The 144179-nt window shown below is 45.2% G+C and overlaps 3 protein-coding genes across 4 annotated transcripts; 2 read left to right on the top strand and 1 right to left on the bottom strand.

Annotated features, from left to right (window-relative positions):
* Nucleotides 1-4999: 4999 nt before the first annotated feature.
* Nucleotides 5000-11293, top strand: LOC141088117 (uncharacterized). The gene is made up of 6 exons (XM_073574060.1): nt 5000-5017; nt 8450-9168; nt 10004-10069; nt 10363-10404; nt 10568-10626; nt 11178-11293. The coding sequence occupies exons 1-5, from the start codon at nt 5000-5002 to the stop codon at nt 10617-10619; spliced, it is 897 nt and encodes a 298-aa protein (XP_073430161.1). The 3' UTR covers nt 10620-10626; nt 11178-11293.
* Nucleotides 11294-39724: 28431 nt separating this feature from the next.
* LOC141088054 (nuclease EXOG, mitochondrial-like) lies at nt 39725-56008 on the top strand. The gene is made up of 6 exons (XM_073573925.1): nt 39725-39952; nt 42468-42617; nt 44770-44909; nt 45343-45419; nt 46859-46973; nt 54234-56008. The coding sequence occupies exons 1-6, from the start codon at nt 39823-39825 to the stop codon at nt 54681-54683; spliced, it is 1062 nt and encodes a 353-aa protein (XP_073430026.1). The 5' UTR covers nt 39725-39822; the 3' UTR covers nt 54684-56008.
* A 3409-nt stretch (nt 56009-59417) lies between these two features.
* LOC141088055 (PRKC apoptosis WT1 regulator protein-like) lies at nt 59418-137528 on the bottom strand. 2 transcript variants are annotated; one of them, XM_073573926.1, is made up of 7 exons: nt 137394-137528; nt 98047-98433; nt 95341-95409; nt 74049-74083; nt 70103-70193; nt 66154-66258; nt 59418-64141 (listed from the first exon to the last, which is right to left on the bottom strand). In XM_073573926.1, exons 2-7 carry the CDS (start codon nt 98422-98424, stop codon nt 64055-64057), a joined length of 765 nt encoding a protein of 254 aa, XP_073430027.1. In that variant the 5' UTR covers nt 98425-98433; nt 137394-137528; the 3' UTR covers nt 59418-64054. The 2 variants fall into 2 exon arrangements, with proteins under 2 accessions (XP_073430027.1, XP_073430029.1); XM_073573928.1 differs by lacking the exon at nt 137394-137528 and adding an exon at nt 120381-120432.
* Between the last annotated feature and the right edge of the window lie 6651 nt (nt 137529-144179).

Here is a 144179-nt window from a genome sequence, read left to right as displayed (position 1 = left end):
CTGAAGTTTTGACAAAATTGTTGGCACCCTCATCTTAATACTTGGTTGCACACCCTTTGGAAACAATAACTGCAATCCGTGGCTTCCCATAACCATCAAGAGCTTCTTACACCTCTCAACTTGAATTTTGGACCACTCTTTCATGCAAAAATCCTGACAGGGCGCAGTCCATAAAGCATAGCTTTTTGCTAAATAAAAGTATTTAGAAAACTGTTTATTATTTGTGTATTTATTTATTTATTTTATTAAATTTCTCGGAGAACCCCTTTAAGGCCAAAACCAGTTGTGCCCATAAGTCGTGAGAAGCCTATTTCATGTATATAGCATCGGCTGGAGGTGGCTGCCGGTTATGAGGTCACGGAATGTTGTGACATCACGATGACATAGAATCAACTGCCGAACGGAACTTCTCTGAGGGTTTCAGTTAGTGGAGTGTGAGTAACATCATTTATATTAGCTCCTGATATATGTCCTATTATATCCCATGTGTCTGTGACTCTCGCTCCTGATTTATGTCCTATTATATCCCATGTGTCTGTGACTCTCGCTCCTGATTTATGTCCTATTATATCCCATGTGTCTGTGACTCTCGCTCCTGATTTATGTCCTATTATATCCCATGTGTCTGTGACTCTCGCTCCTGATTTATGTCCTATTATATCCCATGTGTCTGTGACTCTCGCTCCTGATTTATGTCCTATTATATCCCATGTGTCTGTGACTCTCGCTCCTGATTTATGTCCTATTATATCCCATGTGTCTGTGACTCTCGCTCCTGATTTATGTCCTATTATATCTCATGTGTCTGTGACTCTTGCTCCTCATTTCCCTCATTCTCTAATATCTCAACTTTATTTTTTGCTAATGTTTAAACTGTGTCATCTATCTAACCGGCCTTCTCTCTTTATATCCTCCACCATCCATGTGAACAATACAGTGCAATGTATAGATTAGGTATAATTAGGAATATAGAAATAACTGCCATAAATATTTAATTTTTACCATTTTGTAACAGTTACATAACATTTAGAGGGTCTAAGGGGTAACGTTGTCCCTTGTGGAGGCGCCAAGTTGGTGTGGGGAGACTTATAGGCCAAGTAATGCTCCTCTGGGAATTTTAATATGCAGGGTGCCTGTTCAGAGGAGGAGGACAAGAGCTCTAGCGCCACCTATTGGCGATAGCTTTGTGCTAATAAGGAGTAAAAAATCCAAAGTACTTGATTGTAAATGCAGCTTCTGGTTTGGTTTCCTATCCAAAGTCATGTGCCAAGGCTCATGAAAGGGCCGATATTGACTTTTAGGATTGCCTCCTCTAATGGGTGGCTCTAGAACTCCTGTCCTCTTCCTCTGTGAAGAGGCTATGTGCTTTATATTTAGGTGATTACATTGATAAAGTTTTGATTTAAGGTAAAGAATCTAAGAGGGTTGTACAAGATTTGAAAAATTCTGTCTCTTTTCTTCAAAAAACAGCGCCACACCTGTCTGTTGGTTGTATCCGGTATTACAGTTCAGCTCTATTCATCTCTATGAAGCCGAGTTACAATGCCAAACACAAGCCGTGGACAGGTGCGGCGCTGTTTTTAGAAGGAAGCAGTTATGTTTTTCCTGTCCTGCACAATCCCTTAAAACCCTATTTCATGAATATGGGATTGGTTGTAGGTTTTTGTCACTCCTGACAGTTACTGCTGTTACTGGGGATTAGTAATCCATGAAATGGGATGACATCACACAGTGACATCATGGTGCCTGCCGAGGGGACACTCACTAGAGGGCTGCAGTCGGGAGTAAAGTGGAAGGAAACGTATTAGCCTCTTTTTTGTGTCCTTTATTATGTTCTGATAGGTTCTCCTTTATCTATAGGTGTTAACCCTGTAATGTCAGGACATCACTTCCCTTTAATAATGGAATCGTTATGTAGTTAATCCCTGCAATTCTTTACAAATATCAAAACAGGAATGAAATACAATGTCTGCTATAATTCTTCTTTTTCTATTATTTTATAGTTTATGAGCGAGAATCTAGTGAGGAGAATGAGGTAAATGCTTACTTACCCTAAATCTGCAATTTCTCTGATAGACTGGGGCCACTGGATGGCGGAGAGTCACCTTCCATGTCACCCGTAATCTCCTGCAATTCTGCTTCCCACAGGGAAACATTGCAGCTCCATGTCAGAATGACCGGGTGACTCTATTACTGCCGAGCATTAGCCGAAGGGCAAGTTCAGATGTGGCAGATTTACAGTGTCCAAATATTGGGAAATTCATTCATGGTGGGAGGAAATTGTGGGCCCCTTCACACGTCCATATAATACCAATACCGGAAAAAATAGTATCGGTGTCATCAGTGTTTTGCATCAGTGTGCCATCAGTGTGTCATCAGTGTACTGTCAGTGTGCCATCAGTGTACTGTCAGTGTGTCATCAGTGTACTGTCAGTGTGTCATCAGTGTACTGTCAGTGTGGAATCAGTGAGCCATCAGTGTAGTATCAGTGTAGTATCAGTGTACTGTCAGTGTAGTATCAGTGTGCCATCAGTGTACTGTCAGTGTAGTATCAGTGTGCCATCAGTGTACTGTCAGTGTAGTATCAGTGTGCCATCAGTGTACTGTCAGTGTAGTATCAGTGTGCCATCAGTGTACTATCAGTGTAGTATCAGTGTACTGTCAGTGTGGAATCAGTGAGCCATCAGTGTACTATCAGTGTAGTATCAGTGTGCCATCAGTGTACTGTCAGTGTAGTATCAGTGTGCCATCAGTGTACTGTCAGTGTAGTATCAGTGAGCCATCAGTGTGTCATCCTTGAGAAAGCTCAAAGCGTTATTGTGTTATTAGAGTACACACTATTTAGAAACCAATTCTCCACCAATTGTGATATTTTACAAATTGTTAAAATATAAACTTTAATTAAATAGTATAAAAAAGGAGTAGTTACTCCCATATTACTCTAATTAGTGTTTTTTTGTATAAATATTTTTTCTAGTATTGCATTAAAGATTACATTTTAATGATTTGTAAAGTACCACAGTTGGCGATGACTTGGTGTCATTAGTGTGTCCCCAGTGTCACCCGAGTGCTATCAGTGTATCATCAATGATTCGTCAGTGGGTCACCCGTGTGCCATCCATGTGACATCCGTTTTTTTCCAGTATGGCTTTATAAAAATCAATTCCAAAGCTTCTATACTTTGCAGTGTTAAATATACACGGACGGCACATGGATGACACATGGATGCCATTCGTGTGCTATATGTGTTGTACATGGACCCATAGACTGCTATTGGCCTCTGTCATCTGTGCTGCTGGTAAAACGCGGACATATGAGCAGCCCTATAGGTTGTAATGGGTACGCGTGGATATATGTCTCCAGTACGGGTGAAAACGGCTACCAGACGCCCTGGAGACACGTACATGTGAACAGGGCCTTACACTACGCCAGGTTTGTGACATACAACAGTTGTACATTTTAGTGACTATCGATGATCTGTTATCAGCTATGGAGCAGATACAATAATTCCTAATTGTCTTCCTTCTCTTCAGTAGGATGACGTTAGAAGAGGAGTACAAGGAGTACAAGGAGTTCCTGCTTGAGCTGTATGTATATCATATAACTGGGATTATTGATCCTCCTGGACTCTCCCTGTAATGATCCACCACAGAGATGTTCGCTATGAGTCTGCATTGGTTATATTAAGGCTCAATAGTATCATTCCTCTTCCTACCATCATGGTGACTGTGTATGTGTAATATTATTCATTCTGTTTTCTTTTTCTTTAATAGATGGAGAGTCAGCATAGAGCTATGGGAGGTAGAATTCGAGTATGTATCTTATTATATCTTCCACATTCATATAGGAGTAGTATGTGTCCCAATAAGGGGAGGACGCCATGGTGGTGATATCATGGCGTTACTGTTCCCACTCAGGGGCATTTACACTGTTTCCATAAGAAGGATGACATTGCTTTCAATAATAAAGAACTTAGACCCAAATTAATTCTTCATACTGTTCCTCATCCCTTTTATTCGTAGAATAACAATACGGTCAGGAGCCAATTACAGTAATGCCCCAAATTTATCCGGACTCTTGACCAACCAAATGTTTTCTTGGAGCCTGAGATTAAAGGATCATCCTTCTGTGTAGCACAATCTATGTGATGGCAGAGCTGGAGAGATTCTGGAGGTTATGTCCATGCTGTTATCTGACGGACAGGTTATATAGATCGTGGCCCAGATTCATCACCACCTTTGTGTCCACTTTATGTCTACTTTTGTGTGTTGGCACCTTTTTTTGTTGTTTTTTACCCTTTTCATTATTTGCACCTTTTTTAAGTCAATTTTACATGTGCTTGCCTTTTTTCTAATTTTTGCTGCTTTGTGGCTGTTTTTTAACAATTCCAGATATTTTCTCCTGATTTGGCACATATTGTCTCTAGTCTCCTTCTTCCTCCCTCTGGTGTGTTTTTCAGTACTCCAAAATATGAGACCAAACATCACAAACGCAGTTCAAAAGACGAAAAAAGCCTATTTTTTACTTTGCGACAAATTCATGAATCACGCACATTATTTTGATGAATTCTGTGCTAAAACAGCAACAAATACCACTAGACATATAAGGAAAGTGACTTATAAAAAGCCGCAGATGATGAGCCAGTGTGTTATGATTCTAACCAGAGCTGTATGTTCTATTATAGGAAAAACAAATTTGGAGGAGCATCCCGCGCGCCTACCCTGGAGACCATCTTGTAAGTTGGCATTATAAACAGTCATATTTCTGAGCTGTTCCCACAGATATACTATTGCCATAATCAATGTACTGTATCTACAAGGGGAAATGATGTAAGAAAGAGTTGGAAATTCATGAAGATTTCACATCCCCTCATTGTCACTGTGCCACCATCAGCAGACACAGGCACGCTCATGTATAAATACTCTTCTAAGACAAAGTATCAGTGTGACCCTTCACAGCCAATCAGAATCCAGATTTCAACATCTCAATTTCCTTTAAAATGAAGAGCAGTGATCTGGTTGGTTGCTGTGAGTGTGACGAGCGTCAGCTTACGCTGAGTCGTTTTTCCTTTTAGAGTGGACCCTCTGGGCCGTGGCACCCACCCACCTAGGGCAAGCGAACCTAGTGAGAACCCACCCCCTGTACAGGGAGTGTCAGGGGCAAGACCAAGGGGGTGAGCCACCACGGCAGCTGGACCAGACGGCCGGCTCAGGGAAACACTATTGAGTGTCTAGCAACAGGGCGAACAGGAAACGAAACATAAAGCGAAGTCACAGGATTTCATCAGCAAACGTGGTTACACATTTTAATCAGATACAAGGCAAAAACAGAGAATCAGATGCAGGGCACCAACGGTGAAACACGGCAAGGTGCGTGCAAGGGCACGCCTAAAGTTCAGACATAACACGTGCAGAAAACATACTGGAGTCCAGGGCAGGGTACGAGTTAGGGATCACACGTGTTCCTAGGAGGGATGCATGCTAGGACACGCCAGAGTCCAAGACAAGGTGCACGCCGAGAGACACGCCAGAGTCCAAGGCAGGGTGCGTGCAAGGAGACACGCCAGGATCCAAGACAGGGTGCGATGGCATCGGACTCCGGACTACTGGCAACGACCGACAGGATCCAGGCATCAGGCTACGGAAATCAGGTCCGGACATCAGGCCGCAGTCATCTGGTTCTGGACCTCTGGCAGCGGTCGGCAGGTTTCGGGAATCCGGCAGGCAATCCAGGGATCAAGGCAGGGTGCGTGCTTGGAGACACACCAGGGTTCATTCAAGGACGGAGGCCTGCGCATGCAAAGGGCACGCCTGGGACAGATTTAAGGACGGAGGTCTGCGCGTGTAGAGGGACACGCCAGAGAAAGGTACAGAGCAGAGTCCTGCGCTTGCGAAGGAACACGCCAGGGTCAGGTTCACGGACGGAGGCCTGCGCATGCCGAGGGGCATGCCAGGGACAGAGTTTAAAAGCAGAGTCCTGCGCATGCAGAGAGGCACGCCAGGGTCAGGATTCAAGACATGATACAGACTAGGACCTGTGCGTGCTAGAGGGCACGACAGGGTACATGGCAAAACCTGCGCGTAGTTTTAGAGAAGCACGGGGAGGTATGCCAAGGGCAGGCGAGGACCTGCGCGTGCTATAGAGAGCACGTAGAGCACAGTGCAGAAACAGCGTGAAGTGCAAGGAAGCACAGAGAGCACAGCTGGGGCACTGGCTAGCTGATTGGTCTGCAGCACTAACAGGCGGGCCAGACTCCAGCGAACCCGGCTGAGGCATAGCAGGCGACACAGCTGTCACTGACCGACGAGCACGGCTGAGGCACAAGCAGGCGGGCACGACTAGGGCGGGCACGGCTGAGGCACAAGCAGGAGGCTAGGAAGGCCAGGTGCATGCAAAGGGCACACGAAGCAACAAAGCAAGAAACAAGACAAGGCTAGGCGAGAAACAAGGCAAGACAGGGTGCGGAACATAGGCAGAAACAGAGCCAGGTCAGAGCAAGAACAGAGCTAGCAGCGGAGCGTAGGCCGAAGCCCAGAGCCGGGCCAAGGCAGAGCCTTGGGATTAGCGTGGAAATGTGCAAGAGAGCACCAAAGGGCAGAGTACGGAAAACCAGGCAGAGACAAGAAACATGAGAAGTACTACAAGGCTCAGAATAGCAAAGACCAGACATGGCAAAACAGGCTAAAGCAGAGAACAGCGGAGGTACCACAAGGCAAGGCAAGGACAAACATGGCACGAGAGACAACACAAGACATGGCACGAGACAGGAGTCAGAGTACAAGCACAGAGCGTGTGCAGAGACGCACAACAGAGCAAAGTGTAGGGGCACAGAATACAGGAGCGACCCAGCAGGCCAAGCAGCCATGCAGGGAAGCAACACGATACTCAGGCCCTGACCATAGGGAGGGGCGGTCTGATATAGCACCATAGCACCAGTACTTCCGGGTCAGGACCTGGAGGAACTTTGTGTTCAGATCCTCCAGGATCATAGAGAGCATCGCTAGAACAGCCTGGGTAGAACCATAGAGGAGGTCACATGATCAGAGGTTTCCAGGAATACAGTGGATTGCAGAATCAGAGCAGGGCTGGAACATAGGAAAGGTCACATGATCAGGGGTTTCCAGGAATACAGCGGATTGCAGAGTCAGAGCAGGGCTGGAACATAGAAGTCACATGATTAGGTGTTCCAGGAATACAGCGGATTGCAGAACCAGACAGAGATGGATGGTTACCCAGCAACAGCCATGAGGTAAGGCGCGCGTGCACATTGCTCCAGGCATCTTGCGGCATGACAGACATGGCGGACAGTAACACGGACACTTTTTCTTAGAGAGATTTTTACGGATCATGCCTGGGAGTTTTATGAAACCATTTATGTCCTCCATACACAGTCTACTATAAATTGCAGCCTTCATTCTGCTAATAGTTGGCAACTGGAGGATAACAGTGACGATGGATAGAAATTCAGAAGTTTTTAGAGAAATTTCTCATATAAAATGAGTAATTGTAAAAACAATGGCAGTTTACGAGAATTGCTAAATAATGTCTATGTTATATATCCAATAGTGAGGAAGAGGAGGAGGAAGAAGAGAAGGAGGATGACGAGGAGGAGGAGGAGAAGGAGGAGGAGGAGAAGGAGGATGACGAGCAGAAGAAGGAGGATGACGAGGAGGAGAAGGAGGATGACGAGGAGGAGAAGCAGGAGGAGAAGGAGGATGATGAGGAGGAGAAGGAGGAGGAGAAGGAGGATGACGAGGAGGAGGAGGAGAAGGAGGATGACGAGGAGGAGGAGAAGGAGGATGACGAGGAGGAGGAGCAGAAGGAAGATGAGGAGGAGGAGGATGACGAGGAGAAGGAGGATGGCGAGGAGAAGGAGGATGGCGAGGAGGAGGAGAAGGAGGATGACGAGGAGGAGAAGGAGGAGGAGGATGATGAGGAGGAAAAGGAGGAGGAGGAGAAGGAGGAGGAGAAGGAGGATGACGAGGAGGAGGAGGATGACGAGGAGGAGGATGAGGAGGAGGAGGAGAAGGAAGATGACGACGAGGAGGAGGAGGAGGAGGAGAAGGAGGATGACGAGGAGAAGGAGGATGACCAGGAGGAGGAGAAGGAGGATGACGAGGAGAAGAAGGAGGATGACGAGGAGGAGGAGCAGGATGACGAGGAGGAGGAGGAGAAGGAGGATGACGAGGAGGAGAAGAAGGAGGATGAAGAGGAGAAGGAGGATGGCGAGGACGAGGAGAAGGAGGATGACGAGGAGAAGGAGGATGACGAGGAGGAGGAGAAGAAGGAGGATGACGAGGAGAAGGAGGATGACGAGGAGAAGGAGGATGACGAGGAGGAGAAGGAGGGTGACGAGGAGGAGGAGGATGATGAGGAGGAGAAGGAGGATGACGAGGAGAAGGAGGAGGAGGACAAGGAGGATGATGAGGAGAAGGAGGAGGAGGAGAAGGAGGATGACGAGGAGGAGGAGGATGACGAGGAGGAGAAGGAGGATGACGAGGAGGAGGAGGATGACGAGGAGGAGGACGAGGAGGAGGAGGAGGAGAAGGAGGATGACGAGAAGGAGGAGGAGGAGAAGGAGGATGAGGAGGAGGAGGAGAAGGAGGATAAGGATGACGAGGAGAAGGAGGATGACGAGGAGAAGGAGGATGACGAGGAGGAGGAGAAGGAGGATGACGAGGAGAAGGAGGAGGATGATGAGGAGAAGGAGGATGACGAGGAGGAGGAGAAGGAGGAGGAGAAGGAGGATGACGAGGAGGAGGATGACGAGGAGGAGGATGAGGAGGAGGAGAAGGAGGATGACGAGGAGGAGGAGAAGGAGGAGGAGGAGAAGGAGGATGACGAGGAGGAGGAGGAGGATGACGAGGAGGAGGATGACGAGGAGGAGGAGGAGGACGAGGAGCAGCAGGAGGAGGAAGAGAAGGAGGAGGAGAAGGAGGATGACGAGGAGGAGGAGAAGGAGGATGACGAGGAAGAGGAGGAGGAGGAGAAGGAGGATGACGAGGAGGAGGAGGAGAAGGAGGATGACGAGGAGGAGAAGGAGAATGACGAGGAGGAGAAGGAGGATGACGAGGAGGAGGAGAAGGAGGAGAAGGAGGAGGAAAAGGAGGAAGAAGAGGTGGATAAGTTTAATGCCACATCAGAAGGCAGCAATGAGGATATCAGCTTGTAAGTAGACAGATAGTGAGATTATAATGTATTCGCCAAGACTCCTAGAACATCTCCGAGTCTCCTGGAAAAAAATGTACTCAAGAAGACATGGATAGCAGTTATATCCAGTCAGATAACTTTATCCATAGGCTTCCTAAGCATTAATTCTTGGCAGGTTGTTAAAAATGGGGGGATCCCATTCCATATTTTTTAATTATTTTTTTAAATGCCGTTGGGACCGCTCTATTGTTGATAACCAGCTTTGCTAAAGCTGACAGCTAAATGTTGCAGCTCGCAGCTGTCAGTTTTACCTTACTGGTAATCAAAAATAGAAAGACTTCACGTCATTTTTTTAAAAAAATTGTATTTATTTATAGTGCAGGCACTGACTGATGAATACTCCCATCAACGACACCTGATCTCGCTGTTATTAGCGGCAGCAGGCGTAGGCTGCTGGGAATAGTACTCTCTAATCAGCCGACGCCTCTATGAACAGAGGTAAACTTTCATAGCTGGTGTTGGAAACCGCAGCTCTCTGACTGATCACAGACAGTGTTTGCTGTGCTGTGCTGCAAATGACAGCATGGCAAACAATGGGTGTTCGGGCATACCATGCATCTGAATGGGGTCTAGGTTCGGTTTCGGGTACTGTTCTGGTACCCAAACCGAGCTTTTTTCTTAACCGTTTGGCATAACACGCAGGACCCAAACATCCAGAGGTTCACCCATCACTAATTGTGACATTATCATAGGACATTACATAGGACAATATCACTGTATAAATTCTCATAGACTGATCAGAATGATGATGTGAATTGTCTGAGTCTCAATTTGTTTGTTTGGATTTTTTAAGACACAAACATAAATGGTGGATGCCAAAATGCTTTAGAAGAAAGAACCAGACTACTATCAAAAACATGTAAGTATTTAACCCTTCCCACAAATGGATGTGCCCTTATGTCCTAAACGCTGTCTTCTAGATGCAAAATTATACAATGATTTGTCCTGGTAGTTACACAGGCAGATCAGTCTGCTTGCAAGTGCATGTGAAATATATTCAATGAGCTAATAATTAGCAATCTATATGATGTGGTGAAGTATATGAGACAGGGCATACATTATATTTATTGTCTGTATCCCTATGATACTAGGATTTGTTCCTGATTATTATATTTATATATTTATTTGTGATCACTTTTTCTTTTTCTCCAGCAGCAAAACTGATAAAAAAGAAACAGAGAGACGTCCAACAAAGTAAGGAAAAGCTTCCCCCATTGTTGTATGTGACATGTTGTTACACTAAGGCCCATAATATGGGTAGATATACTTTGTTTCTTCCCTTTATACTATATTGTTCAGTATATTTTTAATGGAAGATACCAACACCTTCACTTCCTTTCTTCTCCATTCTATACAGCTGGCTCCTCAGAGCTTTTACCTGCTGCTTCAGCAGAGCGGGAACACAATAAATAAAACGTAAGTATAATTTTTTTATTGAAAGATTTACAAACTCTAAGCGGTATCATCAGTTTGCTATATATAGAAAAAGAAAGAGGGGAGACACAAAGCGCAATAGGGTCTTATCCCACGTATCACAAAGATGAGACACCAAGAAAACTGCTCACCTGGTGCAGGTGACTACAGGCATGTAAAGATGGCGGCTGCCGCAGATCCACAGGTCGATCCACGACCTTATGAAGAGATATGCTTAGTAGGAAGTGTGGATTATCTCCGCGCTGCCGCAATAGATTAATTACAGAAATTATTGAAATATTCCAGTTGCTTATTCAACGCATTTCGGTGTTCCAATGACCCCTTCGTCAGGAAATACCACATACAATATGAAGAGACAAGGTGCTTGCAAGGTTTAAGCACATGCTAAATTCAAAAAATGGCGCCTAACGATCAAATGACGCATGATGTCAGAGTTCATGGTTGACAAAAGGTTAACACGTCTTTATCGGTATAGAATTAAACATATACATTAAGGATCCCATTCTTAATCATCAATTCATTTCTATTCACAGATTAACGGGTAACAACTGAAAAATTATTTAAAGAAAAAAAATGAATGAGTGGATCCCAGCTTTCTCCAAAAGAGAAGATATGGACGAGAACCTGCCGAGCAGAAACACATTAAAAAATTAATAAATATTTAAAAAATCTAAGTGAACTGTGTTCATTAATAATTATGAATATAAAGTGATCGTTTTTACCATGTAAAATAAATCAATTTCCCAGTACAAACAATATAAAAAAGAGGAAGACAATATAAAAAGGGAGGGGGATTTTTTCTGTTCGAAGCTCTAGAGCAGGGTTCCCCAACTCCAGTCCTCAAGGCCCACCGACAGATCATGTTTTCAGGATTTCCTTTGTATTGCACAGGTGAAGCAATTATGACCTGGGCAATACTAAGGAAATCCTGAAAACATGATCTGTCGGTGGGCCTTGAGGACTGGAGTTGGGGAACCCTGCTCTAGAGTGAGGGAAAGTCGCAAGACATCGCAAACTCCCAGACTGGGGCCGATATTATGCCGAGATCATATCCAAGGAGAAACCCATCATCACTTATTGTTGAAAAAAACGTCATAATTAAAAAGTATAAATAATATGCGTGTGAGTATACAAAGATGGATTTGTCAGAGAGAAAAGACATCGCTGTCGACATACTGACATGCAGATATTTATAATTGTGAAAGCATTTCAAAAGAGAAAACTTATTCTTTAAAAACAATAAAAAAAAATATATATGATGTCATAGTAAAGGACTATCAGTAATTAGAAGACAAAAAAAATATCCGTATGGAAAGGAATCTATATCTAAGGTTACATTCAAAAAGCAAATTTTAGAGAAGAGAAGGATAATTCAATATTATAACTGAGAATTTCGTCAGAGATAATTTTGATATATAGAAAGGGAATATGAAAACATAAATTATACCATTCAGCCATTTGTAATAGAGGGGAATATTTTAAAAGAGGATATTGTAGATTATTATAGAAAGGATCAGTTTTTTGGGGTAAAAATGACCTTTTAAAGGGGATGAGGAGATTGTCAGTTCAAAAAATAGGCGTCAGAGGGAATATATCCATTTGAACGCCGAAGAAGAAAGCCAGGACCCATCGCTCAGAAGAACCATTGCAGGAACACCGCAAGTTCGCGTCCTGGACAAAGACACCAGCAGTAATTAATATACAGTCAAAAACAGCATAAAATAAGATACATTACGAATCCAATGGTCCTCCTACAGAACCCGAGCAGAGGCACAACACAAAAACACAATTTAGGAAATAATCGCTATGCAGATTCCACAAGTAAAAAAAAGTGACCTTATATAGTTATACAACAAAACAAAACCCTCAGTACTCCAACTGGAGATGCATATAAATAAATCTAAAATATTTGACACGTTTCACTTCTAATATTCCAGCCCCATCACCATGTATCCCCAACCTGCACAAACCCCTCATCCTGCTGAGCCACTGCTGCTGTATGTGTCCCTATTACTGCACCTATTGTGTGGTTCTGTGTGCCCTCTAAATTCTAAAGCATCCCTCTATAATACAGTAATGCCGGGTGCAAGTGACTGAGAAAACAGTGCACACGTTTTGTCCCCTAGAATGTAATAATGCCCTCTGTGTGCCCTGATTAACAGTCACAGTAACCTGAGTTCTCCTATAACAATAAGTGCCCACTTTACATTTAATAATGTCCTGAGTATCCCCCCTGTATCGCTCCCCTATACACAGTATAATGCCCCCTCACTGTATATATACTGACCCCTTAGTATCCCCAAATGAGGGCTCCAACACTGTATGATGGTCCCCTCACTGTAAAATCCACATTGTATGATGGCCCCCTTACTGTAATCTACACACTGTATGATGGCCCACTAGACAGCCGCCATATAGTATAACACACCAGAGAGTCCTCAATATACCTAGTATAGTATAATGTAGCCCCCATAGGCAGACTCAATAGTATATTGCAGCCCCCAATAAGCAGACTGTAAAATAAGGCAACACTCCCCCATAATAATAATAATACATTTTATTTCTATAGCGCCAACATATTCCGCAGCACTTTACATTTCAGAGGAGACTTGTACAGACGATAGACATTACAGCATAACAATAATCACATAGATCATAACAGATACCAAGAGGAATGAGGGCCCTGCTCGCAAGATTACAATCTATGAGGAAAAAGGTAGACACGAAAGGTGGGTGGTAACAGTTGCCCTGATTGTTTGGACCAGCCATAATGTTAAGTGTGTAACAGTACAGACACAGAGGGCTAATAGATGCATAAAGCATGTGGGAACATGATGCATGGAACCTGGTTATGGTAAAACTTTTGGCTGTGCCACACAGGGATAGGTTAACATGTTGAGGCGGTAGGCCAATTTGAATAAATGCGTTTACAGGGCACGCTTAAAATTGTAGGGATTAGGGACTAATCGTATTGACCTGGGAAGTGCATTCCAAAGAATTGGCGCAGCACGTGTATAGTCTTGGAGACGGGAGTGGGAGGTTCTGATTATCGAGGATGCTAACCTCAGGACATCAGCAGAATGGAGGGCGTGGGTAGGGTGGTATACTGAAACAAGGGAGGAGATGTAGGATGGTGCTGAGCCATGAAGAGCTTTGTGGGTGAGGGTAATAAGTTTGTACTGGATTCTGGAGTGGATGGGTAGCCAGTGTAATTACTGGCACAAGGTAGAGGCATCGGTGTAATGATTGGCGAGGAATATGATCCTGGCTGCAGCATTCAAGACAGATTGTAGGGGGGAGTTTGGTGAGAGAGACTGATTAGAAGAGAGTTACAATTGTCCAGACGAGAATGAATACGAGAAACAGTAAGTTTTTGCGGAGTCAAAAGTAAGAAAAGGTCGAATTCTAGAAATGTTTTTGAGATGCAGATAACAAGAGCGAGCCAGTGATCAGATGTGGGGAGCAAAGGAAAGCTCGGAGTCAAGTATGACCCCAAGACAGCGGGCATGTTGCTGGGGAGTAATAGTGGAACCACACACGGAAATGGCAATGTCGGGTATAGGTACATTAGTAGCGGGAGGAAACACAAGGAGTTCAGTCTTTGACAGGTTCAGTTTCAGATATAGTGAGGACATGATGTTAGACACAGCATTTAGACAATCGCTGGTGTTTTCTAGAATGGCAGGCGTGATGTCAGGAGAAGCGTATAATTGGGTGTCATCAGCATAGAGATGGTACTGGAAACCAAATCTACTGATTTTTTCACCAATAGGGGCAGTGTACAAAGAGAAGAGGACGGGGCCTAGGACTGATCCTCAAGGAACCCCAACAGAAAGGGAAAGATGAGAGGAGGAACCAGCAAAAGATACAGTAAAGGAGCGGTCAGAGAGATAGGAGGAGAACCAGGAGAGAACGGTGTCCTTGAGGCCAATGCAACGGAGCATAGTGAGGAGGAGCTGATGATCCACAGCGTTGAATGCTGCAGAGAGATCCAAGAGAATTAGCATGGAGTAATGACCATTTGATTTAACTGTTAGTAGATCATTAGAGACTTTAGTGAGGGTAGTTTCAGTAGAGTGTAAAGAGCAGAAACCGGATTGGAGAGGGTCGAGGAGAAAGTTATCAGAGAGATAGCGGATAAGACGGGAGTGGACCAGGCGTTCCAGGAGTTTAGAGATGAAGGGAAGATTAGAGACAGGTCTATAGATAGCGGCACAGTTTTGGTCGAGGGATGATCTTGGTCGAGTGGATGTATGGTGGCATGCTTAAATGAGGAGGGAAAGATACCAGAAGAGAGAGAGAGGTTAAATAGTTTAGTTAGGTGAGTGGTGACAGCAGGGGAAAGGGAATGGAGGAGATGTGATGGAAATGGGTCACTGGTACAAGTAGTTGGGCGAGAAGATGCAAGGAGCCTGCTTACTTCTTCTGTGACTGGTTCAAAATCAGAGAGTGAGCTAGATGCAGTGGGGGAGGGAGGACAGTGCATGGTATGAGGTGATTGGGAGATAATTTCCTGTCGGATCTGCTCAATTTTTTCTTTGAAATAATTGGCCAGATCGTCAGCTCGAAGCTCCGTGGTTGGGGCCTGTACTCTTGGGTTGAGTAGAGAATGAAAAGTGTCAAAGAGAAGTTTAGGGTTATTGGACAGTGAGGTGACGAGGGTGTTGAAATAGGTTTGTTTGGAGAGGTGAAGGGCAGTGTTGTATGTTCTAAGCATAAACTTATAATGGATGAAATCTTCGTGTAGATTGGATTTTTTCCACAGACGTTTGGCGCACCTGGAGCACCGCTGCAGGAAACGTGTTTGCAGGTTGTGCCAGGGTTGTCGCCATTTGTGTTGTGGTGTTCTATGTATAGAGGGTGCAAATTTATCCAGGGCACTTTGAAGTTTTTCATTGTAATGCTTCAATGCAGAATCAGGACATGAGAGGGAGGAGATGGGGGCCAATGAAGACTGCAAGTTCTTCATAAGTTTCTGGGTGTTAATGGCCTGTATGTTTCTATAAGTATGGACAGTGGGGGTGACATGAGTGGCCTGGCAGTTCTTGATAGAGAATGAAAGAAGGTTGTGGTCAGAGAGAGGGAGAGGGGAGTTTACAAAATCAGCCACTGCACAAAGCCGAGAAGACCAAGTCGAGGGAGTTTCCGTCTTCATGCATTGGAGAATTAGTAAGCTGCAAAAGGCCAAACGAGGAGGTTAGAGATAAAAGGTGAGTAGCAGATGGGGAGAGGGGAAGAGCAATGGGGATGTTGAAATCGCCCATTATGAGGGTAGGGATGTCACAGGAGAGAACATGTGGAAGCCAAGTGCCAAAATGATCCAGGAACTGATGGGAGGGGCCGGAAGGACGATATACCACCGCCACTTGTATGGAGAAGGGGGTGTAGAATCTGACGGCATGGACCTCAAAAGAAGGGAAGACAAGTGAGGGTACTTGAGAAATAACCTGAAAGGTACATTTGGGTGATAGGAGCAGACCAATGCCTCCACCTGCTCTATTGTCTGATCTTGGAGTATGAGAGAAGTGTAGTCCATCATATGAAAGAGCAGCAGCAGCGGTAGTATCTGACTGCTGGATCCAGGTTTCAGTAAGAGCCAGAAGGTTAAGAGAATTAGAAAGGAAGAAGTCATGGATGAAGGAGAGTTTGTTACACACTGAGTGAGAATTCCAAAGGGCACAATTAAGAGACAGATGGCATGCAGGGAAAATTAATAATATTATAGGGGCTTCTGAGTGTAGCAGTTGGGGGGTTTAACTTTCTATAACATGGGGGACCAGGGTTGGAAGCAATGTCTCCTGCGACTAGGAGGAGGAGGATAGAAAGAGTGAGCAGATGGTTAAGTGATTTGTGAGAGCGTCTCTGATGTTGAATGGTAGGACTGAATGGATCTGTGCAATTTAGCAATGTGAAAAGAGCGTGAGTGCTATACATAGGAGAGGAAAGGAGTGAGGGGCCGATATGGATGGAGTGTAGAGAGTTAATGCCATGGCGGTGGATGTGTGTGAATGCAGCGGCCAGGATATAAATTCCACAAGTCCATATGGTATATATTTGTTGTAATCCAAAGGTACAGGAAATAGATGTCTTTAAATCTCTTACCTGTCTCCTACCCTGTCTAACTGACATGTTATAACTGCCTCATACTTTGATAAAATGTACTTCGATTAAATGTGCATAAATGCCCCCTGCATAAATGCTTTCCCCAAGCTATGTCTGAATACAGTTGTGGCCAAAAGTATTGACACCCCTGCAATTCTGTCAGATAATACTCAGTTTCTTCCTGAAAATGATTGCAAACACAAATTTTTTGGTATTATTATCTTCATTTAATTTGTCTTAAATGAAAAAACACAAAAAAGAATGAAGCAAAAAGCAAAACATTGATCATTTCACACAAAACTCCAAAAATGGGCCAGACAAAAGTATAGGCACCCTCAGCCTAATACTTGGTTGCAGAACCTTTAGCCAAAATAACTGCGACCAACTGCTTCCGGTAACCATCAATGAGTTTCTTACAATGCTCTGCTGGAATTTTAGACCATTCTTCTTTGGCAAACTGCTCCAGGTCCCTGATATTTGAAGGGTCCCTTCTCCAAACTGCCATTTTTAGATCTCTCCACAGGTGTTCTATGGGATTCAGGTCTGGACTCATTGCTGGCCACCTTAGAAGTCTTCAGTGCTTTCTCTCAAACCATTTTCTAGTGCTTTTTGAAGTGTGTTTTGGGTCATTGTCCTTCTGGAAGACCCATGACCTCTGAGGGAGACCCAGCTTTCTCACACTGGGCCCTAGATTATGCTGCAAAATTTGTTGATAGTCTTCAGACTTCATAAAGCCATGCACACGGTCAAGCAGTCCAGTTCCAGAGGCAGCAAAGCAACCCCAAAACATCAGGGAACCTCCACCATGTTTGACTGTAGGGACCGTGTTCTTTTCTTTGAAAGCCTCTTTTTTTCTCCTGTAAACTCTATGTTGATGCCTTTGCCCAAAAAGCTCTACTTTTGTCTCATCTGACCAGAGAACATTCTTCCAAAATGCTTTAGGCTTTTTCAGGTAAGTTTTGGCAAACTCCAGCCTGGCTTTTTTATGTCTCGGGGTATGAAGTGGGGTCTTCCTGGGTCTCCTACCATACAGTCCCTTTTCATTCAGACGCCGACGGATAGTACGGGTTGACATTGTTGTACCCTCGGACTGCAGGGCAGCTTGATCTTGTTTGGATGTTAGTCGAGGTTCTTTATCCAACATCCACACAATCTTGCGTTGAAATCTCTTGTCAATTTTTCTTTTCCGTCCACATCTAGGGAGGTTAGCCACAGTGCCATGGGCTTTAAACTTCTTGATGACACTGCGCACGGTAGACACAGGAACATTTAGGTCTTTGGAGATGGACTTGTAGTCTTGAGATTGCTCATGCTTCCTAACAATTTGGTGTCTCAAGTCCTCAGACAGTTCTTTGGTCTTCTTTCTTTTCTCCATGCTCAATATGGTACACATAAGGACACAGGACAGAGGTAGAGTCAACTTTAATCCATGTCAACTGGCTGCAAGTGTGATTTAGTTATTGCCAACACCTGTTAGGTGCCACAGGTAAGTTACAGGTGCTGTTAATTACCCAAATTAGAGAAGCATCACATGATTTTTCAAACAGTGCCAATACTTTTGTCCACCCTCTTTTTTATGTTTGGTGTGGAATTATATCCAATTTGGCTTTAGGACAATTCTTTTTGTGTTTATTCAATTAAGACAAATTAAATGAAGATAATAATACCAAAGAATTTGTGTTTGCAATCATTTTCAGGAAGAAACTGAGTATTATCTGACAGAATTGCAGGGGTGTCAATACTTTTGGCCACAACTGTATATAGGAGGCTAAGGCTTAGATCTTTTTTTTTTTTTGCTCTCTCTCTTCTCGCTAATCAATCAAACTAAACTTAGACAGCAGGGCACAATAAATGTTGGGCTCAGATAAACCAATGTCCAGGCCTACATGCATCATAAACCACTTAGAAAAGTTTCTTGACCTCACAGCATAAGGGGACAAGCAGAGTAAGTTGAAATAACTATACACCAGATATAAGCTTGCATAGTTGCAAACACATATGTAGCATTCAGGATTAACTGCTTGCTGACATTGAATGGAGTGTAGACACACAGGAGTTGATTCAGAGCAGAGATTGAAAAAGCTGGTAACCTGTATGAAGAGACTAGAGATGCGTGTCACATTCATCCATGTTATAACTGCCTCATACTTTGATCAAATGTGCTTCGTACATAGGCAGACTGTAGTATCAGGTAGCCCCCCCATCCCCTATAGGCAGACTGTAGTATAAGGCAGCACCCCTCATCTCCTATAGGCAGACTGCAATATAAGGCAGCCCCCCATCCCCTATAGGCAGACTGTAGTATAAGGCAGCCTCCCAATCCCCAATAGGCAGACTATAGTATAAGGCAGCCTCCCAATCCCCTATAGGCAGACTATAGTATAAGGCTGCCTCCCCATTCCCTATAGTAAAATAGTAACATAGTTTTGAAGGCTGAAGGAAGACCTTATGTCCATCTAGTTCAGCCTATTTTTAGTGCAGCTGTTCTGCATTGTTGATCCTGGGGAAGGCAAAAAACCCACAGAGTAGAAGCCAATTTTCTCCATAGGGAAAAAAATTCCTTCCCAACTCCTAAGCTGGGTCACCCATCTATCTATAATATTATGTTATTCGTAACCTATACTGTTACTCGCAAGAAAAGCATCCATTCCTTTCTTAAATTCATTCAATGAGTTGGCCATCACCACTTTGCCAGGAAGAGAATTCCAGAGCCTCACTGCTCTTACCGCGAAGAACCCTCTTCTATGCTGGTGCAGAAATTGTCTTTCCTCCAAACGAAGAGAATGCCCCTTGTTCTTGTCACAGTCCTTGGTACAAACAGTTCATTGTAGAGATCTCTGTATTGCCCTCTGATATACTTGTACATATATATTAGGTCTCCCCTAAGTCTTCTCTTTTCTAGAGTAAATAGACCTAATTTTGATAACCTTTCTGGGCATTGTAGTGAATCAACTCCATTTATCATTTTAGTAGCCCGCCTTTGAACCCTTTCAAGTTCAGTAATGTCTTTCTTGGGCACCGGCATCCAAAATTGCACACAATACTCCAAGTGTGGTCTGATGAGTGATTTGTACAGAGGGAGAGAGGGAGAATTATGTTTTCATCTTGTGTCCCCAGACCTCTTCTAATGCATCCCATGACCCTATTTGCTTTGGTGGCAGCTGCCTGACACTGGGCACTCCAATTTAGCTTCTTATTGACTAAGATGCCTAAGTCTTTTTCCATGTCTGATTTCCCCAGCAGTTTCCCATTTAGTAAGTAATTGTAGCATCTGTTTCTCCTTCCCATGTGCATAACCTTACACTTATCTGTGTTAAACCTCATTTGCCATTTTTCAGCCCAATTCTCCAATTTACTCAAATCTGTCTGTAGTTGCAAACTGTCCTCCTTTGTGTTAACTACCTTACATAGTTTTGTATCATCTGCAAATACTGATATTTTACTGTGTAAGCCATCCACTAGATCATTAATAAATATATTAAATAGTAGGGGGCCCAATACAGACCCCTGTGGTACCCCACTAGTAACCCTGGACCAATCTGAGTATGCACCATTAATAACCAAGCTTTCTCATCTTACTTACCAATCTTTTATGTGGGACAGTGTCAAATGCTTTAGAGAAGTCGGGATAAATGACATCCAATGATTCTTCTTGGTCCATTTGAGAGCTTACATCCTCATAGAAGCTGATCAGATTAGTTTGACAGGAGCGATCCTTCATAAATCCATGTTGATATGGAGTTAAACATTTATTAACACTGAGATATTCCATAATGGTATCCCTTAGAACAGGGTTCCCCAACTCCAGTCCTCAAGGCCCACCAACAGATCATGTTTTCAGGATTTCCTTAGTATTGCTCAAGTGATAATTGCATCACCTGTGCAATACAAAGGAAATCCTGAAAACATGATCTGTTGGTGGGCCTTGAGGACTGGAGTTGGGGAACCCTGCCTTAGAAACCCTTCAAAAATTTTACCCACAACAGATGTTAAGCTTACAGGCCTATAGTTTCCAGGTTCCCTTTTACACCCCTTTTTGAATGTTGGTACCACATTTGCTTGCCGCCAATCAAAAGGAACAGACCCTGTTTCTATAGAGTCTTTAAATATAAGGAATAGAGGCCTGTCTATCACATTACTTAACTCCCTTAATAGCCGAGGGTGAATGCCATCAGGGCCTGGTGATTTGTCAATTTTAATCTTACTAAGGCAGAGTGTAGTATAAGGCAGCCCACACCCTACAGTCAGACTGTAATATAAGGCAGCACCCCCACCCTAAAGGCAGACTGTAGTATAAGGCAGCCTCCCCATCTCCTATGGGCAGACTGTAGTATAATGCACCCCCATAAAAAAATAAATCTAATACTCACCTCTCTTGCTCCCGGCTCCTGCACTGCTCCAGCTCATCTCCTGACAGCGGGCGCCAGGTAGTGATGTCATCGCACCCGCTGTCAGCGAGAGGGAGATGATGGGAGGCAAGCTGTATCGGCACCGGGCCCACCCCACCTGCTCAGGGGCCCATAGCGGCCGGGCGGCAGAGCAGGGAGATCGATTCTCCTTGCTCTGCCGCAGAATGTAACTGTATCGGCGCGCTATGTATGCCGATACAGTTACTGTAGTGTAGCTCCAGGTGGGCCCCCTCTAGAGCGCGGGGCCCGGGGTCACCGCTTCCTCTGCCCCCCCGGTAGCTACGCTACTGCAACCAGACTATTGCATGTAAAAACATCATTAGGTCCTTTACATTTTATTCTGCAGATGAAAACTATTTAAAATCACACATTATATGTCATGTGTCACTACTCGTTATTTACTATGCCACATGTACATGTTATTTGATTTATGTATGTTTCATTTTCTGGTTATATACAGTGGGGAATAAAGTACTTAGTCAGCCACCAATTTTGCAAGTTCTCCCACTTAAAAAGATGAGAAAGGCCTGTAATTGACCTCATAGGTAGACCACAACTATGAGAGTCAAAATGAGAAAACAAATCCAGAAAATCACCTTGTCTGATTTGGCAAAATTTATTTTTGCAAATTATGGTGGAAAATAAGTATTTGGTCATTCTTTCATGTACATGGATCAGTCGTCCTGGTCTCTTTGCAGAGAAACAGCCCCAAAGCATGATGTTGCCACCCCCATGCTTCACAGTAGGTATAGTGTTCTTTGCATGCAACTCAGCATTTTGTCTCCTCCAACCATGACGGGATTTATTTCTACCAAACAGTTCTACTTTGGTTTCATCAGACCATTTGACATTCTCCCAATAATCTTCTGGATAATCTAAATGCTCTCTAGCAAACTTCAGACGGGTCAGGACATGTACTGGCTTATGCAGGGGGGACACGTCTGTCACTGCAGGATCTGAGTCCCTGGCGGTGTGTTACTAATGGTAGACTTTGTTACAGTGGTCCTAGCTCTATGCAGGTCATCCACTAGGTCCCCCCATGTGGTTCTGGGATTTTTGCTCACCATTCTTGTGATCATTTTGACCCCACGGGGTGAGATCTTGTGTGGAGCCCCAGATCGAGGGGGATTATCAGTGGTCCTGTATGTCTTTCATTTTGTTATTATTGCACCCACAGTTGATTTCATCACACCAAGCTGCTTGCCTATTGCAGATTCAGTCTTCCCAGCCTGGTGCAGGGCTACAATTTTGTTTCTGGTGTCCTTCGACAGCTCTTTGGTCTTCACCATAGTGGAGTTTGGAGTGTGACTGAGGATGTGGACAGGTGTCTTTTATATTGATAACAAGTTCAAACAGGTGCCATTAATACAGGTGATGAGTGGAGGACAGAGGAGCCTCTTAAAGAAGAAGTTACAGGTCTGTGAGAGCCATAAATCTTGCATGTTTTTAAGTGACCAAATACTTATTTTCCACCGTAATTTGCAAAATCTTGCCAAATCAGACAAGGTGATTTTCTGGATTTGTTTTCTTATTTTGACTCTCATAGTTGTGGCCTACCTATGATGTCAATTACAGGCCTTTCTAATCTTTTTAATTGGGAGAACTTGCACAATTGGTGGCTGACTAAATACTTTTTTCCCCACTGTACAGACCAGACAGCATGTCACAGATATCCAGGCAGCACGTGAGATTGATGACATCTTCGTGCTCAAGATCATCCCAAGGCACTTCACCTCCTGACATAGCTGAGACTCTACTGGTTTTAAGGTGCGAGGCATTTACTGGCTCCACTGTGGCATCAGGGGGGTGATGTAGAACGCTTGTTGGTACAACTAGAATGTTGCTGGAGAGTGACCTTGGTTACCATGGAACAATATTTTTCCAATTTCTAATTATTATTCTTTTATTACTTTTTATCATTGTTTTTTATTCTCCAAAAAATATTATTTTCTTTTTTAATTACCCTTATATAGTCGAGTATAAGCCGACCCGAGTATAAGCCGAAGCACCTAATTTTATCTAAAAAATCTGGGAAACCTTATTGACTCAAGTATAAGCCTGGTATGCGTTGTCCCCTCATCCTGGTATGCACGGCCTCCTCATTCCCATCATTGCATTCATGGCACCATCCCCATCCTTGTATGCATAGCACCACCCCCATCCTTGTATGCATGGCCTCATCCCCATCATTGCATACATGGCTCCATCCCCATCCTTGTATGCATGGCCCCATCCCCATCCTTGTATGCATGGCTCCATCCCCATCCTTGTATGCATGGCCCCATCCCCATCCATGTATGTATGGCCCCATCCCCATCCATGTATGTATGGCTCCATCCCCATCCTTGTATGCATGGCCCCATCCCCATCCTTGTATGCATGGCTCCATCCCCATCCTTGTATGCATGGCCCCATCCCCATCCATGTATGTATGGCCCCATCCCCATCCATGTATGTATGGCCCCATCCCTATCCTTCTTTGCATGGCTCCATCCCTATCCATGTATGTGTAGGGAAGTGGACTGACCTGTTGACCTGTCTGCAGTAGGAAGGTGAATGCAAAATGTACTGTAAAAGTGCTTGATATGAACTGATTAATATGTATGCGGGGAGACAGCTAGAGACAATGAAAGATGGTAAAGTACTGGGCTTTGACCACTAGGGGGAGACCAAGAACAGCAGGAAAAGTAGACGGTGCAGTACTAGAGTTTGGCCACAAGATGGAGGCAGAGAACAGTGAGGAATGGGCTTAACAGCAGCTTAAGGCTAGGAAACCGTTTAGTCATGGTGGGCGGAGTTACAGGGGCTCTAGAGGGAAATTCCCTCGGAGGGGAATAAATAGGCAGAGAGAGTTCCAGAAGGGAGCCAGTCCAGGAGGAGGAGTTCAGCAGAGAAGGAGACTGAAGGAGGAAGAGACAGAGAGGAAGAACTCCAGGAAGGACTGGAAGGCAAAACGGTCAGGGGGGTGGCCCTGACAGGAGAGCCGCAGGACATAGGAAGTCCAGGGGTACCAGACGGACGGACTCAGACAGGAGAAGCGTTGTGGTGGTAGGCCTAGGGCAGCCACAGCGATAGAGCCGCGAGGGATGTCAATTTCATGAAAGAGAAGGAGCTGAAAGGTACCCGGGCCTGTGTGTATGGAAGCTGTCGTGCTGCTGTGGTCGTCGGGAGGACGACCAATAAAGAAGACCTGTTGAACGTACATTGGTTTCTGTCTCCAGTCTGTTCGCGGCACAATGGGACCACCCCCCCAGTCGACACACGTACCTACAATTGGCGTAGTTGGCAGGATCACCACCGCCAATACACCAACGGCAGCGGTAAGAGCGCGCCGAAGATCCAAAGAACCCAAGCTGAATAGGTTGAATATTTACCGCTGTGGATTACAAATTGGACTATGATTGTGATTGCGGGATTTAATCAGAGGAAAAAGGACTTTACAGAAATGGCTGTGGCATATAAGCGTCTGAAGAATCGCAGGAGTTTGCTGCCGCATTGGACTATCGGGGCAGCTAAGTCGAGCTCGCCCCTGGAACACTGCTGGGTAAGCTGGATGCCGCTGCTGGAAAGCTGGGTACCCTCCCACGCTAAAGGGCTACAGCGGGACCTGGGAGCCATCACAAAAGCAGCAACCTCTCAGCCGTCCTGAAGACCTGCCGCAGATGGAGTCCTCGATATCGGGGCCTTGGAGCTGGATCGCCTGGCAGGGGTGCGCCCACGCTCTCCACTGTTCATGCCGAAGTTAGAGGCAGCGCAGGAAGTGGGGCCTGCTCTCCAGCCACTGGAGCAGCCGTCGCTGACGTGTCCTGCGGGACCATCGGGCCTGGAAGCTGGTCCTGCCGAACGGTGGGATAAAGAACAGCAGCGAAGACCAGATGACGGGACCGGGAGCTGTGGAGGAGCAGTGGAGACCAGCGACACCCCGGACCCTTTTGTCGCATGGATGCACCGACCCCTGGAAGAGCGGCGGAATGGCCTGAAGGGAGCTGCGGATGGCGCCAAATGCAGACTGTCAACTATGCCGGGTCCGCCCCGGGGAGCAATGGTATACGCCGAGTGACAAGCGTCCTCCCCACCGAATGCTGGAAAATGGGTGGAGAGGCCGGCGAGATCCCCACCCTGGAACGGGAGTGATGCGGCTGGGAAAGCTGGGTGCCGCGGCAGGAAAGCCGGGCACTCTGAAGGACTACAGCGGGAGGTGGAATCACCAACAGCAGGACCTGCGGAGCTGGGAGCAGTTACAAAAGCAGCAAGCACTCATCCGTTTTGAAGACCTGCCGCATATGGAGTCCCCGACATCTGCGCCTGCTGTCCCGGAGCCGGATCGCCCAGCGGAGATGCGTCCGCACTCTTCACGGTCCACGCCAGAGACAGCGCGGGAAGCGGAAGCCGCTCTGCAGCCAGAGGAACTGAAAGACCCGGGAGCTGTCCCTGCTGGGCGGCAGGCGGAAAGTGAACCCCAACGCACCCGAGACGGCGGCACCGGAAGTGATGGCGAGACAGCGGGGACAACTCAGGAGAAAATCGAGGAACCGATGGAGACCTCGGCCTCCAGCATGCAGCAGTACCTGCAGGAGATGAAGGACAGACGGAGCGGAACCGCAACATCAAAGGGGGTGAGTTCATCTCTACCTCAGCCGGTGGCGGACCACGCAGCCCCAATGCTGTCCTACTGCGGGGATTCGGGGCCCAAGGTCCACATCACTGAGCACCCACACTCCCGCCCCCTGAGACCACCGAGCCCTCCGGAGAAGATGTCGGTCCCCGTGCAGAGGCAGCTGAGGTCATCTTTGCCCATTTATCCTTCGCGGGTTGGGGGCTCTGCGGCTGCAGAGTCCTCTTCGGCCCGGGCCAGGGTCCGGGTCTCCCGTAGAGACACGGCACGGGATGTGAGCTGCGGAACTCTCTGTGGCCCCTTCTTGCCCTTCTAGTGCACGTATGCGCCATCTGAGACTGCCAGTCATCCCGAGGGCTCCACGGCAGTGGAGTTCCTTTTTGCCGGCGGAAAAAAATCAGCCACCAGGAGACGCCCCCAAGCACCGCTGAAGTAAACGGACTGCTGGGACTACCGTGCATGGTTGCACAGCATGGGGACTGTTCTGGTCCCCTCAGGGTAAGAAACCTTGTCTCCTGATGCGGCAGGGATGTACGGAGTGCTTCCCTCACAGGAAGGGGAGCACTGTTGCCAAATGTTTGAAAATGATGGAAGATGTTGAAAATATACATATTTAAAATGTAGCAAATATTAAAAATGTTATAGATGAAAATGTTAAAAATGTAGATATATAGGAAAATGTGAAATGTCTGCCATGACAAAATGTAAAAGAAAGCAAATGAAATTTTCATATGATGGTTTATGACTTGGTGCAGACAGAGGTCCACGGATTAGGTCCTCGGTGGGAAATATCTCAAAAACAGGAGGGGGGAACAATTACCTGGTAGGCTCCATGGCAGCCTCGGTCATTCTGCCCCTAGAACTAAAAACGATTCTGGAAGCATAAGAAAAGTGGGGGAGAGCACGCGTTGAGGAGTCCGGGTGGTCCTACCCCAATCAAAGATGGGTATTTGAAGTGTAAGAAAAGTGGGAGAGAGTACCTGTTGAGGAGTCTGGGTGGTCCTACCCCAATAAAATGGAAATTGTTATATAGGCGCAAGCGCCTGCGAGTAGCCGTCAGCTACTCAGAGCTTAACTGCTCCAGGCTCTGCCCAGCACCCCGTGTAGTGCTAAAGTGCTCCGGGCTCTGCTCGGCAACCAGCCACACAGACAAAAGCAAATTGGGGAAGTACAAAAAAAAAGAAAGGTTAGGGATTGTCGGGGACGACAATGGTTACAGGAAGGGGGTATGTAGGAGGGTGGACTAAGACGTGGACCTGTCGGAGTGTATAGGACAAATGTATATGTGCTGTAACCATTACATGTAGATGTTGGAGGTAGAATGTATCAGCTAGGGAAAGTTGGAGTTTGGTAATTGGCCACTAGGAGCAAAGGATAAAAAGGTGGGGTCATGCCTGCCAGACGGGCTTTGGCCGGGAGTATGCATATCACATACATCACCGCCGCTACCGGCTCAGAAACGCGCAAATCCTTACGGCACACAGCGCTGCACTCGAGGGATTCATAAGTCTGCAGTCACACAGAGTGACTGCAGACTTTACATTCCAGTCTATAATGTTTGCTAAGACTCGAGATGTTCCCTTGATGCTCCTGTCGACGGATGCCGAGAAGGCTTTCGACAGAGTGAGCTGGAGGTTCATGGAACAAGTAATGATCAGGTTTGGCTTTCACCCTCAATACATAACAGCAGTTCTCTCGCTTTATTCTCAACCAACGGCCAGGGTCAGGATCAACGGCACCCTGTCAAATAGTTTTGGGATTAATAACGGGACTAGACAAGGATGCCCCTTGTCGCCATCCTTGTTCATTTTAGTTATAGAAACTTTGATACAAAGCATCAGACAAGACCAACGCATAGAGGGGTTGTCGGTGGGCCGGAGGTCATTTAAAACTTTAGCTTTGTCAGATGATCTGCTCTTCCTTATATCCAACCCATCTCAAGCATTCCCAATTATCCTTCAAGCCTTTCATCAATTTGGTCTCCTCTCTAATTTTAAAATTAATTTAACAAAATCTGAAGTGTTAAGCGTTGTTCTCCCCCACTCTCAGATCTCCTCTATTTGCACGCAGACTCCATTCTCTTGGGCTAATAATTCTATTAGATATTTGGGAATAACAATAACTAGAGATCCCGCCAACTTATTTCAAAATAACTACACTCCTTTAATTCAAAAGGTCAAAAGCCTGATGCAAAAATATAACCTACCCACTTTATCTTGGATGGGTCGCATTAATGTGTTTAAGGCGTATACACTCACTGGCCACTTTATTAGGTACACCTGTCCAACTGTGTGTTAAGACTTAATTTCTAATCAGCCAATCACATGGCGGCAACTCAGTGCATTTAAGCATGTAGACATGGTCAAGACAATCTCCTGCAGTTCAAACCGAGCATCAGTATGGGGAAGAAAGGTGATTTGAGTGCCTTTGAACGTGGCATGATTGTTGGTGCCAGAAGGGCTGGTCTGAGTATTTCAGAAACTGCTGATCTACTGGGATTTTCACGCACAACCATCTCTAGGGTTTACAGAGAATGGTCCGAAAAAGAAAAAAAATCCAGTGAGCGGCAGTTCTGTGGCCGGAAATGCCTTGTTGATGCCAGAGGTCAGAGGAGAATGGGCAGACTGGTTCGAGCTGATAGAAAGGCAACAGTGACTCAAATTGCCACCCGTTACAACCAAGGTAGGCAGAAGAGCATCTCTGAACGCACAGTGCGTCGAACTTTGAGGCAGATGGGCTACAGCAGCAGAAGACCACACCGGGTACCACTCCTCTCAGCTAAGAACAGGAAACTGAGGCTACAATTTGCACAAGCTCATCGAAATTGGACAGTAGAAGATTGGAAAAACGTTGCCTGGTCTGATGAGTCTCGATTTCTGCTGCGACATTCGGATGGTAGGGTCAGAATTTGGCGTAAACAACATGAAAGCATGGATCCATCCTGCCTTGTATCAACGGTTCAGGCTGGTGGTGGTGGTGTCATGGTGTGGGGAATTTTTTCTTGGCACTCTTTGGGCCCCTTGGTACCAATTGAGCATCGTTGCAACGCCACAGCCTACCTGAGTATTGTTGCTGACCATGTCCATCCCTTTATGACCACAATGTACCCAACATCTGATGGCTACTTTCAGCAGGATAATGCGCCATGTCATAAAGCTCGAATCATCTCAGATTGGTTTCTTGAACATGACAATGAGTTCACTGTACTCAAATGGCCTCCTCAGTCACCAGATCTCAATCCAATAGAGCATCTTTGGGATGTGGTGGAATGGGAGATTCGCATCAGGGATGTGCAGCCGACAAATCTGCGCCAACTGTGTGATGCCATCATGTCAATATGGTCCAAAATCTCTGAGGAATGCTTCCAGCACCTTGTTGAATCTCTGCCACGAAGAATTGAGGCAGTTCTGAAGGCAAAAGGGGGTCCAACCCGTTACTAGCATGGTGTACCTAATAAAGTGGCCAGTGAGTGTATAATGCCTATTATAATGTATACCATGAACATGGTTCCGATTCAGATTCCCCTGACCTTTTTTAGAAAGTTAAAATCCCTTATTGGAAAATTTATTTGGAAATCAAAAAAGGCTAGGTTGCCATATAAGTTTCTTTCTTACCCTATCTCTTCTGGAGGATTGGGGGTCCCGGACCCTCTTTTATACTATAAGGCTATTCATCTCAGTAGATGGTTAAAGGTGGTGTCCTGTGCTGGGAATGAGGAGGGGGATAGTATTGACTTGGCTCTATTGGGCCTGAGGGGTTTACCGTACCTCTGGACTAAAGCTAAACCGCCAGCCTCTCTTAGGTTGGATGAGGTAACCACAACTACATTGCGTATTAAAAGATTGGTGATGGGAGAGCTCCCTGAGGACACCTTCCCCTCGACATTGACACCGATCGGCTCAATACCCTACCTATTGGAGTTAGATTTTCAAGACCCATATAATTTATGGTCCAACCTCCCTAGAGAAACGTTGAATGGTTTTTATGGTAATAAAATCCTGCAGGGGGGGTTTTGGCCACCGGGTGCGTTGACTCAACCAACAAATTTTCTCCAAAAACAACACATCAGACGTACACTTTTACAGTTTAGACGGAGATTCCCGTCTAAATCTAATTGGTCCTGGTTAGATATTATGATTAAACTTCCACCTCCACGGCTAAAAATTTTATCTCGCATTTATTCGCATCTCATCTCTCCGAATATGCATTTTAAACCCTCGTTTATATATTCTTGGGAAATGGAACTTAATATCACGTTCACAGAGGACCAAATATCTAAAATGCTGTCAAATGCTCGGGGTTTTTCCAGGTGTGTACTCCTTTAGGAGAACTCTTATAAAATATTGACTAGGTGGCATTTAACTCCAGCTAAATTATTCCAGATGGGTCTCGCGGATAATGACACTTGTTGGCGATGCCTCAATTCTCGAGGACACTATTCACATATATTCTGGGACTGCCCTGGACTGAGGGTTTTTTGGGATGGAGTTGAACTAGTTCTTAAAAAATTAAGACTAATAAAGGTTAATCTTAGAGCCATGGAGGCTCTTCTTTCATGTCCGTCGAAGGACTTTTTACCAAAAAAACATGGTCTTCTCCCACTGATGTTGAGCGCGGCGAGACAGTTAATAGTTGCCCATTGGAAAGATGTAACTCCTCCCACGTTGGGAGAATGGCATGCTAAAATAAATCAAATCTCTCGCTTAGAGGAGCTGTCTAGCTGGGAAATTTTTAATCATAGATCTTATGTGTTGACTTGGGCCCCGTGGAATAGATATTTAGAAGACAATCCTCCTTAAGGGAATTTTAGTGTCTCGTAAGTTTACCTGGATCTGACAGCTTTTGCACTGGGGTTCCTGGCCTCACTGTTCCAATTAGATAGCCCTAATGTAATGTGCGGTTATTTTCTGAAGTACACCCATTCAATGTTTGTGCTCATGCCGTCAACCACATTATGTTAATGTTAATGTTGTTGATACTGTTTATGATTATGTACCCTTGTTCCCCTTCCCTTCCTTTTTTCCTTCTCTCCCCTACCTACCTTTCCCTTATTTTTTCCTCCCTCTTCGCCCTAAACCAACACTTAATTAATACTTCACCAAATGTATCTGAGAATTGGTGTTGTGTTTAATGGTGATCTTTAAATTTCAAAAATAAAGAATTTACAAAAAAAAAAAAAGAAAAATAGGAAATAAACTGATCCATGTGGAGTACAGACACAGGGATACACAACATTAGCCCTGGGAGCCAAAAAATAGTACAATCCTGCCCCCTAGTGGTTATGGAGGGTATAAGAAAAAACAATGCAAGGGATATACTGTATATACAGAATGTACACACATGTATCAGTATATTATAAGACATATAGTGTAAATTAAATGAATCCATATATTAGAGAAAGTGCCAGTGCTCACATGAACAATCTGTGTAAGGCTGGAGTCACACTAACCTGCTCAAAATACGGTCCGTAGTTTACTTGCGTAATACGGATGAATGACCACTAAATAGTGCTCCGTAGGTCATCCGTAAGCAAGGTGAGGTCGCGTATTTTGCGCATGTCTGCATCCGTATGTAATCCGTGTGGCATCCGTATGCAATCCGTATGGCGAGATTTTCTTGCAGCCTTGCAAGATGGACATTTAACGGTTTTCAGGCCTGCAAACAATTTAAATCATTAGCCTGCACCCTATTTAGACACTCAGAAACAGGTGGCTGCCTACATTCTGTACATTTCTCACCTTGCTTTCACGAGGTGTGTTGGTGTTCTTTGTGCAGCATGGCAGAGGGTCTGAGATTCAATACAACTGAGCAGGTTCTCTTTACCTGGCTTTTGTCACGGCGCTTTGGGCAACCATATCCTGTGATAGTGGATCCGCGGAGGAGGAGACGCATGTGGGTCCATCCACTTTTGAGGCAACGACTCACAAGAGGTCATTTTCACCGCCTCTATTCGTCTCTGCGGGAGCATCCGGATAAATTTTACCAGTACTGTCGCATGAGCATTGCCACATTTGATCGACTCTTGGAGACAGTGCGCCCTGGGATCACCTTTCAGGACACAAGGATGCGCAAAGCCATATCTGCAGAGGAGCGACTTCTACTCACAATACGGTATGTACTACACAACCACATTCTCTATATTCCTAATGTGTGTGCTAAATTATGTTTTTTGGCCTTCTTGGACAAAGTTGAATGCCATCATCTTACTCCAAATATGAATCAAATCACCTGACACAGCAGAATGTTACATCTAATATGTCCAGCATATCACTTAGTCATTGTGCCACCAAATATGTGTGTGTTCTTCTCTATCATTTCCTAACAAGTTTGGTCGGCATGTAACTGATTTTTTTTTACTTTAGCCATTCTAAACTTTACTATTTCTGTTGTTCTACAGCTTCCTGTCCACTGGCCTGTCTTATGCCGCCCTCCACCATGAGTTTCTCATAGGAAAATCAACCATTTCAGGCATAGTGAGGTCTACATGTGCACAAATCTGGACAAGACTCCATCAAGTGGTCATGCCCAAGCCCAGGATGGAAGACTGGTTAAGGATATCAAGGGAGTTTGAGGAGGACTGCCAGTTTCCAAATTGTATTGGCGCCCTGGATGGCAAACATATCAGGGTGCGTAAGCCGCCGAACTCAGGCTCCCAATTCTTCAACTATAAACAATACTTTTCTGTTGTATTGTTGGCTCTGGTAGACCCTCAATACAAGTTTATAATTGTTGACATTGGGGCCTATGGAAGGACGGGAGACTCTAGAGTCTTCAATACTTCCATAATGGCTCGGCGGCTACGCACCAACCAGTTGGATCTACCACCACCACGCCAGCTACCAGGCTCCCCCGAACAATCAGTCCCTTATGTCCTTGTGGCAGATGAGGCCTTTCAGTTATCGCGCAATGTCATGAGGCCATATCCCCGGCGCAACCTTGACCACAGGCGCAGAATTTTTAACTTGCGCCTATCACGTGCTAGGCGACTGGTGGAGTGTTCCTTTGGGATTCTTTGTGCCAAATGGCGAGTACTCCAGTCTGCCATTCAGTTGAGTGAGCAAAATGTGAATGATATTGTGAAAGCCTGTGTTGTTCTGCATAACTTCACCAGGATACATGATTGTTCCTCCTCTGATGGTGTTGTGCGTAGGCTGGACAATGTGCGCAGGGTGAGACCACCTATCATCCCTCAACGTAGACTGCTCTCTGGCCTCAAAGTGCGTGATATTTTCACTAATTACTTTATCTCACCTGAGGGGGCAACTTCTTGGCAAGAGCATGCTGTGTCTATGTTATAATTTGTTGCTTTAAGTGTGTCTAAATATATATTACTCAAGCCTTTATGATTCTATGAGTGTTTCAGTGCATTGGTTGGTGTCTGTTAGTATGTTGTGAGGGATTGTGAAAAATCACACAGAGACGTTAAGTAGAGTAGACAAATATTTAGTTTTGCCTTTTTTTTTTTTTTTTTTCGCTTAAAGGCAAACATTTTGCCATAAGACAAATTTGGCAATGGCCAAAATGACCCTTTGTGCCTTCTTTAACTTGTTGTAAAATGAACATTACAGAACAAAACAGCCACAAACATTAGGCAAAAAAAACATTGCTGCATCTCTAGATTAACCTAGATTTGCCAACAAAAGGTGAGCTCCATCACCAAAATAAAGGCAACGAGATAACACTCACATTTCCACATAATGTTAGCCAAACATAGAAAGATTCCACCATGACAGGCAAGGCTACCTCACAGCTTTCACACAGATATTACCTGTCTGTAGACCAGACAATATTTAAGCATGCTATACCGGAAAGGATGAAAATACAAAACTCACTTGTTAAGACATAGAGAAAGCGGGTTATTCTGAATGCTTGTCGCCTAGAAATTTTGTACTAGAGATTGCTAACAAAAAAGGTGACTACTTAACTAAGGCGAGCATGCCTTTCCTATGCCTTAGCAAGTGAGTAGTGTATTTTCATCCTTTCAGTTTACAGCACAGCGCATTTAAAGATTCTCTTTTCTACACACATGTAATATCTGTCTGAAAGGCGTGAGCTAGCGTTGCCTTTCATGATGGATTGTTTCATATGTTTGGAAAACATTGTTTAAAAATGTGAATGTTAAATTATGTTATAAATGTTGGTGAAGGAGAACACCTGTTTTTACATTTAGATTAGGAGCACCAGTTACATCTGACTGGACATCTCCAACCATCAGAATCATAAATCCTCATATGTTGGGGAAGGGGAACGTGGAAGAACAGCCTGTGGGTGCTGCTGGACATTGTGGCCAACATCGCCCTGTGTGGGGCCATACTGTTGCCCATGATGCTGGAATTGTCCAGCCTCCTGGGACTGTTGGGGATACTGGCCAGAGTACTGATGATGGTGAGGGGCTTCTTGTTGGCTCTGGTAGGCCCGTGCTCATACCCACCAAGATAGCCAGATCGTCCCCAACCAGGTTGGGACCAGCCTCCAACACTGGGTGGGTACAAGTGGCCATATTGGTGGGGTTGGCTTGAGGAAGACATTTGGTGCTGCGGTATAGACGGTTGGGTAGGGGGAGGAAGGGGTTGAGGTGTTGGCCCACGTATTAGGGGCTGTTCATACCCTGCTTGAGCAAGCATCTGTGTAGATGGTCTCATGCGCATTAAATTTCGTGGTGAGAGCTGCCACCTCTCCAGAAATTCAAAAACCTCATATGGGGTATTGGGGGGGGTGCTTGCATCAAGCAGGATCTGAATACATCCCCTAATACGGAGCCTGACCACACGGGTAAGAGCACGGAGATAAAGGGTGAGGCTACGTGCATAGGCCTCCTCACCATCATCTGTTGTTACTCTGGACAAATAATTTAGCACCCCTGTGTCCACATTGGTCCTGCTCTCTTGAAGAGTGACCTGGCGCCTTCTTCTTGTTCGCCGTGATGCTAGAGCAGCCTGTGGGGAGGACCTGATCTGGGCAGTTGGGCTGCTGCTCAAGTTGCCCGGCTCTTCCAGGATGGGTGAGGTGGCAGCAGCAGACCGTCCTGGTGGTGTGGTGTGTAGGGCAGCCATTGTGTGCTCTTGTGATGCCTCATCTTCAGCCATCCTTCTTGTAGGGGGAGAAGATGGGCCAGCCACCTCATCCCCTACAGGATCTATAATGGGCTCTGCCTCTGAGGTCGTTCCTCGATCCGTAAGGTTGGATTGAGTTCTGTTATGAAATAGAACAAAGGCAAAAATACATCAATATTTTTGTCCCTGTAAAGTATTTGTGTAATGTTTTTGTGTCATGTGGTGTGAGGTATGTACTTACGGTCTCAGAGCCAGAATTGGGGCGAGGAAGTTCAGCCGGTCATAGTAGATATATTTTCTCTTCACATGCCCAGCATCCCCACTCCTGGACCGCTGCTGGCGTTCCCGGCGGAACTGGTCCCGGATGCTTCGCCAGCGTTTCATCACATCTTCCACTGCAATGTGACAGGAAAGATTGTCAAAATCACATATTTGAGAGGTCACATTTTCTACCAGTAGTCTAGGCATGGGGCCTTCTGGGGTGTGCGTTCTACCCATGGTGGCATATGTAATTGGGCCGATACACAGGGTCTCATTAGCTACACTTAAACTAATTTTATTGGCTAGGAGGATGAGGAGCTTGTGGCCTAACCCCTAATTATGGCTGTGTGAAGCCACGTGTCACATCCAAATGTAACGGCCTCATGAGGCTAAGAATATTACATGCACAGGAAGGGGGGGTGCTCATTCTAGATTCATTTTTAAGCGCGCGCTAAGGTTAATGATGTTTTTATGGTTGCACTTACGAATTTTATGCTGCTCATCACGTGGTCTGTCACCAAAGTCATGGTACATCTGGCGACAGATGCGCCTCCATGACGCCTCCTTTCTTGTCCGGTTCGCATAATTTGCATCGCGTGGTTCCCATATTTCGGGACACTCCTGCACCAGCACAATGAGCATCTCTACATTTATGTAAGTGGACGCCATGCTGCTGCTGTACTCCGTGGAGGCGTACTTCCTGGATGTCTGGAGCGGTTTTTGAGCTCATTTGCATGTCTAGGCTTCCTGATGATGGATTGGCCCATTTCCTGTCACCAGCCATAAGACCTGCGTATTGCTCGCAGGTCACACGTGTGTTCCGTGTGTAATCCGTATTTTTTGCGCACCCATAGACTTGCATTGGCGTAGTACGGGCGTAGTACGCTGACAATCGCAGCATGCTGTGAGTGGCACGGAGCGTAGGATACTGAGGAGAAATATACGCCTGGTGCGAGTGACCCCATTGAAAATCATTTGTCCGTGTGTAATGCGTATTTTTTGCGCCTCTAACGCGCCCGTATTCCTCGCCAGTGTGACTCCGGCCTAACGTGGAAATGCATATCATAAAGTTACCAGTAAAGGCAGTTTCCCATCCTAAGGAGCACACAGACATTGCAGGAGGTGCATCATGTGTAGAGCTTCATTACCAGCCGGGATCCTCTAATGCCCGTTGGGGCATCGGCACGCTCAGGAGAAATTGCACAGCAAATTGTATGGTGCAATGTCTCCCGTTACCCTTATGAAGATGCAAAATGTGGAGCTAAAAAACATTTTCACAGTCACAGTGGACTCTCTCCATAAGCTGCAGTATTGTACTGAGAGAATAAAGATAACATGTCCCTTATATCTATTGGTAAGCTGCAGTAAAGCACCACTCTGGGGTTTCTTTTATTTCTGTGGTGGCTTACATGCATTCCATTATTATATTTTATTAAATTACTCTCTACATGATCGTGGGGTGCCAATGGGTTGTCACAACAGCCAGAGGTCTGCAGGAGACTCCCGTGCTTGTCATTGTGAAGCTAATATGAACGCTGGCCCGTGGCCGACGTTCCTAGGAGATGATATTTGCTACATATGGTGGGCTAAAAAATATAAAAGTTCAAATCTCCCTCCCTTTTGCCCGATTCAAAATAAAACATTAAAAAGTAAATAAAAAAATGCACATATTTGTTATAGCCGAGATCAGAATCGCCCAAAATATCAATATATAAAGTAAATTCATCCGATTGGTAAACGACATAACGAGAAAAAAAATCAAAACGCCCAAATAACTTTTTTGGTTGTCGCAACATTGCAATAAAATGTGATCGTGTCTACCCCGAAATGGTATCAATAAAACGTCAGCAGCAAAAAAGAAGCTCTGACCCGGCCCCAAATCACAAAAAACGGAGACGCTCCAGATCTCGGAAAATGGCGCCTTTCTTTTCTTATAATCTTTGGACTTTTTTCACCACTAGACATGTTTGGTATCTGAGAACATGTGACGACCTGGAGAATCATAAAGGAGGGTCAGATTTATCATTTTATGAACATGGTAAATTACATAAAAGCCGAATAGCTGTGGAATTGCTTTTTTTTTTTTTTTACAATTTCACTGCACTTAGAATTTTTCTCCATTTTCCAATACGCTATATCGTAAAATAATAATAATAAATTTTATTTCTATAGCGCCGACATATTCTGCAGCATTTTACATTTCAGAGGGGATTTGTACAGACAATAGACATTACAGCATAACAATAATCACATAGATTATAAATACCAAGAGGAATGAGGGCCCTGCTCGCAAGCTTACAGTCTGTGAGAAAAGAGGTAGACACGAGAGGTGGGTGGTAACAGTTGCCCTAGTTGTATGGACCAGCCCTAATGTTAAGTGTGTAACAGTACGGACACAGAGGGCTAATGGATGCATAAAGCATGTGGGAACATGATGCGGGGAACCTGGTTATGGTAAAACTTTTGGCTGTGCCACACAGGGATAGATTAGGTTAATGTGTTGAGGCGATAGGCCAGTCTGAATAAATGCATTTTCAGGGCACGCTTAAAATTGTGGGGATTGGGGATTAATCGTATTGACCTGGGAAGTGCATTCCAAAGAATTGGCGCAGCACGCGTATAGTCTTGGAGATGGGAGTGGGAGGTTCTGATTATCGAGGATGCTAACCTCAGGTCATCAGCAGAACGGAGGACGCGGGTAGGGTGGTATACTGAAATAAGGGAGGAGATGTGGGGTGGTTTATACTGAATTCTGGAGTGGATGGGTAGCCAGTGTAATGACTGGCACAAGGTAGAGGCATCGGTGTAACGACTGGCGAGGAATATGATCCTGGCTGCAGCAGTAAAATCAATGGTGTCGTTCAAAAGTACAACTCGTTCTGCAAAAAACCAAGCCCTCATGTGGGTGTATTGGTGGAAAAAGAAAAAAGTTATGACTCTGCGGAGAAGGGGAGGAAAAAAAGGAAAACACAAAAAACAGAAAATTGTAAAGTCTCGAAAGGGTTAAAAGTGATGATTGGGGACTTGAGACTGATCGCTGTCTGTAGCATGGGTCATCAGTATTAGCTCAGGGGGTATCTACATCTCGGTCCGTGAGCTGTATGAAGACCCCCAGCACCATGGAGAGCGCAGCGTCCTCATCATTATCTACGAGACCCCGATATGTAGGTAAAGTAGCGGCAATAGGACGGAGCTGTGATACTGGACCACCTGCGACCGTGTTATAGGCCGGGGTCAGACAAGTGAGAAACTCGGACGAGCCTCACACATCAACACCTGGCACTGCCGCCGGCACTCGGCCCGGAGCGCTCAGCCACATAGAAATACATGCAGCGCTCACTCCGGTCCCGAGTGCTGGTGGCAGTGCCGGGTATTGATGCGAGGCTCGTCCGAGTTTCTCACAAGTCTGACCCCGGCCATAGGCTAAGTGCACACGTACCGGAACTCTCGCGGAAATTACCGCAGGAATTCCATTCCGCGGGAAAATCGCATTTTAAATTCCCGCGAAAAAACTAGCATTTTGCAAGCCTATTTAGCTTGCAAAATGCTAGCGTTTTCCAAGCGATCTGTAGCATCGCTTGGAGAACTGATTGACAGGTTGGTCACACTCGTCAAACATAGTGTTTGACAAGTGTGACCAACTTTTTACTACTGAAGCCGCCTATGCAGCATCAGTAGTAAAAGATAGAATGTAAAAAAGAATAAAAAATAGTGTTATTCTTACCTTCCGACGTCCCGCGCATCCGTTCCCAGTAATCCTTTGCGAAAATGCCCGCGATGACGTCCGTTCTCGCGGGATCACGATGTCTCGTGGTCATTCGCGATGACGTCGCGCGAATGACCGCGAGAGTTCGCGATCTCGCGAGAACGGACGCCATCGCGGGCATTTTCGCAAAGGCTTACTGGGACCGGGAGTGTGGAGAGAGGCGGGAAGGCTGCGCGGGGAGCCGGAAGGTGAGAATAACAATATTTTTTATTTTAAATTCTATTTTTAACAGGGATATGGTACCCACAGCCTGGAGGACAGTCTCCTCTCCTCCGGACCGTGGGTACCATCCGCAATTGTTCTGCTTACTTTCCGCATGATGTGCACAGCCACATGCGGGAAGTAAGCGGAACAATGCATTCCTATGGGTGCGGGATCGCCGCGATTCCGCAAATTAATGAGCATGCTGCGGTTTTTCCGCGAAGCGATTCCGCCGCGGTAAAAACCGCAGCATTAGCAAAGCATTGCGGAATCCCATAGGAATGCATGGGATGCTTATTTTTTGCGTTTTCGCGGCAAAATCGCGCGGTTAAAACCGCCGCGGAAACGCGAAAATAACGCCACGTGTGAACTCAGCCATAGAGTAGTGTTACTCCAACCTCACTTCTTACAACCTACAAGTGCACGGAGATGTCTCACATTCATCCCACACGTGGCCTGTGCACCTACAATGCCGCGGCTGAATTCTCGCCCCAGTCCGGCCCTGCTTTCACCTATACCTGACTCCTGAGGTGACCCCAAATCACAGCTCAGATGTGTGACGCCTCATGTCCGATCACCAGCACAGCAAGTCTTATTCCGCGCCAGTAGGTGGCGCCCGTCTACATACAATTTATTCACATGCAATAAACAAGTCTGGCCGCAAGATGTCGCTGGTAGCACGCCTTGGATTCTACTGTAAATCGAGTGCTGTACTGTTCCCGGCCAGCAGGTGGCGGCTCCGGTTCATTCGTCTTTTACAACTACTTGAAGATGTCAGGACATATTTCCTACAGGATTATAAGCCGCCGCTTTCTGGGGGGTTTCGTGCTGGGGGCTACACTGAGCACATCGTCCTGCTTAGCCGCGCTGTACTTATACGAGCGAAAAAGAGACGAGCCAGGTGAGAAAGCCGCCCCCTGGTGGAGAGTGTGCGCCGTTACCCCTGTGGAGGGAGGCCCTGTCATAGACGCGTGTGCTGCGGCCTGCATCCGGGTCCCTGCTCTCAGTGACGTCAGTACGAGCTCCCCTCTCACCCTCTGCCTTACTGCAGCGCCCCCTTCTGTCAGGACGGAGCAGAGGGGCCATGGATCGTTCTGGGGTCTGTTCTGTGTCGGTTTATAGGAGAGAAGTTAAAAAGCGCAACGTCCACACCGTGGAATCAGTGATGAGTGAGCGGGGTCGGATGAAGTGTTATCTGGGCATGCTCGAGTGCTCGTAGTGCCCGGCGTGCTCGAATACTATGCTCTGGTCCCTGCGGCTGCATGTCTCGTGGCTGACAGCAGCGGCACATGCAGGGATTGTCAGTCACTCCTCAGGGGATGTTCCCACGGTCAGTATTGGCAGCACATGTCCGCTCCATCCACAGCGCTGCCGGCTTCTGAACGCCGCTGATTCCACATGTGATCACTGAACCGTGCGGGATCACGGCTCCCATTACATTGTACGGGTGAGATTTATCCTGTGGAGCGTCTCCGCTACATATATAGACATGCTGCGGGCGGGAGAGACGCTCCACATGGAAGCCGGAGGCATCTGCCCGCATAGTGGGCGTGGGATATGATGACACCCCCTCCACTGTGCTGTAACATCTGGACGCTGCGGATGTACACAGCGTCCACTGACCGTGGGAACATACCCTTACATGTGTCACGGCTGTCACGAGACATGTGTAGGGAAGGTGACCGGACGGCCCTGTCAGTATAGAGAAGGAAAGGTTTGCACAGTTCAGATAGTTGTCAGTTACTACAGTGGGGAAACAGCTGGGAAAGTGTAGTGGACGTGCAGTACCTGGGTTGACCATTAGAGGGCAGGGAGGAGTGTGAGCAAAGGACTTGACATCAGCTTAGGGCTTAGGAAACCGTTGGTCATGGGGGCGGAGATACAGGGAACCAGGAAAGGTATAAATACTGAGGGAGGGTTCCAGAAAGTTCCAGTCCCCATGGGGAGGTCAGGTGACAGGAGGACTACCACAGTCTGTGCGCTCTGAGGAGAGAGAACGTCAGAGGGGTGGTCCTGACAGGAAAGTACTGCAGTGGAGACGAGACACCGGGTGTGGGACACCGTATTTGACACGACGCCTGACCAGTAAAATTGCTGTTGGTTTAGTGGCCTAAGGCGGCCACAGTGACGGACCTGTCAGGAGCGTCAAACAGTGAAGAAGGGACGGTACGTGCATGTGCGTCCCTAGTGTGAAAGTACGGTGTGTATAACGGGCCCTAGAAACGGAGGGCCGTGAGGTGAAGAGAACTGCGGTGTACTGCAGAGGCCGTCAGGCGGACGGCGAGTGGAATAAACTTGGACCTGTTGCACCCAGAACCTGCCTCAATCTTGTCTCTGTTTTGTCTCTGCGCGGTATATAGAGGGACCAACCCCCAGCTCAGCCCACCGACCCTACACATGCAGACGCAGGGACTAGAACATATTATTCAGCACACCGAAGTCACTGTTAGCGCTCCAGCATGCCCAGATAACACCTCAGCACGCTCATCACTGCTCAGCATCTCTTCTGTTCTGTTTTTTATACACTTTTTTTCTTTTTTTGTCTGTAGCTCTGATATTTGGTGTTTTTTCTGCAGGCTGAGTTGTATTGTGAAACAACAGCAATTTACACCATTGTCTGTTTCATTTTAAGTTTATGCCGCCATCAGTTGGCACAGATAGTATTTTGGTGCAGAATGATTACAGAGATTACATAAAGCTTATCCTCGCCCCTTGTGCCATCGTTGTTCCCGCGGGGCCGGTACGCGCGGTCCTGGGGCTCTTGTACGATGTGACACGTGACTCCGGTGCCCAATCAGCGCTGGCGTCACTGTCCGCGCCTTCACACGAATTGTACATGAAGAGTAAGTCCGGACTGCGGCTGATCTCCGACTTCCTCTTCATGTTCAATTCATATGAAGGGTGGGGACAGTGATGCCAGCGCTGATTGTGTGTCAGTGTCAAACCGCATGAGAGCCCTGCAGAGCGCGCGTGCTGACACCGTGGGAGCAGCGCAGGCACGGGATGTGAGTATAGGTTATTTTATCTTATTGGGGCAAAGCGTGGGGTATGACAAGGGGTTGTCCTAGCAGTGGACAACTTTACATGAAATGCGGCATTGCTGGTGTGAGACATGTAATGACTGACAGTCAGCTCTCCTGATCTACACTGGTAACACCTCCTTTCATTTAAAAAAGTCTCTGGAGGCAGATTCTCAGGGAGATCTATGTCCGGCCCGTAGATCTTAACCGTTCATTTACATATAAAGACAAGTGTAGATTTCTAGGTAATAAGATCAGATTGAAGACGTCACGTTATCATTTTATTAATTTTTTTTTATTTTTACTTATTTGCGTGGCCATCTAGATGGCTTAGGAGGGTTGATCCTACTGAACCAGATATAATGTTAATATTAACCCTTTTTTTTTTTCCCCCAGAACCTGTACAGAAGTCTCCATTGGAGGTGTTTGGATTCCCGCAGAGTGGAGAGGAGGTCAGGCAATATATCGGTCATGCTTTATCTTATGATCAAGCAAAGAAGACCCCACGTTGGGTCATTGAGCATCTTACAAAAGAGAAAATAGTTGGTGAGTAAAAAGGGAATTAATTCCATTACCTCGGCTGGTCTCTTAGTAAGGAGCACAATGGGCAACAAAGTGTATGGTGGCTCAATGGTTAGCACTGTATGGTGGCTCAGTGGTTAGCACCTTTACTTTGCAGCTCTGGGGTCCTCGGTTCAAATCCCACCGAGGACAACATCTGCAAGGAGTTTGTATGTTCTCCCCGTGTTTGCGTGGGTTTCCTCCGGGTTCTCCGGTTTCCTTCCACACTACAAAGACATACTGATAGGGAATTCTGATTGTGAGCCCCAATGGGGACAGTGAAGACAAGATCTGTAAAGCGCTGTGGAATTAATGGCGCTATATAAGCTAAAGCATAATAATAATGTTTACAAGCGGAGCCAGAGCCGCCTCCTGTAACAGCAGCTGAACGCTCCGTTCCAGTGAGCGGTGGAAACATGCGGCTCGTCTCATCTGTCACAATGTATCGGGCGCTCAGTGCCGTTCCTATTTTCTGACTTCATGCTCACCGGGAGCTGTGCCCCCCTGAAGACAGAGAGTGGGACAGCCCCCTTTATTCAGCACTGGATTCCCAGAGGTCTAACAATATGTCAGGATCACAGTTATCCATTTTTAGTGGCACTTTTACACATCTCATTTTTGATGCATTTAGTATTTTTTCTGACAATTCACCACTTAGGCCAGACAACGTTGTAGTGAATTCTTATTGTTTATTCCCATGCAGTAAAAAAAAAAAAGTTTTCAAACCTCTTCTATTTGTTTTTGAGTTGACTCCGTTTTCACTTACTGACTTCAGTGTTGGGAAAACTGTAGCATTAGACATTTGTCTAGAGCGGTCACATTACAGAGCGCCTGTCACCAGTCTCAGGTCGCCCTTTTTATTTAAGAGAACAGCGGGCAGCCTCCGACTGGTGATTTTTAATTTTTTTTTTTTTAAACAACCTATGGGCAGAAATGAAATAAAAAAAGTGTTGCTAATACCAACCTAAAAGACCCGACTTTCTAGCAAAATTCAGGTTCAAACTTGCATGTTGTTAGATCGTGGCATTCAGATTCCCACAATGTGAGACCTCGTGAGGTGTCATGAAATCTCACGTTGGAGCCAAACCAGTGGCGCCCCGTCCGGTACGTAGCAGTTACCAGTCGGTAACATCATTAGAGCGGTTACCTCGCCTCTCAGTAAATGATGTATCCGCTCTGGTGTAGATCATCGGCCTCGCACTTTACTGTCACGGCGGCCACGGAGGGTTGTTGGATCTCGCTCTGTATGTCGGGATCCCACAACCCGGAAGTTCGGACCTGATATTTTTCTAGACAGTCCGGACCTTTAGCCTGTCATTAGGGACACTGCTGGACGTCTTTCTTAATCAGTTATGATTTGTAAAACCGTCGGTCTGTGGCTGCTCTCTCTTTTCTTACATCGTACGTGCAGCCACACACAGGTGACAGGTCCTCTTTAAGTGAGGCTGCGGCATGTTCTGAGGCCAAGTTCACACTTTGCGGAATTGTGGTTTAGTCTGCAGCAGTCTAGAAGACTTGAAAGTCTCAGTCACACATTGCAAAACAATGAAAGCATGGTGCCGACGTCAGATCTGCAGCGTGCTCATTCATGTACAGATTTTGATTGTGGATTTCACCCTATTCAATAATGCTTAGTAACGGAGCAGGGTGGAATCCACGATCAACAAATGCTGGTTCCTTCTGTGGAATCATTACACGTTTTGTTGTGGATTAGTGACCAAATCCACAGTGGAAATGATCATCTGATATCCGAGTGCAGTGCGATGTTACACACTCTCCTCTAGACTTGTATGGGTGCGTGAGAACCGAATTTGGCTCGCAATCACAGCATGCTGTCATTTTTTTTTCCTGTCCGATTGCAATCCAATCAGCGCTGGCAAAAACCCGCCACTGATAAATAATGAAATATAGGATTAAATTGGTACGAATGCAATCTGATTATTATTATTCTTTAATCGCCAGTGGGAGCGAGCCCTAAAGGTCGTATACAGCTGCCAATGGAAAGGCCCCTCTTGGGACTGTAAACAGCAGGACGGCTCAGTATAAATATAGTTGCCCCCCAATTCAGGGGGTGTTGTGCTTTATTTTGTTTGTCTAGGTTTTAGAACATGTTCTTCTTTTTTTATCTTTTCCTTAGGCGTTGCTGACCGGAAACACTGCCGATTTAAACCGGATCCAAACATTCCGCAATTATTTAGTGCCAGCAATGAAGACTATTTACGTAGCGGGTGGTCCCGGGGTCACATGGCGCCAGCGGGGGACAGTAAATATTCTACAGTAAGAATCTGTTTTCTGCTTATCTGAAGAAGAAAATCTATAAAAATTCGTCTTGTTTTCTTTTTGTATTTATATAAGAATATGGAATATAAAGTTCATTACTTTGACTTGTCATAAAGCTTTATGGTGTGTGCAGACATTAAATGTTTGGTGCAGAAATTTCTGTACCATTTCGGCATCTCTTGGCACGAAAAACAGCGTGTAATACATGCGTTTTTGCCCCATTTTTTAAATGTTTTTTTGGTGCAGATTTTTCCCACTCATTAATATGAGTGAAATCTGCAAGTCACAAATAAGCAATAAGTGCATGAGACTTCAGGATTCTCATTCACTTTATGACAAATCTGTGCAGAAAAAAAGTGACAACTTTGCAGCGTGTGCACAGACCCTTACTATTTTGACTATTTACATCAGTTCCCTTTTACGTCCACAGGAGGCCATGGCTGAAACATTTTATCTGTCAAACATTGTGCCCCAAAACTATAAAAACAACGCCGGCTTCTGGAATCGGTAAGGTCCATGGTCAACAGGGATTTACTTTACAATCTGAAATGCAGATGCAGTCCTGCCTCATGTTCAAAGATTAAAGGGGTTGTCAATAGCAAAAATCACCTCCTTGCCACCCGGACTCAACATCTCAGTGATTTTTGGAGCTGTCTTCCAGAGGTTATGTGACATGACAGTCGGCTCCAGCCTTCATTGTGGCATCAGACAAAATGGCTTCACCTGACTGAAGGCTGCAGCTGATCGGTGTGGCAGTCTGCAACGCTCCTGTGACACCAGTGTCCTCTATCAAAAGACTCGGGTTATACCAGCGATTAAAAATTGCTGGAATAACCTCCACCCGACATGTGTGTGTAAATATCTAGAAATATATTTTTTATTTTTATAAAATCTGGGGTCCTTTAGCATTTAATGAGGGGCTGTTCAGTAATGGACAATCCTTTTAACATATCGTGGTCTTTCCTGGACCACTGCAGCTTGAACCCACATTGAGCCTTCAATGTTACAGACACAAAGATATGACGAGACATGGCTGCCTTCTACAGCCTTCCTTTCTTTCTGGCTCCTTCTTACCGGAACCATTTTGCCCAGAAAACAATATAGCTAAAATGGTTTTGGTAAGCAGGAGCTGGAAAGACATGTACCGGCGCATGCGCAGTTAGGTTTTAGGCTTGGCCTGCAGTAGAGAAGAGGAAAGTGCGTTTGTGCGATCCGGCAATGTCCCTGCTCAGGCACGAGATTTCATTCAGCTATGTGGATGACACAGGACACGTCATCCACATCAATCAAAGCTGGAAGACGGCTTTTAGCAGGGGAGAGGAGGGACAGGCCCCGCTGTAATGACACCCCTGGGACCGGACCGTCCTAATTTGTATACCTTGCTGGAGCAATTCAGTAGTTTTTTTTTTTGGAGATATAAGGGGGAGTCAGGACATAGTATACAACTTTCTGTAATGCAGCACAGGCGCTGAGGAAGGTGGTGGTATACCGCTGAGCTGTAGTTCCCCTCTGGCGTCACTGTGTAGAGAGTGCAACATTTTCAGGATCGGTGAGGGGCCCATAGGTCAGACCTCCACCGATCATAAAGTAACATGCCATCACTTTATGGGATGGGAATACCCCACCCCATAAATGTCATTATTCACGGTGATTTCATACTCTGTCCTGGATGGCATCTATTTGTATGGTGACACCCCTCTGCTTCTGGATTACTATGTAACTAGGTAAATTTCCTATTCACAGGTCTAGGAGAACCGTATCTGGAGCTTCAGATACAGATATGTAGAAATATCTGCAACGAATGACATAACCGATGGCGGCTTGAGGCGGACATGTTCTCCGGGGACAGTCATCAGCCAGGCCATTGCATGTGTAGTGTAATGAGATCAGTCCTACAATGGAGTAATGGCGGCTCATTTTTCTCATTGCTTGAAATCTTTATCCAGGTTTGAAATGTATTGTCGAGACCTGACACAGCGATTCGACGATGTCTGGATTGTGAGCGGCCCCCTGCTGTTACCCGTGCAGAATGAGGACGGCAAGAAAAGTGTCACTTATCAGGTGAGCCGCTGTTTACCACCACATGTTCATGTAGTGACTTCAGAGATGACCGGTCGGCCGCCGTGTTCTAGAAAACAATGAGCCTCCTTCAGTCTGGCTGATCATTGCTTTCTGCTCCTGCCTGATTGTGTTGAGAAGTGTTCAGTCGTGAAATGAAGTTCCTCTTATCGGCAGCCTCCGATCCACTAAATTTCTTAGTTCAGGGTGAAAGACACCGCACATTCTCACTAAGAGCTACCTGTTTGCTCAGTAACCAGGGTGAGATTCTAATTTAATAAATTATAAATTCAGAATTTAAATGAGGAGCTATGGGCATAATATGCAATAAAAGGCTTCGTGGGGCAGCGAATGGCAGGTTTGCAACACCTCCATGGTATGATCATTGGCATCATGGGTGATTCTGGGCAAATATTCTTTGTCGTTTTTGCACCTATGTGTGATTTGTGCCAGCAATCAGCCGTAATCGTAATCTGGGGGGCGTACTTGGTATAATATCCAAAACCAGGGTAAATGCTTGGACCTGTTGCCCTCATCACTGCTGTTAGTGCAAATACAGTTAGGTCCATATATATTTGGACAGAGACAACATTTTTCTAATTTTGGTTCTAGATATTACCACAATGAATTTTAAACAAAACAACTCAGAAGCAGTTGAAGTTCAGACTTTCAGCTTTCATTTGAGGGTATCCACATTCAAATTGGATGAAGGGTTTAGGAGTTTCAGATTCTTAACATGTGCCACCCTGTTTTTAAAGGTACCAAAAGTAATTAGACAGATTAAATAATTGTAAATAAAATGTTCATTTCTGGTACTTGGTTGAAAACCCTTTGTTGGTAATGACTGCCTGAAGTCCTGAACTCATGGACATCACCAGACGCTGTGTTTCCTCCTTTTTGATGCTCTGCCAGGCCTTCACTGCGGTGGTTTTCAGTTGCTGTTTGTTTGTGGGCCTTTCTGTCTGAAGTTTAGTCTTTAACAAGTGAAATGCATGCTCAATTGGGTTGAGATCAGGTGACTGACTTGGCCATTCAAGAATATTTCTTTGCTTTAATAAAATCCTGGGTTGCTTTGGCTTTATGTGTTGGGTCATTGTCCATCTGTAGTATGAAACGACGACCAATCAGTTTGGCTGCATTTGGCTGGATCTGAGCACACAGTATGGCTTTGAATACCTCAGAATTCATTCGACTGCTTCTGTTCTGTGTCACATCATCAATAAACACTAGTGACCCAGTGCCACTGGCAGCCATGCATGCCCAAGCCATCACACTGCCTCCGCCGTGTTTTACAGATGATGTGGTATGCTTTGGATCATGAGAGCTGTACCACGCCTTCACTATACTTTACACTTTCCATCATTCTTGTAGAGGTTGATCTTGGTTTTATCTGTCCTAATAATGTTCTTCCAGAACTGTGCTGGATTTTTTAGATGTTTTTTAGCAAAGTCCAGTCTAGCCTTTTTATTCTTGATGCTTATGAGTGGCTTGCACCGTGCAGTGAACCCTCTGTATTTACTTTCATGCGGTCTTCTCTTTATGGTAGATTTGGATATTGATACGCCTACCTCCTGGAGAGTGTTGTTCACTTGGTTGGCTGTTGTGAAGGGGTTTCTCTTCACCATGGAGACTATTCTGCGATCATCCACCACTGTTGTCTTCTGTGGGCGCCCAGGTCTTTTTGCATTGATGAGTTCACCAGTGCTTTCTTTCTTTCTCAGGATGTACCAAACTGTAGATTTTGCCACTCCTAATGTTGTAGCAATTTCTCGGATGGTTTTTTTTCTGTTTTTGCAGCTTAAGGATGGCTTGTTTCACCTGCATGGAGAGCTCCTTTGACCGCATGTTTCCTTCACAGCAAAACCTTCCAAATGCAAGCACCACACCTCAAATCAACTCCAGGCCTTTTTATCTGCTTAATTGAGAATGACATAACGAAGGGATTGCCCACACCTGTCCATGAAATAGCCTTGGAGTCAATTGTCCAATTACTTTTGGTCCTTTTAACCCCTTACCTACAATGGACGTAATTACAAAGAACGGAATATTACGTCCCAGCAATCAGCGGCGCCCACGTGGTGAGCGCCGCTGATCGCGGCCGGGTGTCAGCTGATTATCACAGCTGACACCCGGCACAATGTGTCAGGGGCTGTCAAGGACCGCCCCCGACATGTTAACCCCTTTCACACCTCGATCAAATGCGATCGCGGTGTACCGGGGGTTAAAGGGAAGCATCGGCAGGGAGGGGGCTCCCTCCGTGCTTCCCTGAGCCCCCCACGGCAGCGCAATGTGCAGCGCTGCTGCGGGGGTCTCTTTCCCTACAGGCCCCCGGATCCAAGATAGCGACGGGGGCCTGTAGGGAGCTGACTTCCTCACTGCCTGCAAAGCGCAGGCATGAGGAAGTCTGCTGAACTGCCTGTGACAGATCGCTGATCTGTCACAGTGATCTGTGATGTGACAGATCAGCGATCTGTCAGAGGACAGTGATGTCCCACCTGGGACAAGGTAATAAAGTAAAAAAAAAAAAAGTGTTAGAAATAATTTAACAAAAAATCGCTAAATAAATTAGTAAAAAAAAACAAAAATATTCCCCAATAAATCCATTTTTTCAAAATAAAAAAACCCAAAATAATAAAAGTACACATATTTGGTATCGCCGCGTCCGTAGCGACCCGCCCTATAAAACTGTCCCATTAGTTAACCCCTTTAGCGAATCCCTTAAAAAATAAAAATAATAAACGAAGCAAAAAATAATGATTTATTATCATACCACCGAACAAAAAGTGCAATAACGCGCGATCAAAAAGACGCATATAAATATCCATGGTACCGCTGAAAACGTCATCTTGTCCCGCAAAAAACGAGCCACCATACAGCATCATCTGCAAAAAAATATAAAAGTTATAGCTCGCAGAATAAAGCGATACAAAAATAATTATTTTTTATATAAAATTGTTTTCATTGCAAAAAACCGACAAAACATAAAAAAACGACCTAAATTAGGTATCGCTGTAACCGTACTGACCCAAAGAATAAAACCGCTTTATCAATTTTACCGCACGCGGAACAGTGTAAACGCACCCCCCAAAAGAAATTCATGAAACGCTGGTTTTAGTTCATTCTGCGTCCCAAAAATCGGAATAAAAAGCGATCGAAAAATGTCACGTGCCCGAAAATGGTACCAATAAAAACGTCAACTCGTTCCGCAAAAAATAAGACCTCACATGACTCGGTGGGTCAAAATACGGAAAAATTATAGCTCACAATATGTGGTGATGCAAAAACTATTTTTACAATAAAAAGCGTCTTTTAGCGTGTGACAACCGCCAAACATAAAAACCGCCATAAATAGTAAATCACCCCCTTAGTTAGGGAAAAATAATAAAACTTAAGAAAATGTATTTATTTCCATTTTCCCATTAGGGTTAGGGCTAGGATTAGGGCTGAGATTAGGGTTAGGGGTGTGTTGGGGTTAGGGTTGGAGTTATAATTGTGGGCTTTCCACTGTTTGGGCACATCAGGGGCTCTCCAAATGCAACATGGCGTCTAATCTCAATTCCGGCCAATTCTGCGTTGAAAAAGTCAAATGGTGCTCCTTCCCTTCCAAGCTCTGCCATGCGCCCAAACAGTGTTTTACCCCCACATATGCGGTATCAGCCTACTCAGGACAAATTACAAAACAACTTTTGGGGTCCAATTTCTCCTGTTACCCTTAGGAAAATAAAAAATTGGGGGCAAAAATATCATTTTTGCGGAAAAAAATGTTTTTTTTTCTTTTCACGCCCAGGCGTTATAAACTTCTGTGAAGCACTTGGGGGTTCAAAGTGCTCACCAAACATCTAGATAAGTTCCATGGGGGGTCTATTTTCCAAATTGGGGTCACTTGTGGGGAGTTTCAATAGTTTATGTACATTAGGGACTCTCCAAAAGCAACATGACACCCGCAGACCATGCCATCAAAGTCTTCATTCCAAAACGTCACTACTTCCCTTCCGAGCCCTGACGTGTGACCATACAGTAGTTTTCTCCCACATATGAGGTATCAGCGTACTCAGGACAAATTGGACAACAACTTTTGGGGTCCAATTTCTCCTGTTACCCTTGGGAAAATAAAAAAATTGGAGACTAACTGATCATGTTTGTGAAAAAATACGATTTTTTTATTTTCATGCCTGGGCATTATAAACTTCTGTGAAGCCCTTGGAGGTTCAAAGTGCTCACCACACATCTAGATAAGTTCCTTGGTGGGGTCTAGATTCCAAAATGGTGTCATTTGTGGGGGGTTTCCACTGTTTTTGTACATCAGGGGTTTTCCAATCGCGACATGGTGTCCGATCTCAATTCTAGCCAAAAACGTCAAATGGCGCTGCTTCCCTTCCGAGCTCTGCTATGCGCCCAAATAGTCATTTACACCCACATATGGGGTATCAGCGTACTCAGGACAAATTGCACAATAACTTTTAGGGTCCTGTTACCCTTGGAAAAATAAAAATTGGGGGTGAAAAGATCATTTTTGTGGAAAAAATATGATTTTTTAATTGTACCTGCTGTACGTTATAAACTTCTGTGAAGCCCTTGTGGGTTCAAAGTTCTCACCACATATCTAAATAAGTTCCTTGGGGGGTCTAGTCTCCAAAATGGGGTCACTTGGGGGGGGTTTCCACTGTTCAGGTACATCAGGGGCTCTCCAAACGCGACATGGCGTCCGATCTGAATTCCAGCCAATTTTGCATTGAAAAAGTCAAACGGCGCTCCTTCCCTACTGAGGTCTGCCATGCGCCGAAACGGTGGTTCCCCCACACATATCAGGTATCGGCGTACTCAGGAAAAATTGCACATTAACTTTTGCAGTCCAATTTCTCCTGTTACCCTTGGTAAAATAAAGAAAATTGAACCTGAAGTATTTTTTTTGTGAAAAAAAGTTAAATGTTCATTTTTTTTTTTTTTAAATATTCAAAAAATTCCTGACGCACCTAAAGGGTTAATAAACTTCTTGAATGTGGTTTTAAGCACCATAAGGGGTGCAGTTTTTAGAATGGTGCCACTTTTGGGTATTTTCTAGCATATAGACCCCTCAAAGTGGCTTCAAATGTGATGTGGTCCTAAAAATAAAATGGTGTTGTAAAAATGAGAAATCGCTGGTCAACTTTTAACCCTTATAACTTCCTAACAAAAAAAAATTTTGGTTCCAAAATTGTGCTGATGTAAAGTAAACATGTGGGAAATGTTAGTTATCAAGTTTTTTGTGTGCCGTATCGCTGTGATTTAAGGGCATAAAAATTCAAATTTGGAAAATTGCGAAATTTTCAAAATTTTCGCCAAATTTCCGTTTTTTTCACAAATAAACGCAAGTTATTTAAATGAAATTTTACCACTAACATGAAGTACAATATATCACGAGAAAACAATGTCAGAATCACCGGGATCCATGGAAGCGTTTCAGAGTTATGACCTCATAAAGTGACAGTGGTCAGAATTGTAAAAATTGGCCCGGGAGTTAACGTGCAAACCACCCTTGGTAGTGAAGGGGTTAAAAACAGGGTGGCACATGTTAAGGAGCTGAAACTCCTAAACCCTTCATCCAATTTTAATATGGATACCCTCAAATGAAAGCTGAAAGTCTGAACTTCAACTGCATCTGAATTGTTTTGTTTAAAATTCATTGTGGTAATGTCTAGAACCAAAATTAGAAAAATGTTGTCTCTGTCCAAATATATATGGACCTAACTGTACCAGTCTAGCTGGAACTGTTCCAATGCGAATGCTTTGTAGTTTGGCTACCACTCTGTTTTCAATGGTCAGTTTCAGGTCATTATTATTTTGCCAGCACTATAGAGTCTGGAACTTCCTTTTTTCCCTTACTAGAGTACACCCTTCTGACACTCTCTTACGTGGCTTCTTTTTTTTCCAGTGGGATACTCCAGTTCATTATCATTCTGTCAGCACTATAGAGTCTGGAACTTCCTTTATTAGAATACACAATTTTGATACTCTGTAACTTGGCTTCCACTTTTTTTTTCAGTAGGCTGCTCAATGTCATTATTATAATTCTGTGAGCACTATAAAATTCTGGTGCTTTGTAACTTTGCATCAGATTTTTTTCTAGTGGGCTGCCACATTTCATTATCATTCTGTGAGCACTATAAAGGCTGGATTTGTGGTTTCAGACCTCCCCATCCCTCCTCCTTGATGCATCCACATTGCCTGGAGAAATCTTGACGTGAGGCATCATCCATGTCAGTTGAAGGAGGAGGGCGGTGAGCAGCAGCCGGGGCGGAGGGCGGTGAGCAGCAGCCGGGGCGGAGGGCGGCGAGCAGCAGCCGGGGCGGAGGGCGGCGAGCAGCAGTCGGGGAGGAGGGCGGCGAGCAGCAGTCGGGGAGGAGGGCGGCGAGCAGCAGTCGGGGAGGAGGGCGGCGAGCAGCAGTCGGGGAGGAGGGCGGCGAGCAGCAGTCGGGGAGGAGGGCGGCGAGCAGCAGTCGGGGAGGAGGGCGGCGAGCAGCAGTCGGGGAGGAGGGCGGCGAGCAGCAGTCGGGGAGGAGGGCGGCGAGCAGCAGTCGGGGAGGAGGGCGGCGAGCAGCAGTCGGGGAGGAGGGCGGCGAGCAGCAGTCGGGGAAGAGGGATCAAGAGGCCCGAAACCATGGCCATCAGACAGGACCGACCTGATTTTCCTACAACGCGGGAGAACTTTAAAGGTTCTTTTGGGAGTATACAGGGGGTATATAAGCATTTATGGAATGCAGCACAGACGCTGAGTAAAGTCATAGTTTTAGCTGTTATGACACTACTGGTGACAGGTTCCCTTTCTGTTGCCACAGACCTGACATTAGGCATTGGACGGACAGGTTAGTGAGAATGAATGCACCTTGTTGGTGGCACTTTTAAACAATCTAATTTGTAATAAAGGTATTTGCTGATTTTCTATTTATCCATTAATGCAGTCCCCGCTTCCCGGGACCCAATTGTCAGATAACGGTGAAATAAGTGGGCTGAAAGTTTCTATTATTGGGGGCAAGTTGGGTCCCCAGGAATAGAGATGCCCACCACAGCTTCTTTCGCTTTTGCTATTTGATGGCATTTTAATATTTGTTTTCTAAATCTTACAAGTCCTTAAAGTTTAAACTTTAATAGTGAAGATGGGTGGGGTGTGTGAGAGGCGATGTGGAAATCTCCATGTAGGTGCACAGAGGCCTACTGCAATTTGTGGTGGTGCACTGTGATCTTTTTGGTGTAATGAAGATGTTCTTGCTCATTTTTTTATTTCAGGTTATTGGCAGTGATGATGTAGCCGTGCCCACACATCTGTATAAGGTGATCCTCGCCAGGAGGAAGCCCTCTGAGGAGACTCTAGCTGAAGGAGCTTTTATTGTTCCCAACGTCCCCATCAGCTTTCAGCATCAGTTGCCAGAATTTCAGGTCCCTCTTGAGAAGTCGTCTGGTCTTGTTTTCTTCCCTCAAGTGGACAAATCAAAAGAAGTGAAGAACATTTGTGAGGAGGACACCTGTAAGCTTATTGAACTAGAAGAGTTCAAACTATACATTGCAGGACGGAGCATGAAGAATGCAAGAAGCCTCCAGAAAGTGGAGAAGATCATGTTAGAATTGCGTGAGGCCAACATAAAGCCGGACCGGTATCTGTTAGAACTTTATGAACAGAAGAAGAATGAACTGGAGTCTGGTGAGACCGTTACTGTACGAGACGGAAGACAAAGGTAACAAGTCATAGCTGCATGTTACAGGGCCCATAATCACATGGAACCAAGTTCTATTTTTCTTTGCTCAGGAATCTGTAAAGGTGACCTTTAACAAGGAAAAATCCCTTTAAATGAGGACTTTTGTAAAGTACTTAAAAAAAAATATGGGGGGGAATAAATCATAGGAAAAAACGTTACATTTGTCATTATTCAGTGGGTCGGTCTGTGAGCCGGACCAAGAAGGCTGTGATCACTCCCTTCCGGACTCATGAAGGGGGAGAAATCTTGCTGCCGTCTGAGTGTTCGCTTTGTGCGGCTACGACTATTGATACCAGGCCATTATTACCAACTCATCAGGGATTATCAGATGTTTTCTTTTAATTGCCAAAGGATGGAAATACATCTATAGATTTAAAGAAATCCATCAGCAGGCTTTCGATATGTAATCAGAATAAAGTATGAGGTAGGGTTTAAATGGGTAACTCATCGATGTGTCCCTTATGAGGCTGTGTGCTGTTGTTTACTTATAATGAAGGTTTTATCACCAGGACTTTATGACTGCTCAGACTGCAGCAACAGGTGACACCAAGTTCGACTCCGCCCCTCCTGTGATAAGCAGCTCACTGTCTATAGATAATGTACATAGCTGTGGTGTGGCCTGTGGCAGCTTTTCAGCTCTTCTATTGTATGTGCTGTATCTAAGAACTCTGTGTCACATCTGCCACAGTAAGCTAAGTGACTCATCACTGGAATCTGTCTTTTCCTAATTTTGTGCTGCTGTCAGATGAGGTAGCAAAAACCTGGTGACAGATTGGTGACAGATTCCCTTTGAAGTTAGATTTACATGGTGTTCAATATACGTTATTCTTATAGTTGGCACATACCTAAAAATATGTCTGCCTACATTCTTATGACTTATCCATAGGACTCTCTTCATGTAATGGAGGCCAGCCAGAGCGTACTTTGGGCCAGTATATAAAGTGGGGAAAATTAAGTATTTGATAGACTGCTGACCTTGCAAGTTTTCCAATTCCTGCAGCAAAACCTGATCTCTCTCATTTTTGCTGTGTTTCTGGCATGCTAGACTTGTTTCTTATGCATGCTGATAAAGTTTAGTGTTGAAAAAAAAAGTTCTGTTCTATAGAATCAGGTTTTGGCACAAAAAAATCAGCAAAACCTGATACATTTCCCATCCTTCCTGGACATTTTTGTCTTTAAGGATGGCTGGATATCCTTAACCCCTTCACCCCCAAGGGTGGTTTGCACGTTCATGACCGGGCCAATTTTTACAATTCTGACCACTGCACCTTTATGAGGTCATAACTCTGGAACCCTTCCATGGATCGCGGTGATTCTGACATTGTTTTCTTGTGACATATTGTACTTCATGTTAGTGGTAAAATTTCATTCAAATAACTTGCGTTTATTTGTGAGAAAAACGGACGTTTGGCGAAAATTTTGAAAATTTCGCAAATTTCCAACTTTAAATTTTTATGCCCTTAAATCACAGAGATACGGCACACAAAAAACTTGATAACTAACATTTCCCACATGTTTACTTTACATCAGCACAATTTTGGAACCAAATTTTTTTTTTGTTAGGAAGTTATAAGGGTTAAAAGTTCACCAGCGATTTCTCATTTTTACAACACCATTTTATTTTTAGGACCACATCACATTTGAAGCCACTTTGAGGGGTCTATATGATAGAAAATACCCAAAAGTGGCACCATTCCAAAAACTGCACCCCTTAAGGTGCTCAAAACCACATTCAAGAAGTTTATTAACCCTTTAGGTGCGTCACAGGAATTTTTTTGAATATTTTAAAAAAATGAACATCTAACTTTTTTTCACAAAAAAAATACTTCAGGTTCAATTTTTTTTATTTTACCAAGGGTAACCGAAGAAATTGGACTGCAAAAGTTATTGTGCAATTTGTCCTGAGTACGCTGATACCTGACGTGGGGGGAACGACTGTTTCTGCGCATGGCAGAGCTCAGAATGGAAGGAGTGCCGTTTGACTTTTTCAATGCAAAATTGGCTGGAATTCAGATCGTACGCCATGTCACGTTTGGAGAGTCCCTGATGTACCTAAACAGTGGAAACCCCCTACAAGTGACCCCATTTTGGAAACTAGACCCCCCAAGGAACTTATCTAGATATGTGGTGAGAACTTTGAACCCACAAGGGCTTTACAGAAGTTTATGACGTACAACGGTACAATTAAAAAATCATATTTTTTTCCACAAAAATGATCTTTTCACCCCATTTTTTATTTTCCCAAGGGTAACAGGACCCTAAAAGTTATTGTGCAATTTGTCCTGAGTACGCTGATACCCCACATGTGGGGGTAAACCACTATTTGGGCGCATGGCAGAGCTCGGAAGGGAAGCAGCGCCATTTGACGTTTTTGGCTGGAATTGAGATCATGTCGCGATTGGAAAACCCCTGTACCAAAACAGTGGAAACCCCCCACAAATGACACCATTTTGGAAACTAGACCCCTTAAGGAACTTATCTAGATGTGTGGTGAGAAATTTTAACCCCAAGGGCTTCACAGAAGTTTATAACATACAGCCGTACAATTAAAAAATCGTATTTTTTCCACAAAAATGATATTTTTGCCCCCAATTTTTTATTTTCCTAAGGGTAACAGGAGAAATTGGACCCCAAAAATTGTTTTGCAATTTGTCTTGAGTAGGCTGATACCCTACATGTGGGGGTAAAACACTGTTTGGGCCCATGGCAGAGCTTGGAAGGGAAGGAGCACCATTTGACTTTTTCAACTCAGAATTGGCTGAAATTGAGATCAGACGCCATGTTGCATTTGGAGAGCCCCTGATGTGCCCAAACAGTGGAAACCCCCAATTCTAACTCCAACCCGAACCCCAACACACCCCTAACCCTAATCTCAGCCCTAACCCTAATGGAAAAATGGAAATAAATACTTTTTTTTATTTTATCATTTTTCCCTAACTAAGGCTAGTTTCACACTTGCTTTTTTTTGCAGCGCGTTTTTCCCGCAAAAAAACGCATTGAAAAAACGCATACAAAAGCATACAACTGCTGCGTTTTTTTCAAGCATTTTTATGAGCATGCATGAAAAAAACGCAGCGTTTTTATGCGTTTTTATGCGTTTGTATGCGTTTTTAGTGCGTTTTTACCGCGTTTGCGTTTTTTTCCAACATTAGGTGGCCCTCACACTAACCTAAACCATGACTTTACTAACCCTAACCCTGACCCTAACCCTAACCCTTAACCAAATCATACTTAACCCTAACCCAAACCCTAAACCCTAACCCTGACCCTAACCCTTAACAAAACCATACTTAACCCTAACCCTGACCATAACCCTAACCCTAACCCTGACCCTAACCCTTAACCAAACCATACTTAACCCTAATCCTGACCCTAACCCTGACCCTAACCCTTAACAAAACCATACTTAACCCTAACCCTGACCCTAACCCTGACCCTAACCCTTAACCAAACCATACTTAACCCTAATCCTGACCCTAACCCTGACCCTAACCCTTAACCAAACCATACTTAACCCTAACCCTAAACCCCCTTAACTAACCCTAACTCTAACCCAAACCCCTAAATTCCATGGTTAAAAAAAAAAAACGCATATGCAAAAAAACGCATACATGAGCATGCCAGTGCGCACATATGCGCATCCATAGGCTATAATGGCCATTTTTAGCGCAAAACGTGCGCATGCGCTTTTTTGCAGGGTCAAAAAATGCAACATGCTGCGTCTGGAAAATACAAACGCACACCCCAAAAAAACACAGCGCATGAAAATCGCATACATGCGCTTACAAGCGCGCAGGTATGCGCACCCATGTTAAATATAGGGGAAAAAACGCATGCGCACATATGCGTTTTTTTCCAGCGCTAAAAAACGCAAATGTGAAACCAGCCTAAGGGGGTGATAACGGGGGGTTTGATTTACTATTTATGGCGGTTTTTATGTTTGGCCGCTGTCGCACGCTAAAAGACGCTTTTTATTGTAAAAATAGTTTTTGCATCACCACATATTGAGAGCTATAATTTTTCCGTATTTTGACCCACCGAGTCATGTGAGGTCTTATTTTTTTGCGGGACGAGTTGACGTTTTTATTGGTGCCATTTTCAGGCACGTGACATGGTAACTAGGATTAAGTTAATTTTTTTTATCGCAGAGCAATGTGTTTCAGGGTGTTTCCCTTCCTCAGACTTGCTGATCAACGGTAATGAGGACATATTCATTTTTTTTTTTTTGCTTTGTTATATATCTACATATTTTTACTCATACCTTTGCTGTAGGAGAAGATCTAAGCGAAACATCTTCTTATTAAGATTCATTTACACATACTGTGTCTGTTAGTGTTCAGTGTGAATGTACTTTTGAGAACACGGAATAGTTAATTGATATCCACCCCAAAACTATATCTCTAGGCTCAATCGGCAAGAATTGTAATGTTCCATCTTTTCTAATAGCGACACTATCAGAAGCGCAACTATAGCCGATGCAGAGCTTGTATACACACTTGGCACAAATGGTCCCTTTGTACCACATGAGAAGAACATTATTAAAGACCTGTGATCGCTTAGGGCCTTAGTCTAAATTTTGTATTGGGGCAAAAAAGTTTCATGTTACTCCACTAGTCATTATGGTCTCTTTGTAAAACTATAGTGTTATACTGTACACCATGGTGTAGAAGTTGGTTTTCCATGTGGGATATCTGGTGTCCCATAACATCTGAGACAGTTTATTTCTCATCTTTTTATTCCATGCAGAAAAAAGTACACCATTGTGCTGAAATGTCAAGTCCATCAAATCCACTAACATGCCTTCCATCCTACTATAAGCTTTTTCTTATTTGAGGTACATCCTTACGTTCCAATCCTTTCAGGGTACCATAATAAATATGGCTATATGTCATGAATTCTTATTTCACACAGTAACCTTTAACCATCTCACCTTCTGTTTCCCCATAAATTTAACCAAATCAGAGCAGTCATACGCATAGACATCACTATGTAGCAATGGACGGTTTTTGTAGAAGAATAGGCCTTTGGAAATAAGTAAGAAAGGGTCTTTGTCATTTACCGTTTTTAGGCAGTCTCCAATTAATGCACCATATAATTCCATACACACGAAGTGCCCAAATAGTGAAGCATGTAAAGAATATTGCAACTAAGAGCTCACATATTACTGCAATTCAGCTCCTATAAAGAATCCCCATACACTGCTAAATAATACTGGAGGAATTGTTTGCTCTTTGAGACCCCCAATTAAAGAGCCCTAGACCAGTATGACTGAGAAGGAGCCACCCGCCCTCTGCTCTGCTGGTTTTTGGGAGTCCCAAAAATGGAACCCACATTTATGATTCATCCTAACGATGGTCCTAAGATGTAAAATCAGTCTAATAAAAAGGCAAGTCCTATTGCAGGCAAAAATTCTATTATGAGGAAATAATAAAATTTAACTCTAAATTTATCAAGAGAGGAGTTAAAGCTTTGCCACCACTCTTATCCCATCCCTAACCCACCTCTTCAACCTATCACTAACTTCTGGTACCTTCCCTTCTGCTTTCAAACATGCCACCATCATGCCTATTCTTAAAAAAACAATCCTAAACCCAACCGCTATTTGCAGCTATCGCCCAATATCGCTGCTCCTATTCGCTTCCAAACTGGAGCAGCACGTCCATGCTGAACTTTCCTCCCACCTCTCATCTAACTTGCTGTTATGAATGGGTCACCGAGGAGGATGGCAGGAACAGGCTAAGCCACCAGAAGTCCAAAGAGGTTGTTAACTTAAGCGGATTGCAGACCCCTGATCCTATCCGCACAACTAGCAGTAGCCGTGGAGCGTTCCTACGATTCCCTAGACGCTTCGTCACAGCCAGAGGACTAACTAAGCCTAAAGACAGAAAGCTGAAATCTAAACAGCCCCAGAGCAGATTCCCAAAGGAATAGACAGCCCGCAAACATATATTGTCGGTGAGACACAAACACAGGCAGAGAACAGACTGAGAAAATGGTGGGGCCCAAGCTGTCTAGACAGGACAGGACAGGACAGAAAAGATACTGTCTGCAATCACGCACAAAACCCTGAAAAAGCCCAACACTACTGATATACAAAAAACCTGAGATCACACGATCTCACCCCCGCTAGATCAGCACTCTGGTATAAACTGGCAGCAAAGCAAAAAGATACTAACATAACATGGGACTGAACAAGTTGCAACATATGAAGCAGGGCCCAGCGCTGCCCCCAGCAGGGAGCACGCTGAACCCTAGCAGCAAAACAGAAAGCAAAAAAAAGACACAACCAGATTAGATGTAAAGGATTAGCAAAAGAATCACTTAGCTGAACCATGCAGATCAGGCAGGGAACAAAAGAGCTCCAAATGCACACTGAGGAAATCACCAGCAACCTCCAAGAGCAGCCAGCTCAATTATATGCTGCCAGCCAGTAATCCTAGGTTTCCAATTATCTTCGTCAGGTGGGGAACTTCCATCCACCTGGCCAACTCCACTACACTCAGCAACCAGCAGAGGAAGCAGAGGGAGCTTCGGCTCAGAACTCCGAGCAAGATAATTCACAACAACTTGCTCTTTGACAATCTACAATCTGGTTTCCACCCCCATCACTTCACTGAGACAGCCCTGACCAAAATTACTAACGACCTACTTAGAGCCAAAGCTAACGAACAATACTCTATACTCCTCCTTCTATACCTGTCCTCTGCTTTTGACACAGTTGACCACTGCCTCCTACTCTAGATCCTCTCCTCCTTTGGCATCAAAGACCTCACCCTATCCTGGATCTCCTCATACCTTTCCAACCGCACATTCAGCGTCTCCCACTCCCACACTACCTCCTCATCCCACCCTCTCTCTGTTGGAGTCTCCCAAGCCTCTGTTCTAGGACCCCTACTCTTCTCAATCTATACACTTGGCCTGGGGCAACTCATAAAGTCCCATGGATTCCAGTACCACCTTTATGCTGATGACAATCAGATCTACCTCTCTGGCCCAGATGTCACCTCTCTGCTGTCCAAAATCCCAGAGTGTCTATCGGCCATATCCTCCTTCTCCTCTCGCTTCCTCAAACTCAATGTGGACAAATCTTCCCCCATCTCACAGCTCTTCCTTACATGACCTATCTAACACAATTAACGACATCACACTTTCCACCATACCAGAAGTCAGCTGCCTCGGAGTAACTCTTGACTCTGCCCTGTCCTTCAAACCGCACACCCAAGCTCTTTCTACCTCCTGTCGCTTCCAGCTCAAAAATATTTCCAGAATTCGTCCTTTCTATCTGCTAAAATGCTCGTGCATATCCTCATCATCTCCCGCCTCGACTACTGCAATATCCTTTTCTGTGGCATCCCTGCTAACACCCTCGCTCCTCTCCAGTCCTTCCCTAACTCTGCTGTCCGACTACTTTTTCTCTCTCCTCGCTACTCCTCTGCTTCTCCCCTCTGCAAATCTCTTCACTGGCTCCCATTCCCTCAGAGTATCCAGTTCAAATTACTAATACTGACCTACTAGGCCATATATAACCTGTCTCCTCCATATGTGTCTGAACTAATCTCCCGATATCTTCCCCCACTTAATCTCCGATCCTCCCAAGATCTCCTTCTCTCCTCCACACTTTTTCGCTCCTCACCCAACCTCCTCCAAGATTTCTCCCAAATATCCCCCATCCTCTGGAATTCTTTGCCCCAACATGTCCAGCTATCAACCACACTCGGATCCTTCAGACAGAACCTGAAAACCCACCTCTTCAGGAAAGCTTACAGTCTGCAATGACCCCGCTGCCTCCTCAACACTACTGGAGCTACCGCCTCACCAACACCGGAGCTGCTGCAACCCCCCAACCTACTGTCTCCTTCCCCACAATCCTGTAGAATGTAAACCCGCAAGGGCAGGGTCCTCTTCCCTCAGTACCTTTCTGCCATTGTTAGTTTGTTTACTGTAAGTGATATCTGTAATTTGTATGTAACCCCTTCTCATGTGCAGCACCATGGAATCAATGGTGCTATACAAATAACTTTGGAGAAAATGTATTATTTATCAAAGTTTTGCCCAATGTTTGATAATCTTTAGATATAAGACTCTTGTCTAAAGATGATTTTCCATACAAAGTGCTCTCAGACAGCCATGGGTGAAGGGGACCTACAATAATATTTAGGGATGGTTTCACTATAATGACCTTTTTACAAATTATACTTGTCCACCGATCTACTGATAACAGCAAGTCCGGCATCTAAATAAATACCTGACAACCCACAAGATAGCTGCTATAGGGAAAGTACAGTATTCCATAAGTAACTGCTTTAGACACAGCCTGGCAAAGTGTAGTAGGTCAGAAGCTGCTCTTTTATTTGGTGCCTTGACAATCTGTCTAGTAAATGGTAATTGATGAGGGACCCTCCTGTAATATAGGATGCATATGGACAGTTGGAGTAATTTAGGTATTTAACAACCCTCTTTCAGCTCAAAACCTATCCTACAATTACAGGGAAAATTAGCCTTTCTATATTCTATGAAGATTAACCACAATATGAAGGAAAACTCATACTACAGTATATGTTTAAGCGGCAAAACACAATAATTCAGGTGTCCTGAATACATAATAAGAGCAACGTGGATTGAGCAGCACTTTGTAGTTAACTAAATATGTATTAAAGGGATATTCACATCTTGTAATGCTTTGACATATCACTATGATATGAAATAGTATTATGATTGGTGGTGGACCAACCTCGAAACCCACTGCCAATCAAGAGAACAGATACTTAGAAGAGAAAAGAATAGGATCGACTGGGACAAGGAAAGAAGAGAAGAGACCTAGATTCCATCGGCTAACTTCCTGATCATTGGTGGTCCTGGCCACCAGCTGTGCAGTGAGCTGGACCAAAGATTTTCCCAAGTTGGTGGAGCTGTGTGATAGTTCATTAGGGTCTCTGAACTGGAAAAATCTGGGAAAGAGAACTAGTGCCCATCTAACTTGGCTGCTCAATTACCCTAAACATTGTAGGGGTTCCAGCAGTGAAAATCTACTCTAGTAAGTGAATGATAGTGCAACCATATGCCACTAATTGAATACCTTTTTCACTGCACTGTTTATTTGTTTCCTGTGACCTAAGCCAGAAACCTTCTGACGGTTTCTAGTCTTGACCTTATTACATTCGAAACCTGCATCTTACCCAAAGTTTCCAGCATCATAATCTCATTACAGTCTCATGATTGCTTTGCGGGTAAGTAACTTGATGATGAACAGCTCATTCATCGTTCATTTATATAAGTTGATTGGTGAGAAAATAATTAGTTTATTTCTCACTTGATGATAAACAGTAGGCTGACTGGCTAATGAGGATTTCAGTCTTAGCCGCTCAACTGGCCCATCATCTTCAACAGCATGTGGTTCTCATCCTTCAACTTCTTATTTTCATCCTCAGCGCTCTGCTTTTTCTGCAACAAACATAACAGTCATCACAAATTGTTAAAGTTGGGTTTCCTTCCAAAATCCAGTTTATCATCGTAGGAGAAATTCTACAACAAACTGCATGGTCCATTTTCTCCTGTTACCCTTGTGAAATTGAAAAATTTGGGGCTGAAGCAACATTTTTTTTTGAAAAATGTCTATTTTCACTTTCACGGCTCAATTATTCTGTGAAGTGCCTGTTGGTTCAAGAACACCTCTAGATACTGTATGTTCCTTGAGAGGTGTAGTTTCCAAAATTGGGTCTTGGTGTCTGCAATCTATTCCAGTCTATTTTGCATTCAAAAATTCATATGTTGCTGCTTCACTTCCAAGCCAAGTTGTACACCTAAACAGCAGTTTTCCACCATTTATATGGCACATTTTCTCCTGTTAGGCTACTTTTACATTTGCCGTGTTTTTTGCAGCCTGTTATTGCTGCCCGTTTTTGCTGGCCATATCACTGCAATTTTCAGGGTCTGCCGCAATAATGGACTGCAAAAACTTGTGGTTCGCCGTTTTTCAGTTTTCCAATACTATTGAAGAAGTATCGGAAAAAAATGGCGTTCCGCAAAACCGGAAGTGACAGATTTTCAATGGGGGCCGTGTCCGTATGCCATGAAAAAGATCGAGCAGGCTTGATCATTTTTCATGGCCGCAAATATGGCCCTCACGGCCATATGGCACACGGCGCACTATGGAATTTTTGCGGGCCGATTTTGCGGCCCCATAGAAATCTATGGGGGCTGAAAAAACAGCCAGCAAAAACACGGTAGGTGTAAAAGAAGCCTAATCCTTGTGAAAATACAGAAAATGGGGGCAAAAGCAACATTTTTGTGGGAAAAATGTGATGTTTTTATTTTTACAACCTAATGTGATAAAATTCGGTGAAGTACCTGCGGGCTCAACGTGTTCACCACAGATCTAGATAAATTTATTCAGGGGTATAGTTTCTAAAATGTCAACTAGAGTTCCTACCTTTCCGAGCCCTGGTTTGCACCCAAATAGTTGTTTTCTATGACCCATTTTGTCCTGTTACCCTTGTGAAAATGCAAAATTTGGGGCTAAAGAAACATGTTTGTGTGAAAAAGTAAAATTTACATTTTTGTTCTTCCACATTGCTTTAATTCCTGTGAATCACCTGAAGGGTTAATAAACTTCTTGAATGTGTTTTTGAGCACTTTGAGGGGTAGTTTTCTATATTTTGTTGAAAAAATTAGAAACCGCTGATAGAGTTTTAACCCTTCTAACTTCCTTTAACAAAAAAAGTATGTCTCAAAAATGATGGTCAAGTAAAGTATACATATGGTATGGTTGTTATATCACACAAAATAGTTAATAAATATTTGGATTAAGGGCATAAAAATTAAAAGTTTGAAAATTACAAAATTTTAGGAAATTTTGCCAAATTTCCAATATTTTCACAATAAGCATAAAAAATATCAACCTAAATTTACCACTAGCATAAAGTAAAATGTGTCACAAAAAAAAAACATTCCGAGAATCACTGGGATATATTGAAGTGTTCCAGAGTTATTACCACATAAATTCATAATGGCCAGAATTGTAGAATTTGACTTGTTCAGAAAGGAGAAAACAGGCTTGGGGTGAGGGGGTTAAAGTAAAGTCATGTAAAAAAAAAAACTTTATTAACGTGTCAGTCACCGCTTACTAAGTATTGAGCCAGCAATGCCTCCATGACTGAAAGCCAGAGGCTGAAATAAAATGAACGTTATTCTTTCTGGTAGTTTGGCTTTCAGTGCAGCAGCTGCACAGCTTTAGAATACGATTAACCTGCAGATTAATCCCATATCTGCATCTTAATAGCGTTTTTTGACATGACAAGTTCCCATTAAGTGACAGAGACGTTCCCCAAACTGGATAAAAATACAGTATGATACGCTCTGAGCCTCATGGATTTCCAACTTTGATCTTTAATTTTAACAGATGTGTGAATGCAGCCGTACTATAAGCCACCATACAGCGTTGTATAAAACCTTACCTGAGTGAGGGTCTTTATCTCTTTCTGAAGCAGTAGCAGAGACCCCTCTTTGTCATTAAGCTGAGTTGTCAGTTTTTGATTATCTTGTCTTTTTCCTCTAACTGCCTAATAAAAACACAAATACAGTTCACAGTACCAATCATCTCATGCTATAATTGTAAGAAGATGGAAATATAGCTCTATTCCCCCTTGAAGACATCAGTGCTTTGTACAATGTAAAGTATAATGTGCATAATGTAATGCATTTTTTTTTAGGGTAATGTGTAATGTCAACTGTGTTGTGATGCATTGTAGTGTTCTGCCCAGTAATAGATAATGAGTAGGGTAAGATAGAGTTAACTGCAGGGACTAGCCCATAGTGGTAGGGGCCAGACACAGTTTCCTTTTGGAAAATCAGTTAAGGCCCAGCGAGTGACAGAGACGGACCTAAGGTCCAGTTTGTGTAGTGCCACAGTTTATGGGTGCCCCTTAGCCGAGAGAGGAGATCAAAGTAGAGGATATCGAGATTCTGAATACCAGGAGAGAGAGAGTCTACCGAGTTACAGAGTGATCAAGGTTACATGGGTCAGTCAACTGACCCGTGGACTAGGAGACTGAGTGAGTCGGGTCCTGGTACTGGACGGACCAGAACGTGGAAAGAAGTGAGAGTCCCCGTTGAGAGTTCCTTAAGTGTCAAGAAGAGACAAGCTAGTTTCAGCCAAATTGGCATTATCACTTTCAAAGTAAAAAAACCATGGGAGGAAAAAAGATAACTTTTCATGTAATATGGTATTACTCAGTTTTACAGAAACAAGTGAGACTAATGGAGACCGGAATCAGAGAAGTGAAGGAAGTGAAGAGATTATATATAGAGATGCTGTGTGATAAGGAAATGTACGAGAAAAAATGTGCCCACTACCTCACGTACCGATTATAAGACGCACCGGATTATAAGACGCACCCCAAATTTTGAGGAGAAAAATCGAAAAAAAAAACTTTTTTTGTATAAAATGGTGGTGCTTCTTATAATCCATGTGTCTTATTGCTTACCAGGGGTGGTGGCTGTGGTGAAGCGGGGTCCTAGGGTCGCTGCTGGAGGAGGCAAGAGTGGTGCGTTGCTGTAGGCTGGGATGAGGGGAAGTTCCGATGTGAGCTGCTGTGGGTGAAAATGGCTGCGGTGTTCCGTGGTGCGGGGGGCTCGGGTGCCGAGATCTCGTTGCCGAGTTCTCAATCTGAGGATGCACCTCCCCCCATTTTCCCAGGGGCCACCGCATCGCAGTAATGAATTGCATGGGACTCCGAGAAAATGACCGCCGGGTCGGAGCATGCTCAGATTGAGATCTCGGCAACGAGATCTTGGGTGCCGAGTTTTCATCTCCCGAGGTCTCTTTGTCGAGATCTCAATCTGAGCATGCGCCACCCCGGTGGCCATTTTCCCAGAGGCCACCACATCGCAGTAATGGATATGTGGGGGGCTCAGGGCTTTGACAAAATGCTGGCGGAGCCCCGCCCGCACCACAGAGCACCGCAGTCATTTTCACTCGCAGCCGCGCACATCAGAACACCCCCTCATCCCAGCCTGCGGCCTGCAGCAAAGCGCCACCCTTGCTTCCACCAGCAACGACCTCGGGACCCTGCTCCACCGCGGCTGGTAGGTATATCATTATAAGTTGCACCCCCATTTCCCCCCCCTGAAATTTGGGGAAAAAAAGTGTGTCTTATAATCCGAAAAATGCGGTATGTAGTTGTCGTCAGACTTTTGTTCAATAAAACTAAGTTTTCAAAAATCTGGTGGTCTGCCTCTTGGAAATGTCAAATATCTGGTCCTTGCAAACCAGCAACATCACACAGACACCCAGCCAGGGCCCCCACTTTCATGTATTGTGTTGCGGGGCACAAGAGATGAGTAACCTCACCCATGGCTACCATACCTCTTCATGTTACACAATCGTGGATCTGGCAAGGCTTTGCCTAAATTTTCTGACCATTTGGAGAGGCTGATTTCATTCTATTAATGAGGAAGCTGTCACTTACCATAAATATGTCACTTTTTTACCTGGATTAATACATTTAGTGATTCTCTGTAATCTGGATTTGTTTTTCTTTTGTTCCTGTACTTCCCCATTCCTGAGATATTGCCCCATCTTCCCTAAACATAAATCTAGTATATTTTTAGCCAAATGGGTGTAATCCTCAACTCCTCCGGATCATGCCCACTTTATAAAAGACTAAATTCATTCAAAGGGGAAAGGGGGGAATATCTCAAGAACAGCAAGGTGCAAGAACAAAAAAGAACAAAAAATAAATGCGTCAAGAGAACAGCGGCATTGCCAACAGATTAGACAAATACATATTTATAGCAAGTGACAGGTCTTCATTAGCGAGTGCTGATTGGCTAAATACAAGTTGGTCAGCGCTCATTTACAGGCCCATTCACACAGGCATGCAAAACTGTACAGGACAGAACAGTCATGAATATGATCATTCTGTCTCCTTTGCATCATTTTTTCGGCAGCACACCCACTGTTTACACAGGGTGAAGTGCTGCTTACAACAATCAAAAAAATCTGATTACCCAACAAACAAGTGTTTTGGATCAGCCATTAACCCCTTAATGACCAGGGATATTTAAGTTTTTGAATTTCTGTTTTTTGCTCCCCTTTATCCCAGAGCCATAACTTTTTTATTTTTTTTTCGGTCAATATGGCCATGTGAGGGCTTTTTTTTTGACGGACAAGTTGTACTTTTAAACGACACCATTGGTTTTAACATATCATGTACTGGAAAATGAGTAAAAAAAATCCAAGTGCCGTTAAATTGCAATAGAAGTGCAACTCCAGAGTCATTTTTTTTTTTTGGTTTGTTTTTACCATGTTGATTAAATGCTAAAACTGACCTGCCATTATTATTCTCCAGGTCATTACGAGTTCACAGACACCAAACATGTCTAGGTTCTTTTTTATTTAAGTGGTGAAAAAAAATTCTAAAATTTGTTGTTTTTTTTAAAAAAAAAAAAAAAAAAAAAAGCACTATTTTCCGAGACCTGACCATTATTCGTGATCTGGTGCTGGGTGAGGGCTTATTTTTTGAGTGCCGAGCTGATGTTTTTATTGATATCATTTTGATATAGATACGATCTTTTGATCTGAGTGTCATTACTCTCACTTACTATAAATAACGATATAACTTTTTATATATATGGGACACATACCCCTTTTGATTGCCCGTTATTGCATGTTATTGCGACATTAAAAAAAAAACATAATTCTGGCGGTTTTAATTTTTTTTTCGTTATACCATTTAGGGATAAGGTTAATTCTTTTTTTAGATTGTTAGATCGGGTGATTCTGAACGCGGTGATACCAAATATATATATTTTATTTTATTTTTTTGTTCCTATATATTTTTGAAAACATTTTTTTTTACTTTTTGCATGCTTCAATAATCTCCATGGGAGACTAGAAGCTGCAGTTCTCATCGCTTGTGCTTCACACAGGCGATGATCAGATCGCCTTTGTGTAGCAAAATTGCTCACTTGCTATGAGCTCTGACCACAGGGCGGCATTCATAGCAATCTGGCAATGACATGGGGCAATGACCACGATCATGTGACAGGGTCACCGATGAGCGGTATTAGCAATGAGTTAAATGCCGCTGTCAGAGATTGATAGCAGCATTTAACTGATTAACAGGCGTGGGTGGATCGTGATTCCACCTGCGGCTGTTGCGGGCACTTGTCAGCTGTATAGAACAGCTTGTCATGTGTCCGGAAAGGTGTGGGCTCTGCATTGTCAGAAAGGGGTTAATCATAAGAATGCTCATTTCGCATTTATCATTCAATCTAAATATGCCGTTGCATTGGACTTGGCTAGAGGCAGAGGTGCAGTCATAAGCTCCTCTACTCATTACAACAATCAAGTCTTGAGTTAGAATTCTCCAAGTTCAGATAACTTTCTAGAAGCGGCCATACCTTCTGAAGTTCTTCCAGCCATGATTGCCCATCTTTTAAGCTTCCATCTCTGTTCTCTGACGTAGATGCATTTAAGTGAATCTCTAAATTTCTGAAAAAAAGGACAACTGAATTTACAGCTATATTCAATTTTTCAACCATTTTAACCCAAAAAATACATAGCCTGGTGGAGCCTTAGGGGGTTGCCCATCTGGGGACTTTTTTATTTAAATTAATGCTTTTACAGCTAAAAATCATTTTTGCAGTTGGGTTTCTTTAAACATTTTTTAATAACCTCTGTGTTGCACTGTCTGTCACTGATTGCATGCACTGTCTATCACTGATTGCAGAATGATTTAATTGAGAATCACCCAGTCAGTCCACCATAAATGTCTGGCAGGGAGTTTGTACAGTCATAGCCGAAAAAAAAAAGACACATTAGACATCATTTCACACAAAACCCCTAAAATGAGCCAGACAAAATTGTTGGCACCCTCAACTTAATATTTGTTTACACACCCTTTGGAATAAATTACTGCAATAATCACTTCCTATAACTATCAACAAACTTCTTACACCTCCCAAATGGAATTGTGCACCACTCTTCTTTTGTAAACTGCTCCGGGTCTCTTATATTTGAAGTCACCTTCTCCCAACAGCAATTTAAAGACCTCTCCACGGGTATTCAATAGGATTTAGATCCAAACCCATTGCTGCACACTTCAGAACTCTCCAGCGCTTTGTTTCCATCCTTTTCTGGGTGCTTCTTTGTGGTTATTGCCCTACAGGAAGACCCATGACTTAGGAAACAAACCCAGCTTTCTGACACTGGACACAACATTGCGATTTTCATGCATTCTTCCTTAGAAAATTCTTCCAGTTCTGTGAGATTCCTGGGTCATCTTGCATTCTCTGCTATTTTGAGGTCTAGCCGCAGATTTTCAATTATGTTAGATCAGGGAACTGTGAGGGCCTTGTAAAACCTTCAGCTTGCACATACTGAGGTAGTCTGTTATGGATTTTGCCATGTATTTAGGATTATTATATTACCCATTTGTAGGAGCCATCCTCTTTTCAACTTCAGCTTTTTTGCAGATGGTGTAATGTTTGCATCATGAATTTGTTGAAATTTCATTGAATCCATTTTTCCCTCTACCTGTGAAATGTTTCCCATGCCATTGGCTGCAGCATGATCACAAAGCATGATTGATCCACCTCCATGCTTAATGGTTGGCGAGATGTTCTTTTCATGGAATTCTGTACCCTTTTTTCTCCACACATTCCTTCGGTCATTGTTGCCAAAGAGTTCTATTGTATCCTCGTTGGTCCACATGACTTGTTTACAAGATGCAATAGGCTTGTTTAGTTATTCTTTTGCATACTTCTGATGCAGAATTTTATGGTGAGGATGCAGGAGAGGATTTTGTTATGAATGGGTCACCGAGGAGGAAAACAAGACCAAGCCAACTCACAGAAAACCAGAGAGGTTGGTAACTATGCGGATTGCAGACCCCTGATCCTAACCACACAACTAACAGCAGCCGTGGAGCGTACCTACGATGATTCTAGACTCCTCGTCACAGCCAGAGTACTAAATAAGCCTAAAGCAAGAAAAGGGGAAATCTAAAACTGCCCCAGAGCAGACTCCAAAGGAATAGACAGCTGAAAACACGAACACAGGTAGAAAATAGGCTGAGCAAATGATGGGGCCCACACTAGTTAGAAAGGACAGGAAAGGAAAGATACTGTCTGCAATCACGCCAAAAAACCCTGCAAAAATGTCCAACGCTTCTGATAGCAAAAAATACCCTGAAGTCACTAGACTTCTCCCACTATATCAGCACTCTGGCATATTCTGAGAACAGAGCAAAAATAGGCCAATCTAATAAGGGACAAAAAGCAAACTGGCACATACGGTGACATAAGAGTGGAAATTCAGCACAGCCCCAGCTGGGGCTGGCTGACCACACAAAAAACTGAATAGACCAAACCAAATCAAATGTGAACATTAGCAAAGACAATTTAGCTTGAGAAGGCAGGAACTGAGCTGGAAACTAAGACCTCAGGAGGCAGGAAAAAAAAATCACCAGTATGGGAATAGGGAGTCGGCTGTCTTAAATCCAGTCTGAGACTCCAGATGTCCAATCCTCTTCCTCATTATCAGGTGGCAGGTCTCTGTTAATTAGATCAGCTTCACTACCTTCTGCCACCACCAGAGGGAGCCCGGAAAGTGATCTCACAACTCCTCTGTCAGCACAACCAGCTCCCTCACCAGAAACCAGAGGCAGATCAGAAAATGAGTTCACAACAGGTTTTCTTCTGATGACTCTTCCATGAAGGCCAGATTTATGCAGGTATTTCTGAACAGCAGAACAATGTAGTACAACTCCAGAGTCTTCTAAATCTTTCAGAAGGTCTTTTGCAGTAAAGTGGGGGTTCTGATTTGCCTCTCTAGCAATCCTGCAAGCAGCTCTCACTGAAATTTTTCTTGGTCTTCCAGATCTTATTTTGACCTCCACTGTTCCTGTTAACTGCCATTTTTTAAAAACATTTCAAACTGAGGAAAGAGCAACTTCTAAAGGCTTTTCTATCTTCTTATAGCCTTCTCCTGCTTTGTGGGCCTCCACCATTTTCAGAGTGCTAGGCAGCTGCTTAGTAGAACCTATGGCTATTGTTTTTTGGCACAAGGTTAGAGAAGGCATCACCTGGCCTTTCCTAACTAACGATCATAGTGAACAAGCCATAAACCTAACAGGCTAACTAAGGTCTGTAAGCGTGGTCAAAATTATCTGATCTGAGCACACAAATCTCCAAGGGCGCACAAATTTCCAAGGGTGCCCATTTTCCTTTTTGTAATTTATAAAATGAAAAAAAAGGCAATATTTTTTTTTTGTCTAAAACACAAAGGAAATGTGTCATGTTTAACTTTAGGCATTTTAGAGATCATTTCATCTTCAACTTGCTTAACTGTTCACAATATCAGTAATTTTGACCAGGGGTGCCCAAACATTTACACGCCACCTTAATAAACTTGCATCCTTTAGTGCGATTCATGCAGAGTAAATCTAAAAAAGTCCCATTGGCCCATGTGAAATTTGCCAGATTTCTAATTGTTATTTTTAGTAAAAATGACCTTTGCACACGCTCTTTAGATGCATCAGTACCAAAGATAGTTACAGAATCATTTAATTGCTGCTCATGTACATGTGAATTTGTTGAAACAAAGGGAACTTTTTCATTTTTGTGTTTAGTAAATATTGTGATATGGAAAAAAAAACATTTTAGAGAAAAATACATTTAACTCAAAAACCTGATTTAAACTACAGGTTTTTTTTCTCATAGTCCATTCCATTGAAAACTAGGGCATCTGTTTTGTCCTTGTATTTCACCACCTTCAAAGCACCCTTATGGACGGCCCTACTTTCACCAGCCATTAATTTTAAAAGTCTCTTGCTGACGTCCTACACTGATTCTGTCTAACTGCCTACCTGCCCCCACTCGTCGGCGGCTGACCATGTCTTCCCTGGCTGTCCTTGATTTGAGATATTTTTGTATCTTATTTATACATTTTTGCTGAGTGTTTGCTACACTGGGTTTGGTGTTTTTAAGAAATCGAAAATAAAAAGAATATTTTAAGGAATTACATGTAGTCTAGCTTTTGACCCTGACATTCATTTTCATCTTAACTGGGAATATAATTAAATAAAAAAAAAAAAAAAAAACTTGGCAAATAGTCTTAATGGAAAAAAATATAATGCCATCTTATGTATACATCTTCCATGCAAACATCTGTGTCTCCATGGTAACAGACTACAAATAGGTCCTGTGTAGTATCATCCTAGTGTCATGATTTATTTTTCCAACCATACTCTACTTTTCACTAATCTACAGGATGTTCGCGAGCAAGATGGAGGAGACAAATATATATTGGTTATATGCAGGGTGCAAAACCAAATAGAAATCTAACCTGTTGGTGCAAATCCCATCTGATGTCCACAGGTCCTGCAAAGTAACAGAAGCCAAAATGTTAAGGATATAACTATATATGCTTCTATAAGCTCTTCAGTTTTCAATGTCTGACACTATGTTGTAAGGGGGCTTATGGGGACACAAGTGTAGGAGAGAGAGCTCCCGAGTGTGGTAACCGGGTCGGAACTAAGGGGGCTGTCACTTACTGTAGGTTCCCAGGGGGTTTGTTCCCGGGGAAAGTAGTTACAGGCCGGGACAGAGACTCTTCTGGAAAGTGCGGGGGCGGGGTGACTATAAAAGGAGCACAGGAGACCAGCAGGGGGCACTCGACGAGGAGAAAGACAAGAGGCAGGAAGGAGGAACCTAGGTGGTGCTGGAGAGCAGGAGGGAGCCCACGTCTTCCAGTGAGACAGAACAGGGGCTCACCTGATCCAGGGAGAGGACGGTACTGAGCGACACGAGCAAGAGACAAAGTGCTAACACCCACGGCTGCGGCCCAGATGCTGAGACTCGCGTCTGCCACTGCTCCGCTCCATCCCGCAGCTGCGGCCTGTGCGCTGCCGCCCGCGGCTGCCACTGCCACGCTCCACACCGCAGCTGCGGCCCAGACCCGCGGCCACCGCTGCTCGGCTCCATCCCGTGACTGCGGCCTGTCCGTCAAGGTCCACGGCTGCCACCACCTCTCCTCCAAGAGGGGCGGTCTTGACACTGGGATTCTCTTCTGGGGCCTGTTGCGCCCCCTCGACACCTAGACGTAGGAATACCTGAAGTATCCGACAGCTCCTCATCAGCTGGGCCCAGCGGCTGAGACGCCAAACGGACACCTCCCGGACAGCAACTCTGCAGGACGTCAGAGAAGGATAAGTGACACTCCGTTGGTTGTTAATTATAGTTTCAGGACTCACAGTCGGCCATATCGCGGCCATCTTGTTGCCGGCACTTGCCGAGTAGTCTTATATGGGGTTATTTGTGTATAATTGTCTAACCTCCCTGCATGGAAAACTATTGTCAGCTTACCCGTTATTCATATAATCCATATATAGAGGTTGAATTTAAGCTTGCTCCATCTCCGACTTGTCACTGCATCCTGCATAACTGTGAGTACATTTGGCGTAGTCAGCAGGATGCAGTCTCCGAGGGCGAGAGGGGAAGCTGCAGACCAAGGGGGTGAGGGTGGCCCCCCGGTCCAGCTTATCTTTAGGGGCTATGCTGAGCAACCTGCCCAGGTTCACAGGCAGTAATACCATGCTGTGGAGCTGGACGGAACGAATTCTGGGGTTGTTCAGGATGCACCCGATGACCCCTGATCTGGAGGCTGTGGTGGCCCTAATGGCATTGGACGGGGAGGCCCGGGACTCTGTGATGTTAAGACCCCCGGGACAACGAAACACTTTTGTCAGGGTATTACAGATTCTGGAGGAGACCCATGGAGACCCGACAGATGTGGGAGAGCTGAGAACCCGACTGTTCAGCCTCATGCAGGGGGAGCGGGAGACGGTCACACAATACATGAATGTCCTGCAGGAGCTCTACACAGCCATTGAGTGGAAAGATGGGGTAGGTGTGGGACCCACTGACATAACCCTTCGTGACCTCTTGGTGACCGGACTGCGGGACCCCCTGACCAAGCAAGCCTTGTGGAAGCGGGTACGGGTGAACCCGCATTTGACTTTCTCCGAGATAGGGAGTGAGGCACGCACACGAGAATGGGAGCAGGGGGTGACAATTCCCTTAGGGATGGCCCGGAGCACTAAAGCCTCCGTGAATGCCATTGGTGAGCCCCAGTGGGTGGAGGAAATGTGACAAGAACTGAAGGGTATCAGAGGCGAATTGGCTGAGGTGAAGAGAAGGGCCGAAGCTACGACCCCTCGCTTGCTTTGATTGTGGCAAAGTGGCCTTGGCGTGGGAAGTACCTGCCCCGGCGGCCATCAAACTAGAGGGCTCTGAGCTGGGGGGGCGCTGCTCAGAGCCAGAACCCACTATGCGGGGTGGTGGAAGTCCCGAAGATCTAGATGAAAAGTGTGCGCTGATTTGGGCAGAATTCGAAGGCGCTGCCTTGTGGATACGGGGTCGCAAGTTACCACCATGCCAGAGATCTACTTCCAGCAGCACTTCCTCGAAGCCACAAGGCCCCAGTGGGGGTCCGTGATAAAGCTATTGGCCACCAACCAACTGCCAATCCTCGTCATCGGAGTAGCATGGATGCAGATCTCGATGTGTGGCAAGCAATTGGGCCGACGAGGCACGGTCCTGACTCGGGGAGACGCGGGTGATAAACACGCTGTCACTCTGGGCATGAATATATTAAAAGAGTTCGGTAGTCTTCTCCTCAGTGAACCAGCCCAAGAGACTTTGAAACAATGGGGCCCTCGTACTCTTCATGGGCAAGTCTTCCAACAGCTGGTGCAGGGGGCACGAGTCCAAGAGGCTTGCCAGGAAGGGGAGGTGCTGGGGAAGGTGATTGCGCCTGCGGTTCCCCAGCTCGTGCTAACGCCAGGACAGACAGTTATCGCTCTGCCCGTCCAAGGCCCATGTACCTCTGGAAGGAGCGGAGGTGCAGGTAGAGCCATGATTCTCTGAGCGCTTACCCCTCTGGCTCCTGGTGGCTCGCGCCCTGGTCACCGTGAGGAAGGAGACAGCCTCGTGCGCTGTGTCAACCTGGAAGACCAAGACATCATCCTAAAACCTTGCACCGAAATGGCAAAACTGGTAAAACATCTGGAAGAAGTGCTCCCAACCCTGGTGTTACAGCTGGGAGTGAGTGCAAGGGACCCCTGGGCCGTGACTGTGCATTCCATCAAGGCCGCCGGGTCCCCGCCTGAGCAGGAAGGGCAAGCAATCTTGGAAAAAATGTGAGTGAAACTCTCCGGACTAGGGCTGGTCCAAATACACCAGGTAGAAGCCCTCCCGGGCTATTACCAAGAGGTATTGGCTAGCCACGAAGACGACTTCGGGGGCACCACAGCCATCACACACGGCATTCCCACAGAAGGAACAGCCCCCATCAGGGAACGGTATCAGCAGATCCCTCTGTAATTATACTAAGAAGTGAAGACACTGCTGAGCCAAATTCTGTGAAAGGGGGTTATCCGGGAAAGCCAAAGTCCCTGGGCAGCCCCCATCATGTTGGTGCGGAAAAAGGACGGCATATTGCGGTTCTGCGTGGACTGCCAGAAGCTGAACGCCTGCACCATCAAAGACTCATATCCGCTTCCCCGTATAGAGGAGTCCCTGTCGGCCCTGGGAATGGCGAAATATTTCTCTACCTTGCACTTGGCCAGTGGATACTGGCAGCTATCGATGTCAGAAGAAGATCGTGCAAAAAACACCTTCATCTTGCCCATGGGACTGTTCGAATTCAATCGAATGCCGTTCAGACTGGCCAACGCCCCTGGAACCTTCCAGCGACTAATGGAGTGGTGTCTGGGTGACCTCAACTTCGAGGCCACCCTAATATACTTGGACAACATCATCATCTACGCCGCCACGTTTGAGGATCACTTGCATCGTTTGGGCCATGTGCTCGGCCGGCTACAAAAGTACGGGTTGAAGGTGAAGCCCTAGAAATGCCACCTGTTCCGCACACAAATTGAGTATCTGGGGCATGTCGTCTCCGCCGAGGGCGTGAGACCGTCTATGGAGACGGTCGCTGTGATACGGGAGTGGCCTATCCCCAAGAAGGTGAAGGATGTGCAGGTCTTTTTGGGGATAGCTGGATATTACCGTCGCTTCGTGAAAAAATTCGCCCGCCAAGCCCGAGCTCTGCAAGACCTACTAAAGGGAACCCCAGCCGGTGCCAATAGCTGCAAGGTCCAGTGGCGTGAGCCACAGGAGGAAGCTTTCCGAGACCTCAAGACCACACTCTCGGAAGCCCCGGTGTTGGCGTACGCGAGTTTCTCGCAACCATTCATTCGGCACACCGATGGGAGCTCGCACGGGCTGGGGGCTGTTGTCTCAGATGCAGGACGGCCGGGAGAAGGTGATCGCCTATGGCAGTCAGTCGCTTCACGACTCCGAATGCAATCCTGACAACTACAGCTCCTTTAAGCTCGAGCTCCTGGTGGTGGTGTGGGCCATGATGGAGCAATTCGCAGAGTACCTACCGGGTTCCGAGATGGTGGTACGTACTGACAACAATCCACTAGCTCACCTCGAAAATGCCAAATTGGGGGCCCTGGAGCAACATGGGTGGTCAAGATGGCCAAATTTAAATACAAAATTATTTACAAACGAGGGGCAGGAGAACGTCCTCGCCGACACCTTGTCTCGAATCCGACACACCGTCCCAGGACGGAGCCGAGATGAGGAGAAGAAACACCGTCTTCCTCAAATCCCGCTGAAACCACGGCGGTGACAAGAGAACAGTCCCATGAGGAGCCCACTGGGTTATCCTAGAACAGTCCTGGGACGAATGGATACGTCAGCAGCAGGAAGATGGGGAAATCGGCACCCTGCATCAATGGGTTGCCATAAAACAACTGCCCAATGACGCTCAAGGAAAGATGCTCTCTAGTGATCTCTAGGGACACGGTACTAATGCTCCACCATTGAGGAAAAAATGGTGATTAAAAATGGACTATTGTACCGAAAAACAACCCTGCGCGCAGAACCCACCGCAGCATGGCAGGTGGTGGTACCGGGGGCCCAACTAACTGAACTTGCTCAGGAAGCTCATGAAAAGGGGGCTCATTTTTGGGCACAAAAGGCTTTCCAGTGGCTACAGCGAATAGCCTACCATCCCCGGTTACAAACCGAAGTGGAAGAAGTTTGCCGAATGTGCTGCCAATGTGAGCTGACTAAACCACCAGAGCAATGAGCCCCTATACAAATGATAGTAACAACAGCACCCCTTGAGCTACTAATGATAGATTACCTAACCATCGGCCCAGCCCACCAAGGGTACGAGCACTGCCTAGTTATGGTGGACCATTTTACCAAGTTCGCCGTGGTGACCCCCACCAGAGTCCAAACAGCAGAATCTGCCGCCTACGCTATTTGTAAGCACTTTATTCAAGTGTATGGCTGCCCTCAATGCATACACTCAGATCAGGGTGCCTGCTTCCTGGGAAAAGTAATGGAAGAACTACATTGTCTGTACGGCATTGACAAATCCCGGACCACACCATACAATCCACAAGGGAACGGGGCCTGCGAACGATTTAACCGGACCCTGATCTAAATGTTACGTAACCTGGAGGACGACCGAAAAACCTGTTGGCCAGAGTATGTCCCCGAACTGGTCTGGGTATATAACAACCGAGTACCTCGAGTCACCGGCTACATTCCATACTCGCTGCTCTTCGACCGAGAAGGCAAAGGGATCACTGAGGTGGAGTTGGACCCAGAAGAGGAACGACGAAGGGCAGGGGTTCCCTCATGGGTCCGAGATCACCGGTATCGTCTGCAAACCCTACACGACTAGTGCAAACAAAACTCTGAGACCTGGAACACCTTCACAACCCACTGAATTCCAAAAAGGGGATCTCGCACGAGACCAGCGCCCCCAAAACAAATTGGGGCACCGGTGGGAAGAGAGCCCCTACCGGGTAGTACGACGAATAAGTCCAGATGGGCCGGTATATGAGATACAGTCTAAAAAAGAGGGGGACCACCCCATCCGAACAGTACATCGTAATATGTTGCGGCCCTGTCTATCCGCAGACCCCGAGCAGCCCGAGGCCTCTCCTCATGCCCCAGATTCTCCGCCAGCTGTTTAGGATGATGAAGATGAAGAGGACCATCCAGTAAGACAAGCAGACACTCCCAGGGCCAGTGCCCCTATGGCCCCAACCACCCAACAACCTTTCACCACCCCAGAGGACTCCACCTCGACAATGGAAGCATGACGCTCGGAACGGTCTACAGCAGGAAAAACCCCCGAACGATATGAGCAAGACCAATTCGTGTGGCAAAAATGACTTCAGCAGCAAAACAAAAACACAAATCCCCCCAAACCCTCGCCCGAGGACTGGTGAGCAAAAAGGATGGGGGAGTATAGGAGAGAGAGCCCCCACTGTGTAACCGGGCCAGAACTAAGAGGGCTGTCACTTAGGTTCCCAGGGGGTATGTTCCCGGGGGAAGTAGTTACAGGCCGGGACAGAGACTCTTCTGGAAAGTGCGGGGGCGGGGCGACTATAAGGAGCACAGGAGACCAGCAGGGGGCACTCGATGGGGAGAAAGACAAGAGGCAGGAAGGAGGAACCTAGGTGGCGCTGGAGAGCAGGAGGGAGCCCGCATCTTCCAGAGAGACAGAATAGGGGCTCACCTGATCCAGGGAGAGGACGGTCCCAAGCGACGAGAGGAAGAGACAGAGTGCTGACACCCGTGGCTGCAGCCTGTGCGCTGCCACGCACGGCTGCCACTGCCCCGCTCCACATCAGCAGCTGCGACCCTGACCCTGAGACCCGCGGCCACCGCTGCCTGGCTCTATCCCGCGGCTGCGGTCTGTCCATCAAGGTCCGCAGCTGCCACCACCTCGCCTCCAAGAGGGGCCGTCTCGACGCTGGGAAACTCTTCTGGGGCCTGTTGCGCCCCCTCTGCACCTAGGCGTAGGAATGCCCGAAGCCTCCAACAGCTCATCGTCGGCTGGGCCCAGCGGCTGAGACGCCGAACGGACACCTCCCGGACAGCAACTCTGCAGGACGTCAGAGAAGGATAAGTGACACTCCGTTGGTTGTTAATTATAGTTTCAGGACTCACAGTCAGCCATATCGCAGCCGTCTTGTTGCCGGCACTTGCCGAGTAGTCTTATATCGGGTTATTTTTGTATGATTATCTAACCTCCCTGCGTGGAAAACTATTGTCGGCTTACCCGTTATTCATATAATCTCTCTATATAAATCTGTATGTGTGTGTGTGTATCACCAACCAATCACGAAGCAGCAGAGTGGGACAAAAACCAATCACGAAGCAGCAGAGTGGGACGCAGTTGGAGAGCAGGGCTGAGGACAGATACAGCAGGACAGTGCATGGAGAGCGGGGCTGTGAGGAAGACAGTCTTTAGGACAGGGGCCGAATAGTGCCGGCACCCTCCCAGCCCTGTCCCGGATAAGTCGGCACTCCCCGTCGCCAACTGCGCTATTCCCCCTCTCCCCTGCAGCTTCCCAGCCTAAATTTAATCCTCGGCTTCTACTGCGGCCTACTACAGCGCTAGGCCACGCCCCGCAGGCCACTCAATCACACATGCTGCAGCTCCACCCACTCCGGCAAGCTCCGCCCACTCCGGCCACCCAAGCTAGGCCACTCCCCCGCAGGCCACTCAATCACATGCGCTGCAGCTCTGCTCTAGCTCCGCCCACTCCGCCCAGCTCCGGTCGAACGAACAATCTGCGCACCTCTCTCTCCTGGTCCCGGCGTCACCGCGTGTTGTGCATGGAGAGGGGGGCTGTGGAGGAAGGAAGACAACGGGGCTGTAGAGCAGGGGTCTCAAACACGTGGCCAGCGGGCTGCATGTGGGTCGCCCTCCCAGGGCTGTGAGGTACTCGGTACCGGGCCGGTGTCAGCGGGGTGTGTCACAGTAGCAGTGACCCGGCACGTGGCCCTGGTCGCCCAATTAATAGGGGAAGTTTGAATGGTGGAATGTAGTTGATTAAATGAATAGTTCATGACGCCACCTGTGGTGTTCGGCAAGTGAGATGTTAAGCCGACGCTGCATGCAGATCCTCTGGGACTGGTGGTGTGGTGCAGCCAAGATAGTGAAGCTCCCCACAGGTGGAGCTGTAGTCCCAGGGCAGTGTAGATGTAGGGGTAGAGGAGAGGCACAGGCGGTGTAGAAGCTGGTACCCCGATGTGGTACAGGGTGTGTTAGCGCAGGAGTAATTGGAGGACACCAGGGCATGTAGTTCCAAAGCTTTACTCACAGTCTGTAGTACACACAGGTGCCTGCCTCCGTGCTGTGTCCTCTGGGCCAGGGACTCAGTCAACCTCCAGGTCAGATGGAATGCTGGCTTCCAACACTCCGCCAACATGTGCCTTTCTGAACGTCTCCTCTTATAGCGCCTTTGGTGTGAAGTACTGAGTTACACTGGAGTTCCTCCTGACAGATGTTCCCAAGAACCATACTTGTACGGCAGACAGATGTAGCCTGCTTCGGGGACTCCTCACTCCTGAGTCCCGGCTCAGTATCCAAGTTGCTGTTGTGCCCCCAAGTCTTAGATGGAAGTAGTGCATTTACAGCTCACTACTCCACCGGTGTCTGCTGTAGGACCATTAGTATCCATACAACCTCGGGAACCAGGCCCCGGCCTTGCGCTTAGAACTTCTAGCCAGGGTTCTCTCCTAACCCACGTCCTCTGTTCCCTTTTACTCCTTCGTTCCGTACTAGTCTCTCCTTCTTATGGAAGATCAGGTTTCTGTTCAGTCTTTCTCCTTCTTTCCTTTCCCGTGCCAGCAGACTCAGGTCACTGAGGTCTACTGCAGCACCTCCTTCCTCCATCCCTCTCCCAGGGATCTTCTCTCCTCACTCTGAACTACGGACTGACCTGAAATCCTAAACCTTCCCGCTCTTTTATGTATTCTAACTCCACCCGCCTCCCAGCACGCTTCGTGTTCAAAGCAGGGAGCCACCAAAGGTCCTCTGCTACACTCTAAGCAGGGAGCCGCAATGTGGCTTTACTGAACTACTGTGTTGTGTGGGATGCAGGTGTTGGAGCGTGGTTAAGAGCATCCAACCTACCTGGATGGTGGGGTACCACACCTCAGGAGGAGGTGCAGGACCTCTGTGGCAACTGAATCCTCAGGGGCGCCACACATGCGGCCCCTGAGGCAGGCATCTGCGGACCGCGGTGCACCACATGCCTCACTCCCTGAGGCAGGGGGAAGGCACGCATTCAGGAGCGGCGATGGCATTGGCTGTTCTGTGTGCACACACTGCACAGGACCTGTGATGAGGTCACAGTAGGGGGAGGAGTCAGGGGTCACATAATCAGGGGCCTCAATGTGTGCAGGATGGACACTGCTGTCTGTGTGCTGGTTGTCATGGTACTGGATGAAGGTAAGTTTATGCGTGGGGTCAGGAGGGGCTTGCAGGGTGGATGGAGCAGAGCCCTGTGTGTACGAGGTGTACTGAGCGAAGCCCTGTGTGTACGAGGTGTAAGGAGTGGAGCCCTGTGTGTACGAGGTGTATGGAGCGGAGCCGTGTGTGTATGAGGTGTACGGAGCCGTGTCTATGAGGAGTACAGAGCAGAGCCCTGTGTGTACGAGGTGTACGGAGCGAAGCCCTGTGTGTACGAGGTGTATGGAGTGGAGCCCTGTGTACGAGGTGTACGGAGCGGAGCCGTGTGTGTTCGAGGTGTACGGAGCGGAGCCCTGTGTGTACGAGGTGTACGGAGCGGAGTCCTGTGTGTACGATGTGTACGGAGCAGAGCCCTGTGTGTATGAGGTGTAAGGAGCGGAGCCCTGTGTGTACGAGGTGTACAGAACCCTGTGTGTATGAGGTGTACGGATTGTGACTGACACCAAAAAACTGATATGTGAAAGGGGCAAGATGGCTACAGCCTTTCTTTGATAAAGTGTTGGCAGATGAAAACGAAGGGTTCAGAAAAGGCAGAGGAACAAGAGATGTGATTGCTGACCTTAAGTGGATAATGGAAAAGGCCAAAGGATACAACAAGAAGATCTATATTTGATTCATTGACTACAGCAAAGCCATCGACTGTGTTGATCACCAGAAACTTTGGAAAATCATGTAAGATATGGTTGTGCAGAACCATCTGATCAGCTTCATTAGGAACCTTTACATAGAGCAAGAAGCAACTGTCCAAATGGAACACAGCGACACGGCGTATAGCAAGGCGTTAGACAAGGCTGCATCCTGTCACCATTTCTATTCAATTTATAAGCAGAAGCTATTTTCAATTAAAAATTAAAATTGCCGGATGAATCATCAACAATCTTAAATAGGAAGATGATACAGCATTGATAGCAACCAACTGAGATGGAATGAAGGACTTATTACGGAGTGTCAAGATGGAAAGCTCGAACATGAGACTCCTGTTCAATACAAAGAAGAAAAAGATATTGCCTACTGCCAGGTACGACTGGGACACATTTGAGATGGACGGCGACAAACTGGAAGTTGTAAAAGACTTCAAACTACTCAGGTCAATGATCAGTCAAGATACAGTAACAACACCAGAAGTGAATAGGAAAATAGCTATGGGCAAATGAACAGTGAAGTCACTGGACAAGTTCTTCAAATCGAGGAACATTTCACTGGCAGTGAAGACATGCCTTGTGTCAGAGACACCGCACTACACTTGCTCATAGAGCCAGTGCGCGTGTCCTGAGTACAGAAGCAGTGCTAAACGAGGTACAGGAGGAATAAACAGACGGGAGGTCAGACAAAGCCAAAGGTCATACACAGGATCACAGTACAGTACCAGGGATGAGACAGAGCGGGTAATCAGGGCCAAGCAGAGATCAAAACCAAACAGACATAGGAGGTACCAGGCAGAATCCAAAGCAATATCCAGAGAACAGACCGAGTCATACACAGAGAATCAAGTAACCAGAACACAGCACAAACACACTCAGGGGTCACAACACAAATGCCAAGGGCAAGAGTATAACTGACAGGGATGGGAGCGTCCTGAGGCTATAAGAAGCCTCCCCCAGAACCAGGGAGAGGCCACAATCATAGCCCCAGGTGTGCAGGTAAGCCTGCACCGGGATCACAACCTTTAACCCCAGAAATGCCAGTCATCAGCACTGGTTCCAAACATTAACCCCACGTGTGCAGTGGCGGATTATAATGAGGTCAATTTGGGCAGTTGCCCCGGGCCCAGTGGGGTTAAGGGGCCCACAGCCCAGGCCAGTAAATTGCCCCATTATAATCCGCCACCGCGCAGGGCCGGATTATAGGCAGGGCAGGCGGGGCTTCAGCCCCGGGGCCCCCACCACAAGAGCTTCTAAGGGGGCCCCCACCACATTCCTGCTGGCTGCTGCAATGGCACTCCATCTTCTCCCCACCTAAAAGTGAGTGACCGTGGGGGCGGCATTATGTGCTCTGCTACCAGCAGCATCTACAAGTAGCGTGAACGCTGATGCTGCTGGTAGCGTGCAAAGGCTTGTGATGAGATCACAGGAGGTAAGGTGTCAGGGCCCCCGATCATGTGACCCCTGTCTCCTCCCCTCCTGTGACCTCATCACAGGTCCTGTGCGCACAGCACAGAGAGCAGCCATGTATGTGGAGTGCGGCTCTGCGGGTGGAGGTCGGTGCTGGAGGCTCCATTATTCTCTATGTGGAGTGCGGCTCTGCGGGTGGAGGTCGGTGCTGGAGGCCCCATTATTCTCTATGTAGAGTGTGGCTCTGCGGGTGGAGGTAGGTGCTGGAGGCCCCATTATTCTCTATGTGGAGTGTGGCTCTGCGGGTGGAGGTCGGTGCTGGAGGCTCCATTATTCCCTATGTGGAGTGCGGCTCTGCGGGTGGAGGTCGGTGCTGGAGGCTCCATTATTCTCTATGTGGAGTGCGGCTCTGCGGGTGGAGGTCGGTGCTGGGGGCTCCATTATTCTCTATGTGGAGTGTGGCTCTGCGGGTGGAGGTCGGTGCTGGAGGCCCCATTATTCTCTATGTAGAGTGTGGCTCTGCGGGTGGAGGTCGGTGCTGGAGGCCCCATTATTCTCTATGTAGAGTGTGGCTCTACGATTCGTGACCCTCGTCACGTGACGAGGGGGGCCCACAGAGTCTGAACTGCCCCGGGCCCTGGCTACCCTTAATCCACCCCTGCACGTGTGCGAGTCAAACCCGCACTGAGATCATGACAGTACCCCCCTCTAAACGGGGGGCCTCTGGACCCCCAGGCTTGCCCGGGTACTTAGCATGGAAAGCCCGTACCAGGCGATCAGCATGCATCAACCGGGCCGGTACCCAGGACCTGTCCTCCGGTCCATACCCCTTCCAATGAACCAGGTACTGTACCGACCGCCATACCAACCTGGAATCTACGATATGACCAACCTCGTACTCCACCTGCCCCTCGACCAAAACAGGAGAAGCAGCAGACTCGGAGTCTCCCCGGACTGCTTCAAAAGGTTTCAGTAGAGATTTGTGGAAGACGTTAGGGATCTTGAAAGAGGGTGGAAGGCACAGCCTATACGCCACTGGATTGATTTTTTCCACAATCTTGTACGGGCCAATGAATTTGGGTCCTAACTTGGCTGACGGAATCTTTAACTTAATGTTTCGCGTGGAGAGCCAAACTTTCTCTCCCACCCGAAACATGGGACCAGGTGTTTGTTTCCTGTCCGCGAAATACTTATACCTACCTTGAGACCTGGATATACGCCGCTGGACTTCTGCCCATGTATTTTTTAACAGCTGAACAGAGTCCTCAGCCCCGGGGCACCCCGAATCCAGACGAGAAAACTCACCGAAATGAGGACTGAACCCATAGTTAATCAAGAAAGGGGACCTACCAGTGGATTGACTCACCCGACTATTGAAGGCAAATTCAGCTAACGGCAGTGCATCGCACCAGTCACTCTGTCTAGCAGAGGTTAGACACCTGAGGATCTGTTCCAGGGACTGGTTAGTGCGCTCCGTCTGCCCATTGCTCTCAGGATGGTATGCAGACGAAAAGGACAGAGACATACCTAATTTTTTGCAGAAAGCACGCCAAAACTTAGCCACAAACTGCACACCACGATCAGACACCACATTCAGGGGTACCCCATGCAACCGGATCACATGCTGCACAAACAACCTGGACAACGTCTCAGCTGACGGTAGTGCGGACAGGGGTACGAAATGAGCCCGCTTAGAAAACCTGTCTACCACTACCCATACCACTGTATTACCCTTAGATGGAGGGAGATTGGTAACAAAATCCATGGATAAGTGAGTCCATGGCCTTTCGGGCACTGCCAAGGGTATCAGCTCCCCTGCCGGCCGGCTATGAGAGCTTTTAGAACGAGCGCAGACCCCACAACCAGCAATGAATTTTTTTATGTCCGAACCAAGGGTAGGCCACCAAAAGATCCTAGCCACTGCCAGACGTGTGGCTGAAATACCAGGGAGAGCACTCAGCTTGGATTCATGGAACTCCTGCAAGAGTTTCAGGCGAAGTTGCTCTGGGACAAACAACTTCCCCTCCGGCTTTGCCGCCGAGGCCTGCGACTGGGACCCCTGAATCTCCCGTTCCAATTCAGATGAGACCTCTGCTATCACAACCCCAGGGTGAAGAATGGAGGACGGTGGCTCAGGGGGCGACACTGGCTGAAAACTGCGTGATAATGCGTCAGCCTTGACATTCTTAGACCCTGGATTAAATGTAATTGTAAACTGAAAACGGGAAAAAAAAAAGTGACCAACGGGCTTGTCTGGGCGTTAGTCTTTTAGCAGACTCAATGTACGACAAATTTTTGTGATCCGTGATCACCGTAACCGGGTGACTGGCCCCCTCCAAAAAGTGCCTCCATTCTTCAAACGCCAATTTGACCGCAAGACGCTCTCTATTGCCTACGTCGTAATTTCTTTCCGCAGCAGAGAACTTCTTGGAAAAGAAAGCACATGGCCTGAGGTTGGTTAGAGTGGCAGGCCCTTGGGACAACACCGCCCCCACCCCCACCTCAGAGGCATCCACTTCCACGACAAATGGTTTGGATGGATCTGGCTGCACTAACACAGGAGCAGACATAAAACATTTTTTCAGCGTCGCAAAGGCCGCTTTTGCGAGCGAGGACCAATTTCTCACATCCGCACCTTTGCATGTTAGATCCGTGAGAGGTTTGACCACTTGCGAAAACCCCCGGATAAATTTGCGGTAATAATTGGCGAACCCAAAGAAGCGCTGAAGACCCTTAAGATCTCGGGGTTGCACTCAATCCGCAATGGCCTGCACCTTCTTGGGGTCCATGCGAAAACCCTCACCGGATACAATTAACCCCAAAAAGGACAACTCTTGTACACAGAATACACATTTTTCCAATTTGGCATACAAATGATTTTCTCTCAGCCTTTGGAGCACAGTTCGTACATGTTCCAAATGAGAATACTTGTCGGGGGAATATATCAAAATATCATCTAAGTAGATAACGACAAAACGACCAATGAGATCCGAGAATACCACGTTGATGAAATTCTGAAATATGGCTGGGGCGTTGGTAAGACCAAACGGCATGACTAAATTTTCAAATAGTCCCTCGGTCGTGAGGAACGCGGTTTTCCATTCATCCCCCTCTCGGACCCTTATCAAATTATATGCCCCCCGAAGGTCCAGTTTAGAAAACCACTTTGCCCCTGATAGTTGGTTACATAAATCGGGAATCAACGGAAGGGGGTACGTATTCCGTACAGTAATTTGATTAAGCTCCCGGAAGTCGAGACAGGGACGTAACCCGCCATCTTTTTTCTTTACAAAAAAGAAACCTGCCGCCACAGGTGAGACTGAAGGACGTATGTGTCCTTTGCGCAGACTTTCGGTAATATACTCCTTCATAGCCAAGCGCTCAGGAACGGACAAATTAAACAGACGGGCTTTGGGTAATTTAGCCCCCGGGACCAGCTCAATAGTGCAGTCAAAGGGTCTATGTGGCGGTAACGTCTCGGCCTCGCTTTCGGAGAATACATCTTCGAAGTCCTTCAGGCATTCCGGAATACCTTCCAGCTCGACAGATGATACAGACACAGATTTAACAGGTTCAACCAGCAGTGCGGCTTTATCATATAACTCAAAATCATTAAACCCCCATTGTACAATCTCCCCCGTTTTCCAGTTAATAACTGGGTTATGGTGTTGTAACCAGGGCATGCCCAACACCAACCCTGCAGGTAGATTGTCCAGCACAAAACAACTTATGTTTTCCACATGAGTAGCGCCCACTCTGAGCGAAAACACATCAGACATAAAGCGAATTCCCTCCTTAGTGAGGGGAGATGAGTCAATGGCCATCACCTTGATCGGAACCTTGAGCCTAACTGTCCCTATCTTGCAGTGTGTGACCAATTGGGAGTCAATAAGATTAATAGATGATCCGCAGTCCACAAAGGCTGTATAGGAAAAAGAACTACCATCCACAACCAGTTCCACAGGCAGTACTACTTTAGAAAACGAGGAAAATGGTACCTGAGGGTCTGAGCAGCCTCCCCGTTGACTACCCAGACCTAGTCGTTTCCCGCCGACCGGGTTTGAAGATGGGCAATTCGGGCACTCCCTTTTCCAATGTCCCGTTTTACCGCAGTAAAAGCACAACTGCTTGTCCTTCCGGCGTTTCCTCTCCGTATCCTTCAGGGAGAGGGCGCCTACATCCATGGGCTCAGGGGCAGTCTCTTTTCCACTGGGGAATAATGGAGTATCCACCTGCATCACCCCTCTGGCCCGCAGCCTGCGGTCCATCCGGACGGCCTGGGTCATGGCGTCCTCGAGAGAGTTAGGTGGGGGATGTAACACCAAGGCATCCTGCAGCCGCTCGGACAAGCCTCTGCGAAAGAGTCCTCGGAGTGCGGCGTCGCTCCAAGAGACCTCTGCCGCCCAGCGGCGGAACTGAGAACAAAACCACTCAGCTGTGTGTTTCCCCTGACAGACACTCATCACCATGTCCTCTGCCAATCGCACTCGGTCAGGTTCATCATAAATGTGCCCGAGGGCCTCAAAGAATGCGTTCACTGACATACGTTCAGGAGCAGAGGAAGACAGAGAGAAAGCCCATGCTTGTGGAGCCCCCCGAAGTAGGGAAATAATGACCCCCACCCTCTGGAACTCATCCCCAGAGGAGCGGGGCCTTAGAGAAAAAAAAAGCTTGCATCCTTCTCTGAAAGACCTGAACTCCTTTTTATCCCCTGAGAAAAGGTCTGGTAATTTGACCGGAGATTCGGGGGACGCTAATGACACATCCCTACCCCCAGAACCAGAAGCCCCTGCATCGACAGCCCCCTGCACAGTAACCACCAACTGTTGCTGGGTATGGGCCATCGTGCGTTGTTCCACATTGAGCTTATGGAACATTTGGGTCAGGTGCTTGACCTGATCAGCCAAGGCTTGTATGGGATCCATGAGGATAACACACACTTTTTTTTTTTTTTTTTCTTCAGAAAAAAAAACAAAACTGAAAGGGTCAGTTATAGTGTCAGAGACACCGCACTACACTTGCTCATAGAGCCAGTGCGCGTGTCCTGAGTACAGAAGCAGTGCTAAACGAGGTACAGGAGGAATAAACAGACGGGAGGTCAGACAAAGCCAAAGGTCATACACAGGATCACAGTACAGTACCAGGGATGAGACAGAGCGGGTAATCAGGGCCAAGCAGAGATCAAAACCAAACAGACATAGGAGGTACCAGGCAGAATCCAAAGCGATATCCAGAGAACAGACCGAGTCATACACGGAGAATCAAGCAACCAGAACACAGCACTAACACACTCAGGGGTCACCACACAATGCCAAGGGCAAGAGTATAACTGACTGGGATGGGAGCGTCCTGAGGCTATAAGAAGCCTCCCCCAGAACCAGGGAGAGGCCACAATCATAGCCCCAGGTGTGCAGGCAAGCCTGCATCGGGATCACAACCTTTAACCCCAGAAATGCCAGTCATCAGCACTGGTTCCAAACATTAACCCCACGTGTGCGAGTCAAACCCGCACTGAGATCATGACACCTTGTACATAGTCTGATATTTTCTGTAGTAACATATGAATGCGAAACCTGGATGATAAAAAAAATACAAGACAGAAGAATCAACACCTTCAACATGTGGTGCTAGAGAAGGAGGTTATCATTACTATGGATAGCATGAAGAATAAACAAAACAATTTTTGAACAAATTAAACCAGATAAGTCACTCAAAGTAAGGATCACCAAGGTGTGACTTGCTTTGGACATATCATACAAAGAGAGCATACAAAGAGAGCAATCACTAGAGAAGGATATCATGGTTGGAAGAATAAAAGAAACATGTGAAGAGGAAGACCAGCAACCCAATGGCTTGATACAATCAAGGCAACAGCGGAGAAGACCCTGGTGGACTTATCTAGGCTTCCTACAGATCATTCATCCATCAAGTTGCCATGGCTCGAGATCAAGCAAAAGGCCATTAAATATTAAGAGTATATTCTGGTCTGGTGAGATACTGGAACAGGCTTCATAGCAACTCTTGAGTGCGTTACACTCTAGTCACCTTTTTTTAAGCCACATGTTTACAACAGAAACCCAGGGGGTTCTTTTGGCCTTTATTATGGTGGTATACATTGTTTTACTTTTAAATGAGAGGTATAGATGAATGAGTATGCCTGGTTGAGATGAAAGTCCCGGCCTAGGGTGAAGCAGGCTAAAGAAGATATATATGACTGATGAAGGAGTAAAGAGAAGGCTTTACAGAACTGGACATTTCGCTTCAAGGATAGATGTGCGGTAATAGGAGTATTTTTTTTCCTGCGTTTGTTATGCTCAGTGGTCTGGAAAGTCCCCAGAGCATAATAAGGAACATTCAATTCGTGGCAAACAACAACCTCTATAATTTAAATTAGCTTTCTTCCTTTAGTCAAGCGGGGGTTAATATCAGTTTCCCTTGCTGGCAGTGTGCTGTAGCTGCTGAGTTGCTAGGTCAGCTGATGTGGGTGGTGACCACTCCCACCATCCTTTAACCCCTTAGCGACAGAGCCAGTTTGCAGCTTAATGACCAGGCCAATTTTTACAATTCTGACCACTGTCCCTTTATTAGGTTATAACTCTGGAATGCTTTAATGGATCCCGCTGATTCTGAGAACGTTTTTTCGTGACATATTGTACTTCATGTTAGTGGTAAAATTTCTTCGGTAAGTCTTGTGTTTATTTATGAAAAATATAGAAATATGGCGAAAATTTTGAAAATGTTGCAATTTTAAAACTTTAAATTTTTATGCCCTTAAATCAGAGAGATGTGTCACAAAAATTTCTTAATAAATAACATTTCCCACATGTTTACTTTACATCAGAACAATTTTGGAAGCAAAATTTTTTTTTGTTGGGAAGTTATAAGGGTTAAAAGTTGACCAGTGATTTCTCATTTTTACAACAAAATTTACAAAACCATTTTTTTTAGGGACCACATCATATTTAAAGTCATTTTGAGGGGTGTACATGACAGAAAATACCCAAAAGTGGCACCATTCTAAACACTAGACCCCTCAAGGTGCTCAAAACCACATTCAAGAAGTTTATTAACCCTTTAAGTGCTTCATAGGAACTAAAGCAATGTGGAAGGAAAAAATTAACATTTAACTTTTTTTTGCAAAAAATTTACTTCAGAACCAATTTTTTTTATTTTCACAAGTGTTAAAAGAGAAAATCAACCACAAAATTTGTTGTACAATTTATCCTAAATACGCCGATACCCCATATGTGGGGGTAAACCACTTTTTCAGCACACGGCAGAGCTCGCAAGGGATGGAGCACCGTTTGACATTTTCAACGCAGAATTGGCTGGAATTGAGATCGGATGCCATGTTGCGTTCGGAGAGCCCTTAATGTGCCTAAACAGTGGAAACCTCCAACAAGTGACCCCATTTTGGAAACTAGACCCCCCAAGGAACTTATCTAGATGTGTGGTGAGCACTTTGAACCTTCAAGGGCTTCACAGAAGTTTATAACGTAGAGCCGTGAAAATAAGAAATCTATTTTTTTCCACAAAAATGATCTTTTCGCCCCCAAATTTTTATTTTTACAAGGGTAACAGGAGAAATCATACCCCCACAGTTATTGTGCGATTTGTCCTGAGTAGGCTGATACCCCTTATGTGGGGGGGAACCACTGTTTGGGTGCATGGGAGAGCTTGGAAGGGAAGGAGTGCCATTTTGGAATGCAGACTTTGATGGAATGGTCTGCGGGCATCATGTTGCGTTTGCAGAGCTCCTGATGGGCCTAAACAATGGAAACCTCCAACAAGTGACCCCATTTTGGAAACTAGACCCATTAAGGAACGTATCTAGATGTGTGGTGAGCACTTTGAACCTTCAAGTGCTTCACAGAAGTTCATAACGTAGAGCAGTGAAAATAAAAAATCCATTTTTTTTCCACAAAAATGATCTTTTCGCCCCCAAATTTTTATTTTTACAAGGGTAACAGGAGAAATCATACCCCCACAGTTGTTGTGCGATTTGTCCTGAGTACGCCGATACCCCATATGTGGGGGGGAACCACTGTTTGGGCGCATGGGAGAGCTCGGAAGGGAAGGAGTGCCATTTTGGAATGCAGACTTTGATGGAATGGTCTGCGTGCGTCATGTTGCGTTTGCAGAGCCCCTGATGGGCCTAAACATTGGAAACCCCCCACAAGTGACCCCATTTTGGAAATTAGACCCCCCCAAGGAACTTATCTAGATGTGTGGTGAGCACTTTGAACCCCCAAGCGCTTCACAGAAGTTTACAAACGCAGAGCCGTGAAAATCAAAAGTCTTTTATTTACACAAAAGTGATTTTTTTTAGACCCAATTTTTAGACCCCCAAAGTTGGTAAATAGTGGAAACCCCTCAATTCTTGCTCCAACCCTAACCCCAACACACCCCTAACCCTAATCCCAACCCTAACCTTAATCCCAACCCTAATCCCTAATTCTAACCCTAATCCTAGTTCGCCCTAACCCTATTTCTAACCCTAGCCCTAACCTGAGCCCTAACCCTAGCCCAACCCTAACTCTAGCCCAACCCTAACCCTAGCCCAACCCTAACCCCAGCCCAACCCTAACCCAACCCTAACCCTAGCCTAACCCTAACCCTAGCCCTAACCCTAACCCTAATGGAAAACTGAAAAAAAAAATATTTTCTTTATTTTGTTATGTTGGCCTAACTAAGGGGGTGATAAACGGGGGAGTTATGTACTATTTTGTTTATTTTGATCATGATGATAGTTTATCATCGTGTTCAAAATGAATGAATGGAATCTGCCAGCCGGAGCCGGCAGATTCCCGGCGGGCGCATTGCGCTTGCGCCCGCCATTTTCCCCGGATCCAAGATGGCGGCGCCCACCGGAGGACATCGGCGGGACACAGGACCACCGGGAGTGGACAGAGGACCATGGAGAGGTACCGGGGGGGATCGGGGAGCCTCTTTCTCTCTCCTCTGATGTGCGATCACATCAGAGGAAAGAGAAATTAAATGTAAAATCGCGGCTTTTTTTTTCCAGTCGCCGTTATAGGGTTAACAACGTCGATCGCAAAAGCGGGGTCGGTAAAAACTGACCGATTCATGTTCTCTGGGGTCTCGGCTACCCCCGGCAGCCGAGACCCCGGAGAAAATCTGACACTGGGGGGCGCTATTCACTTGATTTAAGTACCCTTAATTACCGCTGTTAAAAGGCGTATCGGCGGTCGTTAAGGGGTTAAATGGTCACCTGATGCAACAGCTCACCATTGGTGATAGAGCTATTCTATGGAGACCAGCCGTACAGTTGCAGCTCTCTGGTATCAGTGCTATATTGGCTAATTCTAGAGTTTGGAGTCCTGTTTCTGTGTGCTCTGTGGTGTGGAGCTTGGCAGTGGAGTCTGGAAGCTACATGTGGTTTTACCTTGTCTGACTCGTGCTTGTTGCCACCCCCTGTGTTGTACCATCTGCTGTGGTGATGCTAGCGCCCTTGCCGGCCAGTACACTAGCCAGGGCAGTGTTAGATGACAGCAAGGGATGAGGTTTGTGATGGCGGTGGGGGGAAGGACCCGCTTAGGGCATTAGGGGAGTGAAGGAACAGACTCAGGTTGGAGCTCAGGAGGTGTCCATCCCTCCTTCCTTATCGGTAGGGCTTTCCTCTCCCCATTTCCATTCTGTTGTGTGTTGTGCCGCCCGCTGACCGACCTCTGTTGGGTCGTTACATTCCGTAACAGGGTTATGAAGTCTTCACCAAGTTAATAGAGAGGAAGAAGAACAACCAAGATATTTTGTTAGAAAGTGGATGTGATGCCTTACTAAGGGCAGGTAGAGATGACTGTATTATCGGTCTGAGTGCGATCTTGACCATTGCTATTGTATGGGATCCTGCACATGTCTGATTTTTTCCTCAGACTGAGTCAGTCCAGGGAAAAATCGCAGCATTCATCATTTGAGTCAGATATACAAATCACACTCAACCATACAAGTCAAAGAGTTTGTCAAAAAATTCGGACTGCACTCAGATGACATCTGAGTGTGGTCCGATTTTCAAGATCTGACAGAATGGAGAAGATGGAGAATTTTTTTTTTACCATCTTCTTCACATCCGAGAAAATTGAATCTTACTGTGATCACACTCTGGTCAAAGTCTGATGAGAGTGTGATTGGTATAATAGGACCAATTGTCTCAGATGCCTAAGAGACACTGAAGATTTCAGGTAACAGTTGGAATGATTTTCCCTCACCTGACTCTGTATGACAGGCTCCTTCTCTTTATTCTCTTCATTTGCATAATCTTCATTTTCCTCAGGATCCTACAAATCAACAATACGTTATGTTCATGTTATTCTTCATTCATTATAAGTGGCCATTGCATGTGAATTTTTGGAAACAGTTGTAGTTTCCTTTTACCAAAACCACACCACTCTTGGCCATGGGCTGTGCCTGGTATTCTTGTTTAGTAGCGGTGAAAAGGGATTAGCTGCAAAACCTTACCCTGCCAACGGACAAGAATGGAGCTGGTTTTTCAGACCTATTTTTGTATTAAAAAATACAACCTTTTTTACATTCTGTGGCTACAGGGGCTACGGGGCTTTGCAGGTCAGTGAATCAATAGATGTAAGATTAAAATTTCTCATTGGATGGCATTGATAAGGTCTGAGCCTTTTTTATATGGGGTCATATTATTTGTGCGACTAGTGTGACTGAGGCATAACATAGGTTCAACTGTTTAACAATAATGTATATATTGCTGATTTACGCACAATACTTTGTCACATGAAAGACTTTTGCAATTGAGTCAGGGAGTTTTGTGATACCTCTATTAAAATTGCAACAGCAAGAAGGGAAAATCATAAAATTATGAAAATCACAGAATGGGTAGACATGTAAATTTATGTAAAAGTGGAAACAACATTTTCAAAACATCTTGATTAACTTAGTATAAAGTATGAGCACCAAAGGAAGAAATACACACAGGTACAATGAGGTTATTGATGGTTGTCTAAGTCTAATGATTGTCTAAGTAATGATCTCAAACACTGAATGCATTTAGGAAATCATCAAGTTCTGCAGCTGGCAGCGCCCTCTGCAATTGCCGACCAATGACGTCCCAAATGTGTTCGATAGTAGACAAGACTGGAGATGCTTCAGAGGATGGTAGCACATTCAGGCCATGCAGACTGCTCACAGTAGCACAAGCAACTTGCCATGTGGCATTGTTAAATTGAAAAAACAACTCCTGGGACCCTTTCATGTCCTCTTGTTAAAGGGAATCTGTCACCCCATTTTAGCCCTATCAGCTGCCGGCACCGACATCAGGGGCTTATCTACAGCATTCTGTAATTCTGTAGATAAGCCCCCCCCCCCCCCCCCCCCGATGTAACCTGAAAGATAAGAAAAACAAGTTAGATTATACTCACCGGGGGGCGGGGCGGGTGTGGTGGGTGTCACTTTTCAGTCCGGCACTTCCCATCTTCTAGTGATGACGTCTTCCTTCTTACTTCTGCCGCGGCTGCGGCGCAGGTGTACTTTCTCTGCCCTGTTGAGGGCAGAGTAAAGTACTGCAGTGTGCAGGCGCCGGGAAAGGTCAGAGAGGTCCGGCACCTGCACACTGCAGTACTTTACTCTGCCCTCAACAGGGCAGATAAAGTACGCCTGCGCCGGAGCCGAGGGAGAAGTAAGGCTGGAGTCACACACAACCATTAAAAAATCGGTCCCATTTTAACGGTACGAAATCGCACAAAGAATTCTTGGCCAGATATCCGCCTGTCATCCCATTTTCCGGCAAGGAACCAATTTTAATCGCATCTAAGCATCAAATTGACATCCAATGCCAATGCCTGATGCCCTATCCTGTAGACCTGGAGAAGTTGTGCAATTTAATCGCAAGTCACACGTTTGGTGCGTTTTCCATGCGTTTTTTTATCGCATCCATAGACTTGCATTGGGGAATCCGATCCGAAAATCGGTGACAATCGCAGCATGCTGCCATTGTCTCGGTCCGAGGATCGGATGCGATAAAAAATCGCATGATGTGAGCTGCCCCATAGAATAACATGGGTTCGAATGCAATGCGATTTTTTATCGCATTGCATTCGACCGTTTTAATCGCTAGTGTGACTCCGGCCTAAGAAGGAGAACGGCATCGTATGAAGATGGGAGGCGCAGGACGGAACCGTGACACCCATCGGACCAGACCGGACGCCAGGGTGAGTATAATCTAACTTCTTTTTCTTATCTTTCAGGTTACATTGGGGGCTTATCTACAGCATTACAGAATGCTGTAGATAAGCCCCTGATGGCGGTGCCGGCAGCTGATAGGGCTAAAATGGGGTGACAGATTCCATTTAAGGTCTTCATGGCGTTGATCACATTGTCTCCAGACCAATCTCCGGCTATCACTGTGTCCAAGACAAAAGTGAGACTCATTCCTGAAGAGGAAATACCTCCATTTCGGTCTTGCGCTGCACCATGATAGCTTTTGAGAGCTGTGGTGTGAAGTCAATGATTCTCCTGTAACTGGACGTCTAGCTTGCTGCCGATGTCTTGAAAACTCCTTCTGATTGTTTGGATATACACTATCATTGGTCAGCAATTGTAAAGGGAGCTGCCAGCAGGGAAACTTGATGATTTCCATGCCCAAATGATTACAGCATGGCAGAACATTCCAATATTAACTTCATTGGTAGCAGCCGAAGTGTGTATTTGTGGTGGTACTAAATAAATTGAGATATTTTGAAAGCTTTGTTTCCAGGTTTTCATGATTTGCACAACATTAACCTGTCTATCCATCCTGTGATTTCCAAATTTCACATCTTTTCCATCTTGGAGTTGCAATTTCAATCCTGAGAAGCTCATGTATATATACAGTACACCTTTTTAGATAGAAAATATGATGAAAATATATTTTATGCTAATGGGAAGCAAAGCCAGGTTACATGAGTTCTTACCACTGTTTGAATCAAATTTACTATTCCTGTGGGTCGTCTTTTTTCCCTAAGTTTCCTTTTTTCAATTTGGGTACGATGCTTCTTCTGTGTACTCCCTTTTTTCTCCTTGGTTTTTGAAGTGACTGGATCATGAGCTTCAACATCTAAAACACCTGGAGACTGGACTTTGCTGGAAGCTACAACCGTATCAGATGCTTTTCCTATATGTGAGGACCAGGTTTGTGTTTGAAGTTCCACTTCTTGTTGAACCTGGATATCTACAGACCTGCTCCCTGCAAGGCTAGAAGAGGAGCGTAGCCTCATTCTCTCTCTCCGCGCTTTCCATTCTTCCATAAATGGGACTTGCTCTGTGCTGCTACTCTTCTTATCTTTAGACATCTTTAGTTTCTGAAAAAAATATTGTTATACAGAATTAATCTCAGAATCTTACAGCAATAGCAGCGTTCACCATCTTAACACTTTATAAAAGGGGTCGTTCCAATATATAATTTTATAGCATATCAATATACCACTGGGGCCCCAATCATATTGAAAATAAAGGGTCATAAGCCACTTCAGCTTTTAGGATCAATAGTGGCAACACAAGTCGATTCCCACCAATGAAAATTATTAGCAGGTTCTGATGATAGTAGATTGTAAAATCAAAGCTTTTGTAATCCATAATGATTAGGTAATTATTGCTATATCGCTGCCAACTGCAGAGAAAATGTAATATTAAGTACAGGTTGTTAAAATGAATGTTTTACCAATTTATTACATACTGTAGATAAAGAAGAGTAAAAAGCTTTCTGGTATTTTTTCTGGATATGTTAAAAAGATTTACCGTAATCTGAAAGCCACCATTTACAAATACTTAATTGTATTTATTTCCTACGTTATAATAAAAAGCTACCAAAACCAGGATAAAATGTATGTTCTGTGAAAAAAATGAATATAAAGCAATTGCACTTAAAGCACTCTCAGGTCGGCGCCGATACACTGATAAAAATGATACCTGGGGTGATGTGTGGACCATTCCCTATTACTACAGACCCTCTCATCTCTTGGTATCACAGACTTGGCCCTATCTTGGATTGCGTCATACCTAGCAGACCGGACATTCAGCGTCTCCCATTCGCACACCACCTCCTCACCGCGCCCCCTATCCGTCGGAGTCCCGCAAGGTTCAATCCTAGAGCCCCTGCTCTTCTCCGTTTACACCTTCGGCCTCGGACAGCTCATAGAATCTCATGGCTTTCAGTATCATCTCTATGCTGATGACACACAAATCTACATCTCTGGACCTGATATCACCTCCCTACTAAACAGAATCCCTCAATGTCTGTCTGCTATTTCATCCTTCTTCTCCGCTAGATTTCTAAAACTTAATATGGACAAAACAGAATTAATCATCTTTCGCCCATCTCACGCGACCCCCCCAACAGACCTATCCATTAAAGTAAACAGCTGCCCACTCCAGTCCCACAAGCTCGCTGCCTCGGGGTTATCCTTGACACTGATCTCTATTTCAAACCACATATCCAAGCCCTTTCCGCTTCCTGCCGACTTCAACTGAAGAATATTTCACGGATCCGTACATTCCTCAACAAAGAATCTGCAAAACCCTAGTCCATGCCCTCATCATCTCCCGCCTTGACTACTGCAACCTCCTGCTCTGTGGCCTCCCCTCTAACACTCTCGCACCCCTCCAATCTATTCTTAACTCTGCTGCCCGACTAATCCACCTGTCCCCCCGCTATTCCCCGGCCTCTCCCCTCTGTCAATCCCTGCACTGGCTCCCCATTACCCAAAGACTCCAGTTCAAAACCCTAACCATGACATACAAAGCCATCCACAACCTGAGTCCTCACTACATCTGTGACCTAGTCTCCCGATACTTACCTGCACGAAACCTCCGATCCTCACAAGATCTCCTTCTGTACTCCCCTCTTATCTCCTCTTCCCACAATCGCATACAAGATTTCTCCTACGCATCCCCTCTACTCTGGAACTCTCTACCACAACATATCAGACTCTCGCCTACCATGGAAACCTTCAAAAAGAACTTGAAGACCTACCTCTTCCGACAAGCCTACAACTTGCAGTTACCACCGATCCACCAAACCGCTGCATGACCAGCTCTACTCTCGCCTACTGTATCCTCACCCATCCCATTGTAGATTGTGAGCCCTCGCGGGCAGGGTCCTCTCTCCTCCTGTACCAGTCGTGACTTGTATTGTTTAAGATTACTGTACTGGTATGTATTATGTATACCCCTCCTCACATGTAAAGCGCTTTGGAATAAATGGCGCTATAATAATAGATAATAATAATAATCTGTCTTGTGGTTCTTGTGTAATCAGTGTCAGAAGTTTTCAGTTAATGAGATGCTGGTGGGACTGAAGGCAGAGTCTTATCTTCCTGCTCTAAGCCAGAGGAACCAAGGAAAGACCTGCCCACAGACCACCCCGAAGCACAAACAGTCTGTCTCTATGATGAGGAACATGTTTGTTCCAGATTAAATTCTTCAAACAGAGCCAGAAAGTTTTTTTTCCTTTTCATTTCCACTCATTTTCCAGTTTTATTTTACCCAATAAGATATATCCAACTGGTATGTGTCTAGGCAACAGTTCAACATTGGTGATTAAAAGCTAACATGAGAGTTACACGTGCACGCCGCCATACAGAGGGCTCTCAGAATTTCAGAATGATCCAACAGTACTGAGCAGTGTAGATGGAAATCAATCTCTGCAGTGATGTAAAAAACTTAGAAAGTTACCTTTTGAGCTTTGCAGTGTACCTCAAAAGTAGCTTTCGACCACATATGAGGTATTGGCTTACACAGGAGAAATTGTTTAACATACTTTTTGGTCCATTTTCTCCTACTATCCCTTTTGAAAATTGAAAAGTTGAGGCCAAAGTAACATTTTAGTGGATAAATGGTAATTTTCCATTGATTTAGCCAAATGTTATACAATTCTGTGAATAACTTGAGAGTTAAAAATGCTCACTACACCACTAAATTAATTCCTCAAAAGATGTAGTTTCCAAAATGGGGTCTGTTATGAATGGGTCACCGAGGAGGATGGCACGAACAGGCTAAGCCACCAGAAGACCAGAGAGGTTGGTAACTAAGCGGATTGCAGACCCCTGATCCTATCCGCACAACTAGCAGTAGCCGTGGAGCGTTCCTACGATGCCCTAGATGCTTCATCACAGCTGGAAGCCTAAAGACAGAAAGATGAAATCTAAACTGCCCCGGAGCAGATCCCCAAAGGAATAGACAGCCCCCAAACATATATTGTCGGTGAGACAAGATAAGACACAAACACAGGCAGAGAACAGACTGAGCAAACGGTGGGGCCCAAGCTGTCTAGACAGGACAGGACAGAAAAAGATACTGTCTGCAATCACGCACAAAACCCTGAAAAACTCCAACACTTCTGATATACAAAAAAACCTGAAATCACACGATTTCACCCCCGATAGATCAGCACTCTGGTATAAACTGGCAGCAAGCAAAAAAAAATACTAACATAACAGGGGACTGAACAAGCTGCAACATATGAAGCAGGGCCCAGCGCTGCCCCCAGCAGGGAGCACGCTGAACCCTAACAGCAAAACAGAAAGCAAAAAAGACACAACCAGATTAGATGCAAAATAATCACTTAGCTGAACATGCAGATCAGGCAGGGGACAAAAGAGCTCTAAATGCACACAGAGGAAAAAATCACCAGCAACCTTCAAGAGCAGCCAGCTCCATTATATGCTCCCAGCTAGCAATCCCAGATTCCCAATTATCATCATCAGGTGGAGAGCCTCCATCCACCTGGCCAGCTCCACTACTCTCAGTAACCACCAGAGGGAGCTTTGGCTCAGAAATCTGAGCAAGGGAATTCACAACAGGGGTCAATTATGGGCGTTTTTGCTGTTTTGGCATGTCAGGGGCATTCACAATCTGTTTCAGCCAAATTTGCACTCGAGAATTTAATTGGCGTTCCTTCCCTTCTGAGCCCTACCGTGTGCCCAAACAGTAGTTTTCCAGCACATATGGGCTGTTGGTATATTCAGGAAGAATTGCACAACAACTTGAATGGTCCATTTTCCCTGTTACTCTTGTGAAAATGAAAAATTTGTGGCTGAAGCAACATTTTTATGTGAAAAAATGTATTTTTATAATTTTCATGGCTCAATGTTATAACTTTCTTTGAAGTACCTGTGGGTTCAATGTGCTCACTAGACCTCTAGATACTTTCCTCGAGGAGTGTAGTTTCCAACATAAGGTCACATGTGGGGGGGTTTCCATGGTTTAGGCAGATCAGGGACTCTGCAAACACAACATGAAGTCCACTATCTATTTCAACCAATTTTGCACTCCAAAAGTCAACTGGCAGTTCCCTTTTGAGCCCAGCCTTGTGCCCAAACAGTAGTTTTCCTCCACATATAGGGTATTGGTGTACTCAGAAAAAGATACACAACAAATTTTAAGGTTCATTTTCTCCTGTTATCCTTGTAGAAATGCAGCATTTGGGGGTTAAATGAACATTTTTGTGGGAAAAATTAAAGTGCTAATTTTTGCTTCCACATTGCTGTAAGGCTAGTTTCACACTAGCGTTTTTTGCGCTGCGTTTTTGCGCTGCGTTTTTGCGCAGTGCAAACACATACAAAAAACGCATTATGCGTTTTGTATGCGTTTGCTGCTTTTTGCCCATGTGTTTTAACCATTTTTTAGCCATTTTTACTCTTAAAACGCATGCGTTTTTAAACGTAGACGTGCGCATATCCATGCGCACATCTGCGTTCCCATAGACTGTAATGTGTTTTTTTTTGCGCATTCCGGGTGCATGCATTTTTTTCAGACAGGTCAGATGGACCAAAAATGCAACAGGTTGCGTCCGGCGCGCCTGGGCGCACACTACAAAAAAACGCATGCGCACGTAAAACGCGTGCAAACACTAGACCATGTGCACCCATGTTAAAGATAGGGGAAAAGGACGCATGCGCATGTATGCGCAAAAACGCAGTGCAAAAAAACGCTAGTGTGAAACCAGCCTCACTCCTGTGAAGACCTAAAGAGATAATACACTTCTTGGTTTTGGCTTTGGGCATTTTGAGGGGTGCTGTTTTTAAAATGACATCAGCTTTGGGTATTTTCTGTCATATAGGCCCCTCAAATTCACTTCAAACGTGATGTGGTCCCTAAAAGAAACAGTTTTGTAAATTGTGTTGGAAAAATTAGAATTACTGATAAAATTCAAAACCTATTATAATTGTGAGTTCTGCTGAGTACATCGCATAAAAGCCCATGAACCTCCCATTACGCCACTATAGAGCAGATATTGACTTATATGTATTGTTTTAGCAGATGGTATCAAATAGGATAGACTTAGGCAAGATTCACATGTGAGCTTGAACCTCCTGTAAGTGTGTCACAAGCTGTAACTGTCCTATGCCAGACTCAATTGCCATCAGATGGGCCCCTTTAACTGTAATGGTGTATGTCTGGTTTCTGTTAGGATGTCCGTCAAATTCTGGATACCTTAATTAAAGTCAACTAACCCCATTACAGTTAAGGTAGATTATTTCCCATTAATAGCATTGAGTTTAACATTTATAATATAGAATGTAAGGGATATCATATGTAAACTGTATCATGTAAACTGACTGTAAACGGTCTACAAAAAATGAGCAATCCCTATATCTAAAATTTCACCTCCTGTTAAGCCTTCTTATTCTCAAAGCATATACTTTTTACTTTCACTGTTATTTTTAATTGAAAAAGATGGCAATCTTAGTGGAAATGGTTACCAGAGCTTGGTACCTGGTTTACTAACCCAGTTAGAGTGTGTGCAATAGAGGTACTATTACCTTATTCTTTGCCAATTCCTTTGCTAGATGGACTCATCTGCCTCGACTACCAAAATACCTTGCCCCAGCCCTATATATACACTGATAGCACAGGAACTACAGTACATTATGACATTAATTTTCCTTAACATCAATAGCATTGGAGCTATGTAACAAAAGTATTATAACTTCAATCTAATATCACTCTACTGATAACAATAACACTTGTCATGTCCTATGATTTGGGAATTATACAGACAGTATTGCGTCATGATTGTGTTGTTATTTTGTGCTGTTTCGCTGCTATGAAATAAAGTTAGCTCTCTTTAGAAGTTTGTCCTTCCTCTCTAAAGTTGGGCGAACCCGAACAGTAAAGTATGGCGCCTGTACCGGACACTGACCATGGAACACAGTAACACCAGGAAGTCCGTGTTAGTATTCGGGTTCGGCCCCCCCCAAACAGCAGGTGCTTGCCACGCTGTCATGTGCATGACAGCGCGGCAAACATCGCTTCTGATCGGTGGCAAAATCATCACCGCCCGTTAGACAGCCACAGTTCCCAAGCTGTCAAATGATAGTGGGGGCCCGCAGCTGTGATCAGAGGTATAAAGTTTACCTCCGGTCACTGGTGTCAGCTGATGGGACTACTGCTCCCATGAGCCGATGCCTGCTGCCACTAATATCAGCAAGAGCAGGAGCGGCTGATGGGAGCATTCATCAGCCGGCACCTGTGCTGTAAATAAATAATTGAAAAAAAAAGCATGGCCTCCCCTGTATTTTTGATAACCAACCAGGCAAAACTCACAACTGGGGTCTCCACGCCATATTTTTTAATTATTTAAATAATTTAAAAAAAAACGGTGCGAGGTTCCCCATTTTTGACAACCAGCCTTGCTAAAGCAGACAGCTGGGGGCTGATATAGTCAGGCTGGTAAAGAGCCATGGATGTTGCTTCCTTCAGTCATAAAAATAGCAGCCTGCAGCCATCCAGAATAGGCACATCTATAAGATGTGCCAATTCTGGCACTTTGCCCAGCTCTTCCCACTTGCCCCATAGCGGTGAAAAGTAGGGTTCATATTCGTGGGGTTGATGTCATATTGTCTGGTGACATCAAGCCCATGGATTTGTAATGGAGAGGCGTCTTTAAGATACTTATCCATGTTGTAGCTGCTTTTTGATCTGACCAAGCGTCAGCTATGCCAGATCACCAGTGAGTCCAGATTGTGAGGTTTTCACCTTTCTGATGACAAGCGCTTGGAAACAAAAAGACTCAACACACTCGAGCCGTGGTCAAAACACTTTATCTGACGTAATGAAATATAAGGCAATATTTTATACCATTTACAACAAATGTAATTCTATGGAGCTCATGTAGCCCCCCATCACCTTCAGAATTATATCAAGTTTACAATGTGTCCAGAACATGTTGCAATTGACTATGGAGAAGAAATATGATAACAAGTATAGTTTCCTTGAGAACAGAGACTAATAGTCTACATGAGAATAGTTCTAGCAATAATAAGGCAGAAGGCATTAGAAGTCTTAAAGGCAATTAAAGGGATATAAAAGCAAACCATTAACTCTTCTATATCATCTATTACTAATCCTATAGTTAAATTGTAAATTTAACACAGCTAGAATAAAGTCCTTTATTTGAAATAAAACAAACCACACTTTTACTTTTTTATGTAAAAATAAAAAAACAGTTACACTCACCTAACGCCTAATTCCACTGAATCCCTCATCTTCTGTAAAAAAACAAAAATAAAAAACAATAATATCCCTCACCAGTCCTTCGTTCTGTCCCACGCTGTAATCCATGTTTGGGGGATAAATAGTTCTCAACCTGGATGGTGCCAAGATGCGATCATCCAGGCTGAGAAATACTGATGAATGAGCTGCTGGGAGCTCAGCCTCAGTGACTAGTGGTGACATCATCGAGGTTACTGCTGGTCACTGAGGTTATGTTCCCAGCCGGGCTGAACTGCGTTGACCTCGGTGAGATCTTGGTAAGTTCACTGCAGTACAAATTCACTGCAGTGAAATTCTCCAGGTCACTTTTTCTCACTGTGTTAGTAGTGATCTCACTGAAGGGATGTCACTGTAGTTCACAGCTGAAGAATATGGTTGTTTTTTATTTTTGTTTTATTACAGAAGACAAGGGCTCTGGTGGACTGGGCGTTAGGTGAGTATAGATTTGTTATTTTTTTAAAAAAATGGAAAACGGTCTTTGTTTTATTTCAAATAAAGGACTTTATTCTGGCTGTGTGTTTATTTTCCATACAACTATAGGATTAGAAATGGAGGTGTCTTATAGACGCCTCTCCATTTATTAAGCAGTGAGGTTGATGTCACCTTTTTTTTTAATTATATATTTAAATAATTAAAAAATATGGCGTGGGGACCTCTTTATTCTTGATAACCAGCCTTGCTGAAGCTGACAGCTCAGGGTTGCAGCCCCCAGCTGTGAGTTTTCCTGGTTGTTTATCAAAAATGTTCGGGCCCCCCAATCAAGTGAATGAGGTCCAGGTTCAGGTCCGGGTACTGTTCTGGTACCCGAACCTTGAACTTTTTGTAACTGTTCGGCCGAACCCACCATTCCCGAACATCCAGGTGTCTGCCCATTCTATTACTCTCTACCTGTCACTCTCTGATGTCTGTAGACTGTTCCTTTCCCAGTCTTCTTCCTCATTCACTATATATCAGCCATCTTAGAAACCTATGTGTTTGTAGCCTTGCTTCTGAAAAGTCTTTTTTACATACTGTATATGTGCATATCTACAAGAATTCAGCTGGAAAAATAAACGTTCTGCATACAGTACATGCCTCCCGATGGGGCTCACAATCTAATTTCCCTATCAGTGTGTCTTTGAAATATGGGAGGAAACTGGAGAAGCCAGAGGAAACCCACGCAAACACAGGGAGAACATTCAAACTCCTTGCAGATGTTGTCCTTGGTGGGATTTGAACCCAGGACCCCAGTGCTGCAAGGCTGCAGAGCTAACCACTGAGCAACCATGCTGCCTCACTATTTGTAAATAACAGTGAAAGAGGCAGCCTAGAACCAGTGTCTCCATGTTCTACACTTGCAGCTTAGTTATGGAGTCAGACTAACACTGGCTATTTAATGTCATCACTGTATCCATAGTTTAACATTATAGTTACTGTATATACTCATATACAGTCCCCCTCTCGGCTTATATGCGAGTCATATACGCCAGGGGGTTGGCGTGGGAGGGGGAGTGGGGATGTCAGATCATACTGACCCCCCGTCGCGTTTCTGCAGCCCCCCTGCTTGTCCCACGGTCTCAGGCTCCTTCCTTCAGCGGTAACGTGGGACCGCTAATTAAAGTCATGAATATGCGCATATTCATGTCTTTAATGAGCGGTACCACGTGACCACTGAAGGAAGGAAGGGAGACCGTGGAGATACGGGGCTGCAGAGACCACGCCAGGAGGGGGTAAGTATATGCTACATTCACATGTCCCAGGTCCATCGCTGCTCGCCGCTGACTGCCGGGTCCTCTGTCAGTGATGTTCAGACAGCAGAGGGCGCGATGACGTGGTTAGTGCGTGCCCTCTGCTGAACGTCATTGCAGAGGCCCCAGAAACAGCGGCCAGCAGCGATGGACCCGGGACAGGTGAAAATCGCAGGTGCCGGGTCCTGAGCCAGCGGCAACACCAACAGCTGTCCCCCATAGCGCGCCAATGTCTGCGCCTGCTCAGGACTCAACACCTGGCCCCCAGGGACAAGAGGTGAGTATGTCATTTTTTTTATCTGCAGCAGCAGCAGCAGCAAATGGGGGCATAATGTATGGAGCATCTTATGGGGGCATAATCTATGGGGCATAGTCTATGGAGCATGTTATGGAGCAGCATATGGGACATAATTTATGGAGCAGCATATGGAGGCATAATCTATGGAGCATCATATGGGGGCATAATCTATGGAGCATCTTATGGGGGCATAATCTATGGAGCATCTTATGGGGGCATAATCTATGGGGCATTATCTATGGAGCAGCATATGGGGGAATAATCTATGGAGCATCTTATGGGGGCATAATCTATGGGGCATAATCTATGGAGCAGCATATGGGGGCATAATCTATGGAGCAGCATATGGGGGCATAATCTATGGAGCATCTTATGGGGCATATTTTATGGAGCATCTTATGGGGGCATAAAATTTGTGCAGCATTATATGGGGCATATTATTCTATGGAGCATTTTATGGGGCCATTATTAACCTTTGTGCAGCATTATATGGGGTATATTTTGTATGGAGCACCTTATGGGGCCCATCGTGAACTGTATGGAGCATTATATGGGGCTCCTAATTCAATATAGATATTCAAAAACATTTAACCTACTGATGTCTCAATTAATTTTACTTTTATTGGTATCTATTTTTATTTTTGAAATTTACCAGTAGCTGCTGCATGTTCCACCCTAGGCTTATACACAAGTCAATAAGTTTTCCCAGTTTTTTGTGGCAAAATTAGGGGGGTCGGCTTATACACGGGTAGACTTATACACGAGTATATACGGTAAGTAGCAATTTAACATGACTGTATCTAAACATCAATAGTAGTGTGATTACATCATGCCATACTGGTACCTACATAAGAGCCTTAAGAATCCTTAGAAAATTAACATTTACTTAAATTATGTTTCAATGTTTAATATCCTTTGCTGATTTTCAGAAGCCACCACAGACAATAAAATTAGCAAAGGATATTAAACATTGAAACATAATTTAAATAAATGTTAATTTTCTAAGGATTCTTAAGGCTCTTATGTAGGTACCAGTATGGCATGATGTAATCACACTACTATTGATGTTTAGATACAGTCATGTTAAATTGCTGCTTACCGTATATACTCGTGTATAAGCCTATCCATGTTTGTATACCTCTGGCAAAAAAAAAACATCCAGCTCATTAAGCTTAGAAATTACCGCCGTAGAGTTTCCAAATATTACTGCTATGTGCTGTATAAATCTGACTGTACAAAACCCACATTAAACCAATTTAAAGTGTATAAATAACACCATGTTGTGCCCAAATAATAATAAAAAGAGGTATCTATCACCAACCCTACAGTCTATAAGATGTCAGCGTTAGAGATGAGCGACTTTGCCTTTTTTAGGGTCGAATCGGGTTTCGTGAAACCGGACTTTCTCAAAAGTCGAGTTGAACAAAATCGGCTGACTATAGGGAAAAGTCGTGAAAGTCGAAACCCAATGCAAGTCAATAGGGAGAAAAGTCGGCAGTGAGTGGAGGACTGTAAACACACCTGGCATGAATTTTAACCCTAGAGGCGGCAAAATCTCTGTCTCTTCCCTCTCTCTCTCTCTCTTCTCTCTCTCTCTCCCTCTCCCATTCACACTACGCTCCCGCTACGCTCCGCTTCTCTCATTGGTTGAAAAAAGTCACGTGCAAGCATTCGGCGAAACCCAACTTTGGTGCTTGGTTCGCCGACCGCATGGCTGACTTCACACTGTGGTCGGGTTTCGTTTCATGAAACCCGACTTTGGCGAAAGTCGGCAACTTTTGAATCTGACCGACCTGTTTCGTTCAACTCTAGTCAGCATCCATTGATGTCACAGCATTTCACCATCTACAGTGACCCACTCTTGCATGGAGGACAGAAGAGGACTTGGTGACTATGGTTGTCAAGGGATGAGATTAGATAAATAGACGCATTATGACGTTCCAGGGCGCCTTATACTGCACAGTCCGTACTTTTTAGGGTGTAAATATAGTATTGACAAAATGTTTTAAGTATTATGGTCACTGTGCCACACAGCATTGTACAGTAATGGGGCAAATAGAACAGCAATTCACAGAATTGAGGGTAGCAGCAAGATATAGCGTTTGTGTGGTCAGAGAATAGGTGGGCATGGGCCTGGAAATTTGAGAAGAAAAGTATACCTGTGTTGTAAACTCTGCAGACAAGCTGAGGTTGAAAGAAGTCGCCATAGTGGTCTGACAAGATGCAAAAATTAGAAAAGTTAACGATTCCAATAACAAAATGTCAGCAATGACAACTCTAACTGAAATCAGTGTCTACTACTATACAGTCACTTTATGGTAGTAGTATAAGTCTTTTTATAGTTTTTTTAAGAAGCAACAGTTTAATGGTATAATTTAGTCACTATGTAGTGGTAAGTGTATAGCAGAGGTGGGCTGCACCATGCCCCCCCACCCAGTGTCCATAATCCACCGCCTTCACCGCTATCTGCATTCTTGGGATACAGACAGCGATGAATACACTGGTGGCCCCTTCTTCCACCAATCAGCCTGTGAGACAGCTGACGTGATTATTTTATTGCATCAGCTATGCACTGTAGACAGGGCAGAGGCAGAGTGTCGGTGGAACGGGAGACAACGGAGTATGTGGTGGGTTTTTTTTTCATGCTTATGGGAATTTTGTACATATATAGACAGGCTATGTGGGGGCTCACACTGTATATAGAAGGCTATGTGGGGTTCACACTGTATCTAGAAGGCTATGTGGGGCTCATGCTGTATATAGGAGGCTATGTGGGGCCTCATGCTGTTTATAGGAGGCTATGTGAGGCCTCATGCTATATATAGGAGGCTATGTGAGGGCTCATGCTGTATATAGGAGGCAAAGTGGGGGCTCACACTGTATATAAAAGGCTATGTGGAGCTCATACTGCATATAGGAGACTATGTGGGGCTCATGCTGTATATAGGAGGCTATGTGGGGGCTCACACTGTATATAGAAGGCTATGTGGGGCTCACACTGTATCTAGAAGGCTATGTGGGGCTCATGCTGTATATAGGAGGCTATGTGGGGCCTCATGCTGTTTATAGAAGGCTATGTGAGGCCTCATGCTATATATAGGAGGCTATGTGAGGGCTCATGCTGTATATAGGAGGCAAAGTGGGGGCTCACACTGTATATAAAAGGCTATGTGGGGCTCATACTGCATATAGGAGACTATGTGGGGCTCATGCTGTATATAGGAGGCTATGTGGGGCTCATGTATGTAGGAGGCTATGTGAGTGCTCATGCTGTATATAGGGGCTGTGTGGGGTCACTTACAGTATATAGGAGGCTGTGTGCGGGCTAATACTGTATATAGGGGGATTTCCTCTTACTTCATTCTGTTCAATATTAAGTGAAACAATTAATATTCATATAAAATAATTAAAATTAATATGTAAATATTTATATTAAGTAGAATTAATTTCAGCCTGTTGGTGTGGCCCTCGACAACAGTCACGGTCTCACATGTGGCCCATTGGGAAAATTAATTGCCCACCCTTGGTGTATAGTAATATTAGTGCTAATATTGCTCTTTGCTTAGTGTTGTTCAGTGGTTCAGAAATGTTATTTATTCCCTATGTAAAGGTAATAGTAGTAGTAACCAAGTTGTAATATTGTTGGTCTTGTGAGGTGTAAATTTTGGTAATATTGGTACTTGTATAGTGTGTTTTGTTATAGTATGTTGATATTATTCAATCCTGGTATAGCAGTGTAAGGGGGTGAAGCACCGAAGGAGCCGAGGGGGAGTTGCCTTCCTAGCTCCGTGCCCGGAACCATCGAGCAGGGCATTAGGTTCCCCGGGGGATGCTTTAGGGGACTGTGCAAGCACCAGGAACAGGAAGAGGGCAGGACGGAGAGCAGGAGAATTGGGCGCGCTTTCAGCAAAGCAACGCAGGGACGGGAGCAGAGAGGACGCTGACAGAGGAGAGGACAGGAGACAGGCGCAGCGACTGAACACTGAGGGACCGCAGACACAGGCGGTGAGCACTGAGTACGAGAAGCCTGTCACTGCACCGCCTGGAGGGCTGGTCGCTCCCCTCCTGTTAGAGACTTTGTCACACCGACAGACTGCGCGCCTTAAGATGCTCCCCTGCAGTGAGACCCTGCTTTATCCTGAGACGTTTCCCTGTAACCGAGGAACATACTGTAATGTGACACTGACCTGCCAAGAGAGACTGTCCCAGGCAGAGCCCCTGACCCTGGTGAGGGAACGCCGCCATCCGCATACCCCTTGAGCTCTCACTTTAACCCCCCATACGCCAGTTGAACTATACCTAGGACCCCAGAGACAGACGACATCAAGCACCCCTGGTGCCTGGGTGCCTACGTGGGAGAAGAGTGATCTCTTCAAGCAAGATCTCCAGGAACTGATAAGTTTCATCCCCATAAGAGAATAACTGTCTGTTGTTTTGCACGTCTGTTATTTCTTCAGTCTCCGATATCACCTGTTACAGCATTTTCTCTGTAAATAAACCTCCCCTTTTACTGTTGGTCTGCGTGCTCCGTGGTGACATATTCCTCCTGCACGTTATTACATAAGCAACAGTGCTATATAATAACTATACACCTCAACATTGAAATTGCAACACTAAAAAGGAAAAGCCTTGGAATTATAGAAATCACAAGATGGCTAGATATGTTAATGATATGCAAATTGTAACAAAATGGAAACAAATTATCCAAAACATCTTAATTTATTCAGTATTGAGTTTAAGCGCCATGCGCAGAAATACAAGCACTGGCGGCTGTCACTGAGGTTATAAAAGAGCTATTCACAAATTATTAAATTGCTTTAAATAGTTACATGAAAATAACCAAGTTTGCAGTTGACTTGCTTTTTCTATCTACTGTCATCCTGCAATGAGGTTTTATTTTACATAGTGTACATTTTGTTTTCAAGGAGATTGACCACAGACCCTAGCCAAGTGTGCACAGGAGTTACATTCCAAGAGATGGATTAACTCCTAATATACCAGCCACCTTTCTCCAGCCAATTGATTTCTCAACACTAGCTAGCTGTTCCCCTTTTTCTCATCTCCTGATCAAGCTGCTCATATCTGTCCTGTGTAATTATAATTCCCCCCCCCGCACTAGCTCTGCTAGTCAGCAGAACTGTCACTCAAGGATTAGAGTCTGCCCTGTCACAACCAGGAAACAAGTAGACTGTGGAGTACAGGCCAACTCAACAGACATCAAGATCCGCTGTTGGCAGCTCTCTTTGCAATTGCTGACCAACAATGTCCCAGGCATGCTCAATGGTAGACAACTCTGGAGACACTGCAAACCATGATAACATGTTTAATCTGCTTATGCTGCTCACAGTAGAATAACAACATGTGGCCCTGTGATTTTTTTAAAGGACTCCTGGGACAAATTAGAGAAAAGCCAAACCACCTGTTGCATTATTAACGACTGATCCATTCTCCATTGATACCAAGACGAACATCGAGGCTAGAATGGATGTTTATGCTCTTCAGTGATGAGACCTGCTTGAGTCTTGAGCTGCTATGTATAATCACACTGGTGATCTCTGTATTACCTGTACTATATACACTATATGCAGAGCTCATGTGTATAATGTCACCGTTGAACACTTGTATTATCTGTACACTGACACTATATACAGAGCTCCTGTGTGTAATGTCACAGATGATCACTGTATTAACTGCACACTGACACTACATACAGAGCTCCTGTGTATAATGTCACCTGTGATCACTCTATATACAAAGCTCCTGTGTTTAATGTCCCTAGTGATCCCTGTATTACCTGTACACTGACACTACATACAGAGCTCCTGTGTATAAAGTCACCTGTGATCACTCTATATACAAAGCTCCTGTGTATAATGTCACTGGTGATCCCTGTATTACCTTTACATTGACACTAAATACAGAGCTCCTGTGTATATTGTCAATAGTGATACATGTATTACCTGTACATTGACACTAAATACAGAGCTCCTATGTATAATGTCACTGGTGATCACTGTATTACTTCTACACTTACATTAAATACAGAGATCCTGTGTATAATGCCGCTGGTGATCACTGTATTACTTCTACACTTACTATAAACAGAGCTCCTGTGTATAATGTCATGGGTGATCTCAGTATTACCTGTACACTAACACTATATACAGAGCTCCTGTGTATAATGGTACTGGTGATCATTGTGTTACCTGTACACTGACACTATATACAGAGTTCCTGTGTGTAATGTCACTGTGATCACTGTATTACTGTCATGTCCGCCATGTCTGTCATGTCCGCCATGTCTGTCATGCTGCAAGATGCCTGGAGCAGTGTGCACGCGCGCCTTACCTCATGGCTGCACGCTGTTGCTGGGTAACCATCCGTCTCTGTCTGATTCTGCAATCCGCTGTATTCCTGGAAACCCCTGATCATGTGACCTCCTCTATGGTTCTACCCAGGCTGTTCTAGCGATGCTCTCTATGATCCTGGAGGATCTGAACCCAAAGTCCCTCCCTGGTCCTGACCCGGAATTACTGTTGCTATGGTGCTATATCAGACCTCCCCTCCCTATGGTCAGGGCCTGAGTATCGTGTTGCTTCCCTGCATGGCTGCTTGGTCTGCTCGGTCGCTCTCTGTAATCTGTGTCCCTGCACTCTGCCCTGTCGTGCATCTCTGCACACACTCTGTGCTTGTACTCTGCCTCCTGGTGCCATGTCTTGTGTTGTCTCTCGTGCCATGTTTGTCCTTGCCTTGCTTTGCCTTGTAGTACTTCCGTCGTTCTCTGCCTTAGCCTGTTTCATCATGTCTGGTCTTTGCTATTCTGAGCCAAGTAGTACTTCTCATGTTTCTTGTTTCTGCCTGGTTTTCCGTACTCTGCCCTATGGTGCTCTCTTGCACATTTCCATGTCTAGTCTCAAGGTGCTCCCTTGACCCGGCTATGGGCTTCGACCTATGCTCCGCTGCTAGACTCTGTCCTATCGTGCTCTCTTGCATATTTCCAAGCTAGTCCCACGGCTCTGCCTTGGTCCGGCTCTGGGCTTCAGCCTACGCTCCGCTGCTACCTCTGTTCTCGTTCTGATCTGACTCTGTGTTCCTGCCTAAGTTTCCGCTCCGTGTTCCGTACCTGCCTAGCTCTGCCTTGTTTCTTGCTTTGCTTTATTGCTTCGTGTGCCCTTTGCATGCACCTGGCCTTCCTATGGATCGCCCCGTGCCAGGGCCGTGGGGTACTCGGAGCCAGGCCCAGTGGATTTCAATGGGAGATGTAACGATAACTGTGACCCGGTCCGTGGCCCTGGGCGTCCATTGTAAAAGGGGGGTTAAGGGTGATGGAATAAACATTATGAGTGAATGATTCGTGACGCCACCTGTGGTGTTTGGCAATGAAGTTGTTAAGCTGATGCTGCAGATAGATCCTCTGGGACAGATGGTGTGGTGCAGCAATGATGGTGTAGCCCTCCACAGGTAGGGCTGTAGTCCCAGGGCAGAGTAGATGAAGAAGATAGGGGTTAAGGGAGAGAGTGTAGTGTCTGGCTCCGAGATGTAGCAGTGCGAAGTGGGTTGGCGCAGTAATAAGCGGAGGACACCAGGTCATGTAGTTCCAAAGCTTTACTCACAGTCTGTTGAGCATACAGGTGCCCGCCTCGGTGCCGTGTCCTCCAGGTCAGGGGCTCAACCAACTTCCAGGCAAGATGAAGTACTCCCTTCCAACACTCCGCTAACATATGTGCCTTTTCTGAACGTCTCCCTTTTGCGCCTATAGTGAAGTACTCTCAGTACTGAATTACACTGGAGTTCCTCCTGTCAGATGTTCCTATGAACGCTACTTGTACGGCAGTCAGCTGTAGCCTGCTTCAGGGACTCCTTGCTACCAAGTCCCGGCTCACTCTCATTGCTGTTGTGCCCCCAAGTTTTGTGTGGGAATAAAGTGGTGACAACTTCTATTCCTCTGGTGTCTGCTGCAGGACCATTAGTATCCATACAACCTCGGGGACCGGACCCCGGCTTTGCGCTGTGAACTTGAGAAGGGTTCTGTTCTAACCCTATTCCTTAGTCCTCCTCTCCTTACGTTCCGTACTAATCCTTCCTTCTTATGGAGAGAGTTAGGCATTCCATCAATGTCTCTTTCCTGTGCCAGTGGACCCAGGTCACTGAGGTCGGCTGCAGCACTTCCTTCATCCATGCCACTCAGGGGATCTTCACTCTTCCACTGACTCTGTCAGACTGCCTAAATCCTAAACTCTTCCCGCTCTTTAGGTGCCAACTAACTCCACCCGCCTCCCAGCATGCTTCGTGTTCCAAGCAGGGAGCCACCAAAGGGTGCTTTGCTACACTACTATGTTGTGTGGGATGCAGGTGTTGGAGCGTGGTCAGGTGTCTCCACCTTACCTGAATGGTTGGGTACCACACCTCAAGAGGCGGTGCAGTACCTCTGTGGCGACTGAACCCTCAGGGGCGCCACACTAGCCTCCTGCTTGTGCCTCAGCCGTGACCGCTCTAGCTGTGCCCGCCCTAGCCGTGCCCGCCCTAGCCGTGCCCGCCTGCTAGTGCCTCAGCCGTGCTCGTCGGTCAGTGACAGCTGTGTCGCCTGCTATGCCCCAGTCGGGTTCGCTGGCGTCTTACCCGCCTGTTTGTGCTGCAGCCCATCCAGCTAGCCAGTGCCCAGCTGTGCTCTCTGTGCTCCCTTGCACCTACGCTCTCTCTGCACTGTGCTCTCCGTGCTTCTCTTAGCACACGCAGGTCCTCGCCTGCCTTTGGCATACCTCCCCGTGCTTCTATAAAAGTATGTGCAGGTTTTGCCATGTACACTGTTGTGCCCTCTAGCACGTACAGGTCCTAATCTGTACCATGTCTTGAACCCTGACCCTGACGTGCCTCTCTGCACGTGCAGGACTCTGCTTTAAACTCTGTCCCTGACATGCCCCTCGGCATGCGCAGGCCTCCATCCTTGAACCTGACCCTGGCGTGTTCCTTTGCACGCGCAGGACTCTTCTCTGAACCTGTCCCTGGCATGCCCCTCGACATGCGCAGGCCTCCGTCCTTGAACCTGACCCTGGCGTGTTCCTTTGCACGTGCAGAACTCTGCTTTGTACCTTTCCCTGGCGTGTCCCTCTACACGTGCAGGCCTCCGTCCTTGAACCTGTCCCTGGTGTGCCCTTTGCACGCGCAGGCCTCCGTCCTTGAATGAACCCTGGCGTGTCTCCAAGCACGCACCCTGCCTTGAACCCTGGCGTGGCTCCAAGCACGCACCCTGCCTTGAACCCTGGCTTGCCTGCTGGATTCCTGAAACCTGCCGACCGCTGCCAGAGGTCCGGAACCAGATGACTGCGGCCTGATGTCCGGAGCTGATTTCTGCAGGGTGATGCCTGGATCCTGTCAGTCGTTGCCAGTAGTCTGGAGTCCGATGCCATCGCACCCTGTCTTGGATCCTGGCGTGTCTCCTTGCACGCACCCTGCCTTGGACTCTGGCGTGTCTCTCAGCGCGCACCTTGTCTTGGACTCTGGCGTGTCCTAGCACGCATCCCTCCTAGGAACTCTTGTGTTATGTCTGAACTTTTGGTGTGCCCTTGCATGCACCTTGCAGTGTTTCACCATTGGTGCCCTGCATCTGGTTCTCTGTTTTTGCTTTGTATCTGATTAAAGTGTGTAACCACATTTGCTGAAGAAACCCTGTGACCTCGCTTATGTTTCATATCCTGTCCGTCCTGCTGCCAGACACTCAATAGTGTCTCCCTGAGCCGGCCGTCTGGTCCAGCTGCCGTGGTGGCTCACCCCCTTGGTCTTGCTCCTGATACTCCCTGTACAGGGGGTAGGTTCTCACTAGGTCAGCTCGCCCTAGGTGGGTTGGTGCCACGGCCCAAAGGGTCCACTCTAAAAGGAAAAACGACTCAGCATAAGCTGACGCTCGTCACAATTACCTGTACACTAACACTATATACAGAGCTCCTGTGTATAATGTCACTGGTGATCGCTATATTACCTGTACACTGACAATATATGCAGAGCTTCTGTGCATAATGTCACTGGTGATCACTGTTTTACTTCTACACATACACTATATACAGAGCTCCTGTGTATAATGTCATGTGTGATCTCAGTATTACCTGTACACTAATACTATATACATAGCTCCGGTGTATAATGTCACTGGTGATCACGGTATTACTTCTACACATACACTATATACAGAGCTCCTGTGTATAATGTCATGGGTGATCTGAGTATTACCTGTACACCAATACTATATACAGAGCTCCTGTGTATAATGTCACTGGTGATCACTGCATTACCTGTACACTATATACTATATACAGAGCTCCTGTGTATAATTTCACTGGTGATCAGTATATTACTTCTACACTTACAGTATATACAGGACTCCTGTGTATAATGTCACTGGTGATCACTGTATTACCTGTACACTATACATTATATACAGAGCTCCTGTGCATAATGTCCCTCATGAGTCACTGTATTACCTATACACTATTTCGGGACAGCAAGGAAGGCTGTAGTGGTCTGGTCCCACCATGGGTAAGTGTTATGATTAGGTCACCGAGGAGAATAACCAGGAAATAAGCTAGGCAACCAGAACACCAGAATGGTTGGCAACTTAGCGGATTGCAGACCCCTAAACCTAACAACACAACTACAATTAGCCGTGGGATGTGCCTACAATGCCCTAGACGCCTCTGCACAGCCAATGAGTTAACTAAGCCTAAAGCAAGAAAGAGGAAAGTTAAACTGCCCTGGAGCAGAACCCCAAAGGAATAGATAGCCCCCAAGCATATATTGCCAGTGAGACAAGATGAGGCACAAACACAGGCAGAAAATAGAGGAAGCAAATGATGGGGCCCAAACTGTCTAGATAGCACTGGACAGAAAAAATACTGTCTGCAATCACGCAAAAACCCTAAAAAATCTAACACATCTGATATGCAAAAATACTGAGGCCACACGACCTCTCCCCCACTAGATCAGCATTCTGATGTGAACTGGAAGCAAAACCAAAAACTGCTATAACAGGGGATTAGCAATACTGAACAGACTGACATAAGCTGTGGCATATGGAACGGGGTCCAGCACCAGTCCCAGCAGGGAACAATGCTGAACATACACAGCAAAGCAGAAAGCAGAGAAAGACAAAACTGGATGAAATGCAAAAAGATTCCAGCAAACAAATAACTTATCTGAATGATGCAGGACCAAGCAGGGGACAAGCGGACTTCAAGATACACAGGAAGAAAAAAAAATCACCAGCAGCAACTGAGGGAAGCTTGCTCACTTAAATCTTTCCAGTCTGTAACACCTGACTTCCACTAATCGTCTTCAGGTGATGGACTTCTGTCAACCCGACCAGCTCCACTACCCGCAGCCACCACTAGAGGGAGCCCAAACTCAGAAGTCAGGTTAAGAGTGTTCACAACAGGTAAGCAGGTGCTTTTTCTGATGGCATTTTATGATATTGGTATATAGGTATAGCCTATAATCATCTACAGCAGTGTTTCCATGACTCCAGTCCTCACGGCCCTCAACATTTCATGTTTTCAGGATTTCCTTAGTATTTCACAGGTGATGGAAATATCATCAAGGCATCAGGAATTCTCTCACATGTGTAACACTATGGAAATCCTGAAAACATGACCTGTTGGGGTCCGAGAGGACAGGAGTTTGGGAACCACTGATCTACAGTGTCTCCTACTCAGTGCTATTTGTATGCACCCTTACTGTGATTCTTTTAACCTGCTTCCCCAGGTCCTATACTGACCCATAGTCTCTTCTTTGCCTATCTTCATGTCTCCTCCATTTGTTCTCTTATTACGTTTATATATACAGTACTGTGTATAGTCCCATTTTACAGTATATGTGATTTTATATTAAAATGTATTTGCTTATTCATTTTTTGGTGGTGTTTTGCTACTCTGTTTAGTCTTCAGTTTTGATACAGAGCTCCTGTGTATAATATCACTAGTGATCACTGTATTACCTGTACACTATATGGTATATGCTGAGCTACTGTGTATGTCACTGCTGATCACTGTATTACCTCTACACTATATACAGAGCTCCTGTGTATAATGTCACTGGTGATCACTGTATTACCTGTACACTATACACTATATACATGGCTCCTGTGTTTAATGTCACTGGTTATAACTGTATTACCTGTACAGTATATATTATATACATAGCTCCTGTGTATAATGTCACTGGTTATCACTGTATTACCTGTACACTATATATTATATACATGGCTCCTGTGTGTAACGTCACTGGTGATCACTGTATTACCTGTACACTATACAAACAAAAGCTGATGGCTATGTATGTGATCTGATGCTTGATGGGAAATGTTAATGTGTGATTGGTGAGGACGTGGTGCAGAAGTGGAGTTTTTCCAAGATTGGGCAGTGAAAACTCTGAGGGTTGGAGGTGGAGCTGGGGTAGAGCCTGAATGAAGTCTCAAGGAGGCCCAAAAATTTTGCCAGCATGGGGACCTGAAATTCTTGGTGGCACCCTTACATCTGGGTCATCATTAGTCGGAATTTGCAAAAGGAGCAGTGGATCTAGATTATTTGCATGTCCAAGTGCCTTTAGGCAGGCAACACATTCCTCATACAACCATTAATACCCTTTTAAAGGTTGGCCAGGGCAGAAGTTGTGGCTGAGGATATTTGCGTTAGCACGCCCTAGCCTCTCTTCACATGTAAACACTGTCCATCACTCTGCATACCTGTGGCTTTATCTCCTGCACCGTCAATGTCTTCTCTACTTTGCTGGAAGCTTGGTCTGTCCGGTTTTACACAAAAAGAACCACAGTTTATTTCATCTTGCAAATAAACAACTTTACTGATCTTCTTACACAGCACATCCATGTTTGTTACAGTATCAACATTAGATTGTCCGCAATGCAACTCTTCCTCTCTGTCTCCTAGCACATTCCCGGGTCGGACCATATCTTTCAGTTCCTCAGCATCCTCCCTGTTCAGACCTACTTTGTTCGGGAGTTCCCTCAGCTGTTTTGCCCTGGTTCTGAGGGCATCAGAACCCACAATACGCTGCCACATGATGGGCGACCTGCCCGCAATGCTGTGACTTCTCTTAAAAATACAGTGTCTATTTCTGCTGCACTGTTACCCTTGATGATGATCTGGTCCACGGTTACTGGATGGGTGGGCTTCACACTTTATAACGTTGCATGGTAAGGTGGCACCCGAGTTAATGGGTGCCCTGGCCCCGTCTCAGTATCAGGAAGTCCTTCCTGCCCTATCCATCGTGACCCATCCTATGTTAACAACCTTTACCCCATCTAGTGGTAAGAAAGGGGAACTGTACTTTCCCTGTATTATAACAGTATATATAATACAGTAGCAGCAAAAATACTTTACATATTTGCAATATAATTAAATCACAATTAGATCAAGCAGGACAAACTAAAAAGGGTATAAAAGCAGATATTGTCCATTGTAACCCCTTACACCCTCACTGATAGCAGCTAAAGCAGTCAGTGCATGGATATCTGCACTAGTACTTGATACTAAATAAATTGAAATGTGTTTAAAATTTTGTTTCCATTGTTCCATCATTTGCATACCATTAACATGAACCATCATGTGATTTTCAAAATTCCACAACTTTTCCTTCTTGGCCTTGCAATGTCAATGCTGAGGAGTGTATTCATGAATGCAATTATATTTTAAATGGCAGTGGGGCTTTATGGAGAGTCATACAGTATTCCTTGTTGCTTTGGCCCCTCAACTTCGGGGCCCTGTGACACCTCATACTGTTCTATAGTGTGCTGCCCCTTATATCTCTCGCATTCACCATAAAGGAATAACTGAATGAACTAAGTTTTACGTAAAAAGATTTTCCAGGGTTACTGTATTAACCCCTTCACGACTATGGGATTTTTCGTTTTTGTTTTTTGCTCCCCTTCTTCCCAGAGCTATAACATTTTTATTTTTCAGTCAATATGGCCGTCTGAGGACTTGTTTTTTTGCAGGACAAGTTGTACTTTTGAATAAATCCATTCATTTTTCCATATAGTGTAGTGTAAAATGGCAAAAAATTCCAAGTGTACAGTAGTGAAATAGCAAAAAAAAGTGCAATTCCACAATTGTTTTTTGGTTTATTTTTTTTACTATGTTCACTAAATTCTAAAGCTGACCTTCCATTATGATTCTCCATGTCATTATGAGTTCATATTTATCCAACATATATAGGTTCTTTTTTTATTTAAAAGGTGAAAAAAAAATTCCAAAGTTTGTAAAAAAAAAAAAAAAAAGGTGACATTTTCCAAGATCCGTCACATCTCAATTTTTCTGGGGCTGGGTGAGAGCTTATTTTTTTTATACCATTTTGGGGTAGATATGATGTTTTGATCTTATGTTATTACATTTTATTGCCATGTTGTGGCGATGAAAAAACATAATTCTGACATGTTGATTTTTCTTCTCGTTACGCCATTTACCGATCGGAATAATTCTTTTTATACTTTGATAAATTAGGTGTTCCTGAACCCAGCGATCCCAAACGTGTATTTTTTTATTTTGCATGGGGCAAAAAGGGGATGATTTGAACTTATATATTTTTTAAAACTTTTTTTATATTTTGTAAAACTTTTTTCTTACTTGCTTCAATAGTCTCCTTAGAAGACTTGAAGCTGCAATTGTCTGATTGCTTGTGCTACACATAGCAGGCCTTCACAGGCCTACATCCATAGAAGATCTGCAATGACAGTCATGGGGGTCTTCTGCAGACCCCCAGCTGTTAAGCTTACCATTCAGCGCCCCGCGATCTTATGACATGGGCACCGATGGGCGGGTCTTATGACGCGCTTTCGGTAAGCGTGAGTTAAATGCCGAGATCAGAGATGGACAGAGGCATTTAACATGTTAACAGCCACACATGGATCGTGATTCCACCCACGGCTGTTAGCTTGTAACACTCATGCCACCCCTACTCTGACCTGACATGTATTGTATGTGTCAATAAATGAGTTATACTTTATCCGGCTGAGTGCGACCTTTCCTCTACATGGATTCAAAGATTTGATTGCTGCGAGGTCAAGCACCCAGGAGTCCAGGATGACAGCTTGCTGCCAGACACACACCATCAGTTGATATATGGTAATAGCGGTGCCGTCCGCCTTTTCTACTTTGTCACGGCCTGTAGTAAATGCCTACAATGGTGTCCTTTCCATTGTTCTGTCCTTGTATTCTTACCCAAACAGTTTCCACAGAACTCCCAGTGTCTGAAGCTTCAATCTCTGTGCAGATATACGCGTTTCTAACATACGATGCGACACCTCCTCCTCGTTTATCAAGTCCGTTTCTAGCAAATAAGTTGTATCCTTCTAGCCTTGTATTCCAATCACGTGTATTGTTCCACCAAGTTTCAGTGATTCCAATGACATCATATTTCCTTTCCTGTGTTAGTAGTTCCAATTCTCCTTGTTTGTTGCCCATGCTTTGTACATTAGTATAGAAACATTTTCGTTTATGATTGGTTTCTCTTTCTCCAATATTTTTATTATTTAGAATCTTTTGTCTTTGTTCTTCCTTTCCACCTCTAATAGCCGAGTTCTCAATAGCATTTGTCAGGTGTTTGGCTTTTTCTGGTCTTTTGCTTCCCTTCCCATGTTGTTCTAGTTTAAAGCTCTCCTTACAAGTGTAGCAAGGCGATTTCCAAATACATGTTTACCAGGCTTCGTAAGGTGCACCCCATCTCTAGCAAGTAGTCCATCGTATAGGTAATTCACTCCGTGATCCAGAAATCCAAATCCTTGCTGACGGCACAATCGACGTAGCCAGTTGTTCACCTGCAGAATCTTATTCCACCTCCTTGTTCCATGGCCAACCACTGGGAGGATGGAAGAGAAGACCACCTGCGCTCCCAGTTCTTTCACTTTCTTACCTAAGTTTTCAAAGTCACTGCAGATGGATTCCAGGTCGTTTCTTGCTGTGTCATTTGTCCCCACATGTATTAGCAGGAATGGGTAGTCATCTGTAGGTCTGAAGAGTCCTGATATCCTGTCAGACACATCTTCACCTTCCTTAATGATCTTCAATGTAGCTAACCTCTCTTCGAGATTTTGCAACTTTTCCTCCAACAGGGACACAAGCTTGCATTTGTGGCATGTGAAGTTTGGCTTTTCCACTGGTAAGTCTGTGAACATGTAGCAAGAAATGCAGCTCACCAATTGGTTCCTTGCCTCTTCCATATTGTTAGTGCTAAATAGATTTCAAAGCGATGAAAAATGAGCCAAAATATCGGCACGCAGTTTACCGATTTCCTCTTTTCAGCTGCAACAGCCAAAATCCAGTGATCGTTGAGCTCGCGGAGACTCTTCACTTATCCCAGAAGGCACTGGGAATATGCAAATGCTCTCCTCATGACTCTTCCCCTGGTTTCTCTTTCCCCTGCCATCTCCCGCCGCCAGCAGCGGGGACTAATGAGAGAGGTGCAGTGTGTGCCTGGTAACTACCAGAGAGTAAGGTGCTGTACGCTCCATGTCCGTAAGTACAGGGTACATGCCACATAAGAGTGACTGGGTACGGGACAGACACTCGCGCCCTGATTTTGCCAGTTTATATTTGCTGAGCGACGTTGGGCTCATAGAGGATTGTGGCCCCCAACCTAGTTGGCTACATCAGTATATGGACTTGGGGTAGTGGAAGGAATCAGAGACCATTGGGGGCAATGTTGAGTAACCTCCCAAAATTTACAGGGAGCAACACTTTGATGGGGGACTGGACTGAGAGGGTCAAGGGAATGTTGAGAATGCACCCCATGCGCTTGTTTAGCCATGTCCAAAGGGAGGGGGAGCCTATGACCCAATACATGAATGCGCTGCAGGAGATCCACGCTGCAATCGCTAAGCGAGATTATATAGGCGTCAGGCCTTGTGATATTTTTCTGAGAGACCAGCTAGTGGCAGGCTTTAGAGATGTGCTGCTTAAGCAAGCCTTGTGTGAGCGCCTGCGAGCTTATCCTCGGATGACTTTTTCAGGAATGGGGGCGGAAGCGCGAGAAAGGGAGCAGGAGCAGGGGACCACAGCCTTGAAAGGGATGGTCCAGAGTCGCGAAATACCCACCATAAACGAGGAAGAGCCAGAGTGGTCCCGTGAATTAAATCAGGGAATGCGGAAAATGAAGGCAGAAATCAAGAGCTTGAAGGAAGCCCTTGCTGTTACCTTGGAGTCCAATGCCATACCCTGGGGTAACTTACGGCAAGAGATGGAAGAAGTTAGATGATAGATGCGGAGCATAAGAAAGACTTCAGCTGTAGACCCAAAATTTAATCCCATATCGTGGTGTGAAAAATGATTGTAGAGGGGGGTATGCCTTCTGTGGATGACAGCGATTCAGACTGAAGCGCCCACCAGATAGGTTCAGAAGTGAGTGGTGGACATGTGGAATAATGAGACACCTGTCAAGAAGTTGCCCTACAAGAGACAGCCGACGGTGAAGATTTGCTCACCCTTCCAAAGGTCATGCCAACTGGAAACAGCGCTGCTCCTGGGAGAAATGGTACAGTGAGAGGAGGGGAACCTCACCCAGAGCAAGGCAGAGCCATGGCGTTGGACACCGAGAAGAGAGGGAGAAGATGTCTACTGTCTACAGTGAGATGTCTGTGCTGGAGACCAATCGGGTGGAATGCCAAACTGGATCCAATGGTCCCGTCTGTGAGGATCAACCCGAAGGGAAAGGCGAGACATCTACCCAAATAGTCCACTGAAGTATGTCACATCCCTGCCTGTTACAATCTTCCAAAGGAGGGGAGAAAGTGCCAAGTGTCCCTGAAACGCTCACTCCCACGGTTCCCGATTGTGATGAGGAAGGACCACTTGCCTCGTTCTCTGAAATGGATAGTTCATCACCCGCCAGTCCAAGGGAAGTACGTAGGCCTGAAACTCCAGAGATAGATGCTCCATTGGACTCGGACGTACTTCTGTCCTCGTCTGCTCACCCTGACTCCACTACTCAACCTGACTCTACCACTCAATCTGAAGTGCTGAGTACTCCTAATTAGCAAATTCAAAAGGAGCCTCAAAGTACTCAGTATGGCCACGCAGGTGTTTCCCCCCTTCGGTATGCACAGAACAATTCCCTTTGGCAGAATGTAGTGCAAGAGAGGCAGAAATGGATGCGAAAATTGTGGGCAGCTGATCCACCTCTGAAAAACATAAAGGAGCACGGAGAGGTCTCGCCCATGGAATAGCGAGCTAAAGGAGAGGGGTTAGTGTAACAAGGAGGACTGGACCTGCTTGCCAGGCCGGAACTGTCAAGGCTGGATCCCCTGTTGCCTGGGGGAAGTAATAGTAAGCCAGATGGACCTCCTGACCAAGGGAGGTGGGGGGATATAAAGCAAAAGCGCGTGCAGCATAGGTGAGTTTGGCGCCAACCCAGGGCAGCATGCAGTGAGGTGAGCGTCGCGCTCTGTCCCCCCCACCAAGTACCTGTGCTGTGGCAGCTCCAGTCATCTGCAAAACGACCGCTGCAGAGAGAGAGAAACCGGGCATTCTGCAGCAGTACAGCGAGAGGAGTTCTCCGTCCTGGGAGCACCAGCATCACGCAGGCCAGCGTCCACTGTCTCCCACTGCCAATATCAGGGACCGGAGAGAGATAGAGAAGTGCAGTGTGTGCCCGGTGACTACCAGAGAGTAAGGCGCCGTATGCTCCGTGTCCGTAAGTACAGTGCACGTGCCACATAAAAGTGACTGGGTACGGGACAGACACTAGAGCCCTGATTTTGCCAGGTATAGTCATGTAATATTAGACACTGTAATACAGGTACAGTAATTAAATATTCGGCGCAGGGATAACGTAGAAGAGGTGCAGTACTCTAACATTAGCTGCAGTGATATAATAACACAGGTAGGGTAATGTATTATTAGGTGCAGTGATGTAGTAACAGAGGTATAGCGATGTAATATTAGCCATAGTGATACAGTAACACAGGTACAGTGATGTAACATTAGGTGTAGTAATTAAGTAACACAGGTACAGTGATGTAATATTAGGTGCAGTGATGAAGTAACACAGGTACAGTGATGTAATATGAGGTGCAGTAATTAAGCAACACAGATACAGTGATGTAATATTAGGTGTAGTGATGAACTGACACAGGTACAGTGATGAAGTAACACAGGTACAGTGATGTAATATTAGCCATAGTGATACAGTAACACAGGTACAGTGATGTAATTTTAGGTGCAGTGATGAAGTAACACAGGTACAATGATGTAATATTAGGTGTAGTGATGATGTAACACAGGTACAGTGATGCAATATTAGGTGCAGTGATGAACTAACACAGGTACAGTGATGAAGTAACACAGGTACAGTGATGTAATATTAGCCATAGTGATACAGTAACACAGGTACAGTGATGTAATATTAGCCATAGTGATACAGTAACACAGGTACAGTGATGTAATTTTAGGTGCAGTGATGAAGTAACACAGGTACAGTGATGTAATATTAGGTGTAGTGATGATGTAACACAGGTACAGTGATGCAATATTAGGTGCAGTGATGAACTAACACAGGTACAGTGATGAAGTAACACAGGTATAGTGATGTAATATTAGCCATAGTGATACAATAACACAGGTACAGTGATGTAGTATTAGGTGCAGTAATTAAGTAACACAGGTACAGTGATGAAATCTTAAGTGCAGTGATGAAATAACACAGGTACAGTGATGGAATCTTAAGTGCAGTGATGAAATAACACAGGTACAGTGATGGAATATTAAGTGCAGTGATGAAATAACACAGGTACAGTAATGTAATAATAGGTGCTGTGATGAAGTAGCACAGATCTGTGCCTTGCCACAATTCTGTCTCTGAGCTCCTTGGCCAGTTCCTTTGACCTCATGATTCCCATTTGGTCTGACATGCGCTGTGAGATGTGAGGTCTTATATAGACAGATGTGTGACTTTACAAATCAAGTCCTATCAGTTTAATTAAACACAGCTGGACTCCAATGAGGGAGTAGAACCATCTCCAGGAGGATCACAAGGAAATGGACAGCATGTGACTTAAATATGAGCGTCTGAGCAAATTGTCTGAATACTTATGACCATGTAATATTTCAGTTTTTCTTTTTTTGAGAAATTTGCAAAAATTTCTACATTTCTGTTTTTTTTTCAGTCAAGATGGGGGGCAGGGTGTACATTAATTAGAAAAAAATGAACTTTTTTGAATTTACCAAATGGCTGCAATGAAACAAAGAGTGAAAAATTTAAAGGGGTCTGAATACTTTACGTACCCACTGTATGTACCCACTGTATGTGCAAGGATACGTAACACAGGCATTGTGATGTAATATTTTGTGCAGTGATGAAATAAGACAGGTACAGTGATGTAATATTAGGTGCAGAGATACAGTAACACGGGTGCAGTGCTGTAATATTAGCCATAGTGACACAGTAACACAGGTACAGTCATGTAATATTAGCCATAGTGACACAGTAACACAGGTACAGTCATGTAATATTAGGTGCAGGGATACAGTAACACAGGTATAGTCATCTAATATTAGCCATAGTGACACAGCAACACAGGTACAGTGATGTAATATTAGATGCAGGCATACAGTAACACAGGTACAGTGATATAATATTAGGTGCAGGGATACAGTAACACAGGTATAGTCATCTAATATTAGCCATAGTGACACAGTAACACAGGTACAGTCATCTAATATTAGCCATAGTGACACAGTAACACAGGTACAGTCATGTAATATTAGCCATAGTGACACAGTAACACAGGTGCAGTGATGTAATATTAGGTGCAGGGATACAGTAACACAGGTATAGTCATCTAATATTAGCCATAGTGACACATTAACACAGGTACAGTCATCTAATATTAGCCATAGTGACACAGTAACACAGGTACAGTGATGTAATATTAGATGCAGGCATACAGTAACACAGGTACAGTGATGTAATATTAGGTGCAGGGATACAGTAACACAGGTATAGTCATCTAATATTAGCCATAGTGACACATTAACACAGGTACAGTCATCTAATATTAGCCATAGCGACACAGTAACACAGGTACAGTCATGTAATATTAGCCATAGTAACACAGTAACACAGGTACAGTCATGTAATATTAGCCATAGTAACACAGTAACACAGGTACAGTCATGTAATATTAGCCATAGTGACACAGTAACACAGGTGTAGTGATGTAATATTAGGTGCAAGGACACAGTGACAAAGGTACAGTCATGTAATATTAGCCATAGTGACACAGTAACACAGGTACAGTCATGTAATATTAGCCATAGTGACACAGTAACACAGGTACAGTCATGTAATATTAGCCATAGTGACACAGTAACACAGGTTCAGTGATGTAATATTAGGTGCAGGGATACAGTAACACAAGTGTAGTCATCTAATATTAGCTATAGTGACACAGTAACACAGGTACAGTCATCTAATATTAGCCATAGTGACACAGTAACACAGGTACAGTCATGTAATATTAGCCATAGTGACACATAACATAGGTACAGTCATGTAATATTAGCCATAGTGACACAGTAACACAGGTACAGTCATGTAATATTAGGTGCAGAGATACAGTAAAACAGGTACAGTCATGTAATATTAGGTAGGTACAGTCATGTAATATTAGGTGCAGAGATACAGTAACACAGGTATAGTGATGTAACATATTAGCCATAGTGACACAGTAACACAGGTACAGTCATGTAATATTAGCCATAGTGACACAGTAACACAGGTACAGTCATGTAATATTAGGTGCAATGATACAGGTACACTCATGTAATATTAGGTGGAGATACAGTAACATAGGTACAGTCATATAATATTAGGTGCAGAGATACAGTAACACAGGTATAGTCATGTAATATTAGCCATAGTGACACAGTAACACAGGTACAGTCATGTAATATTAGCCATAGTGACACAGTAACACAGGTACAGTCATGTAATATTAGGTGCAGTGATACAGGTACAGTCATGTAATATTAGGTGCAGAGATACAGTAACATAGGTACAGTCATATAATATTAGGTGCAGAGATACAGTAACACAGGTATAGTCATGTAATATTAGCCATAGTGACACAGTAACACAGGTACAGTCATGTAATATTAGCCATAGGTACACAGTAACACAGGTACAGTCATGTAATATTAGGTGCAGTGATACAGTAACACAGGTACAGTCATGTAATATTAGGTGCAGTGATACAGTAACACAGGTACAGTCATGTAATATTAGGTGCAGAGATACAGTAACACAGGTATAGTGATGCAACATATTAGCCATAGTGACACAGTAACACAGGTACAGTCATGTAATATTAGCCATAGTGACACAGTAACACAGGTACAGTCATGTAATATTAGCCATAGTGACACAGTAACACAGGTACAGTCATGTAATATTAGGTGCAGTGATACAGTAACACAGGTACAGTCATGTAATATTAGGTGCAGAGATACAGTAACACAGGTATAGTGATGTAAGATATTAGCCATAGTGACACAGTAACACAGGTACAGTCATGTAATATTAGCCATAGTGACACAGTAACACAGGTACGGTCATGTAATATTAGGTGCAGAGATACAGTAACACAGGTATAGTGATGCAACATATTAGCCATAGTGACACAGTAACACAGGTACAGTCATGTAATATTAGCCATAGTGACACAGTAACACAGGTACAGTCATGTAATATTAGGTGCAGTGATACAGTAACACAGGTATAGTGATGTAATATATTAGCCATAGTGACACAGTAACACAGGTACAGTCATGTAATATTAGCCATAGTGACACAGTAACACAGGTACAGTCATGTAATATTAGCCATAGTGACACAGTAACACAGGTACAGTCATGTAATATTAGCCATAGTGACACAGTAACACAGGTACAGTCATGTAATATTAGGTGCAGGGATACAGTAACACAGGTATAGTCATCTAATATTAGCCATAGTGACACAGCAACACAGGTACAGTGATGTAATATTAGATGCAGGCATACAGTAACACGGGTACAGTGATATAATATTAGGTGCAGGGATACAGTAACACAGGTATAGTCATCTAATATTAGCCATAGTGACACATTAACACAGGTACAGTCATCTAATATTAGCCATAGCCACACAGTAACACAGGTACAGTCATGTAATATTAGCCATAGTAACACAGTAACACAGGTACAGTCATGTAATATTAGCCATAGTGACACAGTAACACAGGTACAGTCATCTAATATTAGCCATAGTGACACAGTAACACAGGTACAGTCATGTAATATTAGCCATAATGACACAGTAACACAGGTGCAGTGATGTAATATTAGGTGCAGGGATACAGTAACACAGGTATAGTCATCTAATATTAGCCATAGTGACACATTAACACAGGTACAGTCATCTAATATTAGCCATAGTGACACAGTAACACAGGTACAGTGATGTAATATTAGATGCAGGCATACAGTAACACAGGTACAGTGATGTAATATTAGGTGCAGGGATACAGTAACACAGGTATAGTCATCTAATATTAGCCATAGTGACACATTAACACAGGTACAGTCATCTAATATTAGCCATAGCGACACAGTAACACAGGTACAGTCATGTAATATTAGCCATAGTAACACAGTAACACAGGTACAGTCATGTAATATTAGCCATAGTAACACAGTAACACAGGTACAGTCATGTAATATTAGCCATAGTGACACAGTAACACAGGTGTAGTGATGTAATATTAGGTGCAAGGACACAGTGACAAAGGTACAGTCATGTAATATTAGCCATAGTGACACAGTAACACAGGTACAGTCATGTAATATTAGCCATAGTGACACAGTAACACAGGTACAGTCATGTAATATTAGCCATAGTGACACAGTAACACAGGTTCAGTGATGTAATATTAGGTGCAGGGATACAGTAACACAAGTGTAGTCATCTAATATTAGCTATAGTGACACAGTAACACAGGTACAGTCATCTAATATTAGCCATAGTGACACAGTAACACAGGTACAGTCATGTAATATTAGCCATAGTGACACATAACATAGGTACAGTCATGTAATATTAGCCATAGTGACACAGTAACACAGGTACAGTCATGTAATATTAGGTGCAGAGATACAGTAAAACAGGTACAGTCATGTAATATTAGGTAGGTACAGTCATGTAATATTAGGTGCAGAGATACAGTAACACAGGTATAGTGATGTAACATATTAGCCATAGTGACACAGTAACACAGGTACAGTCATGTAATATTAGCCATAGTGACACAGTAACACAGGTACAGTCATGTAATATTAGGTGCAGTGATACAGGTACACTCATGTAATATTAGGTGCAGAGATACAGTAACATAGGTACAGTCATATAATATTAGGTGCAGAGATACAGTAACACAGGTATAGTCATGTAATATTAGCCATAGTGACACAGTAACACAGGTACAGTCATGTAATATTAGCCATAGTGACACAGTAACACAGGTACAGTCATGTAATATTAGGTGCAGTGATACAGGTACAGTCATGTAATATTAGGTGCAGAGATACAGTAACATAGGTACAGTCATATAATATTAGGTGCAGAGATACAGTAACACAGGTATAGTCATGTAATATTAGCCATAGTGACACAGTAACACAGGTACAGTCATGTAATATTAGCCATAGGTACACAGTAACACAGGTACAGTCATGTAATATTAGGTGCAGTGATACAGTAACACAGGTACAGTCATGTAATATTAGGTGCAGTGATACAGTAACACAGGTACAGTCATGTAATATTAGGTGCAGAGATACAGTAACACAGGTATAGTGATGCAACATATTAGCCATAGTGACACAGTAACACAGGTACAGTCATGTAATATTAGCCATAGTGACACAGTAACACAGGTACAGTCATGTAATATTAGCCTTAGTGACACAGTAACACAGGTACAGTCATGTAATATTAGGTGCAGTGATACAGTAACACAGGTACAGTCATGTAATATTAGGTGCAGAGATACAGTAACACAGGTATAGTGATGTAAGATATTAGCCATAGTGACACAGTAACACAGGTACAGTCATGTAATATTAGCCATAGTGACACAGTAACACAGGTACGGTCATGTAATATTAGGTGCAGAGATACAGTAACACAGGTATAGTGATGCAACATATTAGCCATAGTGACACAGTAACACAGGTACAGTCATGTAATATTAGCCATAGTGACACAGTAACACAGGTACAGTCATGTAATATTAGGTGCAGTGATACAGTAACACAGGTATAGTGATGTAATATATTAGCCATAGTGACACAGTAACACAGGTACAGTCATGTAATATTAGCCATAGTGACACAGTAACACAGGTACAGTCATGTAATATTAGCCATAGTGACACAGTAACACAGGTACAGTCATGTAATATTAGCCATAGTGACACAGTAACACAAGTACAGTCATGTAATATTAGGTGCAGTGATACAGTAACACAAGTACAGTCATGTAATATTAGGTGCAGAGATACAGTAACACAGGTATAGTGATGTAACATATTAGCCATAGTGACACAGTAACACAGGTACAGTCATGTGATATTAGCCATAGTGACACAGTAACACAGGTACAGTCATGTAATATTAGCCATAGTGACACAGTAACACAGGTACAGTCATGTAATATTAGCCACAGTGACACAGTAACACAGGTACAGTCATGTAATATTAGCCATAGTGACACAGTAACACAGGTACAGTCATGTAATATTAGGTGCAGAGATACAGTAACACAGGTATAGTGATGTAACATATTAGCCATAGTGACACAGTAACACAGGTACAGTCATGTAATATTAGCCACAGTGACACAGTAACATAGGTACAGTCATGTAATATTAGCCATAGTGACACAGTAACACAGGTACAGTCATGTAATATTAGCCATAGTGACACAGTAACACAAGTACAGTCATGTAATTTTAGGTGCAGAGATACAGTAACACAGGTATAGTGATGTAACATATTAGCCATAGTGACACAGTAACACAGGTACAGTCATGTGATATTAGCCATAGTGACACAGTAACACAGGTACAGTCATGTAATATTAGCCACAGTGACACAGTAACACAGGTACAGTCATGTAATATTAGCCATAGTGACACAGTAACACAGGTACAGTCATGTAATATTAGGTGCAGAGATACAGTAACACAGGTATAGTGATGTAACATATTAGCCATAGTGACACAGTAACACAGGTACAGTCATGTAATATTAGCCACAGTGACACAGTAACACAGGTACAGTCAAGTAATATTAGCCATAGTGACACAGTAACACAGGTACAGTCATGTAATATTAGCCACAGTGACACAGTAACACAGGTACAGTCATGTAATATTAGCCATAGTGACACAGTAACACAGGTACAGTCATGTAATATTAGCCACAGTGACACAGTAACACAGGTACAGTCATGTGATATTAGCCATAGTGACACAGTAACACAGGTACAGTCATGTAATATTAGCCATAGTGACACAGTAACACAGGTACAGTCATGTAATATTAGCCACAGTGACACAGTAACACAGGTACAGTCATGTAATATTAGCCATAGTGACACAGTAACACAGGTACAGTCATGTAATATTAGCCATAGTGACACAGTAGCACAGGTACAGTCATGTAATATTAGGTGCAGAGATACAGTAACACAGGTATAGTGATGTAACATATTAGCCATAGTGACACAGTAACACAGGTACAGTCATGTAATATTAGCCACAGTGACACAGTAACACAGGTACAGTCATGTAATATTAGCCATAGTGACACAGTAACACAGGTACAGTCATGTAATATTAGCCATAGTGACACAGTAACACAAGTACAGTCATGTAATATTAGGTGCAGAGATACAGTAACACAGGTACAGTCATGTAATATTAGCCACAGTGACACAGTAACACAGGTACAGTCATGTAATATTAGCCATAGTGACACAGTAACACAGGTACAGTCATGTAATATTAGCCATAGTGACACAGTAACACAAGTACAGTCATGTAATATTAGGTGCAGAGATACAGTAACACAGGTATAGTGATGTAACATATTAGCCATAGTGACACAGTAACACAGGTACAGTCATGTGATATTAGCCATAGTGACACAGTAACACAGGTACAGTCATGTAATATTAGCCACAGTGACACAGTAACACAGGTACAGTCATGTAATATTAGGTGCAGAGATACAGTAACACAGGTATAGTGATGTAACATATTAGCCATAGTGACACAGTAACACAGGTACAGTCATGTAATATTAGCCACAGTGACACAGTAACACAGGTACAGTCATGTAATATTAGGTGCAGAGATACAGTAACACAGGTACAGTCATGTAATATTAGCCACAGTGACACAGTAACACAGGTACAGTCATGTAATATTAGCCATAGTGACACAGTAACACAGGTACAGTCATGTAATATTAGCCATAGTGACACAGTAACACAAGTACAGTCATGTAATATTAGGTGCAGAGATACAGTAACACAGGTACAGTCATGTAATATTAGCCACAGTGACACAGTAACACAGGTACAGTCATGTAATATTAGCCATAGTGACACAGTAACACAGGTACAGTCATGTAATATTAGCCATAGTGACACAGTAACACAAGTACAGTCATGTAATATTAGGTGCAGAGATACAGTAACACAGGTATAGTGATGTAACATATTAGCCATAGTGACACAGTAACACAGGTACAGTCATGTGATATTAGCCATAGTGACACAGTAACACAGGTACAGTCATGTAATATTAGCCATAGTGACACAGTAACACAGGTACAGTCATGTAATATTAGCCACAGTGACACAGTAACACAGGTACAGTCATGTAATATTAGGTGCAGAGATACAGTAACACAGGTATAGTGATGTAACATATTAGCCATAGTGACACAGTAACACAGGTACAGTCATGTAATATTAGCCACAGTGACACAGTAACACAGGTACAGTCATGTAATATTAGGTGCAGAGATACAGTAACACAGGTACAGTCATGTAATATTAGCCACAGTGACACAGTAACACAGGTACAGTCATGTAATATTAGCCATAGTGACACAGTAACACAGGTACAGTCATGTAATATTAGCCACAGTGACACAGTAACACAGGTACAGTCATGTAATATTAGGTGCAGAGATACAGTAACACAGGTATAGTGATGTAACATATTAGCCATAGTGACACAGTAACACAGGTACAGTCATGTAATATTAGCCACAGTGACACAGTAACACAGGTACAGTCATGTAATATTAGGTGCAGAGATACAGTAACACAGGTACAGTCATGTAATATTAGCCACAGTGACACAGTAACACAGGTACAGTCATGTAATATTAGCCACAGTGACACAGTAACACAGGTACAGTCATGTAATATTAGCCATAGTGACACAGTAACACAGGTACAGTCATGTAATATTAGCCATAGTGACACAGTAACACAGGTACAGTCATGTAATATTAGCCACAGTGACACAGTAACACAGGTACAGTCATGTAATATTAGGTGCAGAGATACAGTAACACAGGTATAGTGATGTAACATATTAGCCATAGTGACACAGTAACACAGGTACAGTCATGTAATATTAGGTGCAGAGATACAGTAACACAGGTATAGTGATGTAACATATTAGCCATAGTGACACAGTAACACAGGTACAGTCATGTGATATTAGCCATAGTGACACAGTAACACAGGTACAGTCATGTAATATTAGCCATAGTGACACAGTAACACAGGTACAGTCATGTAATATTAGCCACAGTGACACAGTAACACAGGTACAGTCATGTAATATTAGGTGCAGAGATACAGTAACACAGGTATAGTGATGTAACATATTAGCCATAGTGACACAGTAACACAGGTACAGTCATGTAATATTAGGTGCAGAGATACAGTAACACAGGTACAGTCATGTAATATTAGGTGCAGAGATACAGTAACACAGGTATAGTGATGTAAGATATTAGCCATAGTGACACAGTAATAGACATATAATAGCAGGCAAAGCAATGCATTTACTATGAGATTAAGAACCCAAGTATTATACTAAAAGAATAGGTGCAGTGACATAGTAACAGAGCAGGCATAGATATGTATTAATACAGGATCCATAGTTGGAGGTACTGTGAATCACAGCACAGGACGGCAGTGCAATAGGAGATACGTGACATAGTAACACAAGGATAGCAATTGACAATTAACAATGGAGTGGTATTGCAATAAGAGGTATAGTTATGTAATAAACACAAGTATAGTAACGTAATAGGACACTGATGTTATCACATATATAAAGCATTGTAATAAGATAATGAAATTACACAGCTACAGTACTATAAGATGATGATGTCATAAGGTACAGTAATATAAGGTGATGTCATAACGCACACAATGAGACAGGTATAGTGATGCTCGAACAGACGCAGTGATGTAATGGAGCAGTGAGCGGTGCGCGGGGGACGTAGGCATACAGGTGGCAGATTGTTAATAATTGTCCAGCAGACATTGCAGAAGAGTTCTAGCTGATGGAGAGCTTCAATGAGTCCAGTATTGGGGGAGATAAACCCATGCCTGATACCTCCTTGTTGGAGAGAGGATGCCTCTGCTTCCGCCTGCAGTGTGGGAACTCCCTGGGGGAGGAGTGAGACCCCCTGCCCGAAGCTGTGCAGATCAGACACTGCTTCCCAAAGGACCACAAACCTCTGATCCTAACAGGAGGAGCCTCACAAACTCTCTCCCCCCCTCCGCCACCCCAGACTCCTTTTATAGGAACGTGCCTTTGGACTTGGCATACTTTACTTCAAGAAGCAGTGAATCATTTCCTCCATTTAACAAAAATGGGAGAAAGCTCCTCTGGACTGATGGTTAAATTTAGATCAGATTTTTTACTTTAAAAAAAAAATGAGAAAAAATAAAGGAAATAAATTGTTGTGGTACCGGGAGCCAACAAGTGCATTGGTAATGAGGAATGTGATGTGAGGAGTATGCGGGAAGCTACACCAAACATGATCTGTGAGCTCCCCCACCTGACACCAGGAGGAACACACCACTCACTGAGACTGCAATGTATCATCTGTTAATACACAGCAATGTAGCTCCACTAACAAGTGAGTAACTTTTTCAGAAAGATCAGAGTTTCTTCTCCTCTATCCAACACTGTTTCTCTGCCATGTAATGTTCCCTTGTGTTTTAAAAGAAGTTCTTCAGCAGTTGTAGAGTGTATTAGACAGTTATCCTAGCTTCTACAGAATTCATAACGTAAATGTAATAATATCCCTCACATCAGGGTCGTACCGTCCATAACAGCAGCCCACGTCATCACTATAGGACCCATGAGTCGAATAGAATGGTGGATCAGGGAAACCAAAGGCTCCGTGATCCGCCATTCAGCCTGTGCCTACGAGACACGATGACGTTGTAAGGAAGAAGACCGGGTGGCAGGTACCTTCATCGTGCTTCAGAACTGCCGAGGTGGTGTCCCATGTTGCCCGGGGGAAAGAATAGGGGACTGGACAGGCCCCATGACCTGGATAGAGGGCGTGGCTAAGCTGGGCGGTGAGGAAAAAGCGCACAACAGAAGAGGGCGTTTCCTGCCGTCAGGGACAGCGCAACAGTGTGTGCAGAGCACTCCGCACCCAGCGCAGTAGAGCCAAGACGTGCAGCGACCAGCCTTACCCGCACGCTCCAGCGGGACAGTGACGGAGGAGAGCGCTGTGCGCCCGGATAAACATCAAGCAACGCTCGTACGGAAAAGTGTGGGCCAGCTACAGGACACTGAAGTGCAGTTCCCTCTGCTGGCCGGCGCGCATCAGCCTGCGCTTGGTACAGGGACTCCTGCAGCTTCCTTCACTTTGGCTGCACAGGCTTATGGACTAGGGGATCAGCGGCCCATTACCAGAGGACCCCATTTGAGGATTCTACGCAAGCCGTTGCCAGTACTACAACCTCAATAGGACTGTATACTAAGGAGGACCAGCGGGAGTCATGATAAGTGCTGTTTAAACCTCAGACTGTCGCATTCATTTGCGGTAGGGGGCCGGATTGGGGGGTGGTCCACTGCTTACCACGACCGGACGATGCAAAGATGAGACGGAGGCAGAATTCAGTTGTAACAGACCCGGGTTTATTGGCTGTCCTCCTGACGACCTTAGCCATGCACCGCAGTTCCTTTACAGCTCTCCGTTTCCAGGCCCGGGTACCTTTCACCTTTCCTTTAATCGTGATGACGTCCCTCGCGGATCTTTCGCTGGGGCTGTCCTAGACCAATCTACCGCCAGTGTTTCACCTGCCTAAGGTCGTCGTCCAATCGGTACCCCCGGGGCCTCGTCTGTCCTGTTTTACGTCGTGTCAGGGCCATTCCCCTGACTGTCTTCTCCTGTCGGTCCCCTGGTCGAGCTCTTCACTGTTCTCTGTCTTCTGTCCTGAGTCTTCCTCTGCTGAGCTCCTCCCGGGACTAGACTAGCCTCTGGAACCCCAACCAGTCCTATTTATCCCCTCTCTCACTGGGAATTTCCCTCCTGGGTTCCCATGTCCCGCCCCCCATGACTAAGCAGTTTCTATAGCCGTAAGCTAATGTTAAGTCCTGAACTACACTCCCCCCTTCCATCTTGTGGTCAAATTTCGGTACTGCACTCCCTTTTCTGTCTTTCCCTGCTGTTACCTTTCTGTCATTGCCAATCTTCGTCTGTAGTGCACAAATCGTCCCCTCCTACTTCCAGTCAGGTCTGTCCGTCAAGTCACCTTCCCCACACTCTCTTGACCTTCCCTTAATTGATTACTGTTTATTAACTCCCTGCAAGGAGATTATTTGCTCTTTACTGTTAAATTAAACAATATTGTTATACCGCATTGCTCTGCAATCCCTGCGTACTGCATCTCAGCACCTGCTTACATTTGGCGTAGTCGGCAGGATGCAGTCTACGAGTGCAGAGGCTGCAGACCAAGCGATTATGGGTGCCCCGAGGGCCAGCTTACTGCTGGGGGCCATGCTCAGCAATCTCCCAAAATTTACAGGGAGCAATTCACTGCTGTGGGACTGGACTGAGCACATTAAAGGCATGCTGAGAATGCACCCTATGACCCCCGCTATGCAAGCACAGATTGCTGTAATGGCCCTGGAGGGGGAGGCTAGATGTTCTGTAATGTTTCAGCCTCAGCATGAACAGAACACCTTCACCAAGGTGTTGCAAATTTTAGAAGAGATGCATGGGGATCCTACTGATGTCAGAGAATTGTGGATGCAATTGTTTAGCCGTGTTCAGAGAGATGGAGAATCCGTGACTCAATATATTAATGCGTTACAAGAGGTGCACGAGGCGATCACCAAGAGAGATGATGTGGGCGTGGGACCACTTGATGTGATCTTGAGAGAACAACTTGTAGCAGGCATAAGAGACGCATCGCTTAAACAAGCTTTGCAGGAGCGCCTGCGTACCGCTCGTGCATGACTTTCCTGAAGCACATGTGCGAGAGCAAGAGCAGGGGACGGCAGCCTCGGCAGGGATGGTTCAGAGCAGTGGGGTACCCGCCTCGTCCGCAGGTGAGCCAGGATGGGCTAGAGAGATCTGGAAAGAGATACAGGAGATGCGGGAAGAGTGGTCTGGCCTCAGAAGAGTCCCCACTGTGGCTCCAAATCCATCCAGAGACAGGAGAGACCCCAATTCCTGCTTGCCCATTGTATTTCACCAGGAAATGGGACAGTCCTGAGCAGTGAGGCATCTGACTTGTTTCAAGTGTGGGGACGTTGGACACTATGCCCGAGGTTGTGCGAGACGAGGGAGGCCTCTTACTTGGCAGTAAACTAGTGGGCTTCGTGGCTGGGGGACAACGCCCGGAGCCTGAGAGGCCCAGGAGCCGAGACAGCAGTCCCAAAAGTTTAATTTCCGTGAGTCCCCTCGTATGAGATGAAATGAATGGTCGAGCCGTCTGCTGCCTAGTTGATACCGGTTCACAGGTGACCACCATGCCGGAAGCATATTTCAGACGTCATTTTCCTGAGGTGACTTGACCGGAGTGGGACCCAGTAATCAAGCTGACGGTGGCCAATCAGTTACCCATCCCGGTCGCAGGGGTGATCTGGATGCAAATTACAGTGTGCGGCAAAGATGTGGGCCTGAAAGGAATCTTGTTGACCGCTGGAGAAAATAGCAATGACCCTGCAGTGACTCTGGGGATGAATGTGCTGAAAGAACTCGGGACTCTCTTGATCAGCGAGTCACCAGATGCTTTTTTGGACTGATGGAGCCTACAAACCCCCCCAGAGGAAGGTGTTTCAACAATTGATATGGGTTGCCCAAGCCCAGGAAACGTTGAGTGAATGGAAAGTTCTAGGAAAAGTGGTAGTCCCTGCAGCTGCTAAACTCGTCCTCCCGCCTGGCTAGACTGTGCTTATGTAGCCCGAACAAGCTTATAAACCCTGCAAGGGAGTGGAAGTCCAGATAGAGACAACATTAATGGATCAGATACCCTCAGGACACCTCATTGCTTGGATATTAGTCATCGTCCATGATGGTAACGTTGTGGTGCAGTGCGTCAACCTGGGGGAGGACAACCTTACTCTCCTGCCCAAGGGTGAATTGGGCAGGTGCAAGGAATGCCAGAGGAGTTGATGTAACCAGAGGCCATCCAGTTGGCAGTAAAACAGAGAGACCCATGGACTGTAGCCATTTCAATAACCCCAGAGCTCCCGACTGGAAGCATGAAGGAGGGTCGCTGAATCATGGAGCAAATGCAGGATGAATTGATGAGACTGTCACCGAAACAGGTGCAACAGGTGGAAGCTGTACTGGAGCATTCAGGTGCACCACAGCCATAACCCATGAAATACCTATAGGAAGTGCCGCACCAATCCGAGAGATATACCGGCAGATACCGCCTCAGATATACCAGGAAGTGAAAGAACTTTTGGCACACATGCTGCAGAATGGAATCATACGGGACAGCCAGAGCCCGTGGGCAGCTCCCATTGTCCTAGTTTGGATAGTTTGGAAGAAAGACGGGACCATGCGTTTTTGTGTCAACTATATAGGTGACTGAATGCCTGTATGGTGTGGGACTCTTCCCCCTATCTGCCTTTGGAAAGTATTTTTCGTCCCTGGATCTGGCCAGCAGATACTGGCAGGTGCCCATGGCTGAACATGACCGGCCCGAAGAGAGCGTTCATACTGCCCATGGGATTGGTTGAATTTAATCGGATGCCCTTCGGCCTCACTAATGCTCCTGGAACGTTTCATTGATTGAATGGTGCCTGAATTTCGAAGCAACACTTATCTACCTAAACGATATCATTGTCTATGCAGACACCTTTGAAGAGCACCTCCAGTGGCTGGAGCAAGTGTTGAGTTGACTACAGAAGAATGGCCTGAAAGTGAAGCCCAAAAAATATCACCTTTTCCAGAAGCAAATCGAGTACCTGGGACACATTATATCCGCTGAAGGGTTGAGACCTGCATGTGAGAAGATGGCGGCAGTACAGGACTGGCCCACCCCAAAGAGAGTGAAAAATGTTCGGGCCTTTCTGGGGCTGACTGGGTACTACAGGAGGTTCGTGAAGAATTTCACCCGTATTGCTAATCCGTAGCTGGAACTACTAAAGGGAGTGCCGTCTGGCTAAAAGAATCGGATCATCCAGTGGGGAAACAGCCAGGAAGAAGCTTTCCGAGCCTTGAAGATGGCCTTGACTGAGGCCCCAATACTCGCCTATGTGGACTTCTCACAGCCCTTCATTCTCCATACCGATGGAACGGACTCGGAGCGGAACCCGGACAATTACAGCTCCTTCAAGTTGGAATTGCTGGTGTTAGTGTGGGCAATGACCGAAAAATTCGCCGAATACCTGTCAGGATTCAAAGTCTTGGTGTGTACCGATAACAAGCCCCTGGCCCACCAGGAAAATGCAAAACTGGGAGCCTTGGAGCAACGATGGGTGGCCTGCATGGTGAAGTATCTCTACAAGATCGCATATCAGGCCGGAGCTGAGAACACGCATGATGATGCTTTGTAGAGAGTGACCTATGAGCGACCTGGACGTGGCCGAGATGAAGAGTTGCAAGCAGAAGAGATTCCTGGTTTTCGGGGCCTCGCCAGGTAGTTGTCGGCGACACAGAGACAGATTGGAGTGGCGTCTGGGGAACAGGTGCTGGGGTGACTCCAGCAGGAAGATAAGGAACTTGCCCAGTTGAGACAGTGGGTAGTCCTGAAGCGACTTCCCAGTCGGTGCGAAAGAAACGCTCTGTCCCCGTTAACTCTGCAGATTCTAAGACAGTGGGAAAGACTCCAGTTGAAAGATGGCTTGCTGTATAGAAGTGCAGTAGGTGCAGGAGTGGGGGTCACCTGGCAAGTGGTGCTCCCAGAGAAGTTGATCCCAGTAGTGGCTACGGAGTCCCATGAGACAGGGGCACACTTTGGTCCAGAGGAGACGTTGCAGTGCTTGCAGAAGCTGATATATCACCCCCGATTGAAGACTGCAGTAGAGGAGGCCTGCCATCGATATCAGAGCTGTGAACTTGCCAAACCTCCGGAGCAGAGAACTGCAACGCAGACCATCGTGACTTATGCCCCCTTAGAGTTGCTGATGATGGATTACTTGACTGTGGCCCCAGCTCATCTCGGATATGAACATTGTCTGGTGATGACTGACCACTTTACCAAGTTCGCTATAGTGACTCCAACTCGGGATCAGACTGCTCAGTCAGCTGTGCACTCTATCTGCCGAGATTTCATCTGGGTGTATGGTTGCCCAAAGAGGATCCATTCTGACCAAGGCACTTGTTTCCAAGGTCGAGTGATGGAGGAGTTGCATCGTTTGTACCAAATTGAAATGTCAAGGACAATGTTAGTGCAATATACTAAAGGAACAGAAAAGCGCAATAGGGTCTTATCCCAGGTAATATTAAAAGATTAAAAGAAATTCACTCACCTATTTGTAGGCGAGATCAAGCACACAGGATTCATAGTTAGCTGCTGCACGTCCAAAGGTTAAACCAAGTGACCGCTGATACATCAATTCTTATGGAAATAATTTATGGACTACCATGCGCTGCTTGACAAAATACAGAATCCCACTTACGGTGAAAGATTAATCATTTATTTCCAACGCGTTTCGAAGTAAGGACTACTTCTTCCTCAGGGGATGACAAACATCCCTGAGGAAGAAGTAGTCCTTACTTCGAAATGCGTTGGGAATAAAACAGAGTTCTAGTCCTCACTCCTCATAGTCTGGTAATGCAGTCTATACTAGCGCTCTAGACCTTCTGAGCTTGCGGTGTCGCACCTGCGGACGCCACTATAGATGCTGACTATGGTGGAGTGTCGAGCACGTGCACCGTGGCATGCAGAGCCACCAGTGGACACTGATGCCAGTCTC

Source organism: Dendrobates tinctorius, unplaced genomic scaffold, assembly GCF_039654945.1.
Source record: "Dendrobates tinctorius isolate UK_male_01 unplaced genomic scaffold, ASM3965494v1 ptg000037l, whole genome shotgun sequence".
Taxonomy (NCBI): domain Eukaryota; kingdom Metazoa; phylum Chordata; class Amphibia; order Anura; family Dendrobatidae; genus Dendrobates; species Dendrobates tinctorius.
Note: the sequence above shows the minus strand (reverse complement) of the source record. Positions and strands in the feature narration are given on the sequence as shown.

What these genes read in the sequence shown, in the direction of transcription:
- LOC141088054 (XM_073573925.1), top strand. Translation starts at nt 39,823, where the DNA reads ATGTCAGGACATATTTCCTACAGGATTATAAGCCGCCGCTTTCTGGGG. An exon ending in TACAAAAGAGAAAATAGTTG is followed by an intron (nt 42,618 to 44,769) that starts GTGAGTAAAAAG and finishes TCTTTTCCTTAG; the next exon opens with GCGTTGCTGACCGGAAACAC. An exon ending in AGAAAAGTGTCACTTATCAG is followed by an intron (nt 46,974 to 54,233) that starts GTGAGCCGCTGT and finishes TTTTTATTTCAG; the next exon opens with GTTATTGGCAGTGATGATGT.
- LOC141088117 (XM_073574060.1), top strand. An exon ending in CAGACTACTATCAAAAACAT is followed by an intron (nt 10,070 to 10,362) that starts GTAAGTATTTAA and finishes CTTTTTCTCCAG; the next exon opens with CAGCAAAACTGATAAAAAAG. An exon ending in ACAGAGAGACGTCCAACAAA is followed by an intron (nt 10,405 to 10,567) that starts GTAAGGAAAAGC and finishes CATTCTATACAG; the next exon opens with CTGGCTCCTCAGAGCTTTTA.
- LOC141088055 (XM_073573926.1), bottom strand. Translation starts at nt 98,424, where the DNA reads ATGTCTAAAGATAAGAAGAGTAGCAGCACAGAGCAAGTCCCATTTATG. An exon ending in TAAATTTGATTCAAACAGTG is followed by an intron (nt 95,410 to 98,046) that starts GTAAGAACTCAT and finishes GTTGATTTGTAG; the next exon opens with GATCCTGAGGAAAATGAAGA. An exon ending in GGCTGGAAGAACTTCAGAAG is followed by an intron (nt 66,259 to 70,102) that starts GTATGGCCGCTT and finishes TGTTTTTATTAG; the next exon opens with GCAGTTAGAGGAAAAAGACA.